Source organism: Podarcis pityusensis (genome assembly GCF_964106645.2).
Source record: "Podarcis pityusensis genome assembly, chromosome: 6".
Taxonomy (NCBI): domain Eukaryota; kingdom Metazoa; phylum Chordata; class Lepidosauria; order Squamata; family Lacertidae; genus Podarcis; species Podarcis pityusensis.
The window spans coordinates 76,259,560-76,381,455 of record NC_138030.1 but is presented as its reverse complement, the minus strand read 5'-3'; the positions used below and the strand labels follow the sequence as shown (position 1 = coordinate 76,381,455).

At 43.8% G+C, this 121,896-nt stretch overlaps 4 protein-coding genes and 3 long non-coding RNA genes across 23 annotated transcripts in view; 3 read left to right on the top strand and 4 right to left on the bottom strand.

Annotated features, from left to right (window-relative positions):
• Positions 1-279: 279 nt before the first annotated feature.
• On the bottom strand, positions 280-24,403 carry LOC308479897. The gene is made up of 3 exons (XR_013987883.1): positions 24,377-24,403; positions 23,483-23,536; positions 280-1,418 (listed from the first exon to the last, which is right to left on the bottom strand). It is a non-coding gene; the product is annotated as an uncharacterized lncRNA (long non-coding RNA).
• On the top strand, positions 17,750-27,780 carry LOC308479891. Of its 8 annotated transcripts, none has more exons than XR_013987868.1 (4): positions 17,750-18,215; positions 25,698-26,216; positions 26,910-27,035; positions 27,178-27,780. It is a non-coding gene; the product is annotated as an uncharacterized lncRNA (long non-coding RNA). The 8 variants fall into 8 exon arrangements; XR_013987870.1 differs by lacking the exon at positions 17,750-18,215 and adding an exon at positions 24,558-25,205; XR_013987871.1 differs by lacking the exon at positions 17,750-18,215 and adding an exon at positions 24,558-25,408.
• Positions 27,781-27,902: 122 nt separating this feature from the next.
• DNTTIP2 (deoxynucleotidyltransferase terminal interacting protein 2) lies at positions 27,903-36,902 on the bottom strand. 2 transcript variants are annotated; one of them, XM_081010876.1, is made up of 7 exons: positions 36,747-36,902; positions 33,680-35,430; positions 32,876-33,011; positions 32,428-32,523; positions 30,799-30,963; positions 29,754-29,863; positions 27,903-28,433 (listed from the first exon to the last, which is right to left on the bottom strand). In XM_081010876.1, the coding sequence occupies exons 1-7, from the start codon at positions 36,813-36,815 to the stop codon at positions 28,340-28,342; spliced, it is 2,421 nt and encodes an 806-aa protein (XP_080867002.1). In that variant the 5' UTR covers positions 36,816-36,902; the 3' UTR covers positions 27,903-28,339. The 2 variants fall into 2 exon arrangements, with proteins under 2 accessions (XP_080867002.1, XP_080867003.1); XM_081010877.1 differs by lacking the exon at positions 36,747-36,902 and adding an exon at positions 36,101-36,454.
• Positions 36,903-37,307: 405 nt separating this feature from the next.
• Positions 37,308-53,134, top strand: LOC308479893. 2 transcript variants are annotated; one of them, XR_013987878.1, is made up of 2 exons: positions 37,308-37,548; positions 52,277-53,134. It is a non-coding gene; the product is annotated as an uncharacterized lncRNA (long non-coding RNA). The 2 variants fall into 2 exon arrangements; XR_013987879.1 differs by lacking the exon at positions 37,308-37,548 and adding an exon at positions 49,975-50,023.
• Positions 39,855-60,112, bottom strand: GCLM (glutamate-cysteine ligase modifier subunit). Its single transcript, XM_081010897.1, has 7 exons — positions 59,659-60,112; positions 55,036-55,101; positions 53,588-53,672; positions 50,041-50,097; positions 48,828-49,030; positions 48,398-48,512; positions 39,855-42,184 (listed from the first exon to the last, which is right to left on the bottom strand). Exons 1-7 carry the CDS (start codon positions 59,782-59,784, stop codon positions 42,012-42,014), a joined length of 825 nt encoding a protein of 274 aa, XP_080867023.1. The 5' UTR covers positions 59,785-60,112; the 3' UTR covers positions 39,855-42,011.
• A 6,980-nt stretch (positions 60,113-67,092) lies between these two features.
• On the top strand, positions 67,093-108,838 carry LOC308478730 (very-long-chain enoyl-CoA reductase-like). 8 transcript variants are annotated; one of them, XR_013987219.1, is made up of 15 exons: positions 67,093-67,611; positions 74,981-75,031; positions 75,284-75,335; positions 75,700-75,744; positions 77,005-77,108; positions 79,047-79,162; positions 79,284-79,389; positions 85,326-85,398; positions 85,505-85,548; positions 86,232-86,295; positions 86,953-87,041; positions 89,160-89,205; positions 93,536-93,648; positions 94,042-94,064; positions 108,705-108,838. XR_013987219.1 is itself a non-coding variant. In XM_081008793.1 (14 exons), the coding sequence occupies exons 1-14, from the start codon at positions 67,585-67,587 to the stop codon at positions 98,660-98,662; spliced, it is 867 nt and encodes a 288-aa protein (XP_080864919.1). In that variant the 5' UTR covers positions 67,093-67,584; the 3' UTR covers positions 98,663-98,705. The 8 variants fall into 8 exon arrangements, 6 of the variants coding, with proteins under 6 accessions (XP_080864919.1, XP_080864918.1, XP_080864917.1 ...); XR_013987220.1 differs by lacking the exon at positions 108,705-108,838 and adding an exon at positions 98,636-98,711; XM_081008793.1 differs by lacking the exons at positions 93,536-93,648; positions 108,705-108,838 and adding an exon at positions 98,636-98,705.
• Positions 95,566-121,896, bottom strand: part of ABCA4 (ATP binding cassette subfamily A member 4) — a 97,337-nt gene continuing 71,006 nt past the window's right edge. Inside the window, exons 24-50 of the mRNA XM_081008486.1 lie at positions 121,315-121,508; positions 119,527-119,617; positions 118,477-118,682; positions 118,133-118,181; positions 117,272-117,498; positions 115,684-115,808; positions 114,606-114,704; positions 112,925-113,114; positions 111,316-111,410; positions 110,289-110,321; positions 109,927-110,032; positions 109,736-109,810; positions 108,777-108,946; positions 107,893-108,070; positions 106,595-106,710; positions 105,363-105,510; positions 104,744-104,867; positions 104,074-104,203; positions 103,788-103,908; positions 103,106-103,168; positions 102,907-103,013; positions 102,333-102,474; positions 100,978-101,112; positions 100,215-100,318; positions 98,139-98,231; positions 97,765-98,014; positions 95,566-96,848 (exon numbers count right to left, since the gene is read on the bottom strand). Coding sequence (XP_080864612.1) covers positions 96,726-96,848; positions 97,765-98,014; positions 98,139-98,231; positions 100,215-100,318; positions 100,978-101,112; positions 102,333-102,474; positions 102,907-103,013; positions 103,106-103,168; positions 103,788-103,908; positions 104,074-104,203; positions 104,744-104,867; positions 105,363-105,510; positions 106,595-106,710; positions 107,893-108,070; positions 108,777-108,946; positions 109,736-109,810; positions 109,927-110,032; positions 110,289-110,321; positions 111,316-111,410; positions 112,925-113,114; positions 114,606-114,704; positions 115,684-115,808; positions 117,272-117,498; positions 118,133-118,181; positions 118,477-118,682; positions 119,527-119,617; positions 121,315-121,508 — 3,494 coding nt within the window. The 3' untranslated portion in view covers positions 95,566-96,725. The remainder of the gene's footprint in view (positions 96,849-97,764; positions 98,015-98,138; positions 98,232-100,214; positions 100,319-100,977; positions 101,113-102,332; positions 102,475-102,906; positions 103,014-103,105; positions 103,169-103,787; positions 103,909-104,073; positions 104,204-104,743; positions 104,868-105,362; positions 105,511-106,594; positions 106,711-107,892; positions 108,071-108,776; positions 108,947-109,735; positions 109,811-109,926; positions 110,033-110,288; positions 110,322-111,315; positions 111,411-112,924; positions 113,115-114,605; positions 114,705-115,683; positions 115,809-117,271; positions 117,499-118,132; positions 118,182-118,476; positions 118,683-119,526; positions 119,618-121,314; positions 121,509-121,896) is intronic.

Genomic DNA, 121,896 nt, shown 5'->3' with positions numbered 1-121,896 from the left:
AATGTTAGCCGCTTTGAGACTCCTTCGGGTAGTGATAAAGCGGGATATCAAATCCAAACTTCCCCTCCTCCTCCTCCTCCTCCTCCTCCTCCTCTTCTTCTTCTTCTCCTCCTCCTCCTCCTCCTCCTCCTCCCATACCAATCATACAGGGTAGATTCACAAATGGTCGCACCCTCCCTCCTCCACAAAACCATTCAGCAACATCTGCAGTCTAAAGTTCCCTTAGAATAAATTATTTTAACACCCAGGAATGTATTTCAAAGGCTACTGAAGCTTAAGAGGAAAACCTCCCTTTGCCTTTAGGGAGCTTTGGGGTGGATTATAGATGACTAAAGCATTGCAAACAATTGTCTCCTCATTTCAGATGAACCAAGTGCGGTAGCCAGAAGGCAGGAAAGCAAGGTAGGTACAGGACATTCAAGTAACATTACATGCGCAACAAAATCACTCCCTTTCCACATGCCACACCAGTTTGTCTGCTGAGGAACAGAGGAAACAGACTTCCACCTGCTGAGACCGCTTCTCCCAAAGGGTCTTCTTTGTTACTGGCTCTCCCAGAATCGCGAGCAGAAAAAAATATTCAACGTTACCTGCTGCCTCTAACTGGAGACAGCAGGGATTGAAACTGGCATCTTCTGCATACAAGCAAGCATCCGCTCTACCACTGAACTAGGTTATTTCTCCTGAGACACCCCCGCCCCCCATGCACCTTGCCGTGGAACCACCCACACAGCACAGAGAATCCTGTAGAAAGTCCTAAAGGGTCCACTCAGTTTGGAGGGCATCGGAGCTTCGTTACACCCCTTCATGGGAGTCTACCCGAGAACAACCAACACTCCCTTGTAGTTCCACTCTTTTGTGGATGATCAGAAGTGGTGTGCAAGTTGTCTTTCTGGAAGAGTTGTCTGCTGTTATGTATCTGCTCCTAGAGGAACCGCAATATGCTCTTGAGGAGCCCCAGGAGCACAGCGTTGAAAATCCACTAACTTACTGGCAAAGGTATGCCTTCCTGTTTCTATTCTGTGATAAAAGAGTCCTTGTCTGTCATCTTGAGGAAATGTCCTCCAAGCCTTCCACGACAGGATGCAACCCACTTATAGGCCAGAACATACAAATGCCATGTGTGAGACCTACTGCTTTTCAGACCCTTTTGGTATAATTGCCAAGACTGTGCTGTCCTCTGTTGCCTTAGAGTCAAATCTGAGCTCATATCCTTTGCACATTCAGCTTCCAAAGCAATGAAGGAAAAAGCATGTTGTTTTGTAATATACAAAATGCAGAAAGAACTAGCAAAAATGTTTTTATTAACTCACGATAGCAGTGAAGTGTTTTCTATTGTCATGCTGCCTTCAGAAGCTCAGACCAGAAAAACTTCTCCCTCCTTTGAGATGAAACAACTGAGCAGAAACTAGACTTAGCTGCCCAGGACCAGTGCAAAAGCAGAAAGAAATGAAGTTTCCAAAGCATAAGAAGATGGTACCAAGGATAGGTCCTCATAAAATACTGACTAAAATATTTCCAAATTAGGAGGTAGGCTGTAAAACATTTATTGTCCTAAGATCAATTGCTATTGTTAAGGAAACAACTGGGGTGGTGATACCACCTCTCTATGCATAAGGTCTTAGAATTTTGCATTTGTATTATCCTTGAAGATGCCATAATAAAAGCAAAACCTTCAAGGATCCCCACACTGAGTCAGCAAAGCAGATGTCTGGAAGTCTCAGCTGCTACATCGCTTTGAGTACAGTGGTACCTCGGGTTATAGACGCTTCAGGTTACAGACGCTTCAGGTTACAGACTCCACTATTCCAGAAGTAGTACCTCGGGTTAAGAACTTTGCTTCAGGATGAGAACAGAAATCGAGCGGCAGCGGCGCAGCAGCAGTGAGAGGCCCCATTAGCTAAAATGGTATCTCAGGTTAAGAAGAGTTTCAGGTTAAGAACGTACCTCCAGAATGAAGAAAGTTCTTAACCTAAGATACTGCTGTATTTGTAAAGTTACAAATTACTGTTATGGTACAATATAGCTCTGCCTCACCATGTTCAGTAAAGATCAAATCCCCCCAAAATATAAATATGTCAGAGAACCTGAATACCACCATACAGTATGAAAGGTCCATGCAAAATTCCAGGAGCCTAGGGACTAACCTTGTCTCTTGAATCTAAGCAAGGTGTCATCTTGACAAACTAACTGCTTTATTTCAAATGGCTTGCATCTTACAAGCTGGTAGTATGTTTTCCATGGAGTGTTCTTGCTAGTGCTAGTTTTCTCTGAACTATGAAAAGATCTCAGAAGCTATCCATGATCTCATGCTTCCTGGAATTTTCCTAAATACATAGGAAAGTACACAGTGGCTCTTGTAACTTCATAGCAAGGAGAAAGACTGAACAAAAGAAATGCCCATCTCTTGATGAAGCAACACTGTAAGAAGTACACATAGTTCGAGCATGAAGGTTGCAATCGTGCACAGTCAGGATGGGGAACCAGTGGTTCACCAGATGTTGTTGGACCCTGACTCCCATCAGACCCAGCCAGAATGGAAAATGGTCAGGGGTTATAGGAGCTGTAGTCCTATAACATCTGGAATACCACAGCTTTTCTATCCCTGGCAGTGAGTCCCATTGAACTCAACGGGGCTTGCTTCTGAGGAAGCATGTATCAGATTGCATTGTAGATTTCTTAGGCACATACTGGGAAAGCGTCTTAAAGATACACCTAAAGTTGTTACATGGTAATGTGACAATATGTGTTTGCAAATACGTGTGTCGTACAAGTGCACTTGTCAAGGAGCACTGGGTAACTTGGTGGCAAACTCACACTTGTCTCTGTATAATGTTTGCAATGCCCCTAAATTCCCTTGTTCTTCTATGGTTGACATGCATAGTTATGCACAAACAGGGCCAGCCCACCCATGAGGCAAGGCAAGGTGACCACCTCAAGTGGCAGGATCCACAGGAGCAGCAGATCTGGCGTCCAAGAAATGCAGATCTGCCAAGGAATGCAAATTTCCAGATCTGCCACTGCCTCAGCAGCTGCCCTCCCAATGCTACCTCTAAAAGCATCTCTCGGATAATAGAAGACACTGCCCGTCTCCTCCCACCCTTGTTCCTGATATAGATCTTCACTCACTCCTTCTTCCCTGGCAGGGGGCATTTTGTGGTTCGCCTCAGGTGCCAAACTGTCTTACATCAGCCTTGTGCACAAACTATCCCTACTGTTTGTGCAGATAGACAGTATTGCAGATAGAAACATAGTGGGTGCTTTTCAGATCAAAACTTAAGAACTTCTGATTCTGTCACCCAGTTCAGACCCATTCTTCACAGTTCCCACTTACTCCTCTTAGCTAATTAAATGGTGAAGCTATCATGATAAATTGCTAAATAAGCTTTGTCCAGGAAATGTACATTTGCTAGATTGGTCTTTCACTCCTGGTTGCTTGAATCAAATGAGATTAGACATATTTAGGAAAGCAGCACTAATCTGATAACTATTTCAGCATAAAGAGCAACCAGCCTTCAGCAAAAGCAGATGGTTAGGGTGTTGTACAATTTGTTGTACAATTTTATTTCCTTTAAAAATTTATTCATTTGCAGTATTTATATTGGCCACCCAATAACATAGTTATCTTGTCTGCTCACAACTTCTTTTTAAGGACTTCTTATAGAGGGTCAAATCATACATTGTTTACATTCCAACTTCTTCTGGTGTCTATAATTTTGTGTTCACAATAACAAGTAAACCTTTGTAGGTTAAAATTAACAGTAAGGCAATGCTGCCCTGAAGGCCCCCATTTTTGTAGGAAACAAAATGTTTGTTTGTTTTTGTTTAATTTATATTACACCCTTGTTACCAAATGAACCCCAGGCAGGAAACACACAAACAATTTTAAAATCTGCTTCTGTAAAGATCCAACTATTTTTCCCCTTAAAAACATAAAGCTGTATAGAAATGAAACAAATAATAATAATAATATTATAATAATAACAAATAACAACAACAACAACAAATAATAAATAAGAAACAAATAATAACAACAATAATAACTATTTTAAGGAAAAAATAGTTGGATTTTTTGCTTTCGTTCTTGCATTAGACTTCAGCGTTACACTATAACAATAATTAAGGGACTGTGTCCAATGTTAGTTCTTCTTAACCTCTGCTTAAAAACTGCCAACTAATTTTAATCCATTAATTTTAATGTACCTACTCTGAGTAAAACTAACATTGGACACAACCCAATGTCTTTTACACCTCTTGTTTAAATCCCCCGCTTTAAAATGATTTCTACAGAAAAGTGATCCAAGCATTTTCATTTTTAAAAAATAACTAAAATATGGTGCAAAGAAGATGGATGTATAGGACAAGATCACTTCATGACCTTGACCATTTTAGATACCTCTTTGTTCAGACTTTCCCTCACCAGATGATTGGAGCTGATGAGGATTTTCCTACCTTAACGGAAACTGAGTGACACAGCTGAAGTGCAATCAGCAAAATCTTGTTATGAACAATAAGGTGATTTTGAAAGCTGGTGGTTTGCCAGTGCCGAGATTAGTCTTCTAGTAATAAAAATAGCTTGGAAACTAATGATCATTTTTTATATATATAAAAAGCTTACTACTGTTTTCCCCACACACATTTTAAACCCTACCTTTCAAAGTTCCCCACAGCTAACCTAAACTATTGTTTGGTCTTTTTCCCAGGAAAGTGAGCGTGGCAGACTAACTCTGACTCAGCCACTTCCTTACTTCCCATGAACCGCTTACCACAGAAGGTGTAGGTCTGTTTACATATGATTTATTGTATATTAATGTGCAAAATAGCCACCAGATGATCTACCAGCTTCAGAAAAATGGAATGCAAATGATGTTTTCTGAATATAACACAACCATGCAATTTAGAAGCAGCTTCTCTTTCTAAACTGTACTCCAGCACTGACCATATTTGCCAATCCTAGCCCTAGGACAAAAGGTGAGGTTTCTGCTGGGAATACACTTAATAAATCTACTTCCTTCAAGCCTATGCTGCACTTCAGCCCCCTCTTGTGGCACCTAGCATTCATTGCCATTCTCTGTGCTTTGAGGAGTAAGGTTAGTGCTGTGGTGAAGGACTGGTTTTTCAGAGAACAATGATGTGCGCAAGGGCAGAGAAATACCTTTAAGAGAGATCATCCAAGCTCACAGATTCAATATTAAAATCTTTCCACTGGTGATAATCATCATCATCATCATCATCATCATCATCCCTCTTCACTGGGGAACAGACCTAACTCCATGGAAGAAAACAAGTTGTGTGCAAGAGTTGCACCGAATTCAGTAGATGATGGGAAAGAGCTTTGCTTAAGACTTTGGAGAGCAGTTTCAGGTGCTCTTTGGGTCTTACATTTATCATGCAACACCAGCAAGATATAACTTACATGCACATTCCTATTCCTGTACTTTGTTTCCTTTAGTAATACATATTTACTAACCCTATCTCAATTTTGCCTACGCAGTAATCCAGATGACAAGGAAGTAATTCATGAATGCAATAATTTATATGTTGCGTCAACGTTTTCTGCCTTTCTGACGCCGAAGGCAAGAAGGGATTCTAGTTAGCAGAATCATGTGAGGTACTTATCTAAGCCATAATGCTGTCAAAATAGTGGGGGAAAAGACATTGCACCACGTCATAATGCCAGTGTCCATATTAACACTTCCTATCATCTTCCAACCATATCAAATTATGGACTTTAGTATGTACAGTTCTCCCATTCTGTACTCTTTTCATTGCAACTCTATTGTGAGAAAGTTTAAATATATACATCCAAATGTAAGTAAATGAAGTGCCCAAGGATTAAGGCTTTCTGGGAGATGATATATAACGAATTGAAAAAGGTATTTAAATATACCTTCTTGAAGAAACCAGAGGCCTTTCTCCTGGGCATAGTCGGCCAATTGGTGCCAAAGAAGGACAGAACTTTTTTTATGTATGCTACTACAGCAGCAAGAATTCTCATTGCAAAGTATTGGAAGACACAAGATCTACCCACCTTGGAAGAATGGCAGATGAAGGTGATGGACTATATGGAATTGGCAGAAATGACTGGCAGAATCCGAGACCAGGGAGAAGAGTCGATGGAAGAAGATTGGAAAAAGTTTAAAGACTATTTACAGAAATATTGCAAAATTAATGAATGTCAGAATGATCTCGGATAGAAACGAAGTGGTCTTTAGCCGAAATGTTATAAGGGAATATGAAAAAAAATGGTTTATTAATAGGTAAAAATTTAAAATTACAAATACTTTATGATTAATGATTAGGATACATAAAGAGGGGAGGGATTTGTTGAACTAATAACTGAATTGGAATACAAAAAAGGGAGATGTGAGGAGGTCCTGGAAATAAGCAAATGAAGGCTAAGTAACGGAAGGAAGGAACTGTTTTTAACTGTTTTTATTTTGTATTTTTCTTTTTTCTTTTTTTCTTTTTTTGTCTTGTAATATTCTGAAAACCTTAATAAATATCTTATAAAAAAAACAAATGTAAGTAAATGAAGTCAACTAATCCATACATTTCTAGGGCTTGCTGATCAGAAGGTCGGCGGTTCGAATCCCTGCGACAGGGTGAGCTCCCGTTGCTCGGTCCCAGCTCCTGCCCAATTAGCAGTTTGAAAGCATGTCAAAGTGCAAGTAGATAAATAGGTGGGAAGGTAAACGGCGTTTCCGTGTGCTGCTCTGGTTCGCCAGAAGCAGCTTAGTCATGCTGGCCACATGACCCGGAAGCTGTCTGCGGACAAAAGTGAGATGAGCACCGCAACCCCAGAGTCATCCGCGACTGGACTTAACGGTCAGGGTTCCTTTACCTTTTAAGCTTCCCTGCAAGGGCTGCTCCCTTAGTGGGGTGCCAGTAAAAGTTCCAGGGGGTGGGGGTTACCTGCCTCTCTTCATGTGACAGAGGCAAGGCTTCTGAAGTGGATCTTATGGTTAAGATAGGCACTTACAGTCCTACAGGTAACCCAGTCCCAAGCCATTTGGGCTATAAAGGCCAAAAGCAGCACGTCTAGAGAACCTCCCAAAGAACACAGTGTAAATAATAATAATAATAATAATAATATTTTTTTATTTATACCCTGCCCTCCCCAGCCAAGGCCGGGCTCATAAGACAATAAAGCACAAATTTAGGACTTGCTATTTTAACAGGCGTGAAATAGCTTATTCTATTTTCAAATGCAGAATAAATGTCTTAGCTGAGACTCCTTAAAGCAGCATTTTAAATCTGTCTCTTGCATTTTAAATCTCTCACAGACAATGTAGCTCAACAAAAGATCCCCTTAATATGCACCAAACAATAATTAGCCCATTCATTAAATTTTATAACCCAGAGACTATTGCATTAAGTATTAACAGAAAAGAACACACAACCGTTCTTCCTGCTCAATCGGCTATCATTTCCCACTGATATATCCTTGTAACTGAAATGTCCTCTTGTTGAAAGACATACCTTGAAAAGTCCTTCCCAACCAATAAAAGATCAGACCTACTCAGATGCCAGCAACTTGTGAATCATACTGTGAGGGCTGAATTCTGAAAAATATTCCCCATTCCAAGCAAATTTAGAGAATTATTTACATCTTAAGAAATACTTCAATGCATGCCCCGTGCCCGTCATGGCTGATTAGAGCGTGTCCAGACGAGGTGCGGGCCCCCCTGGGGGATATTATCAATTTGTCCCTTGGCACCGGGACATTCCCAGGGGAACTGAAGGAGGCAGTGGTGCGTCCGCTCTTAAAGAAAACATCATTAGATCCCTCAGATCTATCCAATTACCGCCCGGTCTCGAATCTTCCATTCCTGGGTAAGGTGATTGAGAGAGCGGTTGCTGAACAGCTTGGTAGGTTTCTGGATGAAACATCTGCTTTGGATCCATTCCAGTCCGGCTTCCGCGCTGGTCATGGGACCGAGACGGCTCTGGTCGCCCTAACAGATGATCTCCGCAGGCAGCTGGATCGAGGTGGGTCGGGGCTGCTGATTCTTCTAGATCTGTCAGCAGCCTTTGACATGGTCGATCACGAACTCCTGGACCACCGCCTTGCCGACGTGGGGATCCAGGGCACAGTCCTTCAATGGCTGCGCTCGTTTCTCTCTGGTCGGGGACAGAGGGTGGCGCTTGGGGGGGAATTGTCATCGCGCCACTCCTTGGTGTGTGGAGTGCCTCAGGGTGCGATTCTCTCTCCGATGCTTTTTAACATCTTTATGCGCCCCCTCGCCCAGCTTGTCCGGAGTTTTGGGCTGGGTTGCCATCAGTATGCTGATGACACCCAACTCTATCTGTTGATGGATGGCCATCCTGACTCGGCCCCAGACACACTGACCAGATGTCTGGAAGCTGTGGCTGGATGGTTACGTGGGAGCTGGTTGAAGTTAAATCCTTCGAAGACAGAGGTCCTCTGGCTGGGTCGGGACGATATGGGATTGAGGGGGCAACTCCTATCTCTTGCGGGGGTGCAATTAGTGCCAGCACCGTCCGTTAAGAGTTTGGGTGTAATCTTCGATACCTCCCTTTCTATGGAGGCGCAGATTACAGCTATAACAAAGGCGGCATTTTTTCATCTCCGCCAAGCTAAGCAGTTGGCCCCTTATCTCTCTCGCCCTGACCTAGCCACTGTGATCCATGCGACGGTCACCTCCAGACTGGATTATTGTAACTCGCTCTACGTGGGGCTGCCCTTGAGACTGACCCAGAAACTCCAGCGGGTGCAGAATGCCGCGGCGAGACTCCTTATGGGGTCTTCGCTGCGAGATCACATTCATCCGGTACTATACCAGCTGCACTGGCTCCCGGTGGAGTACAGGATCAGGTTTAAGGTGCTGGTTTTAACCTTTAAAGCCCTATACGGCCTAGGACCCTCGTACCTACGGGACCGCCTCTCCTGGTATGCCCCACAGAGAAACCTACGGTCTGCAAATAATAACATCCTCAAGGTCCCAGGCCTCAGAGAGGTTAGGCTGGCCTCAACTAGAGCCAGGGCCTTCTCGGCTGCGGCTCCAATCTGGTGGAATGCTCTGTCACAAGAGACTAGGGCCCTGCGGGACTTGACATCTTTCCGCAGGGCCTGCAAGACAGAGTTGTTCCGCCAGGCCTTTGATCAGGGCGCAGCCTGACTCCCTCCTCTGGCAACCTGCACAGAACTTTGCTTAATTGGTTGCCATCAATTTGATTTAATTAATTTTTATAATGAAATATTTTTAGATTGTGTGATTATTTGATTTTTTGATTATTTGATTGTTGTTAGCCGCCCTGAGCCCGGCTTCGGCTGGGGAGGGCGGGATATAAATAAAATTTATTATTATTATTATTATTAATTTAAAACACCATTGCTGTCTTTTTGTTATGCCGTAGTACATCTAATACAGCCTTGATTATGTATCAGTTGGGTCATGTTGAACTAATAATTCCTGCCAGCAGTGGAGAAACCTAAATGCATAAAAATTCATATAATATATAATGCAGACATGAGTAAGTGCCAATAAGAGCCTGATCCTATATGCCGGTGATGGGGAACCTGTAGCCCTCCAGATATTACTGAACTACAACTCGCATCAGCCCTAGCTACACAGCCAAAGATCATGGGTTGGACTCCCACAATATCTGTAGGGCCACAGATTCCGCAATCTGCTATACATGTTTACTTAGAAATAAGTCCCACTGAATTCATTGGGACTTACTCCCAAGTAAATGTGCATAGGCTGGCAGCTATGTGTCCTTATCTTATTGTATACTTGGAAATAAGGTCTTCTGGATAGCTCAGTTGGTTAGAGCATAGTGCTAATCATGCCAAGGTCACAGGTTCAATCCCCATATGGGACAGCTGCATATTCCTGCATTGCAGGACTAGATGATCCACAGGGTCCCTTCCAACAATTCTATGACTCTAAGTCCCAATGTAACTTATTACCAAATGTCAGAAGCCCTGCTGTGCTCCCTGGTTCAACTCCAGGGATGTGCTGACAGATGTGCCGGCAGAACTCTCCTGTTATGCTGACAGAACCATTCTGCCTCTGCAGCAGCCAAAATAAGGCAGAGATGGGGGTTCAGATAGGGCAACACAGGGGAGGAGCATATTCCTATACTCCTTTCAGGCTACATCTACATTGCAGAACATTCTTCTAGACACAGACCCTGGTGCAAGAAACTTCACTGCAGTGGGAGATTTAAGAGAGAAAAGCTTGTCCCACTTCAGTGGGAAGGTCTTTAAAAAAATTAAAGAACTGTCTCCATGGCCAAATGTCTCCTCTTGGTTTACAGATTCATCTGTAACTTTTAACAAATCAGAAAGTCAAGGAACATATGCAACGTCTCTCCTATGCATGTCTTCTCAGAAGACATTTTATAACCACTGGAGAATCCTAGATAGCTAAAACCTCCTCAAAAATAAATGGATGGACCTGATGAAGTAGTCTATATTTGCAGGCATGCTTTCATAATATGGTTAATTAATATGTTACAACAATGAATGTCAACAGCAGATAAGCAAGTAATTCCTGCCACTCACATTCCTGTTCCTATACCCTTGAAACTGAAATATCCTCTTGTTGAAAGACATATACTGAAAAGTCCTTCAATCATTCATGTTGACATTCCAAGTCAAAATTGGTTAATGTTTTGAAATTCACATTTTTCTCATCTGTTGGACATACTCCAGTGAGTAGTGACAATCACCTTCAGGCTAGGATCAACATTCATATTAGGGCTATACTGTACCTTTATTAGCACTACCAAAATTATTGTACTGTACAAGTTCTCCTTAATTCTTCATCTGGCTAGATGTAAACAAAGCAGGGGGTGGAGAGACAGAAAAAATCACCAGTAGTGTAACCATATTTGCCTGCATTCATCTTATGACAGAGTGCTGGAGGAGATAAAGGTAAAGGGACCATTAGGTCCAGTTGTGACTGACTCTGGGGTTGCGGCGCTCATCTCGCTTTATTGGCCGAGGGAGCCGGCGTACAGCTTCCGGGTCATGTGGCCAGCATGACTAAGCTGCTTCTGGCGAACCAGAGCAGCGCACGGAAACGCCATTTACCTTCCCGCCAGAGCGGTACCTATTTATCTACTTGCACTTTGACGTGCTTTCAAACTGCTAGGTTGGCAGGAGCAGGGACCAAGCAACGGGAGCTCACCCCGTCGCGGGGATTCAAACCGCCAACCTTCTGATCAGCAAGTCCTAGGCTCTGTGGTTTAACCCACAGCGCCACCCGCGTCCCGCCACCCGCTGGAGGAGATAGGGGACCTTCAAATAAGGTTTTGTACTTAACCTGTACTATACAGGTTTCAGAATGCACAAAGCCTGGAGATGCTTTCAGACTGTCACTATACTGGCAAATGAAGATCCCACAATTAAAGCTGATTTGCTGCTTTTTAGCAACAAACTTTTTGAGATGCAGGAATTGATAGGAAAATGCATTGCAAAGTGTGGGATAACATTTGCTTGATGCAACAGTCATCTAATCACCCCCAAGCAAATTTAGAATTGCTGATAATCTGGAAGCAACAATTGTGGGAAGAAAAGCAAACAATGGCAGTTCCCCCATCTCCGGAAATACAAAACCTAACTCTTACACAGTCCATTTCCATACTTAGGTGAAACACACTGGTACCTCATTGGGTGAAAAACAAAATTAAACAGAAGCTTTATATTAGAAGGTATGGAGATTGATTTTAGATAGTGTGTTTTATTTTATTTTTTAAGTAATTAGAATGAAATTGGGTAGCTTTACTTAGCAGTTTGAGGGATTGCTCCCTAAGGAGAACAAAGTTTCATCTTCAGGTAGTGCAAGACTCTATTCTTCCCATTTAGGATCACCAATATGTCTCTGAGTTTTGGGACATTCACAACAATGTCTGGGACTGCTGACATTCACCAAATTTTAGGCACTGATATATTCTGCAACGAACTCTGCCCTTCACAAAATACTTTTGGTTATTTAATCAACATCCATTGCTCGCTAATATTTCTTTTTCTAAAAAGTCCAAAGGAACAATGTGAGACATTATTTCAGTGTAATGTTAGAATGTAGGACTATGCCATGCTTTTAGAGCATAAGAACGAAAGTAGCCAATTCACTTCACAGAAAGAGGCCTTTGTTTGGGTGCCATCTCCAGAGAGAGCCTTTGAAGTTCTGTTTTTGAGCTTCCCCACATTGTTGCTTCCTCAGAGTGATGAGTTTGAGGCAAATTCTGATATATGTCATCCTATCAGGGAGAAAGTAACCGAGAGGTTTATACTGCTGAAGGGTAATCAGTCACAAATGCAACTGTTGTGTAATGGAGATTGGAATGAATGCCCCAATAGGTGAGAGACGTAGTTTTTTCTTAATCTGAAAACTGACTGTAAAAGGGACATTTACAGTGGTACCTCAGGTTAAGAGCTTAATTCGTTCTGGAGGTCCGTTCTTAACCTGAAACTGTTCTTAACCTGAGGTACCACTTTAGCTAATGGGGCCTCCTGCTGCTGCCATGTCGCCAGAGCACGATTTCTGTTCTCATCCTGAAGCAAAGTTCTTAACCTGAGGTAATATTTCTGGGTTAGCGGAGTCTGTAACCTGAAGCATCTGTAACCTGAAGCATCTGTGACCCAAGGTACCACTGTATATTCTAAACTAAGGTCCATATGCAACACTGCAGTTCTGCTGCTACAAGGGACTTCTTGTGAACAACAGAACTTCCTCTCCCTCTCCTGTTGCCTCCAGTCCCCCTGCACCCTCTCAAAATCAGCTTTGGAAGGTTGAGAGATTCTCCAGAGCAGATTCTGGGTGTGTGTAGTGGAAGCTGTCTGTGGACAAACGCTGGCTCCCTCGGCCAGTAAAGTGAGATGAGTGCCACAATCCCATAGTCATTCGCGACTGGACTTAACTGTCAGGGGTCCCTTGACCTTTTTTAGTGGGAGCCACCATAGCTGCTAGAGGGCTGTAAAAATTTGTGTCTCTGGCTTTTTAGACTTTTCTACCCCTATACTATCTGAAACCAAAAGGGATGCATTGGTTGATAGTTGTGATTCCCACCCCCCGCTCTCCTACCACACTATTTGAGCAACTATTTGGTTCTTCATATACAGCTCTATTATCACTAGCACCAACTAGTGAAATTAACTGTAACTGCACTTCTTACAAATACCAGAGTCCATGTATTACACTAGAGCAGGCTTCCTCAAACTCAGCCCTCCAGATGTTTTTGGTCTACAACTCCCATGATCCCTAGCTAGCAGGACCAGTGGTCAGGAATGATGGGAATTGTAGTCTCAAAACACCTGGAGGGCCGAGTTTGAGGAAGCCTGCACTAGAGACTATAGGAATAGTATTGCATCCTAAATTGTATTAATGATTCAGCACTACCATCAAGAGAATGTTTTAACCGCAACATATATTCCTTTTTTTAAAATAAAGTTTTAAATTTTCATACTATTTTCTGCATTTATAGAGTCTCTCCCGTCCTTCTTGGTCTTTTATCAAGTGTGCCACTTTAAGCATAGAAAGGACATTTCTTCTTAATTGGAGGAAACATTCTTGCATAAAAGTTGCTCATTTTAAAAGCAATCCTTCTTGGGACCTGGATTATTTGGTAACGTAAACATTGGCAAGCATCCAAACCACAGTTATTCTAATACAGTAGTAGTGTTAACCGGAGGAAGTAGAAACAGGCAGAGAGATCTCTGGGATGATTTGTATGATCCTGACTGAACAGATTGACAAGGGATGCACCGATGGTGTGCACATTCCACGCCATCACCACACCACCCTGAACTTCACACCTCTTCCACGTGATTCCATTATGCCAGTGGTTTTCAACCAGTGTGCAATGGCACCTGAGGATGCCTTGAATGATGGCCAGGGGTGCTGTGGGCAACACTTGCCTCTGTTCCTCTTTCCTTCCCTCCCTTCCTCTGATGCCCCCTAACGTCTCTGCCTCCCAAAGGCTTGCACAGCTGTTTGTTGCAGCAGCCCTGGTTACAAGCTCCCAGGCAAATGGTGCCTCTGGGGCTGGCCAGGGGGTGCTTCCCAGGCCCCTGTGGGGCAGGGGGGCAGCTCAGAGACCAGGGGTGACAGCTGCGGCTGCCCAGAGAACTCCCAAGGAGAGGAGGCTGGGGAAACACTCCACAGGGGAGGGTATTTGAAAAGGGGTGAGAGGCTGCCACCTCTGCAGCCAAGGGGTGACATAACTCCTGAGCCCCACAGGATGTAGTTGATCAAGGGAGCTGTGGACCCAAAAAGGTTGAAAACCTCTGCAAAACCCAAAAAGGTTGAAAACCTCAAACATTGCTGTGGGATCCAACAATGAGGAAGCAACAAGCGCACTGCCCTGGCAGCGGGCTGGGACCTCTTTTTTCCAGCAATCACAGGCCCAGTACACCTTGAGCAATGAATGCCTTGGATCTGTTATTGTTTCAATTGATTGCTGCTAATGCTGCTGTTGCTGCTGCTGCTGCTGCTGCTGCTGCTATCTTGCTACTTGTAGTAAAGCACCCATCTGCAAACTTTTGTTTTGAGAATAGCGAATGCAAGCAACTGAAACTTTAATTTATAGAAAACAACACAATTCTTATCTCATTGATATGACTGTGTTTTCTTAGGTTTAGTCACATTGCTCAGACATCTGCCTAGCCTGAGCATCCTGTTTACATTAGCAACTAGGCAGTTCTAATAACAGAAATCCCTGCTGGATAATTCCAGGTGCTGTGCGTGTGTTTCATGTGCTCATTTTGCAAAGAGAGGCATTGTGTTGTTGTCAGCTGGGAAATCAATTTCATCACACTTAACCTGCTAGCAGAACTGAATGCGGCTTGAATATTTGTTTTTATTTATACCAAGTTGTATTTGCATCAACAGCCTATGGGGTTACGTCTGGCTTTTACGATCACAGGGATGATTGCAATTGAAGCTGCCTGGGATGTATGGATGATGTTACACAAAGCAGGGACTGAGCGGGTTCAAGGGAAAGTGGAAACAGAAGTTCTAGGCTCTACGATAGACAGAATTCAAATGTGAACCCATTCACATTGCTATATGCATGTGGCAAGAAACGGTGATATCTGTTGAATTTCTGCCAGGCAGTGGTTAATTGCACAGGGCCATTCGGTGCTGGGGCAAAAGTGTCTCCTCCTATTGGCCTGCGAAGGAACATCTGTGTGCACCCCACCAGTGGGCCAGTCAAGAGGGAAGGAGGAAGAGGAAGGCAGGAAAGCACTGCCAGAGCCATGTGCCTGGTCTAGAGCACCTCGCTGCAAGGACAGGAGGGCGGGGCAACACAGCGGTGCTCCAAGCTTCACGTTTCTCTGCCTTATCTCTGCTCCCATTTCGGGGCTAGTTTGCAAGGACAGACTCCCTTGATTAGACACTAGCTGGCAAAGGCACTGAACGCTGCCCAGTCCACCGGAGAGGCACAACACTTGCCCTGCCCTGGGCACTGGCAACCCACGCTACGCCCCTGGAGGTGTCAATTACTCCCCAGGGTTTTTAGCCAGGGAAATTCCTAGCCCTACTTGGAGCTGTCAGGGATTTAGCCAGGGACCTTCTGCATGCAAAGCTGATGCTCTGTCACTAAGAATCCCTCGTCAACAAAAAAGACCGTGCTGTGGCACTGAGTCTTATACAAGTGGTGTTTTTCAGGGAGGTGGAGGCAGGAAGAGCAAAGCTTAGAATACATTTCATGTGAGGTGGGTGGGCTGGAAGAAAGCACAAGGACAGAGTGGGAGAGCCACACAAAGGAGGCATTGAAATATATGTTGGCAAACAAAGACAGCAAAGAGGAATACATTAGGTGACAAGTTCACATAAAAAGTGCAATTTAAATGCTAAGTGTTGTTACGAGTTTGCGGGTGCCAAACCAATATAAATTCCTGCACCCAGTAAAGTGTTGGAATCTAATCAAGGCTTGGGGTGTTAAACTGGGTGCCCGACACCTAATCCCTGGACTCAGCAAGTGTTAGAAGCTAATCAAGGCAGGCTAGCTTATTGTGTTCAGGTAATCGTTTGGGTTTGACCGAACTGCGGGAGGCAGTGGAAGACAGGAGTCTGGTCCATGGGGTCATGAAGAGTCGGACACGACTAAATGACTAAACAACAACGATCACTTGGGTGATGGGCCATTAAGGAAAGACAAGGTGATGAGCCATTAAGAAAGCAAAGACGAGGGGGCTCTGTGTGAGACGGCAAATGGGTGCAGCCTCCGCTCACAGACAGCAAGAAGGACAAAAGCCCGACTTTTGAAAGTGTTGTGGGTGATCTAGAAGTAAAGCTGCAGGCTGAAAACCAGAGGGGCAGAGCACAATGTTTGAATCCAAGGCCATGGCTATGGGAGAAACAAGACCTTCTTGGGGTGCTAATGCTGTGAACCCCTCCATAGTAGGCTCATGTTGTATATATGCGCAAATAAATCACATACCCTAAAGGCAGCACAGTCTTTCCAGAAGGAAACAAGAACTATAAGTTAGCGCCTGGAAACCCTGGAATCTTGCACTGCTTAGATATTGAGGTGGTGTGCAGTATGAGCAATCACATCAGTGTATGAGCAGAACCCACTTCCACCCCACCCCCCCGTGGGGAATCTCTCATCAGCTGCAACCCCTCAAACCGTCTACCCCCAGGTCACTCCTGAGGGCTGGGAGGACCCTAAGGGATGGCTTTTCATGGGCGACTCCTCATGAGCCTCACATTTATGAACATTGCACAAAGAACACGGGACACAGACTTTCCCATTTACCTCCAAGTTTGTGACAACCTGACTTGTGGCTATTTTCTAGAGTCCCCCCTTGCTGCCCATGTCTTTGCTTTCTGGCCACCTTTTAAGATGGCAGGGGAAAGCTTCTTTCTCAGAATTTCTGAGGCAGGTCTTCCTAGCCCCTCGCCTTTTCATATTTACCACAATAATAACATTGTCCTTTGCAGCACAATCCTACAAGGGGGAAACTCCAAAGAAAGCTCCATGAATTTGGTGGGGCTTATTACTAAGCAAGTGTGCAAAGAATGGCAGCCTTTTATCTATTCAAACTGTCAACACAGGTTAAGAATTTCAGCAATGCCCAACCCTAACATTTTGGGTGGTTGATTTCCTGTTGTAGCTTTTTCTTCAAGCCCCCCAAAGATTTCAGCCATTGTCTCTGGCTGCTGCCCCTAACATCTAGAACTCCCTTTCAGAACAACATGCAATGCTCCTTGCCATCTCTAAAATCCCTTTCCCAAAGCCTCCTTCTCCATTAATTCCTTAGGGCATGTACACATAAGTGGCTTTGAAATGCAACAAGGCCGTCTCCATCTCCCCCTCCATGTTTCAAGTTGTGTTTTAGGCTGCTGTGCGTACCATTACCTGATCTATTTCCCCATGCTCGGAGCCCTGCCAACCCCTATTTGGCGAAACTGTCCTCTTCGCATGCGTAATTTGCACATGTGCAATGGACGTCTAACAGGTAAACAACCCAGCTGGACCATGGCTTATGTTTTTGAACTGGGTGGAAGCTGCTTTAAGGGAAATCACATCACAAAGCAGCATTTGCCAAGCGCTGTAGGACACAGATGGTCTGTGGCTAAGGTCATGCCTTCTCAGCTTCAGATACGGGTGGTGGGAGCCCGCTGGAGCCAGGGTAAGTGGTAACATGTACACAGCCTCAGTCTGTGAACAGTACCTGCTCATTTCCTATGGTATGGCTCTCCCTCCTTCCTCTGCTATCTCCCCTCATGTCTAAATTTAGATTGCATGCTCATCAGGAGAGGGACCGTTTTTCTTTTTGTTTATGTTATGCTGTAATGCCCCACGGACGTTGACATTGAAAGCACTTATATAGAGAAATAGATCCATGAACAAACAAATAAATGCACAATAAAGTATCAAATCAATGCCTTACACACACACACACACACACACACACACACACGATGTAGACTTGTCTTGCCAACTCCATTTGCTCTCCTGAAATAAATACTGGGCTGGATTCCCTGTCAGATTTATGCTGTGCCCTGCAAAGATGCAATCGACTGGAGAAAGTCGCCCAGATTGTTTGATCACAGATTGTTCCCTTCTTCCCTTTTTCACATCGCTGATCCAAATGACTTCCTTTTGCTCGCCGCAGTGCACCACTGTCTCCACCACAGTCCTTGTTTAGTATGTGCAAACCGTTCACAGAGTGCATGGATGAAGGAGGGGAAGGGAGAACGCCGCATTAGGAAAGCATTGGAGAAAAAAAGGTAAGAGTTTTCCCAATTTGCTTTCAGCTGCAGTAGCCTTTGCTGCTATTTTTGGAGCTTGGTTCTCGTACCTTTTTGTGCGAAGTTTTTATTTTTTTATGTAACGGCAGGGTGAACTTTAGTCTAGCACATTTTATGCAGGTGCATTTTAAAGGACACCAGAAACTATTTTTTACTTCCTCTCCCCCTTGCCCTTCAGCGGTGGTCTTATCATCTTCACTTTTGTTTCTGCCCACCTTTCTGGGACAAGATGTAAAATATTGATCAAAAGCAGCAGGTTAAAGGGAAAGGTGTGACAAAGCAGATAGACGGTACAGTTCGCAGAAAGGCTGCAGGGCATTATAAAGAGGATCTGAACCCAGAGACTGAATTATGATATGAGGCTCAGCTACAAGGCAATATAGAGGAATGCAGGAATCAGGTGTGTTCCTACCAGATCCCTACATTCTACATATATCTGGGGTTTTCAGACTGGTCCTCAGCCCCAACAAGGATGTCTGTATAGCCCTTGTGTGGGTCTAGAATGCACAGCAGACTTCCCCCAGACCTGGGGAACAGGCACTGGTCTTTTTTGACACCTCCTTTTGCAGTGGAGGATAGTCCATTAGGATTAATAGGGCACTGCCCCACCAACCTCTGTCTGCCTTCAGCCAGCCCCCACCTGCTTACTTTCTTACTTCTGTCCCATCCAGAGGGTGACATTGGCAATGAACTACCTCCTCCTTAGTCTCAGTGCTACATTTGTGAAAACTGGCCAGGAGGAAGATTGAGACAAGGCCAGAATTAGTTGGGCTCTGCCTCTTATTGGCTCTTGCTCCCCCTAGTGTTGGGCTCCTGCCTTGCATCCCAATGGGCACCAGCCACAACTGTACTGAAGCTTAATAGCAGAGACCACTTGCGTTGCATGCCAAAGGTCCCAGGCTTCAATGCAATTTAAAAGTTTCCGCAATTTAAAAGGATCTCAAGGAACAGGATGCTTGCTGTGACCTTGGGGAACATTCACCCTGGCCAGATCTGGGCTAGGTGGACTAATATTCTGAGGCCAACACTATGCATTATGGGCTTCACCACATTTGAGCATCATTTGGGTGTTAATCCACTTTTTCCGCAATTGAATAAGATTGAAATAGTCCACACCAATATGTATTTGAATTTCTATATAAGGAGCAACCGCAATCTTTCCTGTTCATACCACAGACGGTGTTACTGTTGCTGTTTGCCCCTACCTTTTAAGTTGTTGATTTTATTATGCAAATTAGGTAGCTGAATGAAGACAACTGTGCGCATACCTTAAAAAAAAAAATTCATGCAAATGAGGTACACAAAAGCACACAGTCAGGCAATCATAAAGGTTCAGCACACATTTTCAGTTTTCTGGATGTATATATATATGAATGAGATAGTCACTCACTTTTCAGATTGCTGTTGTAGATTTTTAAAAATGTATTTTGCTTGTGCAGTTTTATAGTTTGGGGCAAATCTTCCACAATAAGAGAAGGAGGAAACCCCATGGGGATGGTAGGATTTACTGGAAACAATTTCATTCACTTTTTTTTTGAAAAAAGAAGAATCTAATTCACTGGCTCTCATTGTGCTCACAATCTGAATTTAAGATGCTGGCTTTGACTATCTATCTATCTATCTATCTATCTATCTATCTACAATTTCCCACCTTTTCCCCTGGAAAGTTTGGGAGCAAAATATCTCAGATGCCTCCATTCCCCCACTCCGTAGGCGCCTGCCTGCTACTTTCATTTAAGTTTAGGTCTCCTAAAGATCCCACTGCTATCTGAGGTGAGTGACCGAGAAGGGGGATTCTCAAATGTGGTGGACAGTGAAAATATTCTTTAAGTGGGCCTTTTAAGAATCTTGATTCCATTGGGATTCCGCTACTGTCTCAATTAGCTTATCAGCTTGTTTCAGATTTTGAGGTTGGATTTTTTTCTTTCTTGATTTGTATTTTACTAATGTAGTGTAATCTACGTTCAAAGTATAAATCAATAAAATAAAAATAAACAAACAAAATTAAATAGAAGAAACAATTAATTTAGGCCTGCAAGAATTTTTTAAAAAGCTATCTGTTCTGTCCAACTGCAACCATGGAATGACTTAATCACTTGCCTCATGCCATTCTCCCTGATTAAAAACTAATCCCTGAATCTGCTTCTTGACCGGTAGAAGAAATTGATAGCTACCAGTAAGATATCAGTTAGTTTTCCTTTACAGGGATCATACAAAGGAGCAAATAACAGCTTCGGGGAAAGATTTTAATATAACCCTTCGACATACAAAAGTTTTAAAGAAAAACTGCGGGAAAAATGTATTACATAACCCAAAACTGAGGTGGAGGGAAGTCAATAACTTACATGTTTGTTTTTGGTTTTTTTTTGTTTTCTTATAATTAAGTTATGTTGTTCTTATTATTGTTTTTTTTTTTCCCCATGAAGAATTTATTTTCTGTACATATGTGTGTATATGTGTGTATGAAAATTAATAAAGAGAAATTAAAAAAAAAAAAAAGATTTTAGTTGGGTCATCTAGGGTACATGGGAAAAGTCAAGCCTCCCTCCTACATACACCATGGTCCCAGTGCGCACACACCCTGACAACTGCTGTTAATTTTTAAACAACTGGTCTTCTGTGTAGCATCTGGGGTTTGCCCCTTTGTGGCAGAAGAGAGGGATACAAGCTCCTAGAATAATATTCTACCACCTGATATTCAGCATTAACTACTAAAGCAAACTGATCCTGCATGTTCACTGGGAAATAAGCACCACTTTATTACATGGGCCTTATTCACTTCTGTAAGAAATTGTAGGGTCATAACCTTAGGCACAAATAGTTTATTAGAAGCAGAGGTTGCTACTACCCACTCATTTTCATGCAAAGGCTTGATCCTGTCTTCTCCTGTCTCCTCCACTCCACAGACCTCTCCTTTCCACATATAGTATGTCTGGCTAGACATAGTAAACATCCAAAGTATTTAGCCAAAATTACAGTGGGCTCACATGTTCACTGACACACTGTTATACACAGATGACACAATCTCCTATTCACTAATTATAAAATTATATCTCTGTTCTGTGGCATCTTGCTAGGCTGTTGTTGTTTTTTGTGTTGGTTTTTTTAGCCAATTTTATTAGCAAATCTTTAAAAACCAAGGTACCCATCCCTGTAGGCTAGATTTTTCCATGTAGCCACACACTGCCTCTAAGGTGATATGTCACAGATAATATGATGCCTATTCTCACACACCCTCAGCAATTCCCAGAGCTAGCTCTTAAAAATCCCTGTGAAGAGCCTTGTTAGTGTCTCCAAAAGAGATACATATTTCTCACATGGATGGAAATGGGCTTGGAATGACTGGCAGCCTCTGGGACTGACAGACTGGGAAAAGGTGGGAAGCCTCACACTTCACAGTAGAAATGAAAATTCTGTTTGCCTTTGTAAAACAAAAAACCAGGAGTCTTTATTCTTCTAAGCACACAGGCAGATTGTCTTGCAATGTTTACTTTTCTGCTCCCAACCCACAAATACTTTAAAGTTTATTTATGTCTGTGTGTGTCACACTGCACAAGTGAGGGTAAGGTGATAACAGAGATTAATGACCTTGCTCCATTAACCCCTTGATCAAGGAACTTCTGAAGAAGCCTTGGCCCTCAAGATAGTGTTGGACTCCGCTTCCCATCAGCCCCAGCCAGTATGGTCAATGGTCAGGAAAGATGGGAACTTGTCCAACAATAACTGCAAAGGCCATAGGTTCCCCATCCCTGCTCTACACATTTTCAAACCCTGTTCTAGAAAAACTTGGAGTTCAATAAGAACATACTACAACTCCTATCATTTCTAACCATTGGCCATGCTGGCTGAGGTTGATGGGAGTTGCAATCCAAGATCTTTCGAGGGCCACAGGTTTCCTATCTATGACATATCCCCTTTAAAAAGTAGATAGGAAGCACAGAACTGCATGGCTGTCCAACCAAAGTAAGGCGATTCTCCTCTTGAGCACGTGAATACACTTTGCTCTATCACAAATGTGGGGAAACATCAGCTCTCCTGACGCTGCTGAACTACAACTCCCATCAGCTCCAGCAATTGTGGCCAATGCCCAGGGATGATGGGAGTTGTAGTTCAGCAACACATGGAAGAACCAAGATTCCCCATACCTGATCTGTCTAGGGTTGCCATATTTCAAAAAGTAAAATTCCTGACACATGCAAAATTGTTGAGCATTTTTTAAAGACATCAACAAAAATTGTTAAGCCTTTTTGGGGGGGAACAAAAACAAATTATTGAGCTTTTGAGGGCAAACCTACCCCCCCCCATAGTGATTTTAAGTTTTTTGAGCTGTTTCCGCTGCTTTTTCCATTGCATTGGGGAGACTCTATGATAATTAAAGTGGATAAAATTGACTCGTGTTTTCAGTGAAGCTAGGGGCTGAGTAGGAGCTGCTCTCCAAAGTTTCAGGCACCGATATTGCCTATCGTTGTTAGCAGAGACCCTTTAATTGACTTAATATGGGAACACTTTCATGCTCATCTTTAGCCCCTTGCCAGAACTTCCTTCTCTCCTTTTATCTAGGGGTGCAGAAGATAAATTGTGTCATTCATATAGCTGGTACTGACTATGACAGTCATTGCAAAGGGGTGGGGAGAAATGATTTTTGGGAAATAACGTTTATTGTGCATGCCTTTTTATTTTACTTCCAGCAGTGCCATCTACTGGTGAGTGAGAAATAAGGGGTATGCTTTAGCATGAAAATCTGGAAGAATTCACATTAATGTTTTTTGTTTTGAGGGAAGTTTTTAATGTGTGATATTTTACTGTATTTTTGGTTTCTATGGAAGCCGCCCAGAGTGGCTGGGGAAACCCAACCAGATGGGCGGGGTACAAATAATAAATTATTATTATTATTATTATTATTATTATTATTATTATTATTAATTTTTTTTAATGTAATCAAATAAAAATCCCCAACTTTACTGGCAGTGTTACACTTAAAGAGTCCTCAGAGGCTGGTAACTGATGCAGAGGGTGCCTGTAAAATTTATTCTGGAAGTAAGGTATAGGTATCTTGGGCTAGATGAAGGATGTTCATCTTCAGTAAAGCATCTCTCAAGGCTGCATGGAAACCTGGTAGAAATATAATCTCAAAACCCAAGCAGGTTCATATGTTTGTTTCAAGAAAACTTATTGAAGTGGAGGGGTGACTGATCAATCAATTCCACCCCACCCCCACAGAAAAGGTAGATAAAATTATGACTTACTGAATTGCTGTCTCTTGGCAAAAGGTGTGGGCAAAATGGACTGCCAATGATTCACTGTAAAGAGAGGAAAGTTACTGGTGATGAGTGAAAGTTCTTCCGTGCACTTTGGAAAATAGTGGCCTTTTAAGAAAGGATCTGACACACAAGCAAAAATAACTCCTAAATTAGTGCATAATTTTACATGGAGTTGAAACATGAAATGATTGAATTGCTTCTTTAAATGACCGACAGTTTTAGGAAGTGTTTAAAAATAATCTGCATTTAATTTTAAAAACCCAATGACTTCTAGCAAAAAAATTATTAAGAATTATTAATCTTTACATTGGTGAAGAGTTCTGTGTAATCAAAGAGCTTGCATATTCTTATGCTGCAATAAATTAGTCCAGTGAAAGGCACTACTTTATTATTCTCTCTCACCAGTTCAATGTTTTTATAAAAAAACTGGAAAATACAAGCGAACAATTGCTAAATATTTTCAAATGATATTTAAAGACACAACCATAATGAAAAAGGAATATTGTAAGATTCAGCAGGCTTGAAATGATCCGATCAGCAAAATTATTTACTAAAAGCACTACATGGTTCAATTCCCACATTGAGTAGATATAGCCCTCTTTTTATTTAATGCACAATGAAATTAGTCAATTTTAGAAACACAGTAAAAAAAAGTAAAGTATAGCTACATGCGCTCTGGTACACAATAAATATTTGTTTTAAGGGTGTCCTTGGCAGCCCTGCCCTGCAATAATGAGTAGTATTGATTTCAACTGAAGTTCACACTTAATATGGAAATTAGTTCCATGAGCTGTTTAAAACTCGCAAGGAAAAAATAATAGCAACTTTTCTTTGTGGCGCCACGACATAATTCAGTTTTAAAAGAGCAATGGAACACACCCTTTCCTGCTGCGAAGGACGGGACGAAGTCTTTCTGTGGGTTGTATAGCGAATGTACAAAGAATCCAACAGGTGGCTCCGTGGCGCAATGGATAGCGCATTGGACTTCTAGAGGGTTGAAGGGATTCAAAGGTTCCGGGTTCGAGTCCCGGCGGAGTCGCAGGGAGAATTTTTCTTTCGTTTTGCTCCGCTTTTCTCGCCTACTTTTTTTTTTTTTACAGAAAGCAGTTCCGCGTCTTAAAATCGGATAAATATTTGCTGAGCCGGCGAAAGCTTGCGTGAAGGCCAGCAGCGCCAACCCTTTCCTTTAGCTTACACAGCGCCGACTACGGACTTCCCCTCAGGAGGGAGGCGTTGCCTTAGCGAGCCGGCCGAGTCTGAGGGGAGAAAAGGCCGCGGCCAGAGGGGCGAGGGAGGCCGAGTTACCTCAGAGCGCCAAAAGCCCGCCTTCCCCAGAGCCAAAATGGGGCGGATGCCTCGCTGCGCCCGGCTACACTCGGTTTCTCCGACTGCCGGCATGAGGAGGGAAACCCTTACGAGTCCCCGCAAAACTCGCCCCTGGCTGTCCGCTTCCTCGCCTGCCTGCGCCGCCATTGCAAGGCTGAAGGGGGAAGGAAGAGCCGCCTCATGGCCGCCTCAGCAAGGCTGGCCTGAGGCAACTGCCACTGCTTTACCCGCGCAGCCAGGGCAAAGTGGAGCAGGAGTTTACTGTTTCGACAGCATCTCCCCCAAAAGCCTAGAAGCAGTTCTTCATTTCTTTTGCTTACATTATTTAAGAAAAATAAAAATATTCGCCCCCGCAGATCCAAGGAGTGAAGTGGCGCAGCAGGTGGTTCTTTATTATTTATTGAATTTAGTGTATATACCGCCCTTATACCCGGAGGTCTCACAGGGCGGTTCACATAAAAGGATCAACATAAAAACCACAAACTCAAACTAAAAATAACAGCCCAATTACACTCCCCCAAAAAAGAGACACACATTTTTAAAAAGGGCATTCCTCTTCCTAGTACCTCACAACGACCCTGTGAGGTAGGTTAGGCAGAGAAAGCGCGGGGAGGGGGGGACGTGTTTGACTCAAGGTGGGCTGAGGGGGGGGATATGAACCCTGGTCTCCCACCCAGGATCTTTTTTTTTGTATGTGAGCAAGTGGCCCTCATAATGCCATCTCAGAAGTAAGACCCGCCCAGTCTTGCTCTCAGGTAAGCAAAGGAAGGAAAGCATGCATGTGAACAAAGAGACAAGTTACAGATATAGGGCAGTGAGATGCTGGTGCGTTTTTTATCCTATTTAAAGGCTGCTTTTGTTCCATTTCTCTCAGCTAAAACTTTTTGGCAAGGCCTGTGTGCACAATTCCAAGCACGTTCGCATTTCTGTCTCAGCGACGTCTACGCTGGCTTGGTCTTGTGCACAGAACGGAAGATGGCAGGATCCCCAAGGGCGTCTGGCTTTAGGGCACTGGCAGGCCAAAGATGTCGGCAAACATGACAGGAAGGCTAGCAACATCAACCCCACCAGTGGGAATAATCCCATCGCCTGGAGGCGGCTATGTCAGGTCGTGTATCCACAGCAGTAACCAGACGAGGGATGACTGCTAGGAGGAGTGAAGAAAGAAGAAACGCCATGGTGCATCTGCAGCAGCACAAGCAGATGCCTTCATCTGCCTCAGCTGCGACAAAACACGTCTCTCCTGTCTCGGTATCTGCAGCCACAGCAGGCGCTGTAATTCCAACAGTTTGACTTAACTCCTGAAGGCGCACTCTTCCACATTCTCCCAGACAGATGCCAACATCATCAGTGCTAGAGTGCCGAGTGCAGAATTAGCGCTGAGGACATCAAGGTTAGCTTGCCTTGCTAGGGGCCACAGAAACTGTGAGAAACTGATTGCAATCCTTATTTAGCAGCAACCACTTGACCTTCCCAGACCCAAGGGAGAGAATAAAAGCTCTTTCAACAGGCTATTTGGGCAGACAAGCCAAAGCTGTGGATATTTTCAATGGGAAAGGAGAACTGAAGCTGGCACATTTAAGTGGGCCCTCTTTTTATTTATAGATATTTTAAAAGAATCTCTTTGTATGACCAACTTTCTGCTGATCAGACAGCTTATGTAATGTCCCAAATATTCATGAGGTTCAATGAACAGTGTTGCATCACTGCCTCTGCGGAGGGATAATTTGGCGATGTCAAGCATTTTAGAGCAAAATGGAGTCATCACTGAGAAGTACATTCTCAACCCATCTGGGAGAATGATTATAAGACAATAAAACAAATCCTTTGAGTTTTCTGTAGAAGGGTTACCGCAAATGCATTAAAAATGCCTGTGAAGTCTGACCACTAGAGTTCAGGAGTTGGGATAGTGCACTAGCGAAGCCCTGTAAGTCACAAAACAATCAGGCTTACAGTTGAACTAAATACAAACAGAATACAACAGTAAGTAGAAGCTAACATTCGCAGATGGATTGTACTCCTTCCACAGTAGTTTCAGTGCAGGTACTACAAACCAGTTTATCACATTCTCTCCCTTCTGTCTTAGGTTGAAACGGCTACACAGCAGGTGGTGCAAAGTCCATCCCATGATCTCCAAGAAGGAACCAGAAATAAGAGTAATCTATCAGGCCCAATGACCAGGGGACGGACATGACTGATCCAGATACTTCAGGTGAGGAAATTTCTTCTGAGTGGAAATTATTGTGTGGCCAGTGAGAATCTCACTAATTGGGTAAGGAGGCAGGTATTCCTTTGGAAGGGAAATGGTAATTATTTTGCTTTCCTTCTGACCTTTCTCATTGTTTCAACAACAGGGTTTGACCCTACGAAAATCATTTACCCACCGAAAAAATGGAAAAACAAATGACTCAAAAAGTTTTGCAGCAAGTTGAAGGCTGCCAAGAAGGTACCGGGACCACATTGCTCACTGCTTTTGATGTGAAAGATTAGCACGGAGAGTCAGTGTGGTGTAGTGGATTAGGGGGGCCCAAAGTGCTAGATAACACTCTTACTGGTGCCATGAAAAATCTTTAAAATTCCTGTTAACACCATAATAATTCCTAGTGTAATGTCATTTTGTTTTGAGCTGAAACGAGTTATGTGAACAGCCCGTTTAAAATGTTTCGATCATTATCCCTTTTAAATATGAAGTCTTACCTTGAAAGAGGGTACTATCTTTGATCTTCATATTCACATTCATATTCATTTATAGAACTCGGGTCAGGATTCATCTGAGTCCCATCAATTGAAGCCCTGTGCAACAACTTCTGCAATGAGGTCTTCCCCCTCTTCTCCCCCATGCCCTCTCCCCAATTGGTTGGGGTGGGTGGGTTGGGGAACACCCAAAACAGCACTTTGGGAGCAGGAAGGAAAGGGCAGATCATTTTGTCTGGCAAGCTGAAATGTGCTGCCAGAATGATCAGAAGACTGTGACATTGAATTCCTCCCTTTTCCAGAGCATACCTTCACAATATTTCCATAACAAAATAAATTTTCTTAAATTCATTGGTGAATATAATGCATTAACGTCACCTGATCGTGAATTCTTAGAAATATTTTAATGGGGAAGCACACACAGGTTTTACACTTTTCTATGCCAACATCACAAATTTTCATTTTAAGATTTTTAAGTTTATATTAGAATTGTCATTTTTTATTTAATTGACCCATATATATTCAGAATGCTTAATATTGCATAAGTTTATCTTTTTCTTTCTGAAGGTTAGTTCCATCATCTTTTATTTATTTTATTTCACAAAATTTATGCACTGCTTGTTTGTAAAGAAAACCTCAAAGCGGTTTACATATTTCAATTCCACTTCCAAGATATTGCTGGAAAACCAGGACCGGCCTTGTCCTCTTCTTCCTGATAGGATAACTGAGTCCAGTAGTCGTAAAATCATATATATATATATATATATATATATAATCTTTAACAGAGAATTTAAGTTCAGCCCCCCCCCCCTTTTTTTAAAGCTATGTGCGGAATTTTTTCTTCTTCCGATACTTCTTGCCTGCTGCAAGGGCTGATTTTTCAGCAATGATGTCTTGATACTTCCTTTTATTATATCTGAACAAGAGAAATAATGTTATAAGGTATGAATAATATACATTAAAAATATGCAGGTGCAAAGTAACTTTAAGCAGCGTAGTGACTATCATCAGTTATAGACCAAACCAAAAAATAGATTTAATTTAATAATAGCAATTATTGTTGGCCACGATAGAGAAAATGAACCATGGTATTCAATGCTGGTGCATTTGAGTACCAGAACAAACACCAGAAGAGAGCTGTTGCCTCATACCCTCCTTGTGAACGTCCTGAAGACAGGTGGCTAACCACTGTTACAAACAGAATTCAGGACTAGAAGGACCCCTGGTATGATCCTACTAGCTACAATAAAACTGAGAAAAGATTTTAGATGGTTTTTTTTAGAATAAAACTAGTTCCAAGAAACTTAAAAAAGGAATATTTTTATAGCTAACATCTTAGTTTTATATTAGTATAAAAACAGCTATTCTATGATGCCAATTCTACTAGTCACAACTGAAATTACACTCATTAATTGATTAAAATTAAACAGAAGTACTGTTTCTCATACACCCTAACAAGAGATTGAACGGGCAGCAATGAATCATCATGCATGTCCCAATCAGGCACAGAATCTCAATATTGTCTCTCCAACATAAATACCTTAAAACAGGAAGAAAATGGGCTCTGTCTTAACAGGCAAGCAAGATGCTACTACAACATGCAGTATGAACCGCAATATGCAGTTCTTTCAAAGACAGAGGCTGGAATCCAATGTTGCATAACTAGATGCTTGTTCAAAGGGGATTCACATTCCTCTCTGCACTGCAGCTCCCCATTCACCCTCAAAATCTGCTCCAACCTACTGTACCAGATTCTGATGGCACTCATGAGGGGAGGAGAGAAAAGTGAAGTTCCACTGTGAGCATAGGTCCATTCTGCTTGCACACTGGGAACACCTCAAAGAGATGAAGTATCTCTGCTGACTTTTCAGGATTGTCTTTTTCTCCTGTATCCATGAATATGCATTTTTAAAAATAAAGAAACCCACCCTGCCATTCTTTATATATACACAAAGCACTTACAGCATTACTCATGTGACATCAAAGCAATAAAAACACAACCCCAAACAGACAGTTTCAGTATAATCTGAGCACTGAAATGGACAAGGCCCTGTGCCTCAAATTCCAACCAACTATGCTTCTGAAAATGTTTGGGATGCATAGCAGGGCCTCCGATGTTAAATGCACAAGATCATATGGGAGTAATGTGGTCCTCCAGATATTGCTAGTAAAACACATTCTTTGACATCACCACATTGCTTGTATAAAGTTTTCAATTGAAATTCATTCCAAATACCTTCTAAACTCAGAATCTGCCAGAAGTTCTTCCACTATGTTCTTCTTCCTCTCTTTCTTGGGAATTCGGGCATGATAGAAGTCTATTGGAGAATCCACAACAGTTCCAACCTGAGAAAAGAAAATAGAAGATATTTTATTGCTACATACACTTGAAGGGCTATTTTTACAAAAGAGGCGTCACTGGACAAACAAAGAGCAGTGATGCCCAGTACATACTACACTCTCAAACACAATTGCTAAATACATACAACACAGTGAAGAACTTGCAATATCCAGAAAAGGTTTTGATATAAAAGAAAGAAAAGCAGCATGCTAAGACACTTTTATTGAGCTCATCTTAGGGGGAGATTCATAAATCTAGCACACAGTTAAACATGTTTACTGAATTTAAGTTCAAATAATGGTGCAAGTTCAGCTGAATCCATTTGACTCTTCAGTATGCTTATCTGTTGTGATGGTCAGCATTGTGGAGCTGTAATATCCCAGTGGTCAAGTTGCTGCTGCATAGTGGAGTGGAGGGGGTGATGTCAGCGCAATAGAGAGCCACCAGCTCCCCTCATGTGCTGCAGGGACTCAGCCATCAGAAGGTCTGGTGAGCAATGCAGCCCCACCATACCATCTACTTACTACTGCTTATATGTGCTCTGGACTCTAGTAACTGGCTACAATAAAAATATATACAAGGAGTGAAGCTTTGGATGTAGCAGGGAGCCATGCACTTTCTTTTTCAAGCAGTAGCAATGAAAAAAAATGAACACAGAAATGTTTTGTGCATACTACATTTGAAAGTCAGGAGGCAAAAAGCATTATGCTGAGCAAATGAAATGCAACTGAATGACGGAAGGAAGATATATGCTGGAATACAATAAGCCCAGATTTTGGAGCATATTTTAATGCAGCGTTTAATTCTTAAGGTGACATGCACATACAAAATTTGTTACCTAAGGAAAGTAGATAATGGTCAGTATGTTCCAAAGTATGCTTAACTTCAGCGTGGTGTAGCAGAAACCCAAAACCAGTTGAAAATATCTTCATTTTCTTACCTGAAAGTATTTGGGGAGACCTTCTCTGTCATTCTTTTTATAAAATCTCTTAGGATCTATGGCTGCCCTCATCTTCAGGGCCTTAAGGTCATTTTTCAATTCATCAGTCATTTCTGGGGCTTTCATACCAAACCAACCATTGCCTGTTGTTTTCTCTCGCTCTGCCTGTATTCAACACACCAAGAAATAGCAGTTCAGTATTTGTCCACTTGCTAATAAACAACTGCATTTTCATGCAATAAAGTCAGCTAGTTAAGAACTGCAAGCAAGCTTTATGATTAAAAGTGTTAGAAGCTGGACATATAACAAAAGGTTATTCTAACGTTTAGAGCTTTACATTAAGACAGTTTTCACAATATTTAAACATTTTCCTTGTATTTAAACAGGCTTCAATGAATTTTTAAAAAAGCAACTGTAACTATCTAAACCAACATTATTAGTTTACCAAGGTCTTCATGTGTTATTTTAAAAGTAAAGAAGTACTTTAGAGATTATACAGGTAAGAAGTGGGTAAGGTGTTTAAGTAGTGTGTGGATGTGAATGAGTGTGCATGTGTGTTATCCCCATATAGATAAAGCTTTGGATTTCCTCTGACAATGTTTTGATAATACAGCTTCCCACCACCATCCAGCAGTGGGCATGGAAATACAGCATCTATGGGCTGAAGTCAGACTCTGTTATTGGCCTTTAAATTTTAACTAATGTTTCAAGTGAATACATCTCAGTTTCAATATGACACTTTAGTGCCAAATTAAACTCAAATACCCAAGAAGCTCCTGTAATATTAAGTAACCCACACTTACAAGCTGACATCACCATATGCACAGTATCACTCTTTCCTCATTCATTGTAGCCATATCTTCCACATGAAGCTTACTTCCTCCTCTGTTCCCCCAAATATCCACAAACATCCAATCTTAAGCTTTCACCTTTTTGTCCTCCTCTAAGCTATTGCCTCTCACTCTTGCATGGTTCCCCACACCCATCCTAAAGCCTCCAAGTCCTCTTGTCTCTTCAGGAATCATAATCGCTTGGCAAGCCCCTTTCTTCTGGCACCCATGTGCTCTTAAGTCTTCTTCACATGCTGCTGTCTGACTTCACAGGCTAAGCTGTAAAAAAGACCTACTGAGTCAGTGTTGCAGCTGTCACATGCAACCACATGAACATTAAGGAGCACTTGATTGAATCTGATTTCGCTGGCATTTTGCTCAAGGGCTGAAGAGTGCTTTTAAAAAGGAAGAGCCTGTTATTATCAACCTTCTTCATCTTTCATTTGTCATATTTTCTGTTCTTCTTCCAAGAAGCTCAGAACAGCTTATATGTCACCACCCTTTGGCTGGTTAAACATTCTATGATCTTTTAAATGTGTTTGTGGAAGAGGGGTTATTGCTTTGCTTTTTGTGTTCCTGTTTCGTATTTTTATGTTGTGAACCGCCCTGTGATCTTCGGATGAAGGGCGCTATACAAATTAAATAATAATAATAATAATAATAATAATCCCATTATCTAATCATTGTAAGGCAGACTAAGCTGAGAAGTGAAGTGACGGGTGCTTACATGCCCTCAGAGAGCTATAAAGTCAGCCCAATTCTTGTAGCATTGAGCATTTCTCAGTAACGCTCTACTTACCCTACGTTGTTTCTTCAACTGGTGGACCGATTCTTTCAAAGGTGGAACAGATTCCTTTTTTTCAAAATCTGGAGTTATAATACTCTTTTTCAAAAGCTATAAAGGTATATTAAAGTAGCATAATTACTACACAGTGCTAAGCAGACAGAACACAAAAGAATTTTTAGGAAACTTGAAAACTGCAGTTACAATAAAAGTTAAGCTCCCTAAGGACTAGGTCAGGACAAAAAACTGAGTCACAGGAAGGTTACTGACGAGTGGCTCAATAGGACTTGTAGAAATCACAGAACAGTTGAGAAGTTAAGCTGAGAAAGGAGCATCAAAGAAAAGAAAATCTGGAAAATGCAGTTTTTCTGGCAAAAAACAAGGAGTAGATTCCTCCAATGTTTTACTGAGGGCTTCCTTCTAACCCTCCTTTTAGCACAACAGTGAACATTGGGTACTTTACCTCATCTTTCTTTTTCTCCTTTAGTGGCACAACTCCATGAAAGCCGGATTTCTGCTTTCCTGCATCAAAACTAATATATGAGCCTCCAAGGTTTTTAACATTTAGACCAGGATCAATGCTGCTTGAAAATGATAAACTAGAAGAGAAAGAAATGTTAAATTTACATGCATTTTGACACCACCTTCTAAAGCTTATTACAGAAAAATATTTAAATGAGCAAACCAAATCAGTCTCGAAAGCACTGACACACACCTATTAACTCCTTCCCATAGGAACCAAGACATGCAGACAACTCTTTAACTGAAGTTTTAACTTTTCCCTAAGGCATGTGAGCTGCAACAGAGGCTTTCAACAGAGTACCAAGGTTGTACACTCCAGGGGCGTAGCGTGGGTTGTCAGGACCCGGGGCAAGGCAAGTAATTTGCACCCCCTAACCCGTGGATTTGCGCCCCCTAACCCTAACCCCCAGATGTTGCCCCCGGTGCGGCCGGCCCCCCCTGCACCCCCCACGCTACGCCACTGGTACACTCCCAACAGAAAGCTCTTAAAAAGCAGCTGAAATGCATATGGCAAATCCACAGACTGTCAACAGCCTAGTTTACAGTAACTTTTAAGCACCTTTATGCCCCTACTCCATGGTGACTATTTCCTGGAAAACTAGAAATCATGTATCAGACAATTCATGTCTGCCACTGCTTCCATTTTCTCAGACCTTGTAAAACAATAAACAATTCTGCCCCAGATACATGCATCTAATAATACTGCTTAACATAAACTATAACTAAGTTCATTGAGATAACTTACATTTTATTATTTTCATTTATTAAATCTTCCTCCTCATCTATAAAGTCTTCTTCACTGTCTTCCAATTCAGAGGATTCCTCACTTTGTTTATTACCTTCTGTGTCCTTCTCTTCTAAATACCATGATCTGGTGGAGTCCAAGCCAGGAGTTTTATCAATTACAAATAGTTCTTCACTATGTGATTCATGTAAGGTGGTAGTGGTTTTTTTACTAGTATCTGTCGAACTGGCAATTGTTTCTACTTCATTAATTTCTTCTAAATCACTGTTTTCAGATTCTTCACCCTCATCACTTGTAAGAAGTGACACAGTCAAATGTGATTCATGGCCTGTTTTGGTTGTATGTGAAGATGATTCAGCAACTGGTTCATCTTGCCTTCCATCACTGTCTGAACTTGCAACAGAAATTCTGCAGTCATCACTGTTGCTTTCTATATTTCGTGACTGGATAATATTTTTTTGTGGGCTATCTATTTTTGATGGCTTGCCTACTTCTACTGCCTCTTCTACTTGATACTGTGTAACATTTCCAGTATCCATTTTTTGAGGTTCCACAATGCTTTTGTTTTTATTAGCAGTTGTCTGTTTCAGGAGCATACTAGACTGATCAAGTTTTTTGTCATCATATGGAGAAATGTCCGAATTATTTTTTATAGGTGACTGGTTCTTAGTTACCTTTATGGATTTTTCTAAAGTTAGATCACACACTTCCTCTGTGCTCTCCGCAATTTCATATACATCAGCTAACATTTGTTTTGTGACCAATTCCTTGATATCTTTCTCCTGTCTTATCTTTACCTCCACACTGCCCACAGATTCACAGTTCCTCTCATTTGTCTTGTCTTTTTTAGGTGATTTTTGTGTGCATTCTCTTCCCTTTCGTGGGGGGCTGCTTGACACAATCTGTTTTGGATCATTGTTGAGAACAGATTCAGAATGGCCCTTCGTTTTACAGGGGCTAGGTTTCTCGTTTATCAAAAGAGTTGAGAGAGATGAGGCTTGGTCTACATCTAAATCAGAATTTGTAGGTTGCTCTGAATCCGAGATTACAATAGTCTCAGATTTTGTTACACAGTCAGTCAGTTTTGCTTCTTCCACCACAGCTTCACTTTTTCTTTCAGGCTGAGACATTGCTTCTTTGGACAATCTCAGCCCCATGCTCCTGGTTATTCGTTTAGACTGGACAGATTGCTCTGCAGAAATACCAGAGCACCATGATTCTGTATCAGAAACTTCTTCAGCTTGGGCCTCACACACTGGTGAAACAGTAGTCTTGACTTGCCGAATTCTAGTCATTCTTGCAACACTTGGAGTCCGTACTCCTGAAACAGTGGAAGAACATGATTCTGCTTCAGATATGTCATCATCTTCTTGACATCTGCTTCCTTCACTAAGAGGAGCTTTCTTGCTCTGCCTGCTTTTAGTGGGCGTCTCTGGTGGACAAGGAACTACAATTTTCCGCCTTCTTGTTATTCTTATAAATAAAGGTGTCTGAAGACCAGACACAGAGGAGCAATTTGATTCTGCTTCAGAAATATCCCCATCAGCCTGCAGTTCAGCAACTGAGTCTGCCAAATTTACAGCCTTTCTCCTATTCAGAGATGCCTGTGCTTGCGGAGGCTCCTCCGCATCCATTTTTGTTTCAGACTCCTTTGTTTTCTCAAGAGGAGGCTCAGGAACAACTTTTGCAGGGGAATTCACTTTACTTCTCCTAGTTGTCCTGACAGATGTGCTGCCTTCCGTTGAGTCCAGCTGTAAGAAAGAGAATAATGTTAAATAATATGTAAAAGCTATTTCCACAGGCAAAACCCACATGAGAAACTCCACTCTCAGATTCCAATGCATTGTGGCTTTTTAATCCATTAGCTATTGTTAGAATGAAACAATATTACACGAATTGTCACAGCAAGTCATCTTCTTAGTTTTACCTTGCCAACAAAAACCATTTATAAGTTTTTTGATAGACAATTCAAAAGATAAGACCCCCAAACTGTTTGCTTTAATGTACCGTAACTCTCACTTGGAGAAGAGGACACTTACGCATCTGCTTAGGAGCATAATTCAGCAGCAGTTTAGGGTTTTACTAAAACACCAGAAAGCATCATTATGTCTGAAGGACTCCTGTGGTCCCATTTTGACAACGGCTGTGCTATTTAAGTCCCCATGGCTGTAAATGTTATGGTAGCATCATGCACCATGCAGTTTGCAGAAACTAGATCATCAACACATCCACACTGTATGGCAACTATCTAGCTAAAGGCAATTCTAAAAAATACTGCTACACTTACCTCACAAACGGATCCATAAAACCAACAAGGTACAATCTGCTAGCAAGCACTGCCAGCCCAAGACATTTTGCTGCTTGAGGGAAACAACAAAATGACAATCCCTACTTCTATGTATGGAAACCATTGAATCTTACCTCAGCGCTAGCGATGGGACAGCATCATCCGCTATATGTGAGGGCAGCCAGTACCACAGCTGGCGTATCTTGCGGTGGTAGCTTTGCCGCCCAATCTCTCACCTCTGTACCCCGCCCCTCCTAAAGGCAGAGGGTGGTCCTGCCTCGAGAGCTTTCTCTATGGGGTGAATGAGCCCCACTAAGAATAAGCCATGAGATATCCGATTCCTCTCTGCAATGTTTTCCTTCAGAGAGGCAGCAGTCAGAACGGTGCCTCAGATTGCACCGCATCTCTCCAGCTCCGAGCCCATCTTAATATCCATCATGCAAAACACATCTGCGCCGCCCTGCTCCCCCCCCCAGTGAAGTAGAGTGGGGGGCGGGGGACCGCTTCAAGGCACGCGAGGGGACTTTAGCAGGAGCCCCGCGGCCGCCGCCATCAGGGCTGCAGTGATCCGCCGCAGTGGATCCACGGCAGTGCTCGCGGCGCAACGGTCTCCGGTCACGCGCACGGAGGCTACGCGCGCTCCCGGACGGGCTGAGGGGTCTGCGCATTCAAACTTCAGCGCGGGAGCTGCGCGGGCCGGAAACAGAATCGCTCGGGCCGGCTGCCCCTTTGTCCTCCCCCCCCCCACTCTCCCTAGATATCGCTCCGCTTCCTTCTCACCTCTGCTTCTCCAGGGTGGTCCCTGCTCTCCGGCGCACTCCGCCGCGCTCCCCGCCGCGTGGCCACCATCTTCTCTCTTCTTTAATACGCATGGGAAGGAAGCCACTTTCAGCTCGTTTCCGGGTTGGTGTGCTCTCCTAAGTTCTCCGGGTGAAAACTTGCCACTCCCCGTACGGTTCCCGTCAGCTGCACCGGACCGGAACGGCTCGCCTAGATCGGCGCACACGTGGGCTTCCCCCGCCCGACTCTTTCGTTCTCTTAGTTGCTGTCTTGTGTGTTCTTGTTTTAGCGTACATTTTAACTATGGGATATTTATGTCTCAACGCTTTTGTGTATCTTGATGGTCTTTATATTTCTGCTCAGAAGCCTCCTTTGGCATTGGGCTGTATATAGAATCATAGAATTGTAGAGTGTAAGGGACCCCCGAGGGTCATCTAGTCTCACCCCTGCAATACAGGAATCAAATAAAAAAAAAACACAACGATTATGATAATAATGCTCCCTTAGTCTGCAGGCAGGAGGTTTGCTGAAGGTGGGGGTGGGGGTGGGAATTAGAGCAAATTTCCTTCAGCAGGGAAAGAGAAATTCTAATAAAGGAAGGGGAACAGCTTTTAGGAACAGGCTTGTCCGTTTCCTGAGAGCAGGACTGACAGTTTTCTGTTTTTTATCTGCGGCACAACTTCAAAATGTTTTCTGAGCGAGCGCTGCTGCTTAATCACCGCCACACCTTTATGCATTTCCAGACGTGCTGCTTTTGGCCTTTAAAGCCCAAATGGCTTGGGACTGGGTTACCTGTAGGACTGTAAGTGCCTATCTTAACCATAAGATCCAGGTAACCCTCACCCCCTGGAACATTTAGTGGCACCCCACTAAGGGAGCAGCCCTTGCAGGGAAGCTTAAAAGGTAACGGGACCCCTGACCATTAGGTCCAGTTGTGGCCGACTCTGGGGTTGCGGCGCTCATCTCGCTTTATTGGCCAAGGAAGCCGGCGTACAGCTTCCGGGCCATGCGGCCAGCATGACTAAGCCGCTTCTGGTGAACCAGAGCAGCACACGGAAACGCCGTTTACCATCCCGCCGGAGCAGTACCTATTTATCTACTTGCACTGGCGTGCTTTCGAACTGCTAGGTTGGCAGGAGCAGGGACTGAGCAACGGGAGCTCACCCTGTCACGGGGATTCGAACCGCGGACCATCCGATCGGCAAGCCCTAGGCTCTGGTTTAACCCACAGCGCCACCCGCGTCCCTGCAGGGAAGCTTAGTTTGCACCTTTCTATTGATAGGTAAAGACCCAGACTGTTGTAGCATGGACCTCTTTTAAACCCAAAACCTGTGTTCATAATTGGAGCTTTAGTGAATTTTGTTTGCTATATTTATGTACTTTTTGACTTTATGGGTTTTTAATATTTTATAATTGCAATGTTTGATGTATTCCAAGCTATAAAAAGAACATAGTTATGGAACAGCCTAGAGAGATTAATAAAACACCTGCTCCCTCTCAGCCGGTGCAGTCACTGCTTTAAAAAATTGTAGTGTGCAAGCACATTACCAAATGGATCTGACACATGGAAGATCACAGCACTTAATTCCATGACGTAGGAGGGGCTGCAAATCCTGTAAGCAGCTCTGGGATTGCTCCTGGGATCAATTATATAGTGCTCTGCCTATCCCACCTGCCTAAGCACAATAAAATCTGGGACTGGTAATTTTTGAGATAACTTGATACAAAGAGGGGCACAACTCTCTTCCCCATAACCTATGTCCTACTGACCCTACAGCTGCTGCTGGACCCCCATCACCTCCAGCCAGCACAACTATTGCCAGGGATGGCAGCTGTAGCAAAAATAATATCTGGAGAGCTACAGATCCTCATCTCTGGGAACTTTTTAATGTACTTGCTTTTTTGATAGTTTTCTTGTCTTGTGTATTTTTGTTGGGAAGCCTCTGGTGTGTGACACACACACACACACACACACACACGAGTTAAGAGTTCAATATTAAACCAACAATGCCATATAACAGTGGTTTCCAATTAGCTAATTATTGAGGACTGTTTTTCAAAAACCAAGCCATGGAGCTTCTACTTTTGAAAATTTTGACATCTCTATGGTAGTTTTTGTTATGTGAATGCTCCCACACTGTGCTTTTTTTCTAGGGGGATGCAGGGTATGCATACCCCTAAACATTTGGTGAATCTGAGTTTTGCCTCATTGAGGGGCAGTATTTCAATATGAGTAGGAAAATGAGAGTACCCCTAAACATTTTTAAAAGAAAAAAGCACTGCTCCCACAGATCCCCTGGGTGGGTTATGTGGACACCCTGGGATCCGTGGACACCAATTGTGAACCACTGCCTAAAAGACCTAGCTAGGATTTTACTCCTTTGTAGTTCTCATTAAGGTGGTAGACTTGCATCACAGAGGTGCTTCTTTTAGACAAGGATGAACAGCTGTTCATAGTTTTATGGCAGAAAGGTTTATGGAAGTAGAACAACAGAAAAATAATGTTCCAGAAAGGAAAAGTCTTTTCTGCACTTAGAAGGAATTTGCATGAAGGAAATTTAGCAACATTGCTAGTGTTGCTACTCTTAGTGTGGATTGGTAGTTACACGCAGAAACTAAGGTTGGTCTAGTTTCAGATAACTTATTCCTTTTGACTAGACTCAAGTATATCTGCAAACACTTAAGACAGGGCTGCCATACACCCGGCTTTTCTCAGGATTTCAAAGGCGGCATTGACATCCGGGGGAATTTCCAAAAGGCGGTGCTTTGTCCTGGATCTTAGCCAAATCAATTTTAAAAAACCAGAGTGTCCTGGTTTTCACTTTTTGAAATATGGCAGCTTAAGATTAGAGTACAATATGTGTTGAGGAAGGATTTGGTTATGTCACCTATTCCAGCACTGAATCTGAAATACCTGAAATACAGTATTAAAATGAACAAAAAATAAGTACTAAAAAGAAGCGCTGGATGGGGTAGAGCCTTGACTCAAACTGAGGCCTGTCTGAAACTGAGGCCTGTCTTTCTCTTGGCATAGTGTCACCAAAAATGTGTTCTGCTTCCATATTTGGGATATGTGTATGTTTTCCAGATAACATGCATAGTTTAAAATCTGTTTTAAAGTTTTATTTCATCGTATCATTTTATGGGAAGCATTCCATCTAGTGTTCTTCATGCTGGCTGGAGAAAATCCAAACCAAAATCTGCAGTTCCTCACTCCCTAACTCCAAAAAAGGACAACATAACCTGCAATATTATTTGAAAATTTATATAGAGATGCACACAAAGAGGAGAAACAGTTACCAGCAAATTTCTGTAAAGCAAGGTTTTTTTTAAATCAACAATGATTTTCAAACTAGTAAAAGCTCATTAGGTACAGAAGTTTAAATAAAACCAGTTAATTCTGAAGCAGACTACATACAACTGCAGCTGTCTACATCCTTTGTTTTGCAACCCCAAATTTCCATAAACAGACATCCTGCAAATTCCGTACATACTATTTTTAGCAATATCGCCAGAATTATTTGGATATTTATGCTGCAAATCAAAGTTTACGCCAGAATCCTGTCTGAGAAGCTTTACTTAAAACATTTTAGGACCCAAACATCACCACATGCTTAAACCCCCTTATTCAAAAACTTAATAAAAACTTGAGAAGTTTGCCCACTGGAATGGATTAAAGTACAAAAACAGGATATGATAGACAGTACAAAAGCATTTACTCTTTCTAGCTACCCATTATGATGCTATTTTTAATTAGAATGTAAAACTCTGGACTTCAGATAAAAGTTTACCACCCCTCATGAAACCTGTCATTAGTTCATTAAATAGGTATGCATATACAAATACAAATGTTAACCTTCCTCAAATGGTGTAAAACCTCCAAAATGTATTTGGCTATACACTAAATGAAAAACTAGAAAACTGCTTCAGTTATAGAAGTTTCCATAGGTTAAAGGCAGTCCAGAACACTGAATGCACCAAACTAGTTGACAAAAACAAGGGGTTGATGCTACACAAAGGGCTTGCCTACACTTTGAACGGGTCCAAGTGGTTTTCCATTTGCCAAGCCACTTTCCCCAGGAAAACCTGCTCTTTACCACTGAATCGGAGAAAACTTCAATCCATTGAAAACCCAATTGACGTCTGCTCTGATTCAGCAGTGTATAGGTTTTCCCAGGATAAAGTGGTGGGAAAAGAAAAAGTGTGGATAAGCACTTAGTTATGCTTTGAGTGGACCTGCTGTAAATCATCAGGATTTAAGTCAGTCCTGAGTAACAAATTCCATTTATTTCAGTGGCTATACGCTTATTCAGTCTGGAACCAACCCAAACTAATTTTCGTTTAACTATGACAGCTCTAATTTTCAGACAGAATTGGGTCTCCTGCTTTTTTGGGGGGACTACAACTCCCATCATCCCTAGCTAGCAGGACCAGTGGTCAGAGATGATGGGAATTGTAGCCCAAAAAGAAGCTAGAGACTCAAATTTGGGAACCCCTGATCTATACTGTATGTGATGTCAAGGTTATATATAAAGCCAATCATCTTTCTATGGGTCTCAAAATGTAAACCATGCTTTAGCACTGGCAAAATGAAACTAGGTAAACTTTGGCAAAGTTAATTATATTTTTGACCAGTGCTCTCCAATACAGAAACACCATCTCCTTGGGCATATATCAAGAGAAATGTAGTATAGACATGATAGAAGAAAAAAGTTACATAATACAAGTATTACACTGTATTATGACAGGAGTGGTGGGGAAGTACATTCATGAATATATTAAACAATTTACTTGCATACCCTGAATTTTACATCTCTGGTTTAAAATCAGAGTGCTCATTCCACCAGTGTTCCCAAATTTACTCTGCTGTCCGCTTAGCAGCAATAAGGTTTAACAAGTTACATTACTCCTTGCAAACAGAAATATTTCAATCAAAATATACCTAGTCAAATTCTGTTTATATTAGTCATTAAAATATTTCAAATATTTTTATTTATATATCATCTCTAAATCACCCGAACAGTTAATGAAAAATAATATTTCACAAGTGAGCAAGCTGAACTCAACACAAAACACCCATGTATGAAATAAAAGGAAATTGATAGAGAAACATGGTATCAGCCTCTTACTCCAATATGTAATTTGGGCTTCACTGACTACTTGATAATAAAACATTTTGGTCTTTACAAATTCCAGTTTGCATCTTGGTGCAATGATATAGCAGAGACAGAGCTTTTCAGATACAGGTTAATGCCAAGGTCCATCTTAAGATGCTGGGATTCTTTTAGCTTGCAAGATGTAGCCTTTGGATTTGATGACTCCTCTGCTCTTAACAATGACTGAATATCGCAGAAGCCACAGTGGAGTCCATTCATGCACTTGGCAATCTGGGATACTTTCCTGAAGTGTTTCTTGGAAGCTTGCTTCGGAAAGGAGTTCTAAGGTTAGAACAGGGACAGGAGAAGGTGATGATTAGCAAAGCTTTTAGGAAATTGAGCTACCAGCATTCAGAATACCAATCTGAATGCCAATCATATTTGAAATATGTATATATGTAATTACAATAAAGCAAATACACTATATGGTTGAAAGTCCTGATATTTGACATGCCAGAACATCACCAAGACCAACACTCCAGAACCTTCTACAGTTGTTCATTACTTGACCTTTTATAATATGTTAGTTTGGACATTATTTTAAAAGTCCAGGTTTGTTCAAACTAATCCAGCACTGCAGGATTTATCTCCTGGCTTATTGCTATGCACATCTTTGCTGCGGTGTTATCTCTACAAATGACTTTATGTTTTGCCTGCTGAATGAGTTCCTTGACTGCATTAAGTCCAAATCAATACCAGTTTTTAAAATCTCCAAACATACAAGTGATATAAGCCAGAAATTCATTGTTAAAAAGGTGGGAATAATGAATTCTTTGCTCAAATGGTAACAGGCAGTGCACCTTATGCACATGTCCTCAAACATTGGGCTGAGCTATTCTGGCTTTGATTTAAGCTGGCATCCAGGAAAAAGTTCTTTTTGTATACATTGTGCCCTACACAGAATATGGAACTAACTCTGTTAATTCTTAATGATCATTGTGATGGGACGATGAGCTGCTTGTGTGTAAAATCCTAGTCCCTCAGAGTTTGGTCAAGTTTGCAAACCTCTGTCTGTAACGGAGCCCCTTAAACATGGCTCCGTCAGTCGCTGGCAGATTCCGACAGTGGTTGCTTTCGGAATCGCTTCCAACATAAAAGCTCCTTAACGGAAACACGTCTTCTGGACTCTCTGCGTGACAGTTTCCGGCGAGGAGTGGGTGTCCCTACAGGAGGTCCTGAAACCTCCCCACTGTTTTCGCTGGAAGTGTCTCTGAGCCATCCCTCCAGCTCCCTTTCCCTCAGCTCAGCTCCTCTCCCCCTACTGGTTCCCTCTTCAGCTGCTGAGTCTCTCCCAACCTGTGTGAGCCCTTTCACTTCCCTTCCTTCCGATGGCAGTTCCCTGACATCCACCTCCCCTCCAGGGCCCCCTTCATCCCCTCTCGCCCCCTCCTCTACGGGCGGTGAGGAGGCAAAACCCCGGAATGAACTTCCTTCATCTTCCGATGTCCCGAACACTTCTCTCCACCTGTTGCGGTTCCTGGTCTCGAAGTACTCCTCCTCCTCAGAGTCCATCTCCCCTTCCCCTTCCGATTCCGAGAATCCTTCCAACTCCTCCTCCTCATCGGTGGTCCCAAAGTATTCCCTCCGGAACCTCTCCACAGGCTGAGGTTTCCTTGGGAACCTTTGATGGAACGTTTCTATCAATACCTCGTCATTGATATCTTCTGCCATTACCCAAGTGTTTTCTGACTCCGGTTCTCCTTCCCACGCTACCAAATACTCCACCTGATCCCCCTTCCATCTGGCGTCGAGGATTTCTGCCACATGGCTGCTGCATTCCCTTTCTTCTATGACCGGTCCCCGAGTGGCCATCCCTTCTCGTCCCCCCTCATACGGTGACAGTAACGACCTGTGAAATACTGGGTGCAGTTTCATGTGGTTGGGTAACCGGAGCCTGAAAGCCACTGGGTTGACCTGTTGAATGACCTCAAAGGGACCCAATCTCCTGGGTCTTAATTTCTTACAACCTCCTTTGAACGGCAACCCTTGGGTTGACAGCCACACCCTATCTCCCACCCTTATGGTTTCACCTTCCCTTCGGTTCTTGTCTGCCTGCCTCTTGTATTCTTCCTTCGCCCTTTCTAAGTTGAGTTGGAGCTGACGATGGATTGCTTCCATTTCTTCTACAAAATGCTCGGCTGCCGGGACACCCCATCTCTCCCCTTCTCCCCCTGGGAAAGCCCTGGGATGACACCCATAATTAGCCAAGAAGGGGCTCATCCCTGTGGACACATTCTCGGCATTGTTGTAGGCAAATTCCGCCAGCGCCAACTTTTCTACCCAGTCATTCTCTCTGTCATTGACATAACACCTCAGGTATTGCTGGAGGACCCCGTTTGCTCTTTCCGCCTGCCCGTTGGTTTCAGGGTGCCGGGCAGTCGAAAAGTTGACCTCCACCTGCAGTAAGCTCATGAGCTTCCTCCAGAACCTGGAAGTAAATTGTTTTCCTCGGTCTGAGACCACCCTCAATGGCACCCCGTGCAACCTAAAAATGTGTTCTACAAATAACTTCGCTGTCTCTTCCGCCGTGACTGCATGCGAGCAGGCTACAAAGTGGCACATCTTTGTTAGTAGGTCTACCACCACCATGATGGCTGTTTTCCCCTTGGACTTCGGCAGATCAGTCATAAAATCTATCGACACTGCCTCCCAAGGTCGTTCTGGGGTTGGTAAGGGTTCTAATAGCCCCGCCGGTGCCCGCCTCTCCCCTTTGGCTCGCTGGCATTGCTCACACCCTCTTACATACTCCCGTACATCTTCCCTCACCTTAGGCCACCAAAATTCCCTGGTGACCAACCACATGGTTTTGTGTTGTCCAAAATGCCCCGCCGTGGGGCTGTCGTGCAACTGCTTGAGTACCCTCCCCCTTAAGTCTCCTTCAGGGATATACAGTGCCCCTTTGTAATACAAAGCTCCATTTCTTTCCTCGAAACCCCCTGGTTCCTCTCCCTCACCCCTAAGACCTCTGAGCTTATTCTGGGCGTATTCATCATTCTCTGTTTCCTCTACCAGTTCTCTTTGTCCCACCAATGCCGCCCCACACACCCAGCGGTCCTCTGGAATGACATGTCTCTCTTCGGGTGCTCCCTCCCCCTCCAAATATTCAGGTTTGCGTGAGAGAGCGTCCGCCCTAATGTTCTCTGGGCCTGGCACGTAACAAATCTCAAAGTTAAATTTGGAGAACTCCTGGGCCCATCTCACTTGCCGTTGGTTGAGCACTCGTGCCGTCCTCCAATACTCTAGGTTCTTGTGGTCAGTGCACACTTGCACCTTATGTTGTGCGCCAATTAGCAGGTGCCTCCATCTCCGGAACGCCTCATGAATGGCTAGTAGTTCTCGGTCATACACCGTGTAGTTCCTCTCGGATTTGTTCAGCTTTCGCGAAAAAAAGGCACACGGTCTCCACTCTGACTCCTCCTTCCCTGGCTGCAGAAGCACCGCCCCAATAGCTCTGTCTGATGCGTCAGTTTCCACTCTCATCGGTTTTTGTAAATCCACATGCAGGAGTTGTTGTTCCGAGGCGAAGGCCCTTTTTAGTTCCTCAAATGCTCGCTCCGCCTCCTCAGTCCAAACGAACTTCTTCTTACTGCTGAGACAGTCCGTAATGGGCGCCGTCAGGTGGGCAAAGTTTCGGATGAACTTACGATAGAAGTTCCCAAATCCTAGGAACCTCTGCACATCCTTCCTTGTTTTGGGTGTTTTCCATTCCAGCACCGCCTGGACCTTGCCGGGATCCATGGCCAATCCCTTGTCTGACAGGCGATACCCCAGGAATTCCACCTCCTTGGTATGAAACTGACACTTCTCCAGTTTCACCCACAGCTGGTTGGCTTGCAGCCTGCTCAACACTTCTCTGACGTCTCTCACATGCTGCTCCTCATTCTCAGAATACACCAACACGTCGTCTAAGAAGGCCACACAATTCTTGTAAAGCAAAGGCCCCAGGACGTGGTTCATAAACGATTGAAAGCACGCGGAGCCTCCTTGTAGGCCGAAGGGCATAACTAAATATTCAAATGCCCCCAAAGGGGTGAACATGGTGGTTTTCCATTCATCCCCCTTCCTTATTCGTATCAGGTTGTACGCCCCCCTTAGGTCCAGTTTAGTAAAAATCTTTCCCTTCCTGACCCTTGTCAAAATGTCGTCAATCCTGGGCATAGGGAAAGCCACTGGTTCTGACACTGCATTTAAGGCCCTGAAGTCACACACAAGCCTCGGCTTGTTCGTGTTTTTTTTATCCACAAAAAACACTGGGCTGCCCCCCACCGCCCTGGACTCTCTGATGAACCCTCTCTTCAGGTTCTTGTCAATGAACTCTCTTAGCTCCTGCATCTCTCTGTCTGACATGGCGTACAGCTTGCCTACAGGGAGCTGTGCCCCAGGGAGTAAATTGATTTGACAGTCAAAGGGTCTATGCGGGGGTAGTTGGTCAGCTTCCCTTTCGCTGAAGACGTCGCAGAGATCTGCGTATTGTCGTGGTACCTTCACGTTCTCCGTTACTTCAGTCCCTGCTAGGGTGGCTTGGGCCCCTGCCAAACCCTTTCCCTCTTTGCAGTGTTCTAAGCAATGTGCTGAACCAAAAGAAACCACTCTCTGATGCCAGCCCACCAGCGGATCATGTAACGCTAGCCAGCTCATCCCCAATATAATGGGAGCTCCTCCCAAGGTGGCCACATTAAACGCTATCAGTTCGGTGTGCCTTGCCACCTTCATTATCATTGGGACGGTCTGCAAGCTGACTTCTCCTCCCAACAGCTCCCTGCCATCGATCGTGGTCACCTGCAGGGGGTTGCTTAAAGGGATCGTCTGTATCTGGTGTTCAGCTGCAAACTCTTTGCTCATGAAATTGCAGGAGCTGCCTGAGTCCAACAGCGCCTTTATCTTTAGAGGGTGTCCGTTTGGCAGCTCTAGCGCCACTTCTATCACTAGGGCGGGTTTAGGAGGTTCTGGCGTGGGCACTTTCACTGCTCTTTGGCCTGGCTGCTGTGCCCCGACGGTGGCAGCCAGGCGTTGGCTTTTACTTGCTTCGGTATTTCTTCCTCTCTTCCCTCCACAGCTCCTACCATCCCTTGCCATTCCTTCCTCTGGGGGCAGACTCTGGCAAAGTGACCTGGCTGTTGGCAGAGATAGCATTTCCGGGCGCCTTTTCCCTCCTTCTTTCCCCCCTCACTGGGCTTTGAAACTGCGCGCGCGCGCGCTGTTCCGATTTCCATCGGCTCTGCCGGCGGGAAAGTTGGCTCTGGAATGTCTGGAATGCGGAACTCCTTCCAACGTTCCCCCTTCCCTTCCCGCCTCTCCAATGCTCTCGCCTCCTGGCGCGCTCCTATGGTCAGCGCTGATTTGGTCAGCTGGTCCATAGACTCCGCCCTGGGCGCCCGGGAAAGTTCGTCTTTCACAGCCGAAGAAAGCCCTTCTTCAAAGAGCATTTGAATGGGTTCCGCCGATAGATCCCACCCCAATTTATGGATCAACATGGTGAACTCAGTCCAGTACTCACGGACAGATCGGCTCCCCTGTTTGCAAGCCATTAACTGTCTGCGGACCACTCCCTGTTCAATATCGCTGGAAAACATCAGATCCATGGCGCGAAAGAACTTCATCGTGTCCTTTAGGACGTCACTATTCGCTGCCATCAGGGGTCTAACCCAGTCTCTCGCCCCCTTTTCAAGATGCCCAATCACGAAAGCCACTCGTGATTCCTCGTCAGGGAATTCATCAAACTGCAGATTGAGGGCATATTGCATCTCTGTCCGAAAGCCATGATAGTCTTTGGGCTCCCCCCCAAACTTCTGCACCAATCCTGGTACCTTTCTGACGAGCTGGGTGTCTTTCCCCTTTTTGTCTGCATCCTGAGCCCTCCTCTCCTCAAGCCTCGCCGTCTGCAGCGCTAGCTGGACCTCCAACACCCGGTACCTTTCTTCCAGGCTTGGACCCGCTCCAGCTCCTGCTTCTCCGGTTCCGGCTGGGTTGCTCATGATGCCTTCTCCTGCACAAGCTGCTCACGAAGACTGTCGGAATGCTGTGATGGGACGATGAGCTGCTTGTGTGTAAAATCCTAGTCCCTCAGAGTTTGGTCAAGTTTGCAAACCTCTGTCTGTAACGGAGCCCCTTAAACATGGCTCCGTCAGTCGCTGGCAGATTCCGACAGTGGTTGCTTTCGGAATCGCTTCCAACATAAAAGCTCCTTAACGGAAACACGTCTTCTGGACTCTCTGCGTGACAGTTTCCGGCGAGGAGTGGGTGTCCCTACAGGAGGTCCTGAAACCTCCCCACTGTTTTCGCTGGAAGTGTCTCTGAGCCATCCCTCCAGCTCCCTTTCCCTCAGCTCAGCTCCTCTCCCCCTACTGGTTCCCTCTTCAGCTGCTGAGTCTCTCCCAACCTGTGTGAGCCCTTTCACTTCCCTTCCTTCCGATGGCAGTTCCCTGACAATCATAAAATGGCAAAGCATAAATAGACCTTTGGTCTACTCTATCAAGGCAATTAACAGGACCTTACCTTTTGGATCATTATGAGTCAAAAGCTGGATATCAAACTCTTTAGCAAATGCAGTCAGATCTGGTGGCATCACACAACAGGATGCAAGATTCACCTGGTTACTGCTTGGTTTCACCTAGAAAAAATTAAAAATTTCAGCTTTCCTTCAAATATAAGATAGCGCTATGGTGTTTGCCTTACATTATATTTAATTAAGTGACTGCACATTTTTTATGACAATGGAAAGCTGCTCCGTTTTCTAAATTTTTTTAAAAAATGCTTTACATATCAAATATAGCGATGCAACTACATGCTTGCCCAGCTGGCTATAAAGTGTCTATATTGTACTCAGGTTTAAAACTGGATCTGATTTCATAATATATTCAGCAGAACATATTAACAGAAAAAGCAGCAGATCCAGGTTATTTCAGTTGAATAGACTGCCTCTTACCTGTGCCCACAAGAACAGTTGCTCCAACAGTGCTTTATCTAGATCAGAAGTCCCTATGGCAACAATCTTTTTGTTTTGAACTAAGTTTTCAAGCTCTGCCCAGTAAGGTTGTAAATATTCTAAGGAAAGATTAATTCCGTCTTCGGTTGGAGGAGGAGCAATTATCACGGAATCTAACTGGTCGACACCAAGGGTAGAACATGCTATTTAAAAAAAAAGAGAGAAACTTTCATGCTTAAATAGAATAAAAATGATTTACAGGAGGCTTTAAGAAACACGAATCTACTTGTCTTCTGATCACTTATTCTATCTCCTTGTATAAATGTTCAATTCCCTGAATCCACAAAATCCCTGCAGATACAAATCAATTTTACAAGATCAAGCTAAACTATTTTTGAATTACAAGAAAGAACCTATACAATAGGTATTTGCAGCAAAATATGCTGAAAAGAGAGGAAAGAAAGCAGAGTTCTTAATTGTTCTGAACATACAATAGTACACCAAGGAAACCACACAAAAGGGTTATTTTCAGAGTTTAGCTATCAGAAAAACAAAAGACTAATTTTTGCTTGAATTGAAGCTTGCTCTGCAATGCAAAATCTGGATTTCTTCCAGTTCTTAGTAAGTCGGTGTGCACTTCTGGCCTACTAAAATTAGGTTTGAAAAAAGCCTAATATTAAAGCCAATAGGAGCCCCACTCCTCCAAAGCCGAAATATGGCATGGTCAATTGTGAGGAGGGTCACAGCCGCCATACCCCCTTGCTGGAAATGCACCCTCGCCCAACTGCACTTAGGTTAGAAGTCTTACTGTCTCCAATGCAAACATTCCCCCCAAACCTAATTATGTGCGTGTTGTGTGCTGTATATGTAAGCATACATGTAATATGTGAGGTATGTTCAGGTATGTATGCATGTGCTGGTCAGCCCTGCTCACCTTCCATTTAGCTGCATCTATTATTTGAAAGATGGACCCTGAAAAGGAAACCACGAGAAATGCAGCCCCTCGACTGAAAGTTATTCCTTCCCCGCCCTCATTTCACTGTCTGCCAACTTTGTTCAAAGACAGTAGGGAAAGGGTACAAAGGTCAATAGATTTTTAAAACATTCATGACTAGGAAAAGCTTCTCTGTTTCAGAGCCAGAGAAGGCTTTAAAAAGAAAAAGAAAAGACCCTGCAAACTTTGGATATGTTCAAATGTAAGTTGCCAACTTACTCATACTGACTGCTTCTCTGATTGATGAAGTGTTTGATCCCGCGATAAACAATTTTGCTGAAAATAAAAGACGAGTTAATAAGGGAAAGCAACACCTGCAAATAATGCAAATTCCCAACTGTGTGTTTCTGACCATTTAATAGCACATTAAATCTGCACAGATGAATGACCAAAACACTGCGGCTGAGGACATAATTTGAATGCAGAAGGTACCGTGTTCAAATTCTAGAGTCTCCTAGAAAGGCTGGGAAGAATTATGCAGCCTCCTCCTTTCTTTATGTTGATGTCTTGCACAAATACAACTTAGCTATAAAGCAACAAGAACAACAAAAATGCAAGAAGTTCCCCTCCCAAAAGCAATTAATTCCCAAGAACACCAATTGTTCCAATTCAAAAGTCTGACGTATATTACACAATGTCCGCCTTTCAGAGACTGAGTTAAGGGTTATTTGCTGCTCTAGGTTATTTCTAGGTTTATAGATTTCTAGGCAAGCCTCCCATTGAGATGAAATGCAAAACAAGCTTATAGAAAGGTTAGATTTCAAAGCAATTTGACTTAAGACATGTTTGCTCAGGTCCTTTTGGTGAACAGCGGCCCACAGATTATTTCTCTACATGTGAAGACAAGGAATTTTTGCCAATGAGCTCCTGACGCACTGGATGAGTTAAAGAATGGCAGAAATGTTGTTTTATGTTGTTAGTCCAGGGGTTGGAGAACCTTTGGTCCTTCAGCCAAATCCCATCAGCCCCAGCAAGCATCGCTGATGGCCAGGGATGATGGGAGTCGTAGTTCACCAACATCTGGAGGGACAAAGGTTCCTCACACTTAACCTTAGCCCATGGCTCAGCCTAGAACGTGGTGATAAAAAACCTGCTTCTTGATTTCACTTACAATAGATGTTCGGGTTTTTTTTTTATGGTAGGTACTCTCAGAATCATTGATGGAACTGAGATTGCCTTATCAACTCAGATAAAAACCTTGGTTCAAAGTAGTTCATTAACTTGTTGTTCAGGAAGCATATATGAAAGATTACTGGCTGTGCCTTCAATACCAGGCCCAAGAGAGACCCAGGTTGGCACACACCTCTCAGCAAGATTTACCGTATTTTTCGTTCTATAGGACGCACATTTCCCCCTCCAAAAACTAAGGGGAAATGTGTGTGCGTCCTATAGAGCGAATGCCCAAAGCCAGAACAGGAAGACGGAGCACTGCGGAGCGCTCCGTCTCGCTGTTCTGGCTTGGGAACAGCCTTGCTAGCTTCTGCAGGACAGCGGGGTGAAGGCACCCCGCTGCCCTGCAGAGGTTTGCGCGCAGCCCTCCCCAAGCTAGAGCAGCGAGACGGAGCCCTCCGTCTCGCTGTTCTGGCTTGGGAACAGCCTTGCTAGCTTCTGCAGGACAGCGGGGTGAAGGCACCCCGCTGCCCTGCAGAGGTTTGCGCGCAGCCCTCCCCAAGCTAGAGCAGCGAGACGGAGCCCTCCATCTCGCTGTTCTGGCTTGGGAACAGCCTTGCTAGCTTCTGCAGGACAGCGGGGTGAAGGCACCCCACTGCCCTGCAGAGGTTTGCGCGCAGCCCTCCCCAAGCCAGAACAGCGAGACGCTGTCCTGCAGAAGCTAGCAAGGCTGTTCCCAAGCCAGAACAGTGAGACGGAGGGCTCCGTCTCGCTGCTCTAGCTTGGGGACGGCTGCGCGCAAACCTCTGCAGGGCAGCGGGGTGCCTTCACCCCGCTGTCCTGCAGAAGCTAGCAAGGCTGTTCCCAAGCCAGAACAGCGAGATGGAGGGCTCCGTCTCGCTGCTCTAGCTTGGGGAGGGCTGCGCGCAAACCTCTGCAGGGCAGCGGGGTGCCTTCACCCCGCTGTCCTGCAGAAGCTAGCAAGGCTGTTCCCAAGCCAGAACAGCGAGACGGAGGGCTCCGTCTCGCTGCTCTAGCTTGGGGAGGGCTGCGCGCAAACCTCTGCAGGGCAGCGGGGCGCTGCACTCCAAAGGCTTCAGGGATCTTTGAGGCTGGCGGTGGGGGAAAGCAGTGCTTCCCCCCACCACCAGCCCCACAAGCTCTGGTGAATGTACCTTGAACGCACCTTGTTTTGGAGGGGGAGAACAAGAAAAAAATATTTTTCCCTGTTCTCCCCCTCCTATGATCCCGTGCGTCCTATGGTCCGGTGCGTCCAATGGAGCGAAAAATACGGTACTCATATTTATGTAGCTATTTTTGAACTAACAACTGTTTTCATTTTCAGGATGCAAGGATAGCCGCTATCTATACAGAGCACTAGGATGGTTCCACGACCCTTCTGCAACTGTGCTGTAACCTAGAAATGTCTGCCCTCTCTTCCAGAAACTTCAGAATTGCCCCTTACTGAAGGAGACCAGAAGGAGACCACCTAACACACCATTCTGTATCCAACAGCCGGAGGCCTCTGGAAGCTCACAGGCTGATGCGTTATGCAATTGGCCATTCCCTCACATTTGTCCCAGTTCTGTTTTCATTTTACTTCCAGCATTGCAACAGTGGCATCAGCTGCTTTAAGGAAGAAAAGAAAGAAAGAGATATGCATTGCCTGAGGCTATGAGATGATCCTGAAGATTTTTGTTGAGTACAGACTTTGGAAAGAGCAATATGGATGCAATGATATATAAGCAAAGCAGTACCAAAGTTCTGGTGGTGCGCACTTTGGATACATCTGCAAGCCCAGGGCTCATGCACTCTCCCCTCCCCTCTGGTGTGGCTGTGAGGAGGCGATCAAGCATTTATGCTTCTATTTTTTATTAACCACAGTATCCTTAACTTGGGTCACTCTTAACTATAGTTCTCCAGAGCAAGCCAGATAAATAAACCTGCGGTGTGCGCGTGTGTGCAAGACAGAGACTTGCAAAGGCTTGGCCTCATAATGCTAAATCATGGTGCAAACACAGCCTAAATGCAGATGAACTACTAACTGTGCAATGCTAACCATGTTTTCTCAGAAGTAAGCATATTAAATTCAAATACACCCAGGTAAGCAGGGTTTAACGATCCTTTTTTATTTCTGTGATCTCCTTTGGGAGAGGACAATTGTCTGAAAAGCAGGATAAAAATAATAAAAGGGAATAAATAATATTGCTTTGTCCTATGAATTAGTCATCAGGTTGTTTAGTTAGCAGATCCTCCTATGAATTAGTCATCAGGTTGTTTAGTTAGCAGATCCTCGACTGCAATCCTTGTCAGCAGAGTGACTAGAATAATGCAGATAAGAGTCCCAAGAGAAAGTAAGTGATGATACTTTACTGAAGGCAATTGAACAAAAGCAGCATATAATATGCAGAGAAACGAGCTTTGGTCTCCTGGCCAATGGCAGACTCTGTTGCCTTTCAGCTCTGCTGCCCCATTCATTCATAACAATGTTAAGCTGTGCTATGCTGGACCTCTTACTCAATTCCCCAACCTATTCAATTTAATATTCCATAAGTCCCCAGAGGAAAGTGACTCTCTGTACCTAAGAAGCTGGTTGACTAACACTGGACCCAACTCCATCCCATCTCTCCCGATGAAGTCAACAAACAAATTATACCTGAAACTTTCAGTTCTTCCCTTTCTTCAGGATTGATCTTCTCTATTGCTTGGGCTAGAGTACATTCAAGGGTTTCGGGCAGCTCCTGCAAATAAATATGTTGACAGTCAGAAGAAGCTTACCAGTACTGGCAGCTAAGCACATATTGTATCATTAGAGAAGACATATAAAAAGCAGCCTTGAGCTTCATCAAAATTCTGTTTTCATATGGGGGAGGGAGAGCAAACAACTCAGCAGTAGATGCTTGAGACAATAGTTCTGGAATCCCCCTGTCCAAGGCACCCAGTTGCAAAAGGCCTGGTCCACACTGCACAGCTGGAGGCCACAGAGGGCAAGTCTGACAAGCACCTCATCAAACTGCGTGAAAGGCAAAGCACATCTTCAGTATGCAAGGCAGATTTGTAGCACTACACATATTCTGAGAGTCCTTGTTTTATGTTATGCCTGCATTCAGCCTCAAAAATGCAGGGCATGAAATAAAAACACATGCAACAAACAGTTTTAAAAAGAAAATAAAAACAGTCACGGGGTTATGTTTACACAAACCATCCAATTACTGGGTCTCTGGTCCCATTCTAATTGCAAAATGGGACTGGCAGGAGTGGGTCAGCAATAAATCACATGGAGTAAGCGAAATTAACTCTTTATTAGAAGAAACAAGGTCTGCTCAGTAGTGCCAGGCCTCATAAGCACAGCAACTCTTCTTGGGAAATATTGTCCCTATGATATAGTTGTGGAGAATCAAGGTCCCTGCCTTACCCCAGCTGCCTAAGTCTCCTCCTCTCCCAAGCAATCTGAGACTTCCAGCAGACCTGTTTTTGCTCTTCCCTCTTCACGCCTCTTCTGGTTCTGGGAGACCAGAAGGGAGGGGAACTTGACTCTCCCTGCTCACTAAACCCTGTTACCTCTCCAGCTTCCAACACCTCTTCCCAATCTTCTTCCTCTTCTCCCTCTGATGACTCGTCGTTGTCCCACCACCAAGCCCTGGGTCCTTGCGGGTTCCCCAGCTGGTGCCTCCCACCATTCCTCTGTGTCCATTCAGTCCATGATAAAGGGCTGCTTTGGACATTTAAAGCCCTAAATGGCTTGGGATTCCAATTACCTAAAGGATCACGTCTTCCCGCAGGAACCTGTCTGGACACTCCATTTGCCCTCCAAAGTCCTGCTCTGTGTCACAAAGAAGCATATGGAGGGCAGTGACCAGACATCTGTCAGCTCTCCACCTGCCCATTCCTACTCTTTGGAATGGGAAGGAATGCCTGCCTCTGACTTTATTTTGGTTCCAGGTAAAGGCACTTTAATTCTTCTATGATAACTTTCATTATATTGTTTCTCTCCCCAGCAATAAATTTCATTTAACAAGGACAGACTGAGATTGGGCCAGAGAAAATTCTAATTATTTGACAAGCATACTAGCAAGGAAACACAAAACAGGAAAGGTCACTTACCTGCAATAGATCTGGGCTGATCTTTGAACTCCACTCATTTAAGGTTTTCTGAATGCAATCCCGCAGCTGCAAAGCAACATATTCACTATTCAACACCGCTTGGTTTCAATTTTGCAATACAGTGAGAAAAGGAAATTAAACTTGCCTCTGCTGATCCCTATTATCTTCTCTCTTATGCACACAAACTAAGCAAGTTATATCTGGGTACAGGGATAGAACAAAAATGTGAGGACAAATGTAAACAGGAAACAGTAAAAAGGAAAGGAATCCTATTTTTTCTGCAATTCACCATGCTGGTTTTAAAGTATTGCTCCCTTCTCCCATTAGACAAAGCGGGTGGCCTGCATAAGGTCACATCAGGGGCCTAGATGGGAAATGAGAGGAACCCTCAAATAATGCAGCAGATTCATGACTTTTGGGGGCAAAGAAAAGGAGGAACAAGTCACCAAAACCTAAAGAACTGGAAAATTGTGCTAGAGGAGGGCAGCGGAGGGGTACAAGAATGTAAGGCTTGCTGTGGCTTGTTCCTGTCACAAAAAACAGTGGTTTATGTAACATATAAGCTAGAACCACAGGTATGAACTCTTGCTTAAGAAACTAAGTTTCTTTCTCTGTACCAGAATCCAGCAAACCCAGCAGTCGGCAATAAGCCTTCATCTAAAAATTGGCCAGTGGTTCACCAATAGACCACTGTCTTCTTTATGTCTCTTTGGACAAGTTTCAACTTCCTGCTCAACATCACTGTGATCTGAATTGAGGGTTGCTGATACTGAATGGAATGATCAATTAACTTTTTCAGTTAACAAGGCATAGGGAAGTTTGAGTCCAGGTCTGAATGAGCAACAACTTCCATTATTATTTTTAAAAAGGGAAGAGAAGCAAAATCTAGCACCTGGTCTTATAGTAGTGTATTTCTCATGCAAATATCATTTGCAAAAGCTACAAATTCAGCCTAAGTAAAGCTTTAAAATGGTTTGACTGATTTAATTGTTGTGAAACAATTCAATGAAAGGCAAATATTAAGCATGTTGTGGTCATGTTTAATTTTGCCAAACTTTCAGAATGAGAAAACTAAATGTGATTTTTAGTACTAGAATAGAGTAGCGTTTGTCTATTGAATTGGAAGCTACCTCACACTCTTTAGAATTTCAGAAAGGCACCTTATTAACTGAGATTCTGATACCATGTTACGGTATTTAAACATAACTCGTCAATTAACTTCATTGGTTAAGAGGCCAATAATTGGTTAAGAGGCCAACTAATAATTCTTTAATCAGTTAACAGCCCTCATATTTAGTGTTCCCTGCTGTGATGGCTTTGGACAGTTTGTAAAGTGTAAAAAGCGCAGCTATAGAAATAAGCTTCAAATTTATTATCTGACTCAATTCCCCAGGTGTAAAACCAAAACAGTGGTTTTCAAAGTTTCTAGCTTTGGGGAACCCCTTCCCCACTGAGTGGTCTGTGCTGAGGAATCTCTGAGCGGTCTACATCTTCCAAAGGATTCTGGGGTGTATTCTATGAGCCACACTCGGTTTTTGTAGGCTGCTGGCCAAATCTTTTGGCAGCCAGTGAATGCCATTTACCATCACCTAGCATGAACTGAGACTACGCCCTGTAAAACACACAACCCTTCCCTGCAGCTACACATTACAGGGCCAGACGAGTTGTAGTGCACAGTCTTTTCAGAAAACCTGTCCATCTCTACTGATATTCTCACTGAGGAACTCCCGTTTTCTGGCTTTCAGTTTGAAAGCCACTGGGTTAGAAACAATACTGTAGTTGTATGCAGAGGAAAAAAGATAATAAAATAGGAACCCATGCTTCTGGTACGTATGTTTTACACGTGTCAGAGCAGTTCCCTTCAGGGAAGTACTGTATTATTAATTACTCGTTAGTAGCTTGTTGCACAAGGGTTTCCCAAGCAACACGCAACATATTTAAAAACATAAGCATAATACAAATACATTATAATATCAGCACATTCACACAAAAGCACATGAAATTCATAAAAATTACACAACTTCCCTAATAGCAGCATACTAAGAACAACAATAAACTCCACAAGCTGTGTTGTAGTTTACTATTATTACTAGTATTGCTCCCACCCTGCCTATTGTAAAAGTAATACCTCTATTTTGATCTGAACCGAGGCTTTCATTATATTCAAGCAGGCTACGGGATAGCTGCCAAACATAACTTCATTACTACCTCAGAATGGTATGGGGGCCTATAGTTTGCAGAACAATGGCTCCCAAGCCTCATAATCCATGTTCTGAAACTAAGCTGCTGGCTTTATAGATGCTCAGTGCTAAGAACTGAACCTCATCTTTAGAATAATAATTAAAAACAACAGCACGGCAAGCCAGTTACCCAATAGATTAGCAATGTACTTTCCCAAGAAGTCACAAAGCAAATTTTAATTATTGTTACACACTCACTATGCGTACTTTTGAAAGGGCGAAAAAAGGTTATTGTGATTTGTGGCTGTGATAAACTTTTCTTCTCATATCAAGGTGGAAGTATGATCTGAAAGCAAAAGTCCTCTAAATACCAACTGTTTTGAGTATAAATGGCTATTGTGGGATAGCTGAGAATAAAAGTAAGCTTGGGAAAAACTTTCCTCAAGCTGAGGATGACTACTTTGGGTTACAAAATACTATAATATATCACCTTATGGCACACTGGGGGTGAAGGAAATTGACAATTATAAGAAAATAACTAGGTCAATATGATACATGAACACTTTAGTCCAGAAGATATCTTGTCTTTGAATAGATTGCATTAGCCATAATAAAATTTATTTATATTTATTACATATATTTAGGTGCCGGGGGGGGGAATGTTTCTCTTTAATCAGGCTGATTAAAATTCTATGTGGGAGGGGGAGTTATTGGTTTGTTTTTGTTCTTGTTTTTATTATGGATTTTGTGTGCTCATTTTGTATTTTTGTGTTGTGAACCGCCCTGTGATCTTTGGATGAAGGATGGTATACAAATTTAATAAATAAGTAATAAAACAAAAAGAAAATGATTAGAATGAAATGCAGTTTTACAGGACCATTTTTAGGCTGTTTAAAAAGAACTGACCCCCAAGCATAAGACCAATACAGTGCTGCCTGTCAGTATAGCCTGAAGAGACAATAGGATGCCAAACTAATTACAAGCAGGATTCCATATGTCAATTACAACCAGGGTGGGGCAAGGAAGTTTTTGCAGCTACATGCCGCAACACAGTTCAAGATGCTCACATTTAACTGCTAAGCTAGACATGCTTTTAGCTAACAAGTTTGGGGTCGCAAAAAGCCTAAACAGATTTAATGTAAAAACCTTTAGCACTACAAGGTGTTGAGTAGTTAAGTTAGGCTGACGTCAAAGGCATAACTGCCTATCAAATTTTCAGTAAGTTGCCTGATCAAACGTGCAACAGCTCATCAAACTGCTAAAATGCTAGCAAGAGATTTGGAAAAAGTTGTTTGCTTATGATTCAGAAAAGTTTAGGGGAAACATAGCAGAATAAATGAAAGTGGAAGTGTATGCCCTGACAGTATACCAAACATTATGTAGAAATGTTTGGGGAGTCTTTTCACCTAAGTGCTTGTTAAGAGGGTTTTTTAAAATCATGTCCAAAATTTAGCAGAAAAGCACTTGTTAACAAATTGTGATGGGCTTCAATGTTTTCAAAAAAACCCTACTCTTAAGGCTATTAAGAGAGACTAAGGATGCTTTGAGGCTATCACAATTTTTCAGATGGGGAATCAGTGACAAACCCGGAAGTTACGGCAGCACACGTTACTGGGCAACAAACCGCTTTCCAAACAAAATCAGACTTTTTGCAGTAAGGAAAGTGATAACAATTGTTTGGTGAGACGTCATATAACCTGCCTACAAACTTTGTGCAAAACAAATCAGGTGAATGCTCTACAAACAGGTTGTTTGCCTGGAAGCAAACTGTAAGACATTGGACAAAAACACAATACAGTGGAAGAAGCAAATTGTTTTTGCACTGAGGAAAATACACAGCAACATAAACAAATATCTACTTAACACTGAGGCTTCTAAAAAAGATAACTCTCCGTGGTGGGATTCCAACATTGCTCTGAACCCACAAACTCTCCAGCTAAAGCGGAGCAGAGAACCAGGAAATCAATAAAGCTTTAATTCCCCTCCACCCCGATTCAGACAGAGATCTGGATTTTAATACCAACTCATTGTTTTCAAAGCATCGTGCTGTTTGGGGTCCTCCTCTTCTTCTTTTCAACGCGAGAGAGACGTATAACAACAACTAAAACCCCAGTCAATAAAACCAACGTGCTTTGGGAACGCACACACCCAGCGCTGCCTCCCGCTGCTTTTGCCACAGAAAGAAGACAATAAATAACCCCTTTCAAGGCTCCGCGACGAGGAACAAAAAAAACCCCTGCCAACCCCCATATGTATAATTTATGAGGGAGCGGTCGATCGCAGCGGCCTGGCTTTGGTGGGGTATTTTTTTTGGGGGGGGTGCTCATCCCGCGCGGAGAGCAAGAATCGGGATCCGCGCGCCCGCGTTCTCACGACCAACATGAGCGGGTCGTCAGAATGGCCCGTCCACGCGTCTCCTCCTCCCCGCTTCCCGCAGGCTCACCTCCTCGCTGGGGGTGGCCGGGCACTTCTTCCTCAGGCGCCCCCAGTTGAGCAGGTTGCCCGTCTGCAGGTTGAGGGTGCCCGCTTGCCCCAGCAGCACCCCGGCGCTGCCGCTCTCCGTCCCCATGACCGCTGGTCGCCTGCTCTCTCCGCCCGCTGGAAGCCACTGGCCGCCGAGTGCTGAGGAAGGAGAAGAGGAAGGGACTCGGTACCCGGGCAGAGTCTGCGGCGCCGCTCTCCTTCCTTCCCTCCCTCGCTTTCCCTTCAGACAAGGGACGGTGACTCAGCAGGAGGGGAAAAGTGCCTTGTCACCGTCCCCGGTCACGTGGCTCGGGACGGACACACACAGAGCCACAAGGGAGCGGGGATCGCGCGCAAGGGGCCCTCCCAACGGCGGCGGCCAACTGCTTTGATCCCAGCTGAACCCCACACACACATAGAGGGGAGTTCTTGCTGCCAGTGCGCATGCCCAGCAGTCAGGAGCATGTGCCGTGACAGCTGCGATGCGTTCTGCCCTCACCCGGTCTCTCCGCCGGGAGCGTGTTTTGGAACAGCGCCCCCTGCCGGTTAACGTAGGATCTCAGCCACTCCTTTCGCGCCAACATACGCCCTACGGCAGCCGTGTATAACGAAGTCGCTTTCTCTCTCTCTCTCCTCTCTAATCTCTCTCTCCACCCCCACCGCCCGTGTAAGGGCAACTTGTGTTGAGTGAGGTAGGGGGGCTGCTTGGCGCCAGAAGGATGCTCACGACACGATCCTGGACAGACCCGTTTACATAGCTGTCAACTTACAGATTTGAAAATAAGGGACCAGCAGCCTCGAAAATAAGGGATCAGCAGCCAAAATAAGGGATTTTACTTAGCTTATACAGAAATCCGCCACTGATGGGGCCATGCTGCTTTTGCTGCCACTGACTGTGTTTTGCAGGGGGTTGGACTAGACGATCCTAAGGGTCTACAACTCCGACCAAAGAAGAGGGGCAGACAAAACTGACGAACGACGTCGAGATGGCAAAGCTTACAGGCAGAATTAGAAACCAGGAAGAGGACCTCTTTAATAAAGAATGGGGAAAGTTTATAATTTAGTTGAAAAGCTCTTGTAAAGAGTTACATACATTGGTAGGATTGACAGAAAACTTGTAGTAAAAATTTGAACTATGGATCGACAAATGATTTATAAAAATAGAGTTATGAAGGGGATGCAGAGGGGGAAATCAGTACATTAAGATGCTGCACTGGTTGGAGGGTATGCTAAGCAGCACATCGGGGCTGCCGTCGTCCTGGGGCGAGGAGTTCCATTGGCCCTTCTCCGCCTGGGGGGGGAGGGAGAGAGACTCTCGCCAATGCCGCCCACAAGCCCGGCATGAGGTGGTTGCGGTGCTGCAGCAGCCGTTGCGGTGCTGCAGCAGCCGCTGCAGCGCCGCCCTTCTGCATCCCTCCCCATCCCCTCCTCCCTCAGGCTGCCTCCTCAGCTGCCGCCGCCTCTAGCTTCCCCTGGCAGCGCGGGGGAAGTCTCGCAAGAGAGGGGCTGCCTGCCCACCCACTGCCACCCGTCTCCTCTCGACGTGCCCCTGAGGGGGAAAAGGGAGAGACGGACACACGGCAGCTCGTGCATGCGCTCTCACGGCGGAGGACCCCGAGCCGCTGCTTCCCTCCCGAGCCAGGCGAGCATGAAACCCGGGAAATTTAAGGGACATCATCAATAAGGGACAGCAGCAGGACACGGCACTGGGATAAGGGAGTTTCCCGCCAAATAAGGGACGGTTGACAGCTATGTGTTTATTTTCGAAAGGGTGTCGCAAGCTGAGCACAATTTGATTTCCACAGACTGCTTTGTCAGGGAGGGTAGAAGTGTAGCATTGTGTTAACTTGGAACTCATCAGCGTGGCTGGTTTTGAAGGCTGTGATTCTTTAAATTATGTGCTGCAAAATTAACTGCATTCAACAAGAAATAAAATTACTGAATTATGAAAGTATTCCATGAATCCAAAGCACCTGTCTGAGGAGCAGGTTTCCTAATGTATCATTGTGTGATTCGATGCCCTGGATTTGCTTCTTTCCCAGAGTGGTGGTGGGACTGGAACTTTCAAGTTGCAATCTACATATCTGCTTGGACATAAGTCCCACTGAACCTAGTGGGTCTTACTCCAGATAAGTGGGTGTACGATTACCACTTGGATCACTCCCAAGTAGCATTGATCAACTTCCTTCCAACTGTCACAGAATTGTATCCTGTTCATTTAAAAAAACGCTTCAGGGACAATACTGTTTTAACGTGTTCAAGTCTATAGGTGCCCTACTTTACATGAACAAAGGTCTACATATTATGGGATAAGCAATGAAAACAGCTCAGAAACATCTATCCCTTTCACATGCAAAAATAAAATCTCAAACGTCCCGATCAGTTCTGTGTTCATTCCATAACTTAGCGCGATTCAGTCCAAAGTGCCTAATCACTGGCACTCAGTTGTATCCTCCATGAAAATGACTAAGTTCCAATATCAACATTTGAAATATTATTTAAATTTCCCTTTTCCTTTGTAGCTGATCCTTACAAAATTGCATGCTTTTAGATGCTGAACAATAGCATATGAATACTGTAATAGAGAAGGCATAACTTATGAATGCGAGGAGTTCTATAACTTTTTGTATGAAATCCAAAAACTGACTTGTAAATCATGCCTAATTTATTTATATTCCCCTTTTGGAATAAGTAATCCCCCTTTTGTATGTATTCTATGCAAATAATGCCTTCCAGTATTTGGAATTTGCTGCTGCAAGCTTCTATTTATCGCTGTCCATTGGACTCCAATAATGCTTAACTAAACCCTGGCAACATCCCAGAAGGCTGCATGGAAGGGATGTTAAAAAGCAGAGCTTAAACACTATTCTGATCATACACCAAATCTGGTTACATCAGTACTAGATACCGTATTTTTCGCTCTATAGGACGCACTTTTTCCCCTCCAAAAATGAAGGGGAAATGTGTGTGCGTCCTATGGAGCGAATGCAGGCCTTCCCGGGCTTCCTGCAGTTCCGCGCCACCCTCCGGATCCCGGCGCGAAGCCGCGCGGGGCTCCGGAGGGTGGCGCGGAGCTGCCTGCGCCCCAGGGCTTCCTGCAGCTCCGCGCCACCCTCCCGATCCCGGCGCGAAGCCGCGCGGGGCTCAGGAGGGTGGCACGGAGCTGCCTGCGCTCCAGGGCTTCTTGCAGCTCCGCGCCACCCTCCCGATCCCGGCGCGAAGCCGCGCGGGGCTCCGGAGGGTGGCGCGGAGCTGCCTGCGCCCCAGGGCTTCCTGCAGCGCCGCGCCACCCTCCCGATCCCGGCGCGAAGCTGCGCGGAGCTCCGGAGGGTAGCGCGGAGCTGCCTGAGCTCCAGGGCTTTTTGCAGCTCCGCGCCACCCTCCAGACCCCTGCGCGAAGCCGCGCGGGGCTCCGGAGGGTGGCGCGGAGCTGCCTGCGCCCCAGGGCTTCCTGCAGCTCCGCGCCACCCTCCCGATCCCGGCGCGAAGCTGCGCGGGGCTCCGGAGGGTAGCGCGGAGCTGCCTGAGCTCCAGGGCTTTTTGCAGCTCCGCGCCACCCTCCAGACCCCCGCGCGAAGCCACGCAGGGCTCCGGAGGGTGGCGCGGAGCTGCCTGCGCCCCAGGGCTTCCTGCAGCTCCGCGCCACCCTCCCGATCCCGGCGCGAAGCTGCGCGGAGCTCCGGAGGGTAGCGCGGAGCTGCCTGAGCTCCAGGGCTTTTTGCAGCTCCGCGCCACCCTCCAGACCCCTGCACGAAGCCGCGCAGGGCTCCGGAGGGTGGCGCGGAGCTGCCTGCGCCCCAGGGCTTCCTGCAGCTCCGCGCCACCCTCCCGATCCCGGCGCGAAGCTGCGCGGGGCTCCGGAGGGTAGCGCGGAGCTGCCTGAGCTCCAGGGCTTTTTGCAGCTCCGCGCCACCCTCCAGACCCCCGCGCGAAGCCGCGCAGGGCTCCGGAGGGTGGCGCGGAGCTGCCTGCGCCCCAGGGCTTCCTGCAGCTCCGCGCCACCCTCCCGATCCCGGCGCGAAGCTGCGCGGGGCTCCGGAGGGTAGCGCGGAGCTGCCTGAGCTCCAGGGCTTTTTGCAGCTCCGCGCCACCCTCCAGACCCCCGCGCGAAGCCGCGCAGGGCTCCGGAGGGTGGCGCGAAGCTGCCTGCGCCCCAGGGCTTCCTGCAGCTCCGCGCCACCCTCCCGATCCCGGCGCGAAGCTGCGCGGGGCTCCGGAGGGTAGCGCGGAGCTGCCTGAGCTCCAGGGCTTTTTGCAGCTCCGCGCCACCCTCCAGACCCCTGCACGAAGCCGCGCAGGGCTCCGGAGGGTGGCGCGGAGCTGCCTGCGCCCCAGGGCTTCCTGCAGCTCCGCGCCACCCTCCCGATCCCGGCGCGAAGCTGCGCGGGGCTCCGGAGGGTAGCGCGGAGCTGCCTGAGCTCCAGGGCTTTTTGCAGCTCCGCGCCACCCTCCAGACCCCCGCGCGAAGCCGCGCAGGGCTCCGGAGGGTGGCGCGGAGCTGCCTGCGCCCCAGGGCTTCCTGCAGCTCCGCGCCACCCTCCCGATCCCGGCGTGAAGCCGCGCGGGGCTCGGGAGGGTGGCGCGGAGCTGCCTGCATTCCGAAGCCTGGTGCGCACTGAAGAGCGCGCCCGGGCTTCGCGCACCTCTCCACAAGCCTGGGGAGACCGGCTCGGTTCCCTAGGCTTGCGGATAGCAGGCTGTTCTGGGGGTTGGGGTCGGGGGAAGCTCGGGCTTCCCCCACGCCTGCCCCGTGCCTGGGGAGGGATTTTTTTTTCTTTATTTCCCCCCCCCCCCAAAAAATAGGTACCTTGAACGCACCTTGTTTTAGAGGGAGAGAACAAGAAAAAAATTTTTTTCCCTGTTCTCCCCCTCCTATGATCCGGTGCGTCCTATGGTCCGGTGCGTCCAATGGTGCGAAAAATACGGTAGTTGTTTTCTGGTAGGCATGAGGCACAATTAGGGACCCAATTCTGTACTTGATTTCCCTTGACTTGAGGGGGCTATAGGATGTGCTGGCAGCTTCATGTTGGCAGAACTGGAAATATGCTGCTGGCACAAAATGTATGCTGGCAGAACTGGTCAGAAGCAGAGGTTATATTTTATTTGGTCTTTATCAAGCATTTGTTCTGATTTCTTTGAGGGACTTTTTATATGTCTTCCCATTAATCTTTTGTCAATTACACACGTGTCAATGCATTTCACCTAACTGCAAAAAGATGGCTTCTTTTTTAAAAAAGGATTTATTGTGCAAGGGCAACAGAGCATTTAAATCCACCTTAATTGCACAAATCTGAATTTCCTAGTACTGTATACATTCAAATTCCACCTGCAAAATACTGGGCTGTATCTAATGCTAGGCCTACTCAGAGTAAACCTATTGAAATTCATGAACATGACAAACTTAGGCCTATTTATTTAAATTGCTCTACTCTGAGTATAGCTTAGTTGAATGCAACCCACTAACTGGAACTACTTAACATCCCAACCTGTACCATATATTTACTGTGCCTTGTTTAATGTTTTTGTAACTGATAAAACTCTGTAAAATATTCATAAAATAAAAAAGGAGATAAATATCTGGTTAGACTGATATGACAGTTGTTTCTAGGCTTCCTCACCCATGCATGTTCATTGTGTTATGCCTGTTACATCGAGTGATGATTTGCATCTGTGCATGGAGTTGCATATTCAGCTGCAAGTATTCAAGGCCCAATTTGGACACTTACCTAGTCTGCAGTGGTCTTAATGGGATGGAGAAGCAGACAGGCCTCAGTCAAGAGCACCTGACATGGATTCCAATCATGCAGGTGCTGAGTCTGCATTTGGGGCAAAAGCAGACAGCTCAGTACTGTTGCATACAGGATTGCCTGCAGAAGAAGGTTCAGTCCTCAGCTTCTCTAGGTAAGGCTGGGAAAGAGCTCTGTCTGAAACTCCAGAGAGCTACAGCCAGCCAACGTGGCTGCCTTGAGTCCTATCGGGGACAAAATACATGTGATGATGATATGACATAGACAACATAGAATCTATGTCAGTTGTGTGGGGAAACTTTCACTCTCCAGATGTTGCTGAACTACAACTCCCCTCATCCCTGGCCACGGGCCATAGTTGCTAGAGCTGATGTGAGCTGTAGTTCAATAACATCTGGAGGGACACAGGATCCCCACTCTTGGGCTATGAGTAGTTACAGCATCTCCACTAGTACCCAAAGGCATGTTGCTTACCACAACAGTGGTACCTCAGGTTACATATGCTTCAGGTTATAGACTCCACTAACCCAGAAATAATACCTCGGGTTAAGAACTTTGCTTCAGGATGAGAACAGAAATTGCGCGGCAGCAGTGGGAGGCCCCATTAGCTAAAGTGGTGCTTCAGGTTAAGAACAGTTTCAGATTAAGAACGGACCTCCGGAACAAATTAAGTACGTAACCAGAGGTACCAGTGTACTGTATGGGGAATTGCAGTCAAATACATAACTATGCATGAGTGCTAATGAAGGGGTTAAAACGACAGAGTGGATTCCTAGTCTCAGCTAAGTCACTCCCCCTCTTTTCCATGAGGAGGAATTCCTGTTTCTTCTCTCTGTGGCATTTTAATTGACCAAGGAAGGCATATCCAAGCTTTGTTGCAAGCTTAAAGCATGTGTTTGAAGCCATCTTTCTGTATTTTCTATCCAAAAGTATTCTGCCAGTATCCTGCTGCTTCTTGGATAAATGCACGAATCTGACCTTTGGAACATTTTGTAAGTAAAGCGTTTTAAATTTACTTAATAGGGTGTGGTCTGTTGATTGCAAAAGGGTAGAGTGCTGTATTTGCAAGCTGGCAGGATAAAAGGGTCGAAAAACCTAACTATACCACTGCTTGATTTTTGCGTGTTTAAACTGGGCTATTGGGGGCTCTCTCCTGCTGGAGAGTGTGCAAGGTCCCACATTTTGAATCCAGACTGCCTGCCGCTTCTTTTGCTATTTAGCCCCACACGCGGGTCACAGGAATTCGTATTCACCACCACAGCTACCTCGGTAAATGAACTGAGGACTGACTCTCAATACGAGGTAGCAGAGTTGGGGGTAAATTTGTTGAGGGGAGGCCTTTTATTCTTAATCCTTCTCGGCTAGGAAGCTCATTGGGTGGATCTGGGGTCAGCCACTGTCTCTCTTTCCTTCACGTGGTTGTTGTGTGAATACATAACGGGCTTGCTGAATTTATTACCAAGGTGGCAAGCAACCCAGGAGGATAAAAAAAAAGTGCTGTTGTGTTTCATATTTTATTTTCTGGTTCTTGTTTGTGAGCTGCTTCGAACTTCTCTGAGGAAAAGCGAGGTATTAAGACATATTAAGCAAACAAACACTCGACCAGACGTGAGTAGTCACGTGAGGAAACCCAAGGCACATGGAGAGGCCAGGTGGACGTTCCCGCGCGTTTCTGTGCGCCTCGCGCGTGGCGCAAAGCCGCGCCCAGCAGCAGCAGCAGCAGCAGCAAACCTTCGCCGCCCCTCCGGGTCTCTGCTTTCCCCCCTTTTTGCTGCGGAGCTGCTGAGGAGCTGAGCGCACCCTGGCTGCATGCAGCAGCGGCAGTAGCAGCGGTGGCGGCGGCACCACCTCCTCCTCCATCCTTCTCCCTCCAGGGGATGGGGCGGGAGTGATGGATGAAGGCGTAAGCTGGCCGAGCACCGCTGCCCGCCCCGGTCTGGACGCGCCCTCCACCTTCTTCCCTGCAGGGCTTCCTCCTCCTGGGGCTAAGGAATCACCTGACCGGCCGGAAGACCGGCCGGGGGCCCCCCAATTAAAGTGCATCCGCGGCGCAGACGGGAGCAGGAGGTGGTGGAGGAGGAGGTGGCGCCGCCGTCGGCGGTGCCGATTGCATCCCCTACGCCGGCAGCTGGAGTCGGGGCCGGGCGGCCGCCTGCAAAATGGGCAGCAGGATTACTTTCTTCGAGGTGGGTGTCCCCCGCGAGCCTGCGCTAGGGAGGAGGAGGACGCGTCAGTGGGGCTGGGGCGAAACCCCCAAGGGGACCCAGGGTTCCGGAGATGCAAGGAAGAAGGCTGCGCCTGCGCCTTCCATTCTTGGGCTGGCTCGCAAAGGGTCCCTCGCCGGCGGGTGCCTTGATGATGATGATGGGCGGGGGAAGGAGCAGCACTGCTCTCTCTGCATTGGAGCCAGCCGGAACCCGGCACTGCCGCTGGATCCGTAAACACGTTGTCTTGCTGCAACCACTAGGACTTGTTTCCTCTCCAGCGTGCTTAGGGGGGCATGGCCTTTAAACTCCTCCTAAAGTCTGAAGACCTAGGAGGACCCACTTTTAGACCAAGCTGCACTTGGAGACCCACCTGATATCTAGTGTTTGCTGTTGCATCTTACCTTTAGTTGGTCCTGTGTCCTCCTGACCCATCAGGCTTGGGATGGGGGAGGTACAGGGTGGGTTGTGTCTTACCAGCAGATTTTGGTGTCCTTTCCTGAGCAGGAACCTTGTCTGATGTTTTGGGGTTTTGTAGGTGCTGGTGTCTCCCATAGCTATAGCAAAGCCCAAGAGTTCTATGTCTCTGTGGGAAGAGAATGACTTTTCTTGGCATTCTGGTACCTCCTGGGTCATGGGCAGCCACTGCCATGGCACAAAGGAGTATACACTTTGCATGCCACAGCAAACATACGGTACCTTTTTCTGCTCTGCAAAAAGCTTAAAAAACCCTTTACACTAAAAGAGTGAGCCAACACATGCATGTTGGCAGGCATGCGACTGTATTCATGGACTACAGATTTCCGGGAAGGGCCATAGCACAGTGGTAAAGGAACTGTTTTGCTTTCAGAAAGTCCTGGTTCAACTCCCAGCATCTCCAGGTAGGGCTGTGAAAGACCGCTCAGAACGCTGGAGAGCTGCTGCCAGACAGTGTTGACAATACTAAGCTAGATGGACCTGACTTGATATTAGGCAGCCTCCTTTGACTATCCATATTTGTGTAATAAATATCTGCAGGCATCCCTTTCTTGATTACCTGCCTACTTGGCTGTCACATCTTCCTACTAGTAATAGCTGCTGCACTAACGTTTGCCCGTGTTTGAAGAATAGATGGTTGCCACCTTTGACGACCTAGTTTTCTAAGAACAACAAAGGGCTTTTATGACAAGAGATGGGAACCTTGGGTTTGGAGGCCAAACACACCCCTCTAACTGGCCCTTCAGACTCTCTGCAGGCCATGCTCCTTGCCGAACCCAAACCCATTGAGTGCCTCTGCCTGACAAGTTTCCTTGTGCTGTGAGCATGCCTCTTTGCTTGCCTGACATCAGATGTAGGGGCAGGTAGGTGTAGCTTGTCAGAAAGGGCCTCGCAGGCTGAAAGGGGTAGATCCAATTGGACCCAATCAGACGTTCCCCTTTGCTGCTGCAGCCAGGCAAAACAATTCAACTGATCAACTATTCTGGAGAGAATGTGGGTGTCCCTCCACTTAGCCCTGTCTTCTGCTATCGAAGGAGAAGCTGTGCCCGCGAGGAGCACTCCAAAAGGAGGTTGGTTCGTGCCAACTGTTTTATGTTTGACAAGTTGGGATTTTCGTTAACATTCCTTGGCATCCCAGCTCCTTTGCCAGGAGGTAGGGAGGACTCTCAGGCTGTCGGTTACCAAAGTTTCTCCTATGGTTTATGGCTTGTGTTTTGTCTGGGTTCAAACCACACACTAAGCCCAAACATGGTTTTGTTTAATGTGGTGCTGAAGCAATCTCTGGTTGCTTGTTTTGGAAATTGGCGAAACTACTGCTTTTCAGCAAATCTCCCAATTTTGTGCTTTGTCATCTTATACATGCCTTCATTAGCATGCTAAGTGTGCTAACAGTGTCTTTTGTGCTTATAAGAGGGTTGGGTATATTATGACTGAAAATAGAACATAGATTTTGTTTCAGACTAATAGGTGAAGGTGAAATTGCAGTGGCCACAACGATGGCAACTTCCTGGAAGACTAAACCGCCACCTGCCTTGTCAGGTTTTGTGTTGTGCAATCTGAGCTGCATTTGAGCATATGTAATCTTAATTGAGCATGGTGATTTAACAACTTAAGGTGTTTCAGAAAAACAACAATAACATCCTGTGGCCAATCTTAAAACAGTGAGTTTGTTCTCAGCTTCTAATCTTGAAATACTTGTATAGAATATTTTTCAAAGCACCTAAACAATATTGGAAATTAATTGCCTGCTCTACCCCTGCCAACCTAGCAGTTCAAAATAACGTCAAAGTACAAGTAGATAAATAGGTACCGCTCCAGCGGGAAGGTAAACGGCGTTTCCGTGTGCTGCTCTGGTTTGCCAGAAGTAGCTTAGTTATGCTGGCCACATGACCTGGAAGCTGTACGCCGGCTCCCTCAGCCAGTAAAGCGAGATGAGCGCCACAACCCCAGAGTCGGCCACGACTGGACCTAATGGTCAGGGGTCCCTTTGCCTTTACCTTTACCCCACTCAAAAAAACAAACTATTTCAGGCCTTGATCCAAAGAGAAGTGCATACTACACATTTGTACTCAGAAATAATAACAGTTGGCAAAAACACTGGAGAACAAGAAAAATTCACAGGGCAGTGGTTCATTTCAGTGTGCACTTGCACATGAGATATTTCATATTTTGGACCAATGCTGTGTCCATAGGTGTTCTACAGATAGGCATAGTCAGTACCTGTGAAGAAAAAATTAGACACGAGAATGCACAATAATGAATCAACAATGAACCATGCTTTGTATGGTTTTAGTTTTCTTTCAAATGTATTATGATTTTTAATTACCTTTAGTAAATTGCCTTGAGACTGTTGTTTAGATGGTGATGAACGTTGTTGTTGTTGTTTAGTCGTGTCCGACTCTTCGTGACCCCGTGGACCAGAGTACGCCAGGCACTCCTGTCTCAAACAATTGTTAATCCCACACTTTCCATTACAATTTCCAACACTTTGCTCCTTAATTTTGCTTGGAAGTGGGTTTGCTGTGCAAGAGCACCAGATTAATTGCAGAACCAGAATTTGTTGGCACACCACTGAATCCCACCTACAAAATAGTGACGGTCTGTAAGCACCCTTTATGACCAACATTTGGGCATGTGCCTTGCTTCGGGTTTGTTTGTTTACCTTTCTGCAGCTCAGAAAGTTTAGATTCTTTTACTAGAGAAAGATAAGTTACCAGGATATTTAACAAGCGCCTGTGATCTGCAAATAAGATACACAGTCCTGAATTACCCATAAAAGGGATGAGCCTTTCCTCTCAACTAAATAATGCAGACCAATCCCATAATGTGTGGAATCAAACCCATCAATAATACATTGAATAGTTTTTTGTCAAAAACATTATGAGCAGCAGCACTTAACTTGAGTCATCTGTAGGGTTTGGAGCTGTCTGGATCAGGACTCTGAAATCTTATATTCTGGATAACACAATATAAAAATTAATAAGCACGTGTCTTGCAAAGAAAGCCTCTCTGCAGGAGACCTGGCATGACCTCCAACCAACCCAGTTGAACACAACCCATCAGTCATGTATTGTGACTTGCCAGGCCCTTGACAAGTGCCCTGTTTTCGGAGTCCAGACAACCAGGAAAAATAGGAGTCTTCTAGAGGCCTGGTGAGTTGCCATATTTGGGCTGCATTTTGGCATGGGTAGGTCTGTTTTACAGAGTCCAAAGGCAAATTATGAGAAGTACTAATATTAAATGAGCAGGAATTCACTGTGTTGGCTTCCTTAGAGGGCTTTTGCATCCAAACTAGGCTTGGAAATAGGTCATTCCAGTGCACGTATTTCTTTCCGAAAGAAAAGCATTTGTACTTGACGAATAAAAAGCAAGCTCTTCCTCAATAATTTATCCCCCCTGCCACCCTAACTGATATTAGTGGGGGGTTCTTGTTTTGCTGAGTTATTTGGAAAGCTGTTTGCTATCACTGGTGGGCTCGAGTTATTGGAGAAATAGCAGTTTTAAGCGGTGAGAGCTATGCTGAGTCACGTAGCTTCTGGGACCAATAGCAACTTCGATTTTTTTTAGAGAGAGGTGGCTCAAATTGTGTTTTCCAAAACAGCAGTTTTAAAAAATGAAGACACAGCCAAATTTCTTACACTCCCGTCCTGTGTAGGAAAGGGCTGTTCTCCTGAACTGTGCCAATGCAAATGGCTTCTAACTGGTTTCTCCCTGTGCCAGTGAGGTACAAAACTAGGCTGGCGGGATGCTGGTACCAGGTAACCCATATTCCATCAGGACATTGCTGGCGCATGAGGCGGGAATTTATAGGCAGACCTGGGAGTGTGTAAGGGTTGGTTGGAATCGTATGCTTTCTCGGGTTTTGGTTCCATTGCTACACATGGCACAATGCAGAGAGGGCACTTGGGAGCCCAAGGCAAAGAGTCTGGGTGTGTGGGTGAATGTTAAGATGTTTGTTCCACACTGGCATTGTTTTATAAAGTTTGCAAGCAGCAGATATTGCAGTGTAGTATAGAACAGGAAAAACCCACTACTGTAAAGTAAAGGTAAAGGGACCCCTGACCATTAGGTCCAGTCATGGCCGACTCTGGGGTTGCGGCGCTCATCTTGCTTTACTGGCCGAGGAAGCCGGCGTACAGCTTCCAGGTCATGTGGCCAGCAGGACTAAGCCGCTTCTGGTGAACCAGAGCAGCACACGGAAATGCTGTTTACCTTCCCGCCGGAGCGGTACCTATTTATCTACTTGCACTTTGATGTGCTTTCGAAGTGGTAGGTTGGCAGGAGCAGGGACCGAGCAATGGGAGCTCACCCCGTTGCGGGGATTCGAACCGCCGACCTTCTGATCGGCAAGTCCTAGGCTCTGTGGTTTAACCCACAGCGCCAACTGTGTGATCTAGACAGTCTACAAAGCTGCATCTTTGCATATACAGTTGTGTGCGTGCATGTGCATTGTGTGAGTAGTGATCCCTGCACAATCAGATGGTCTTTTGCAGATGTTGTTCTACTCAATAAACCTTTCTTCAGTGGATGCTCATCTAACTGTTCCAGTCAAGCATCTGTTTGTATTTCCTCCAGTGCTGCTGCTTGGCAACAGACAATTGCAAAGAAATAGTTCCCTGGCATGGTTTATTGCCAACTCTGGCAGACGAATTTTGATCTGAAAATAGACTTACATGGAGAAATGCTTGGAAAGATTAATTTGACTACTAAGAAGTAATCAGGTGCTTGGGGTATAAGGAGAAATTAATGCTCTTGCTTTAATTAAATCAAAAGGAGGCTCACTTACACAAGCACTTTATAACAGCACAGGCAGGATTAATTCACTTTGCACTGCTCTTATCCCAGCCTGCTTGTTCATAGATTGCAAAGTAAGCATTTTTCTCATGAGTGATTTTTTTGGGGGGGGGGGGGGAATCAATATGGTATTTGGTTGTAAGTACCAAGTAGGACAATCTAGCAACAGGAAAGGGCTGGGATCCAAGTGGCTAACCATAAATGGGAAGAGGTGGTAATTAGGCCCACAGTATTCCTGCAATTGCTCTTACAACTTTTAAACAAATGTCATTTTCTAGAAAAACGAAGTTCCAGAACTTACCATGAAAACCTCCCTTGTTCTCTTAGAATGGCAATAGCGTCCACCTGAGAGGTGCCTAAGTTCTGGCGAGTTCCAACTGCAAAAAAAAAAAAAAAAAAGGCCTATGAGCATTTGAGAAATTTAATTATTTCAAGGTTTATGTCCCACTTACAACATTGCATACTCATAGCAGCATAATTTGACTTAGCGGTTCATTGGGAAAATACGTTGTACAGTGGTACCTTGATTCTCAAATGGCTTAGTTGTTGAAAAAATCGGCTCCTGAACGCTTCAAATCCAGAAGTGAGTGTCCCGGTTTGCAAACGTTTTTCGGAAGCCGAATGTCCAACACAGCTTCCAATTGAGTTCAGGAAGCTCCTGCAGCCAATCGGAAGCCAGGCCTTGGTTTTTGGATGGTTTGAACGGACTCCCAGAATGGATTAAGTTCAAGAACCAAGGTCCCACTGTATGCTGTACTAAAGAAATGTGGTCTAATTCATGAGGGGGGAAAATACCACTCCTGTAACAATAGTATACATGCAGTGCAATCCTATGTAATATGGTATACATGTCTTCCCAGAAATAAGCTCTTTTGAATTTGCTTCCTCAGCAAATAAAATTTCAGGGTGGGATGCAATGACATATCAAGCTGATGTAAAAGTTCACTGAGTCAAGGAACCACCTGGAACGTGGTGGAACCATCTGGAACATGGTGGTGACAAGATAGCGCACTATAACACCTCTGTGCTAGCATTGCAGGGGGTTGGACTAGACGCAGTGGTGTCCAAACTTTTTTCAAAGAGGGCCAGATTTGATGAAGCCAAAGTTAACCTTTTTTAAGGATTTTACCCCAAAGTTGAAAGTTGTTGAGCTTTTTTTAAGATTGAAGGATTTTACCCCAGGAAATAAACTACCACAGGGGCTGGATTGAACCGACCGGCGGGCCAGATTATACCCTCAAAACTGATTTTGGACATGCCTGGACTAGAGGGTCCCATCCAACTCTACAATTCTATGATTCTATAATAATAAGCACTAGCAAGGGCACTGTTACACCAAGTTCATATACAATGCAAATACGGCTGGAAACAGTGCATAGAATGGATGAACTTCCTTACACCATTCCAGACACTACATTGACACAACAGCATGTGCTTATTTCTTCAGCGCTGCAGGATCCTTAGCACAGCATGGATAATTTCATGGATAATTTTCATATATCATGAGAAACCGGTTTCAAGTCCATATTGTGATACCAGTTTCATAGTTTTCGGCCTGGCAATATACTGCGAATCATGATGTGTGTTAGAGCAGGGTGATAAATTGCCCAAAACTGGTTTCAAGTCCATGTCATGACACTGGTTTCATAATTTTTGACCTGGCAATATATCACAAATCATGGTGTGTGCTCTATTCAAAAGTCACAAGGGGGGGACGGACCACGAAGCCAGCCAATGCCTCTACATAGCTCCATCCTTATTTCAGACACTGTGATATATCAGTATTTCAGATTTTTTGTCTGGTGATACGTCATGGTGTTGAAAACCAGGTATCTCCAAGACCTAATAATTTCCACTTGCTAGTTAGGTGCCACTCTGTTGTTATCCTACAGTGACTATGGATCACAGTTAACATTCTGTGAAGCTAAAAAGCTTATGTACACCCCCTGGTTGCAGAATATGGCTTAGCAACCAGCTTAACAACTGTTAGTCTGATCACTGTTTCCTGTTCACACAGCTACAAGAAGCCGTCACGGCGAGATTGTTCTAGCTGATTTATTCACTTGGTATTTTCTCTTAGGTTGAAATCCTTGATTGGAAGACAAAGCAACAATTATGCTTTTTGGAAAAGGTAAGTAATCATAATGTTATTACTGCAATTTAACTGAATTTTGAGTGATCCGTGTGCTTTAGTTATATTTTCTTAGTAATTGTTTAAAGCATCCTGTTTGAGATGGATCAGTATCATTTCCCTCCATATCACAGATAGGGAAGCTCACCCTTAATTTCCTGTTTCCTAAAATGTAAAAAAGGAACTGATTAGCTTGAAAAGCCTTTTTTTGAATGCCTGCATGCTTATAGATATATATTTTTTGTTACCTAGGTTGAGCCAAATGCTACAATAAGTGATATCAGGCTAATGTTCCATAAATTATGTAAGTATATGTATTTTTCAAAAGAATCTGTTTAAAAAGTGAGGCAAGCTTCCCAGAAATGCTTGAATTATATGTCATTGTATGGAGCCTCAGCGCCACTGATGTCATACAAGCCATGTATCTTATTTTATGCACTTTGAAACAATTCTAGTAAACCTGTACAAAAAAGTAGTTATACACCCCCTTCCTTGGTTGCCCTTCCACCAATTTGGTAATTTACTAATATTTGTAAATTCAGAAGTTCTCTGTTTGTGGCACAGACACCCCTGCCCCAGTGCTAGGAAACTGAGCAGACTTTATTATTATTATTATTATTATTATTATTATTATTATTAAGGTTGTGTGATTTTTTTTGTCCCTACAGATCCTCAGTGGTATCCCTCAAGGCAGTCTATAAGGCTTGATCCCAGTAAGTATTTTATAGTGAAGTATTATTCTTATTATTTCATTTAAATACCACTTTTCTTATCTTGGAGCAGTTTATAGGAAAAGCAAAAACCCATTACAATATTGCTGTGACATCCAAAAGATGTATTAGTGTTAATTAGTAGCCACAGACACTACGAAACTCCAGTAACATTAAAGGATCTGTCAATCAAGAGAAGTCTATAATCCTGCAGTCGTAGATAGACCAATGGTTGCCTCCATGTTTATCGCATGTATGCTTGGGTAAAACAGAGCTCAAGGGATGGAGCGAGGACTTAACCTGGAAGAGGCAGGCCATGCAAGCTGAGAATGTCTCTTGCAGTCTTCTGTCCTTGTTCGGTTCTCTGTGCAAAGTAAGAATGGCGATGCTGTCAGGCCAGCAGGTGCTTTTCTCGTCTTGGGCTCTTGGGAGACACCCCACTTTACTACCATCCGCAGCTGGCCTTGGGCAGGACACTGGAGAAAGAGTGGTGGTACAAAACCATGCGTGCATATATAAAACAGTTGTCATGTAACACTTACTGCTACACTTTTTATCTCTTCGGCTATTCAAGCTACTCCAGACAATGTGCTTATGGGAGAGGCCATAGTTCTATTGCTTTGCCTTTCTCAGGATCATTGGTCAACTCTTGACATCTTGTGTTTAGGGTTTTTTGGCTATTGGGACTGGGAAATATCCTTGCCTGAGCCAGCGGAGAGCTGCTGCATGTGGGGAGTAGTCAGTTCTACACTAGACGGGTCAGTGGTAGGGCTGATCAGTATATCCTTGCATCTTCCCAAACTGGTTTGAATTCCAAATCATGATACTCGTTCCATAATTTTTGACCTGGCAATATATCACAAATCATGATGTGTGTGTCTGTGTGCTATGCAAGAATCACAAAAGAGACAAACCCTGGAGCCAGCCAATGCCTCTACATAGCTCTATCCTTATTTCAGATATCGTGATCTATCAGTATATCACAATGTTTAGCTGGGGATAAACCACAATGTTGAAAACCAGATATCGCCTAAGCCTAGTCAGTAAGGCTGTATATCGTTCTCACACTCCCTCGCCCCCTGCTCTGAGTGAACATGGAATTTAATTGGAGCAATAAGCTGCTTTTCAGCCAAGGCTGATTGCCATAAATGCAAAAGTGTTATTAGGTCAACGGGAAATGCAGGCTTTTTGATTAGGAGTCATATGCTTCAGCGTTCCTCTTCGGCTGTCAAGCCCCTTAAATTTTTCCTCTCTTCTTCTCAGAAGGAAAATCACTGAGGGATGAAGAAGCCCTTCAGCTGCTCCCTGTTGGCACAACCGCTACGCTCTATTTTAAAGATTTAGGGCCCCAGATAGGATGGACAATGGTGAGCTTCAAAGCCTCGAATGTTTTAATGTTTGCCTTAATTCATCCTTGCATCACTTTCTCCTTGTGCTGGTGGTCAAGTCCCCAATCGTGCTTTGGTTTGCCAACTAGCACAATTGGTAGGAGTCTCTCTTCAACCCTGCCATATTTTTCTTTCTCTCTTGTTTGCTCTCCCCTCCTTTTTGTGTGTGTCTGATTTATAAGATGGTGGGGTGAAGAATCCAAGGGCGGCGGCGGGGGGGGGGGGCATAGAATTGCCACAAATACTTGGCAGGCAAACACATCGCAAAGCAGCAGTGGTTGCTTGGCAACACGACAAAACACAGCTTGTGGAAGGCAATGGCAATTAGGGGGTGTTGCAAGAAACAACAACACAGGGATCAGGTTTTCCTAAATTAGGGCAAGAGACCCAGAGGCAGGCCAGCTGCCCGTCCCAGTCCTATTGAACAGGACCGTCAGCGACAGAATAGTGACCCTGGTTCCTTCTTCCTTTTTTTTTGACTGAGCCCCGGTGCCTGCAGAAATTCAACAGGTGAAGTGTTTCCGAGACATAAGGACATAGATATTTCCCCAGTTGACTTCTGTCTGTCACACCTGTTCAAGACACACATTGGCCTGATTGGAAAAGATAGCATGGGAGCTTTTACAAAGGCAAAGCCAGAATCTGTGGGAACAGGAAATAATGAATTTGCTATTCAAAGCTCCCCCCCTCCCCTGCCCCTGCCCCAATACCTTCCTGCTTCCTCTTTAATATGCCCTGTTATAGTGCTAGTAACTTACAAAGCTGAAAGCAGTAGTTTGAAATGTGAATATTATATGTATATAAATAGTATAATTCACACCTAAGTTCTCTACTGCTGGCATAACTGTTTCTCATCCTCCAAGCTTCTTCTCATTTGGACATTCCTGCACAGATGGAGGCGTCCTTGGCTGGGTTCCAACATAAGCACATGCTGTGAGAGGGGACATGGGGAGAGGGGAAGGAGGGGAAGCGAAGGAACTAGCAATGTGTTGGAATCCGTGGCATTAAGAGGAAGTAAGTGGCTCATGCGGAGCCAAATTTAGGACTAGGTGTCTTGTGCCTTTCATCCTGCCAGGATAACCCAAGTTATACAATCTCTGTGAATTGTGCAGTTTGAGCGTTTTTGCATCGTTAGTTGTCTTATTCTACTTGCACTTTTTAGAGGAAGGATAAGGCACCCAAAGGCCGGATGACTAGATATTCCGCTCTGGTTTCTGAGTTTTCACCAGAACTTGCAATTCACGTCTTCAGAGACACGAAGGCTGCAGAATTCTTTAAGCAGCTTAGTTTACTCACATGCCAAATTGTGTTCTCAGTCCCCACCCCACCCCACAAAAAATCATGTAGGACCTTATAAAGCTGCCTGACTTTTGGGGGGCGTTCATCCAATCCATGCTATATGCCCACTTCAATGTGGTTTTGCATGGATAGGGATAAAATGCTGGAACAAACTGTGTGTGTATGAAATAGCAAATGCTTGTTCGACATCCATACTGATTGGAATAACAGCATACAGTGTTGGCGTAAGGAACCAAGCCATGGCCAACGTCTTGACTAAAGCAGCCCCCCCCCCATTTTTTAATTGTTTGCCCCAGGGGCCCACTTGAAAATCTTTTGATGCTCAGGACCCTTCCCCCCCAATAAACCCAGACAAAATGCCTGCCTCCCCCCAAAACAGACAAGACCAGCTTTATGCCCACCCATGAAAAACAACACACAAGAAAGCAAGACAACAACCTCCCTCAAAACAAGCAACCTGCCCACCAATACACACCTAAATAAAGGGGCCTTGACAGATGCCATGTCTGAGGGTCCCCACAGGTGCCATATTGGGGACCTCAGTTTCCTGTTCCCTGGCATCCAGTGCTGTTGAGAATTGCCGTGGTAACCACCTAACCACCTCTCTCTTTTTTGCAGGTATTCTTGATAGAATATACGGGCCCATTGTTCATCTATTTTGCGTTTTATTTCCGTATGCCTTTTATCTATGGCCTGGATGACAGGTTTCCCTCGAGCCGGCACCCCGTAGTTAAGTAAGTCGCACTTCTAAGGCCAGAGGATTTAATTCTTGGGTTTGCCGCAACTTTATTCCGAAATGTCTTGCCGTATTTGTCTCTCTAGCTTTCTGAAACGCTTTTATCTTGCTGTTTCTAGCCTGGCATGTATCTGCCATTCTTTCCACTACATCAAAAGGTTGATTGAAACAATATTTGTTCATCGGTTCTCCCATGGGACTATGCCACTGAGGAATATTGTTAAGGTAAATTTGCCACACAATCTACTCACAGCCCTTCTGTAAAATTCAGATCTGGCCGCCACCTTCAGCACGGCAGTCACCAAATCCCTGGCACGGCTTTCGGGGCACGGTGCTGCCACCTGCCACTCACAAATGTTAACATCGATGTGACCTGTTAACATTAACACCTCACTACTGAAGCTTATTTTTTCCACATTACCATTTTTATTTCTTCCATAGACTGTTGCTCTATAGCCACTTAATCCCTTCTAGCCCGGCGCAAAGGTCCTCCTTGACAGTGTGAGTTTCCTCAGCTCAGTGTTTTGCATAGCAAAGGTCCCGGGTTCAATCCCCAGCTTCTCCAGCTAGGGCTGGGAAATCAGGGGAAGCCTCTGCCAGTCCTTGTTTACAGTTCTGAGTTAGATGGACCAATGGCCTGGTGCCATATAAGGCAGTTTCCTATGCTCCTGAGCTTACTTTTGGCTCCATCTAGGGAGCTAGTGGGCTTATTGCAGCAAACAAGCTGGAACTGGGCTTGACACTTGATGTAGGCCTGTTGTTGAAAATGACAGCCCCCCTGTTGGATTCCTAGGGGCCCAGCTCTTTGTGGGGGGCCAATAATGTTTTTGGGGGGGAACTGGGACCCCCAATGTTAAAAATATGAGGGCAAGCATGGAGCTGAGCGTGGCTTCAGTAGTTGACTCCTCCACCTGCCACTGCCACCCGCCATGAGGGGAAGAGGAGGCCAATCGTGGAGCCCAGTGTGGTGCCAATGGCTAGTGGCTCCTCTTCCTGTTGTGTAAGGGAAAGACGGGAAGCAGCCCCAGGCCAGTGGCAGGAGGAGAGGAGTTAGAGAGGAGGAGCCTCCGGCCATTGAAGCTGCGCTACCGCCATGTTCAGCTCCGGCTCCTCTGTTCTGATGTGCGCATGCGTGCCATCAAGGCCCTCCATCTCCCTTGCAAGTTGGCGTCTCTGCAGCCATTGATGAGAGCAGAAAAACACACTGCATGTTGATGTCATTGCACAGTAAAACCTATTTGAAAAATTGGCATGGGACTCCTGCGCTGTCCTGTAGCGTCTCCTAGTTCAGCCCCATTTACTTCCAGGTCACCTTCAAGAACCCATAGCGACTGCCACACATAAAGTACCCTCTCCCAGCCACTCTGCCATATTCCTTCCAGCTTTCACTCCTCTCTGTCCCTACATCTCCGCAGTGTTGCCACATGGCCTGAGCCCTTGCGCCTTTCTCTTGCCCATGTTCAGGTTCCCTACGCCCCACTCTCTAGGGCTGCTGTTTTCCTTCACAACTTGTTTCCCCAATAGTCTTGTCTTCTCAGTTGCTTCATTGTTAGTCTTCTCCACCTGAAAGAGGAGACGGGACTGTTTTTGAGAATGAGAAATTTGAACTGCAGCAATAATTGTTGGTGAACGCTGTACAGTTTGGAAAGTTGTTTTATTTTCTTTTTATGTTGCTTATCTCTCACACGCCTTCCCCCTGAGACATGACCCATGTGGTCCTTGCCCAGACTGACAAGTGAGAAGCAACAGGGATAGAAGTTATTATCATCTTCCCCAATTGGTCCCTTCTGTCCTGATAACGTTAGTGGGAATTGTGATATCATCATGACATGATCTGTGGCTTCCACTGATGTGCTCTGAGGTACCACCCTGTGAAGGAAACGTCTGGTGTTTTCTAGCCCATAGACATGTTCTGCATTTTCTGCTTTTCTCTGTGAACACACTCTGGGTTTAAGCTCTGATCTATATAGCATGCTAGGGCCAGTCCTCACATTAAAAATAAAATAAAATCATGTGGTGTAGCCCTTGGGGAACTGAACCATTCAGAATGCTTATGGGGTATTGAATTATTTGAATGCTTTCCCATGCCAAAAACTCATTCAAGGTGGAAATAAAATACACCTGGGAGAAAGTGTGTGTACTACCCTTATGTACTACCTTTCCTCATCTAGTGTGGTGCTTTTTAAATTATTATTTAGTGGAGAATATATATTATATTTCACCTACAGTGTGAAGTGACACTATATCAAAACGGATGCTCCTTGTGTCTTTATGAGTCTTAAAGACCCTCCTTGGCTGAAATCTTTGAATGGTAGGGGCAGAGCGCTTCACAGAAAATCTGCCTTTAGCTATCTTAAACATACGCTGGAAGCAGAGTATTATTAAATAATTCCACCTAGATAGCAAATAAGAATGGTTAGACTGTGCATTTGAAATACAGTTGGTTAAGCTGTTCTGTCAGGTGGCAATTGGAAAAAACTTGCTTTGCGTGAATGCCTGCCTTGTTGGTGTTTCTAGGCCTGTATCCTTCACATGAATTCAGTTTGACTACTCTTTCTTGCAGTGCTCAGTACCTGTTTCAGAAATAACTTCTAGAGAGCCAGCTTGTAGCACCCACAGGACCTTGGTGATTTCAGGAAATATGGGACCACTTCTGGGCTCACGATCTGAAACCACTCACATGGGAGCGCTGTTGGTTGACAAACAGTGCCTACACTTGGGAGTTTTTTGTCTTGTCACTACGTTTTGTTTGATGGTGTGGGTCATGTAGGAAGGCCATGTTTGGAGATGCTGGTATTCCCAGAGTGCATATTGCATGGACGTTGATGTGTCTCTGGTGGCAGCCCAATTCCCAAGGCGCTTTTGTTGTAGACTGGTGTTAACATCTGAACTCGGCCATAGAACCAGCAACGCATAGTGCCTTGTTCCAGCAAATCTACCCGTGCTTATAATTAAGTTTTATGACAGCTTGTATTAAACAGCTTGAATAAAATACTTTATTTGGCCTGGACATGTAAAAATTCTATTTTGGAAATGCTATGATATATATTGTGTAGAATGGCTGATGGAATTGCATAGAACCGTTAGCAGTTCCTGTTAATATGGCTATATGAAGAGAAAAGTTAGTGATTTTTAACTAATGAAATGGATCCAAATGTGCTTGCTACGGCAGTGATGAAATGAATATTTTCGGTTTCTTTCTTCTTAGATCTGCTGCATCCTGCCTGTAACCCCACTTAATATTTTAAAAACAAAAAGTAGCAAGGATTATTCATGTTGCACATGAACATGTTCACCTATATGGTACCCAAGATTTCTGTGATCTTTCCATGCACTTTTTCTTAGTTTCCACTTAAGGCTGTAGATCTCCTTGGATAGGATACATCTCTTAAGAGTACAGCTCTCTGGGATGTTCGTAGAGGCCCTTTTGGTTGTGCTTTAAGTGCTTCTAGTAAGCCCAATGCTGAATGACAATGCATCTGAAGAATAAGTTGGCTAGTGGCAGCTGGCCAGTTATTTTATTACTGCTATCAATTTCGGGTAAAGTGGAGATCACTTACTCTACAGCCTGTTATTCAGACTGGTTTATGTTATTATGTAGTTCACATTAATTACAGCATTTACCGTTCGATCTGGTCCAATGCAGATACTTATCCTTAAAAAGTATTTTTATTCTGTCTTGGAAGAACATCAAGATTGGGTGAGAACAATCATAGCCACTGATGGCTTTCCTATACAGTAGCTGCTTTGGTTATCGTCAGGACCTAGTAAAAAAAATCTCTCTGTATCTTCTTCTAGCATACTCACCTGAGAGATTCCACAGTGTGGAACCGTCTACAGTTACGCAATGCAAAGTGAGGACACACATAATATTTTTAAACCGGTAGAGGTCCCTAGGAAAAGGGATTGATTGTTAAACTACTCTGGTAATTATACAGTCATACCTTGGAAGTCGAACGGAATCCATTCCGGAAGTCCGTTTGACTTCCAAAATGTTCGGAAACCAAAGCGCTGCTTCTGATTGGCTGCAGGAAGCTCCTGTAGCCAATTGGAAGCCACAGAGGCCCCGTTGGACGTTTGGGTTCCAAAGAACATTCGCACTAACTTCCAGGTTTGGGAGCCAAAACGTCTGAGTACCAAGGCATTCGGGATCCAAGGTACAACTGTAGTTCTGTGAGGGGGTGTTGTTAACCGGTCTCAGCACCCTTAACAAATTACAGTTTCCAGGATTCTTTGGCTGTTTAAAGTGGTTTGATGCTGATTTACCTATAAAGTGCAGATAGGGCGTTAGTTAGGACTTCTTGACCTGGCCTTTCAGATATTAGAATCACAGAACTAGAAGGGAGCCTGAGGGTCATCTAGTCCAACCCCGTGCATTGCAGGCGCCATTGTTGGACAGCTCCCACCATCACTGAACGTTGGCCATGTGGCTGATGCAAGTTGCGTTCCAGCAACATTTGGAGGTCTCTGAAGTGAATGAGCATTCTTCTCCCAATGATACAAAAATGCATTAATACAAAAATCACCTGCTGCAGCTGCGTTAACTATTGAAAAAAATATAAAAGGGGACATCACAATTATTAAAGCGATGGGGCTGGGTAAATGAAAACATAAGTGATAGCAATGATACTCTGTGGAGCTTTGTTGGATAGGAATAAGAGGCTTTTGGCTGTGGCTGCATTTAAGAAGTTGGCCTGGGATCAAGGCCCTGCATTGCCAAGTTTCACACCAGTATTGGGGACCACTCACTTTTATTAGCTGCTGCTTCAGTGCATTAGGCTATCTTAGCATTGGAAAAGAAAAGAAAGTGTATTTGGTGTATTTGGGCACCAAGTTTTGCTATGTGTAGTTGAACATTATCACAAAAAGCCTACCTTGGTCTAAGTTAAATTAACGTTTGAGCAACTGTCTGTTCGGTTGAAGACACTTAAGAACAGTGGCTCATTCACATTTAATGGGATTTCCACAATTCCCAACATTAGCGGGGAAAGCCCATGGGTGCTTTCTGCACAGAGAAAGTTCTAGAGTAAAAGACATAACAAATTGGGGCTTGTGTTCTCTCGTTAAATGCATTATAAACACTAGTAGGGAGCTTAACTCTGGGGTCAGAAGCATTTAAAAGTTATGAACTTTCCTCTGTGCTACAAGCAAATGAACATCAAATCCAGGCTTAACAAATAACTGTGAGGAAAATGTTCTCATTTTAAGAGCTATTTCCTTAAAATTTCTCCTCTGTTCTGAAATTTATAGATTTTGGGGTTTTTGGCTGAATGTTGTCAAATAATGGGCAGGTCCAGGTCTTTTTTTCAGTCAGAACTCGCCAGAACTGAGTTCTGGCACCTCTCAAGTGGGCGCCATTGCCGTTCTAAGAGAACAATTTTTCTTGAAAAATAGCACTGGGCAATAATAATTGGAATGGTCTTCTGTTTCATAGTGAAATAACTGAGAGGAAGTGGGGTTGTCTCAATAAAGGCAGGAGAAACACGAGGCGTTTCCGTATGCTCTGTTCTTAGGCATACATTTTTGTGGGTGTCTCTCCCTCAGGGTAAGAGCAGAGAGAAAGCTTTGTCCCTCCTCTCAACTGTCTTGCTAATTTAGGGAGCAATTTTGTGTTCCCTGGACTGAGGGGCTGTAGGATTATGATGACCTCCCTCTCTGTGGGAGATCCACCTGGACCAATGGTGGAAAGTTAAATGGTAGAGCCAGAAACTAATTTCTTCCAAGGACAGGTCAGGGAAAGGCCTTGGATTTGCCAAAGCTGCTGTTTCCCAGAAAGGGTAAAAAAAAAAAAGGCCAGCCCTGGAACTGGTAGACCAGTTCCTCACCTATTAGTGTCAACAGGAGAGAATTGAAAGTGCCCCCCTCCTCCTTTTCTGGATGGCGCAAACCACACAATCACTTTAGGAATGCTCTGTTGGCTTGTTCCATAGAACTTAATAAGAACCATTGAGAACAGAGACATTTCTTGCATAGCCCCTACCTAGGATTTGCTTCTTAGCCACATAAAGGTGTCACAAAGAAATGATACCCGGGAATTGGTATGGATATGCATCACAAACGTACATGGATTAAATCGTAGCAATAGCCCCACATAATGTAAAACATTAACACAAATATAAATGGCTTCCCCCCTTTTCCTTTTTTTGTTTTTGTTTTTACAGAATTGTTTCTATTACTGGGGATTTGCTGCCTGGCTTGCTTATTATATCAACCATCCTCTTTACACACCGCCCTGTAAGTAGCAGCATAACAAACATTTTACTTTTTATTTTGTTTTAGCATTTCATTAACGGTGCTAACCGAGAGCTAAATTGAACTTTCCCTTGTTTTTGTCTTGCAGCTTATGGACAAAAGCAGGTCAATCTCGCTTTGATCATGTTCCTGGTGAGTAAGTTGCAAATATAAATACTATACTGTAAGAAATTTCCTTTGCTGTACTTTAGATAGTATATGGAATGGGCAAATGCAGATGTACAAATGGCGATTATATTCCTGACTGCAGCTTAAAATGCCAGTTTCAGTAGAGAGGAAGGGAATCTGGGATGTGGTAATTACATATAAACTCATTTAATATGTGCAAGCAAGGGGCAAAGGATTGTAGGAAAATAGATTTATAGATATATGGGTGACTTGCTTCTTTTTGGATTGACAAATTTAAATAATTTAATAATAATAATTTTGATTTAGTAATTTAAATAATACCATGTGCACAATTTCTTTTGGTTTGAAAAATGATTTTTAAAAGAAATGTTGCATTCCCCCCCCCTTTTCGTATAATAAATAATAGGTTATAAATGCAAAATTAAATAAACTGATTGAAATGGTGCTGAAATCTTCCAATGAATTAAACCACTGATGCCACTTTAAGGGGGATTTTTATATGGAACACAGTGTGCGGGGAGGGGAGCTTTATCCCTTCCCTCCCCAGCTATGATCCTGGTGCTTAGTGTAGAGTGGGCTAATGAGAACATTGTTGTTCTACTAATCCTCATAATTGTATTTGTTCAGAGGGCTCTTTATTTAAAACAGTCTTTGTTTTAATTGTCTTTATTTCTGTCTCATTGCAGACATGTGAAGCTGGAAACTTTTCTATCCATGTTGCACTTAGTAATTTGAGAAGAGATGGTAAAAGTTGAGTGCTTAGTTTCTATTATTATTATCATCATCATCATCATTAATTGGCTTGAGTTAGGGTGGGCTTTCAAAGGTGTAAACTGACCTCCCCCTCAGCATTTATTTATTTTGGTAAAGATCATTAATACTTCTGCAATCCTTGAGGTTCCTCCAAGCCTGCTGATACCTACTAGTCGGTGCTGTTTTGGTTACAAAAGGATTTGCATCAGAGAATTAGTTCATATTAGTATATTGGATTAAAGCTACAATTATTCTAGGCAGACAGTCCACTGCAGGAACTGCCTGAAGGTAGTCAGTCAGCATAGGTTATTGGCTAATGACATTGCCATTTTTAAAAAAGATTTCCAAATATGCAAGGCAAGGGAGGAGGAAAAAGGACTTCTACTCTAAACTGTCTAGTCTTACGGAGAGCGAAAAATGATACCTAGCTTAGCTCATTATAGAATGGTCCTTTTCATCCCATCCCACAGCTGATCATTCTGTAATCCAGAGAAGAGCAGACTTCAGACTTGCGGGAGCTACTTTGGGTTTTACCAGAACCCCTATATTTACCAACTAGAGCCATGCTGTCAAACCATATGCTATAGGGAAAATGTGTCTGTATACAGAAAGTACCACTAGTTTTACATTTCTGTGGATATTTTAAATCAATAGGATCCAAGACCAGTAAGATCCCTTATCCGACGAAGAATCCTTTCACATGGCTGTTTTATTTTGTGTCCTGCCCTAACTATACTTATGAGGTATGTATGTTTGAAAACTGAATGGACCGCTAATGTTTAGCTTATGCTTAAGGATTGGTGTAAGATTTTGCTTTTGTAGGGGAGTGTAAAGAAATGTTCAGGATTTCATGGGGGCAACTTCTGGGATGAGAAACTCAGTAAAATGCATGTATTTTATTACTCCACCTTGGCTACAAAAGCACAGCTGAGTTGCATCTCAAACACATCCTTTACTTTGAAACAGCGTTTAAGCTGCACCTCTCAGTGAAACTGATGAAAAAAGGGTAAGATAAAGATTGTTTTTTAAAAATTGCCCAGTGAAAGAGCTAAATTAGTCAGATAATGAATTGGAGTGTGTAAACAGGAGTATTGCAGGAGGTTGTTTAGAGGATTGTGCAACTATGCAGGTCCTATTACATTTTCACATTATGGCAGAACTGACTCTACCATGAATTAGGCCAGGCATAGGCAAACTTGGCCCTCCAGATGTTTTGGGACTACAACTCCCATCATCCCTGACCACTGGCGCTGTTAACTAGGGGTGATGGGAGTTGTAGTCCCAAAAACATCTGGAGGGCCAAGTTGGCCTATGCCTGAATTAGGCTGTGTGACACAGCCCACCTTTGCAGTACTAGCAAAGGGTAGAAAAAGTGTACCAGTTATTTAGCTGCTTGCATTTTTGTGTGTCCATGTTCTTTGGATTTTGTTTTGGACATCAAAATATTCTGAGCTCTGTCTCTACGTCATATTGACTTTTGCGTTTGGAGCATAGGAATTTATTGTTTGCCTTCATTGTCTTACTTGAGACTTGCACTGTCATTTGCTGCAAAGGGATGTTGCAGCAGAGTGTCACTTTCGTAGGAATATAGACTTTATGGAGCGAGCAAGAGTGGGGAAATGCATTATGTACCACGAAAACAGATGCAGTTACTATGCAGATAGCGAATGCATGTGTGCACATATATGAGTTTTCCATGGAGAATTCCCTTCAGAAGCAACCACCTAAAATTCAGAGAGAGAGATTTTTAAAGGATGTCGGGAGGACGTTTGTGTACATGTACCTGTTTTAAAAGCTCTCATACTAAATTCCCAAACTTTTTTTTTTAAACTTGAGAAGAGTGTAAAGAAGTGTTGGGGGCAGCTTCTGAGGTCACTTCCAGATTATTAAGCATTCATCCTCATTGTTTGTGGGGAGATTGTATGACATCATATCAAACCACTGTTGTCCCTGTTTCCATAACACAAAGTCTTTCTTTTAAAAAAACCTCTTTTTTGTACATGAGTGTCAAATCCACTTAAAATGTACAACCTGAATTTACCCGTGTGTGATTGAATCCCGCCCCCAAAATAGTGACTCCCTGGAAAATGCCCCAAACTGGGAAAATTATTAGGAAGAAAAATATGAACACAAAGACTTGGTTAGGATAGGGGTACAGCTGTATAGGCCATAGGTCTTGGAGGTGAGTGACTGGCTAACTGGTTGCATAAATTTTGACTGACCAGGTTTACAGGTGTGTGAGACTGACACTTGCACTCACTGCCTCCATTCTCAAAATAAAAAAAATCCTTCCAGTAGCACCTTTAAGACCAACTAAGTTAGTTCTTGGTATGAGCTTTCGTGTGCAAGCACACTTCTTCAGATACACTGAAACAGAAGTTGCCAGATCCTTCTATATTGCACACGAAAGCTCATACCAAGAACTAACTTAGTTGGTCTTAAAGGTGCTACTGGAAGGATTTTTTTAATTTTGACTATGGCAGACCAACACGGCTACCTATCTGTAACTGCCTCCATTCTGTCTCAACAGAAACTAAATGCAGTGTTCTAGAATTCTAGACTCATAATTTTAATTTTTTTCAAAATTGAAGTGTGTATGTGTGTGGGTAGGTCTGTCGAGGTTGCAAAAACAACTCTACAAGGGGGCTGTGCTTTTGTGGATTCTGGTCCATATATCCAAATGGCTCCAGTTACTTCTCTGGTTGTGTGCCTGATTGTATTTCAGTTGTTTTATTACTAAGGTTTTTACAAGCTGATATTAAAAAGAAATGTGTTTTGTATGTATTTTTTAAAAAGGGGACTAGGTTGTTTTAGCAGTTTTTATTGTGTGAAATAGTTTTGCATTTTCTTCACCATTACAGCTGGGGACATGGATTGGTTTTACTATCATGACTCAATGCGTTCCAGGTGAATAAGATTCTTGGTTTGAAAATTTTGGGCTAATATTCCAGCTACAATATTTCATAAACGTTGACCTCTCTCTCTCTCTTTTCTCTTTCTCTCTTTCTCTTTCTCTTTCTCTTTCTCTCTCTTGCAGTGGGACTCTTCACCTTTCTTTGTTTCATTCAGATGTCAGTCTGGGCAAAAGATAAACACTCCACCTATATACGAGAGTTTAAGGATTATCCTAGTCTTAGAATGTCTATCATTCCTTTCTTACTGTAAGAACAGGGTTGTTGGGTTTTTTAAAATTAAATTATCAGAAACAAAGTGGATGAGGCTGTATAGACACAACCACAGGCAAAGAAAATAAGTTAGGGTATGAAGATAATTTAGGCAAGGTTTCCCAGGAGCATGCAGAAATTACTATCTAGTGTGGAATTCCATGGGCTCAAAATCTACCTAGTGGGGTTGGAGAGCTGGGGGGGGGGATTTCACATCTGGCAACCAATGCGCCCTTTGGTTTCAGATAGTACATGGGTAGTACATCTGCTCTTCAGGTAAGACCAGTCACCACCTACTACTGTGGACAATAAAGTTGCTGGATTGGGATGTACCACAGCTATCCCCAACTGCAGTTGAGCTGATCAAAGTACCCGATGAAGAACTGTGCGACCAAATGCTGCATCAGCTGACGATAATTGGTCCAGCTTGTAATGCCTGGCGAAGTTACTTGAGGAAGACCAAGTAGCTTCCTTACAAATATCAAGCAGCGGAGCATTAGCGGCGAAGGCCGCTGAAGTGGATGCTGATCTGGTTGAATGAGAAAATAGATGTGTTGGCTGGGGCAGCTTGAGGGATTCATAAGCTACGGAAATGCAAGCCCGTATCCATCTGGCAAGGGTGGAACTTGAAACCCTCCTCCACAGAGATGAAGGGTGGAAGGACACAAACAAGGAGTCCGTTGTTCTAATTTCTTGTGTTCAATGAATGTACAGCTTTAGTGCCCGATGAACGCCTAAGGAATGCCAGGCCTTTCCTCTAGGGTGCTTTGGATTAGGACAGAAAGTGGGAAGAATTGATTCCTGTTGGACATGGAATCTCGAAAGTACTTTCGGCATGAAGGTACAATCTGTGCCCAGCACTACTTATGGAAGATGCAGAGATGTTTCACCTACCTCCCACAATTCTTAGCTCCTTGGTAACGTGGTGAGGGAATTACCTAATCCAGTGGCTTCATCGTCCACCGTAGTAAATAAATTACTTCTGGTAAATGAGCCACCATAGCTCATTGTGTTCCGGGCTTTTTTGATTCGTCTACCCATGTACTATATGGAACCAAAGGGGCACATTGGTTGCCAAATGTGAAATACATTGGCATTATTTTCAGCATTCCTACTCCGCTAACATCTTCATGTATTTTTAAAATTTGTGGGATTCAGTATTGGTTTTATCTTCTCCCCCAATCCCCATGTTCTTATCTTTAGCCATGAAGGGTGTTCAGAGCTAACTGTTTGGCAAAGGTATTATCCACTGTTGCTGAAAGAATACACTTTCTGTAAAAGTCTGGGCTAGGCCCTGTGGCAAAAAGGAAGCATGAGAATTTGGTGTGAAACAGTCTGGAATTCCACAAACAGATATGTTTTGAGGGAGGGCACTTTCGGATGATATGTTTATTGAGTGTTCATCCTGATTCGTTTCCAGGGAGGTTAGATGATGTTGCATCAAAGCAATTATTATTGTTTTCCCACTCTTTCTGGTGTGTGTCCCTTCACTTTCCTTATTGCAAAAAAGTCTGACTTGGGGAGAAAGTGGGGTTGTGAAAGAGCTCCAAATCCGCTCTAATTGTGCAACCAGATTTCCCCAGTGTGTGATTGAATCCAACCTGAAATAGCAACAGCCTGGAACTGCCCAATCTCTGGATGAATTGTGCTTCAAAGCTGAGGCATAGAAAACGCTGTGGGCAGCTTCAAATCAAGCATTTGCTGTGGGAAATACTTTTACATTGTGAATGAAAGTGGTACACACAGAGAGAGAGAGAGAGCACTGGGAATGAGAACAACATAGTTTAAATGTTCAGAATAATCATTTGAAACAGACCTGTTGGGAATGAACCATTTCAGACTGCAAGGTGAGAGTTAACTATTTGAATGTTTCCATTGCAAGAAACTCCCAGATTTATATAAAACTTGAACATGAAGGAAAAAGGGTTCTTGTGTGTCTCTTGTCCTATTTAGCATGCTCTTGTTGTCTTAATGGATGGCTGATAGTTGTATTTTGTATTAGATTTTAATATTTTGGGACTTGATGCTATGTTTTGGATCAGCTGTTTTTTATTTATTAATTCTGGTTATTTTTGTATTGGTTTTTATTTAGTAAGTTGACTTGACAGGGTTTTAACCTTAAAAGTGGTCCAGAAATATTTTAAATTATTACATTCAGGGTGTTCTGTTAAATGGAAGAAGCATTCAAACATTCACCACCCTGCAGTCTGAAGTGATGCAATACCAACAAGGCTATCATGTGATTATTCTACTTGCATTTCTCATTCTTGGAAAACACTTCATGCTATACCCTGGTGCATGCTTACTTGAGAGTAGGGATAGCAAATCAATTAGTCTTGGTTCTCTGTTTCTCATGATTGTAGTCTTAAATTCGGTCCTCCACATTTATGCAGCATTTTGTGAATTTTCTGTTAGAAAATATCCTCCTGAAAGTGCTTCAGCATTTTAATATGAATTTCTGCTAGAAAACACATTTTTGTATGCCTTTTTGACTAATGCACACATTTTTGCAAGCAATGTCTCCTTAATATAATGCATTTTTAATGTTATTTTCACTAATATTAATTTTTATGTACACTTTTAACTACTATATGCATTTTTGTAAACATTGGTTGGTTGGAGAATTGCATCACAAAATTTGGGTAAGTGTGAATTTCTAAGGGTGGCTATGTTCTGGTTCTCATAGTTTTGGAAAGTGTAAATTTGGCTTCAAATGCAAAGTGAATTGAATTCGCCCCCATCGTTATATCAGAGTAGGCTCAGGGATGCTTCCTTTGCATAGGAGTGGGTTGCCCATGTACTTGCAAATGTAAGTAGAACAATTGGTACTTAACCTGAAGAGTAGATTTGTGTTGCCAGCACAGGACCACTGGTTGGGCTATGGCTTTGCCCCTTTGATGAAGGAAGGAGTGAAAATTTAGGAAATGGATGGCTCCTTTGTCCTCAGCATTGCAGACTCACTAAGCACAAGTAGTCCATGGAGTCTCATCAGTTAATAAGCAAATAACATACAGTAATAAAGCCAAATTCCTATGGAACAATAACTTTTCCTAACTGACTGAACTATTAAACAGTGTTGCAGGCCATTAGAGGGTGGGGCCCCAATGGTCCCACAATGGCAACACAAATCTACTATTCAGGTATGTACCAATCGTACAATTTCCTTTTGCCAGCATGACACCACTGGTTGGGACATACCAAAGCTCTCCCAACTAGGGTGGGTACCACTGCGGGGAGGCCTGCTGGAGGACCCTCTGGCCAATGGTGGTGTCAGCTGACATCCAGGTGTCTTGTCTTAGTGTATGGTAAAGGTACTGGGAGATGCGCAGGTGGCTGCACTGCAGATTTCCAGTAGGGAGGCATTTGTGAAGGATGCCACCAGGACGTCTGCTGCCCCAGAGGAATGTGCTGTCAGTTTGGCAGGGACAGGTAACCTTTGCGCCTCATATGCCGTGGTAATGCAGGTGCAAATCCATCAGGATAGTGTGTTTGGGGTGACTTTTCTACCTAACATAGTATGGTGGAATGATTGCCAAAGCACTTTGGTATGGGTTATATAGACCTTAAGTAACCTGCCTACATCTTAAGGCAGAGCTTTCCAAACTGTGTGTTGCTGGAAAGGGAGCAGACGGCCCGCCGATTTGCTAGTAAAACTGAATTACTGTGTCGCAAAATGATGCATGTCTAAAAAGTGTGTCACCAACGTGAAAAGTTTGGAAAGCTCTGGTATAAGGAATGCCAGGCCTTTTCAAGAGGTGCTATGGATTGGGGGGAAATCTACGTAGTATCAGTTCCTGCTGTAGGTGGAGTTTGGGAAGGACGTTAGGCAGGATCAGTATGGAGGATGTCTTTGTCTTTGTGGAATATGCAGGGGCGTTGGACCACCAATAGGGTGTTAAGTTCAGATACTCTTGCAGGCAGATGTGATGGCTACAAGGAATAAGACCTTGAATGATAGCGTGCAGAGTGGTAGCTCTTTACTGGTGGCTCCAGAGAAAGTCAGTGGGGGTACAAAAGGTAGCAGGAAAGGGAAAAGCTATTTTTTAAAAGTTGTTTTAAATTTGAAAATGAAGGTAAGCAGGTGAAGAATAAAGTAAATCAGAAGAGAAAAGGAAGAAAGTGTCAAGAGGAAAAAAAGGAGTAAAATCATGGGAGCCCAAGGAAACTGTGACTATCTTCATCAAAGGTAGGAACGAAAACTTCCCAAATCTCCATCCCTGCCTTTGTCAAAGGGTCATAGCCTAACCAGTGGTCCCATATTGCCAAAAGGAAATATGGAGGTGTGGTCCTCTAGTTACTCTTCATATATACCAAAATACAAGGAAATGTGGAAAATATTTTTCCTTATTTTGTGTTCAATGCATTTTAAGAAGGCTCTGTGCAAATCAAATCAGTAAATGAATAAGACATTATGTTACAAAGTTTTAAGAACTTAATTTTAAGACTGTCAGCAGAGGGACTCTGACTGTTTCTTGATGTTTATTCCTCTAGAAATGTACATAAATTTTTGCAACAATTTGTAAAGAGAATATGCAATAAATTCAAACTTATATTTTGAATTCTGTCCAATTAATTATAGCAATAGAAGACACATTGCGACTGGTGAGTGAAGTTTTAATATTTCTTTAATACCCAATCTTTTTCAAGTTAAAAAAATGCATCCATGATAAGATAAAAAACCTCTTGATTCTTTTCACACAGACAATATGTAAATGTTTGTTATACAGCAAATTACATCCGAGAAATGCAAATCACATTTAATGACTTTCAGGATCTGCTTCAAGTTTGTTTCTTTATTCAAAGCTATGTTGGAATTATAGCATTGTCCGTCCAGATGCTCAGTACAGGAAATCCTTCCCAACAGATAGCAGTCCATCCTCTGCAACTAATTCCATGGTTGAACTGCACTTAATTTTATGTATTGCCTAATATTCAACTGAAACATACTCCCTAGTCCTGCCATCAGAGCAGCTCTTCAGTCTCCTCTTCATGCTAGCCCTTCCAGTATTTGGAGAGCGTTTTTAGGTCTTTGCCTCTTGAGTCACCCATCTGTGATGTAGTTATTGCTGGGAGTGGCAGTCATGTATATATTGCCCAGGGCTGGTATGAGGGGCAGAGTGGGATGGCGGTTTCACTCAGCGGTGTATCACTGGTGAAATTGCCTCCGCTCCAGAGTCCCTCTGCTACCAACGCCCAGTGTGCCAAGGGAGAAACATGATGGAGGCAGAGGGACTCAGGAGCAGTGGTGGTTTCTGCTGCAGAGGGAGAAACAAGCGCCATCAGCAAGGCACCAATACAGCTTGTCCCTCCCTCCACTTCTTGAAACTGCTCGGCTGAGGAGCATGCAGTTGCCCTTGCCTCAGCCAAGCAGTTTTACGGAGCCGGCGATGGTTTGGGCACTCTGTTTTAAAGTGCTCCCACTTCCCCAGCTGAGAGATCTTCAGAGATGGAGGAAACGCTACAAACTGAGCCTATCAGGTTGGCAGTGCTTGCTCCATCTGTGGGGGGTGGGCGAGCTGCCTCCTTTACAGGAGGAAGAAGTAGCTCACCCTTGCCTGCAAAGGCAGCTCCCTCTGGTGTAACAGAGCCCTTCCCTTTGGCTTGCACGAGCCAGAGATGGGCAGAGGGACTCCTTTAAACTTCTCTGTTCAGGGGCACACAGCTGCTTGCCCTGCAACAGAGACACTGAGCTTTCTCAGCTGGGGGGGGCGGAGCCTTTCCACACACCCCCCCCAGCTAAGCAACAGGCTGCAGCCAGCTGCATTGGCCCCAGCCCGGCAAAGCACCATCATGGGCTGGGGCCAATGCAGCTTGTTTCAGCATTGTGGTGCATTGCCAAATCACGATGTTCAGCTGGTGATACATTGTGATGTTGAAAATCTAACATCGCCCAGCCCTAGTTGTGTAAGTTACTTCTCATTGGGTGTGTGTGGATGGTTAGGTTTTTAAACACCCAGTGTAGTCACTCAAAAAAGTGTGATGCCTGTGTGGTTTAAAGAGCTCCACCACCAAAAACCACCCAAAATCCACACAAGGAGCCACTTTCTGGCAGCTACTCTCTAATACCATAACTGAATTAAAAAGAAAGCTATTTTTTTAAAAAAAAAAGTTTTACCTTCAACAGAGCCCCAGAGTGGTTATAGCACTGAAACATACAAAACAATACTAAAAGGTTATTGATCTTGAGATTAGAGCAGCTTGAATCAAAACTCAGCTAATGCAATACTCCTACGACATAAATCCTTTTAAAAAAAGATGTCAAAATCAATAGCACCTTGGGGGAATCTCTTCTAGGTGGTTTCCTGTTGACTTCACTAAGAGCTGCATGCAGCTACAAGCTATGGTTGGGCTAAATCCAAATCACCACCTGTTAAGATTTTCAAGGTGGGAAAAATGGCACAACTGTGAACTCCCCCATTGTACCTTTTAATTAGGTTTTAAGTGGGAGTTAAGTAGTATCAAGAGTTGAAAACGAACTGTCAACAGCTGAGGGGAATATTCCAACTTAAAACTAATCTAGTAAAAGTGAGCCACTAATGTAAAGAAGGCCATGAAAGACCAAATATTTCCTGTTCATCCGTAAAATTTTGTGATTCTGTTGCTGGCAGTGACAGCCCATCTTGTGCTTGACTGCTGTCAAGTCTAGATTTGACCCAGAGCATTAATGCCACAGAACAATAGAGACTTTAAATAAACATGTGTGCTTGTTTCTTTTTTTGGTTCAGAATGAAACTAGGAGACAAAGCACATGCATCCTTAAAAAAAATTTTACGAACACAAAAGTGATTTTGACTAAACTTAGTATCTACTCATTTGATCCCATCACTGTGCCACAAGCTAAAGTTCCTAATATTACATTCTACTTTGCTAAAAAAATATATATTTAAGAAATGCACATGCAGCTTCACAGGGCAGAGCCCTCCACAGGCAGCTGTCAAATGTTAACGCAATATTTAAAAAATGCTTAAAATACATTCAAAACAACCCATTTATAATACTAAAAACTGCTTTAAAAGCCCAGCACAACACTTTTAGTAGAAAAGACTGAAAAGCAAAGCTGGGTTTTTTTGTTCTGTAAAAGCTTAACGAAGATGGATCCATTCATACATACTTCCTTTGCGGGCGAGTTCCAAAGACGCAGGGAAACCACTGAAAGGGGGCTAAAACCTGTGCTGGTGAGAAGCTTATTCAGGATTTGTAGCGCTCTGCTCTGGCCTGGGGCCCAGCTCTTGGGGAGTTTGCTTCACCTGTTGCAGAACTTCTCTATGCAGTTGTCTTCCGATAGAAAGCAGGGGTCACCTTCACCTCTCTACTAGCTCCCGCTGCACGAGGGTGGAGATGAATTTCCTCATCCTCCATCTGTTGTTTAGCAAAGTTCACAAAAACCTGTGGAAGGAAACCAGTAAATGCATAATCAGAACTGCACTTACTAGAAGGAAGTACGGAAATCCACAATGTCTGTGACAATATCAAGAACAGAGGTGACTCATGACTCCAGTGTTGACCTTGGAAAGATCTCTCCACGTCCCCCTCCCCCCAGATGTTCCATCTCATGCATGCAGTTTTCTAGATCAAGCCTGGTGGCTAAGCCCAATACCTCTAAGGTCAGGACCCAAGGACCTGTCTATCCCACATGAACTGCAATCACCATATGAGGCCCTTCTTTTTGTGCATCCCCAAACAAAGTTAGGAAGATGGCAACACAAGAATTGGCCTTTCCATTGGAAAACAAATAACCTGTGGCCAACCAGATGTTGCTTTAGAGCTGGAGTGAAACATAGGGGAAATAAGCTCTCCTCCTCCGATTAGACACATGCACAGGTTGACCTGGCAGAAGTCATGAGATGTGGTGTGATTGACAAGGCAATTCTCATACAATGTGTGCAGAAATAAGCCTGCTTCTTACTAACAAGAATTTTCAAAAAGCACACATTAAATACATGTAAGGTTTTTTGTGAGAAAGAAATGGATCTTTTTGTTCTGCAAAGGAAGAGCCATGTCTTGTGAAGTGAAGGCTATTCTTATGACAAGTGCATCACCTTAATTAGTATAATTGGTCTGCAAAGCTTGGTTCTACTGAAAATGACTGACCACCATTATCTCCTCTTTAAATAAACACTTTCCTCACTTATTGCCACTCTCTGTTTTCAGATGAATGGAATCTGGAAGCACACAGCCTTTTAAAAAGAATTGCCTGTTACTAAAACATACTAGGCATTGGGGGGGGGGCTTCCTAAGTGGCGGAGGGCTTGCATTTGTTGAGTTAGGTCCCCCTCCCCATTTTTAGCATCTATTTTTTTACCTGATCCAGGGTGGTTTGTGTGACAGAGTATTCTTCAATATTCAGGTTGTCCTTGTTAGAGAGAATCAGCCGGAAGATCTTGGCCAGCGAGTAGGCGCATATCTGGTACTGGAGCATGTTATGGTGCTTTTCCCTTTGTATGCTGCCAGGGAAGTTCACTTCTACAAAGTGTTCAGCTAGACTCAGGTCTGGAGGCAGTCCGGGTTTAGAGGCCTTTATTTTCATGCTGATAATGTAGCCATCTCCATATCTGTGAAATACCCATGGTATATGAAGTGACGGATTTACTACCCCAGTAAATAAGATTCATCCATCAACTACACTAAATTGCACTAAATCAATCAATAAACATGAGAAATGAATCATCAGCTTACTTGTACTTGAGATGCTGGATGGTGCCCAGGCATTTGAAGGTTCCCTTAACCATGATAGCTAGACGTGTGCAGAGCGCTTCACATTCTTCCATGCTTGTAAAGAGAGAAAGCTTGATGTAAAAAAAGGTCTGTAGTCCCACTTACTCATATTGACCCCAGCCAGTAAATGCTCCATTGCGTTGTAACTTTGTCAGGATGCTCAGCCGTTATTGCAGGCTTGCTTCTGATAGGGGTCTAGAGAGAGCCCCTAACATTTGTGGGATAACCAGCCTCATACAGGCAACTCCCCATTTGTGCGCGTTCATGGCGCATGTGCTGTTCAGCACCGCAAGGGGGCCGACTGACATGCACGGTGCCTTGAAATGCAACCCCCATGCTAATGGGGAGTGCCTGTATAACCAACACGATTAAGTCTAATTAATGCACGAAGAGGTTAATGCCATAGTAAGCTGTCCTGCCAGTCTTAGCTAAGTTGCTCTGTCCACTTGGGAGGAAAGTCTTGCTTCCTTCAGTCTGCCACATGAACTCCAGTATGTAAAGAGGTCTGAAAAGAGGTTGCTCCAAGCTTAGACCACATGGCCTTTTTTAAAAAAACAAAGCCATCCTTGTATTCCTATACAAATAATTTAGGAACTTTTGCCACTTTGGAACTAACCTAAGTTTTGCTACCTGCATTTTCTGACTGCTGTATGGAAAAGCACATGAATCGGACCTTCAGAGAGTTTGTAAGTAAACCATTTTTAACTTTCCAAATGTGTGGTCTTTTTCTATGATAGGGGAAATGGTAGATTGCCACCTGCAAACTGAAGTAGTACATAGGACTCTCCTGTGTGAGTGTCTGAGGGCCCTGCTCTTGCTGCTTACCACCTACCTGGCCCAGGGCGGGGCCTGAAGCCTCACAGGGACTGCTGCGCTCTGCTGCCCAGGAGGACTCTCCTGTGTGAGTGTCTGAGGGCCCTGCTCCTTCCTGCCACTCACCATCAGTATGCGGATGATACCCAGCTCTACCTCTCTTTTAAATCAGAACCAGTGAAGGCAGTGAAGGTCCTGTGTGAGTGTCTGGAGGCGGTTGGAGGATGGATGGCGGCTAACAGATTGAGGTTGAATCCTGACAAGACAGAAGTACTGTTTTTGGGGGACAGGAGGCGGGCAGGTGTGGAGGATTCCCTGGTCCTGAATGGGGTAACTGTGCCCCTGAAGGACCAGGTGCGCAGCCTGGGAGTCATTCTGGACTCACAGCTGTCCATGGAGGCGCAGGTCAATTCTGTATCCAGGGCAGCTGTCTACCAACTCCACCTGGTACGCAGGCTGAGACCCTACCTGCCTGCAGACTGTCTCGCCAGAGTGGTGCATGCTCTGGTTATCTCCCGCTTGGACTACTGCAATGCGCTCTACGTGGGGCTACCTTTGAATGTGACCCGGAAACTACAACTAATCCAGAACGCGGCAGCTAGACTGGTGACTGGGAGCGGCCGCCGAGACCATATAACACCGGTCTTGAAAGACCTACATTGGCTCCCAGTACGTTTCCGAGCACAATTCAAAGTGTTGGTGCTGACCTTTAAAGCCCTAAACGGCCTTGGTCCAGTATATCTGAAGGAGCGTCTCCTCCCCCATCGTTCTGCCCGGACACTGAGGTCCAGCTCCGAGGGCCTTCTGGCGGTTCCCTCACTGCGAGAGGCCAAGTTACAGGGAACCAGACAGAGGGCCTTCTCGGTAGTGGCGCCCGCCCTGTGGAACGCCCTCCCATCAGATGTCAAGGAAATAAACAACTACCTGACATTCAGAAGACATCTGAAGGCAGCCCTGTTCAGGGAAGTTTTTAATATGTGACATTTTAGTGTATTTTTCATCTTTGTTGGAAGCCGCCCAGAGTGGCTGGGGAAACCCAGCCAGATGGGCGGGGTACAAATAATAAATTATTATTATTATTATTATTATTATTATTATTATTATTATTATTGCTAGGAGTACTGTATCACATGCTTTCTCTGAAGGTTTACAACAGTGGAAAGTATTTTTTTAGAAAGGTTGTTAGATTCCCATACTGATTTTACATGGGGAGGTTTGTATTACCTGTGTGACGTAAGGACCACAGCTCTTCCGTCTCTGATCACACTGACAATTGAGTTCCATAAGAAGCGTCGGGACTGAGGGTCCATTCCTGTAGTTGGCTCATCCTGTGAGATGTGGATAATAATAATGATGTGGGTACCCTCAGCAAAATATTGCAGCATATGCCCTATACGTAACCCAACAGCATTTCCTGCTAAGGGCTCCAGCCAGCCTGGAACAGGAGCTTTGTTAGTGCTATTTGGAGCTCAGTGAGGGAAGGACAGATACACCTTTTTATTTTATTTTTCATACTCCTGCAAGGCTCAGGTTTGCATTTTAGTATTCTTACTCTCACACATTCTAAAAAATACACTTTTTCAGGTGTTACGATGAAACATGCTGCCAAATTTAATTTGGGGGGAAAGTGCGACTTAACCTTCTAAAAATATCAGAAACACCATTTGAAGAGGGTATACTACTGGTGGTTCAGCAGAGGACAGCAAGAAAAGCAGGGCACTAACTTTTGCAAAGAACCACCCCAGGCAAGAAGACACAACTGGAGTTTGGCACTGTTTGGGGTGTTTCTCAGAGAAATTGGTGTTTTTAATAGTGTGTTGTGTACCGTCCTGATACTTTACGACATGGTGACATAGAAATTACTTTTAGAAGTAAAATAATTTGCACACCACACGGTGTCCAACTGGAGTTTTCCACAACCGTACAGAATTGCCTTCACCTAAAGAGGCTACTTTTTACCTGGCCTCCTTGCCGCAAAATGACTTACCAGCAGGACTAAAGGAGGGCAGCCTATCAGCGCAATGGCAGTAGAGAGCTTGCGCTTGTTCCCACCGCTGTATGTGCCTGCCAACTGATCTGCATACATCAGGAGACCAAGCTTCTGAATTCCCCACTCTGCAACCTGTGAAGAAGGGATAAAGGAGGTCAAAGGACTGGTAGTTACTTAAAACACAATGGGCTCAATCCAGTCCATGATGGGAGCAGAGTCTATTAAGGAATGCAGTTATTGTGTTAATTCTCCAGAATCCACACAGAACTCTTATTATGCATTGGTAACGCAAGAAAACTCTGCAGATTGGCAGGATGGATTTGCAGAATTATTTTACCAGGTGCAAGGTTGGCACGTGGAAACAACAGCAGCAAGGTGGCGTGGCTAGCCAGACTGGCTACCTGAAATTTTCACAGGGGTGAATGCATATCTGTACTGCAACATAGATAAGAATATGCATGGACATCAAAGAGCCGCCCAGGGATCTAACAACATACCGTATTTTTCGCACCATAGGACGCACCGGACAATAGGACGCACTTTGTTTTAGAGGGGGGAGAACAAGAAAAAAAATTTTCCCCCTCTCTGCCCAGCGCCCCTTCAGTGAAGCAGCAGGAGGCGCTGCACAGAGAGGGGGAGAACTTTCCCTCTCTTGTTTTCCCGCTCTAAAACAAGGTGCCGTTCAGGCGGCTACCTTGGAAGCCTGGAGAGCGAGAGGGGTCGGTGTGCACTGACCCCTCTCGCTCTCCAGGCTTCAGGTTCCTTTCGACCTGCTCTTTGGGGCTGGCGGGGGGAAGCCCACCACCAGCCCCAAAGAGCAGGTCAGGGAGCAGCGGAAAGGCGCAGCAGAGAGGCTCCTGCCATAGCCGCGCGTCACCTCTCCAACCGGGAGAGGGTCGCGGGGTGCTTCTTTAGCCCCGCGCGCGCTCTCCCGGCTGGGGAGGTGACGCGTGGCTATAGAGGCTCCTGCCATAGCCGCGCGTCACCTCTCCAGCCGCGAGAGGGTCGCGGGGTGCTTCTTTAGCCCCGCGCGCGCTCTCCCGGCTGACGCGCGGCTATAGAGGCTCCTGCCATAGCCGTGCGTCACCTCTCCAGCCGGGAGAGGGTCGCGGGGCTATGGCATCTTCGCTCCATAGGACGCACACACATTTCCCCTTCATTTTTGAAGGGGAAAAAGTGCGTCCTATAGAGCGAAAAATACGGTACGTAACTGCCTTTTGGGCCTGGATATCTTGGGATGAAGTTCAAAGAATATATAAACAACTCTTGACTGATCAGAAATCATGGTTGTTGTTTTTTAAAGCATCATACTTTTTAAAAATAATAAACGTTGAGGAAGAATTTGTCCTTACCCTCTCAACTTCTGCTGCTGGGACACCACGCAGATTGGCATAAAGACGCAAGTGCTCTCTCCCCGTGAGCAGGTCATCAATCGCATCAAACTGGGGGCAGTAGCCCATGTTTTGATGAACATCAAATATGTGAGTCAATATGCTGAAGGAAAAAACCCCACCATTATAAGATAAATTGCACAGAACAGGAGTTACCATGTAGTTAAGAAGAAATGCATGCTAACATACAGTGAGCTATTCACAACATCTCCAATTTTATTCCATTCCTGCCATGTAGGATAGGGGAAAGAAACCAAAACAAGCTCACCTCAGGCCACGTGCATCTTGTAGGAGCCGGAGGTGTTGGGTGAGCCTACTTCCCTCTCCAGCCACCAAAAACATAATACGTATGACTTTTTCTCCTGCCCTCAGCCACAGAACAGGGAAATATTGCTAACTGGCAGTGCAATGACAGTTACTCAAGTTACAGGGTGTTTTTATTCCTACAATCAAGTGGCATGTAAATTTTCCTAAATAAATAATTTCATTGTTCACCGGGCTGGGCTGACACCTTCTGGCATTTTTCACGACATACCTGTGACCGGCAACTACAGCATCTCCAGATGTTACTTGAGTGTCTCCAGTCAGCATTTTGAATGTTGTTGTCTTGCCAGCTCCATTCACACCCAAGAGACCAAAGCACTGAATTTTAAAGTAATCACACACTTTGTTAATTCCAGAAGGTTGTAAAAGTGAATGACTTCAAAGCTTTACAAAGTTGATTCACAACCCACCTCTCCGGGACGAATGCCAACACAGAGTCTGTCCACTGCCGGTGTGTGTCTACCTGCATAAATCTAGAATAAGAGGAGGAACTTTTTAAAATAATAATCTCTTCTATGAAATCTACAGCTGAAGGAATATATTGGAACTTGGCATCTACCGTTTACAGGGACAAGAGGGTACAACGTAATGGAAATTAGCATACCATCAGCAAAGTTAAATAAGAGAGGTCTAGGTAAAAACTGCTAAAAGCATACGTATGGTCTCTAACAATTTAACAATCTTACTGATGAGTATGTCAAGGTGAGTAAGTTATCAATAATTTTTTTTTTATGCAAACATCAACTTTTTGTTTGCACATTTAGAATATTCTTCATATTTTTCATAATGAAGTACAGTAAATGGAAGTTGCAAGGAGTGATTCAGAGGTAGTGTCAACAGAAAGCCAGGAAAATGATGCTTTACAGTTATGTGTTAGATCTTCAACAATGGAGTAACAGGAAGGAAAATAATACATTCCAGATGCTCCAAGGGATGCAAGCAGCTTCAGACTGATGATCAAAAGTCAAGGAAATAAGGGTCCAGGATGCCCCAGCCCCAAACAGAGGTTTCATGCTGGGCATACTGTCTTCCATTTCCAAGATAAAAGTAAAGCAAACACACTTTTTGAAACGCTGCCTGGAAGATGATTACCTTGGTCAGTTCTTGTAATTTCAAAATATCCATTCTGCTGCCTCCATTCAAGATTCGTTGCCTTTCCTCTGCAACATCCTCATCTTCATCCATAACGGGCACCATCGTGTTTTGGGCAAACCTGAAGAAGCCAGACAGAACAAGTTCCAGGTGTGAAGAGCAGCCTTCATATACATACTGAAACACACATCCCACACTCAGAACGGTACTTTAGAAGGCAGATGCATTAAAACTAACTAATTTCATACATACGAGACCTTTACAGGCCAAGAGTTTTCCAACATACCATCCTGTAGAGAAGAAACTATGTTGCGACAGAAGATTCAGAACAAAATAGACGACGCCCTGCACCGCCAGGGCAACCATGTTTTTTCCAGCAAAATCCCAGTGAAACGGGTTCAAGACATGTTCTTCCCCTTAGAGATGAAACCAACCAAAATCAACCTGAATTACTACCAAAATAGACAATGTGCTTCATCGGCAGCCACTGAAGTAATTGTTTTCAAATACAAAGACGGACTTTATTTTACCATTATCAATGAACTATTTTGCAATTTCTCTAGGTGTTTCCTCCTAATGAATATGCTATGCTGGTACCTTCCAAAAAACCCCAACCCACCTCAGTTATGCTGCCTCAGATAGAGAAATAAAATAATTATCATTTTTAGAAGGGCCAAATGCACACAATTTTGTATGCAGTTTGCTAATATATGATATAACTCATTGTTTTATTTTCACTAAATTCGGAATTTCAAAGTATGGCTGTGTTTTAATTGGCATTTTCTTCCGGAAAGTGAAAATTAGGTATGCCCTTTAAATGTGAACTGGATCAAAGTTCTGCACCCTCCCTACCCCTCCAGGGTGTATATTAAGTTCTGAAAGGGCCAGCTCCGTGTTCAAAAGCTTACTTGGGCATGGGGCAAAACAGAACAATTCCACGTTCCATCTGTACTTACCAAACCGAGCATATACATCAGTCACAGCTTGGTTCATGGCTAAGTCAATGAGTCCACGACCCAGGCAGAAATGAGGAAATACTAACAGGATATTTTTCAATGTTTTATTGAACTGCAGCAGAACCTGCAAGAAACAGAAATACACAATATGCTAGCGCTATCCAGATTTACTCAAGAGTTCCTTTATAATTTAAGAAAACGTTGGGAGTTAGGATGAAAGGCTACACAATTCTTTACCTTACTAGCTTTTATTGGCAAGTGAAATAGGATGCAGTAATTGGCGTGTAAATGAGGATGTGCAATTGGGATGTACCAAACAGGAAATTTAGGTGGCAGATGAATGCCCCCACCCCTTTATCCAGTGCTACTGGATTAAAGGAAAAGTGGACCTATAAAAGTGGATGCTGTTTTTGGCCAATTCCCCTTTAGAATTTCTAAACATCTTACGCTGGCCACAGCAGAGAGGCTCATAGATGGCAAAAGTTCATGGCAGTTTCAGCAACTGTTTCTAACAATATCTGACTTGGCACACATCCGCACATAAATACCCTTGCTGGATCATAGGTTAAAAAGTACAGTACTCTTGTCACAATAATGTCTATGGCGAAAAGTCACTCACTGGGTTGTTCTCAAAGAGCTCCAGGACAAATGTAATGGCACTACTGTTGATACCAATGAAGAGGTTAATGCAAGACAAGGCAACGTAGGCAGTGCTTGGGATGCTGAAGAAGCAGGACAATGGGTACATCATAGGAATTATGGCCCATCTGCATGCAAAAACAGTAAAAAGTGGGGTAATAAATTATCTGCTTGGTGAACAAACTATGTCTGACCTTCTCTGCTTTTTTATTTTGCTGGTGGTGAGAGGTCTTGGGATAGGGAAGAGGTCATTTCTTGGCCACCCTCTTCCTGGGTGCCCTGCCAGGCAGTTGATTCCAGAGAACAAGTGTGTTAACACCTGTAGCTAACTGACTTGCCTTCAGAGAAGAAGGCTGGTGCAGTGTAGACCTTTTGGGATCCCTATGAAAGCACTTCCCCTTTAATTCTGTACTGACTTGCCTTCAGAGAAGAAGGCTGGTGCAGTGTAGACCTTTTGGGATCCCTATGAAAGCACTTCCCCTTTAATTCTGTACTGCATACCTGGTGAGTGATGTATTATTGGGTGGTAATCGGAATTGTGTTTTGGTTGCCTGAGTGAGAGTCTGTGTTGTCACGTCCAAGAGCCGGCAAAAGAGTTATAAATTATGCTAGATGCTGCTATGCATTTTTGTAGAACCAACATTTGCTCTTTTAATAACTTGTTGGCTTGGCATTAGTTATCTGCATGGTTGAGAGTGAGGCTTGGATGTTTAAGATATACATGCAGATCCCCCACTATCTGCCCACTTCATATGCAAAAATTCACTTATTCACACATAGGAAAATACTCCTTATTCCATTGGAAATCATGGACTTTTTATGCAAACACTCGCCTAATAAAGAATTTCCACATAACATATTGTGTTACTATCACAGTTATTTCTAGTTGCTAACAATGCTGTTTTGTGGAAGTTTATTGCATTTTTTCAGGTGATTTTTATCCTTAATGTCAACTTTAAGAGAATACTTTTTTAAAAACTATGCCACTTTGAATCTGTATTTTATATTTGACCTTCATCTGTAATATTTTATCTTGATATTCTGTAATGCTTCATTTGTTGCTTTTAATATAGGTTGCAAACCGCTTTGAGACTTTGTTTCTGAAAAGTATAAACTGGTATTTAAATAAATGAAACAAGCACCCACTCAATACAACAGACACCCATATTTTGATTGTGTCTGGCCTTGTTAAGAATTAATGAAATTACTTACCCATATAGAAGCAGCAATGTGATAAGTGCAGGAAGGTTGCTTGGGGACGTGTATGCTTTCTTTTTGAAACCAATGAATATTCCCACTACCAAGCCAGCACTCACTGCATAATTGACCTGGCACAGGGGGAAGAAAATGAAAACTCATTACAAACAAATAAAACACCTGGAAATCATTTGGAGCCATATCCCCAAATTTTGCACCAGCTTTTCCAATATTTTCCAGGATGCATGCTACTGTGTATATTATTCTCCTGGTAAAACAGGAAAGCTGCCCAGAAATATAGGCCTTAGCTAGAAAATCCATCATCATCATCAATCAGCATATTATATTATATTAATTATATTATATTATATTATATTATATTATATTATATTATATTATATTATATTATATTTTATATTATATACTTGAGTTTGGAATATTTTTGTTGGGTCTTCTTTAAAAAGAAGGTGGCAGGAAGAGACGCATGTGCATATCAGGGTTGGTTAACCATTGTTGCTCTGATGGGCTGCATTCACCCTTGACCAACCTTGAGGTGTGGCAACCCCACACTCCTTCTCACATGCACACGGCCCCCTTCCCAGCTGATCAGTGCAGATCAGCTAACTGAGTTATCACCTCCTTATCAAATGTCTGACTTTAGGAATGAGGAAGAGGGCAATTTGTTTCAGCACTGTGCCTGCTTTTATTTCTTCTCCTTTTTGCCACCACCACCACCAAACTTGGCAGCATCTTAGAAAAAATTGCTTAAGGGTCCCAGGCCGGGGGTTAGCTGCACTGTCCATAATGGGCAAAACATTTTTATATGGATAAGTGCTAGAATGGGCTCTGGCACCTGCAGTAAAGGATCTTGTGGCATTGCTGGGGCAATCAGTGATACGATTCAACATCAGACAACTGCATAAATCACAATGAAAATTTAAATTCATCACTTCAAGGTAAATAATATGACATGGATTGGGCTGATTTTATCTGATTAGAAAGAGCTGGGTGTCTGCTGCAACAAGGTTTTGTGGAAAGGCTGCATGACAGTATTTTACTGGGCTCATTGGACATATGTGACAACATATGTGACACATATATAAGGAGCTGCCTTATAACAAGTCGGGCGATTGCTCCATCTAGCTCAGTACTGTCTACAGTGGCTGGCAGCAGGTCTCCAGGATTTCAAATAGAGGTGTATCTTAGCCCTACCTGGAGATGCCAGGGACTGAACCTACAGCATTTTGCATGCACTACCACTGAGCTGTGGGCCTCCTCTGTACTTTCTTACATCATGCCCATCGGCTACTTACAATGTCCCAAAGGAAATTGGTAAACCAGTAAACGAAAGGCCTCACACCGCTGACGAACTGAAGGTGCTTGGCTTTGGTCATCCGTTCTTGGATAAGGTATAAGACAAAGCTTGCTGGGATGAAAGACATGGCAAAGATCACACAGATGGCAACAACAGCATCTACCGAAGTGGTCAGCCTGCAGGGAGAAAAGTAGATGGGGACAGCTAATGATCAAGAGTTGTATTATTATTGTTTAAAAAACAAACAACAACACCTCGATGTATGTGTACTGTCACCACAGAACTGAGGTTCTCTCAAGATCTCACAAGATTACATCTCCAAGCATGTGGCAATTGGTGAATATAAGCCCCCTCACATCATCTGAGCAGCCAGAAGCAACGTGGCTAGGATGCACGCCATTGAACAAACAGAAGTAGTGGTGTAGCGTTCACGAGCACCTATCAAAATGTCACTACATATGTGGCAAACCTGCCCACCCAGAAATAACTTGGAAAATGTGTCATTGGGTTGCCACACCAGCAGTGAATCTAGGTGAAAAACATAGTATTTTTAAATAAGTAAGAGGAAATATAGATTAAATGTTAAAAAAAAAAGTATGGACTGGCATTTGATGACACCGGGAAAAAACCCCTGCATATATGAGCAGCACCAATTCCACAATAAACTACTACCTGAAAGCAACCTCTGTCTTCTGTTCACCCTAAACCTGTTGCTAAATGAAAGGACAGGTTCTAACCAAATTAAAGAGTAGCTTGATTTCTGCACTATACTTAGTGAAAGTATCATAAATATTTTTATCTTTCATACAGGCACATTCCAAGTCACGGTACCCATGCTAGCAAGAAGGGACGGATACATAACAGCAAACTTTAATTGCTTACACAGTGACTTCAGAGAGCTGCTCCTTCGTGAGGTTCAGTGGATGATTGATAGCAGTTATGCCGTATTCCTCGGGGTCTTTGCCAGTCTGCAGATTGGCTCTCAGGATTGCATTGTTGGCTATGTTGAGAAAACTGACCATGGCATGCCAGCCTTTGTTGTTAAACCACACCTGGCAGAGGAAGTTAGCTCATTAGCAACTTGAGCAAGGCAAGTTCTGCCTCTTCTTTATTTCACAACCTGGCTATATAAGTGGAAATGGGTCAAGATCTCAGAACTTTGTTGGGGTGGTACTTCATGTCTTGAAACAGGTGGCATTCATCCCAAAATTTCATGCTTGCCTTTCCCTCTAAAAAGCAAATAAAAGCCCCTTTTCATATCTTAAATAGTCTTTCTTTCTTTCTTTCTTTCTTTCTTTCTTTCTTTCTTTCTTTCTTTTCCTTCCTACCTTCCTTCCTTCCTTCTCAGTTAAGGTAATACAACAAAGCCACTGTTCCCTTAGGTGTGAGTGTTAAATGCCAGGAAAGGGAAAACTTGTCTATTTTTGACTAGGGGTCCTGTGCCTAGAAAGCAATGGGTTCGAGTGGTTTTTTTATTTGTCCCACTCCTTTCCCAGGGAAACCTCACTCTTTAGTGCTCAATTGGAGCAAATGTCTACCTGGAGGAAGCCCGAATTGCCGAATTAATGACTGAGCATTAAAGAGTGGTTTCCCCCCAGGGGAAAGCAGTGGGACAAGAGGAAGTGTTGATAAGCCCTAGGTTTTGCAGGATCCCATAGTGCATGGATGGGAAACCTGTGGCCCTCCAGATGCTGGGACTACATCGGCCACAGGCAGCAGGGCCGGTGGTCAAGGAAGATGGGAGTTGAAATGCAACATCATTGGTAAGGACAAAGGTTCCCTATCCCTGATAGAGTGCTTCTAAACATTGAAAGGTTTAGTCTTAAATATAAAAAAAATACCTTAATATTGTATTCAGTTTCCATGTACTTAAGAAAATTTGCCATTTCTTTCGAGGCAGCCATTGTTGCTTCACCCTAAATAGCAGAAAGCAAGGGCTAAATTTTTCTGCAGTGTAAACATACTTTAATGCCTATAGACATGGGGTGGGGAGAGTTTACGATTGCATAAAATCAGAACAATCCTTGCTTACCCCTGTTATGTTCATCATCTGACCAAGATCTCTCAGAAAACCAACAATCTGCTCTCCAGTGACATGCAGTATTGGGAGTTTTCCTCCAATGGAGATTCCTCCATATCTAAAACACAAAGAGGACATGACCATCAATTGGTCATGGAGAACCCCATCTTTCTATGAATAGATTGATATACTGAACATTCCCTTAAGAATAAATGTGCCTTTCTTAGAGAAAAGAAGTACATTACTCAATGTTGAGCATGGAATATAATTATAAACCAGATAACGACTAGGTTAGTCATATCATGCTATCTGTTATCCTTTAGCAAAGTCTTTAGGCTTCAAAATTCAACAGAAAACCTACAGTGCTTTCCTACCTTTTCTCATTGACCCAGTATTTGCTCTTCAAACTGCAAAAGAAAATGAAAATATTATATTCCACACAAAGTCGGGTTCTTTCAGATTCAGGGAACTGCTGAATAAAATATCTGGGGACAATGGGCGGTATAAGAGTGTTTTCAAAAAGAGTATTTTCAAAGCGCAAGGACATTTGGCTTTGCAATGGAATTTCCCCTCATCTCCCCACAGATTTGGGGAGGACACGGGCTGGGAGGAGAGGGAAGGGAAGTTCCATTGCACAAGTGGAAGTACTTCATTGGATGCTACTGAGTGTGACTTTACAAGAATGTGTAATCCATACTCGGATGGCGAGTGATCTTACCCTCTATCATTGTTCCTGACTACCACTCATTAATCTGACCTTCTTGTACAGGTACAGATGGATTGCCCAGAGATAGCCTATGCATGTACACCTGTTCTATGCTTTTTCTGTGCAGATGTTGGATGGCCATCTGTCAAGGATGACTTAGCTGAGATTCCTGCATTGCAGGGGGTTGGACTAGATGACCCTCAGATCCCTTCCAACTCCTAACTGCATAACAAAGCTTGAAAAGCTGTGATGCTGAACAGGAACAGTGGCAAGAGCATCGCAACACTAAAGCTGCTTTTAATAAAAAGCAAAAACAAAGCTGTTGAGGCTTCGTTAAACATATTTGTGTATAACATAGTTTGCCCTCACAACCCAATCTTGTGCAGAGTTAGGAGCAGCAAAGTTAATTGGAAGCAATGGGTTTGCTGCTTGCACACCTGGCTCTGCGCAAAACCAGGGATGGTTAAGCTGTGGCCCTCCAAATATTGTCGGACTACAACTCCCATCAACCCTGACCACTAATTGATAGTTGGGGCTGATATTATAAACCACAGTTATTTTATTCAGTGTCCTAACGAATGGAGAACTGAACAGTGGGCTGGGTATTCAAAACTCTTCAAACCATTTCAAGGTAATTGTTCAGAGCCTCAGGCTATACAAGCTGCCATAGATTTGTAAAAAAAGAAGTTTCCAACCTGCTTCTTATGAGGGTGGGATAGGTTTTCACCAGGAAATCGGAAATATTTCGATGAGTGAGATCCTGAAGAATTTCTGTGCTACGCTGAGCTCTCTAAAAGGCAAAGAAAAGGACAAATGGATTAAGAAAACAACTGTTAAACCCCTCATGGTTCGAATTTGGCAGTTCAGAGAGGCAGGCACAGAAAGAGGTCGCACAGCAGTGATTGCTAATTTTGATTTACAGTAAGAAATGGCTCCCCTGCTGAAACCATAGAACCGTCCTGACTCTACTTGAAATTTCAAGAGGAACTTCTGGTCTTTTTCTCTATTTTGAATTCAGATCACATAAAATACCAGTGATTTGCAATCAAAAGCCAGGCAGGTTTCACTGAAGACTGCCAAAATATTTGTAAGCTTTGATAAACCTCACCCTAAAAATGTATGCAAATGACACTCAAAACCCTAGCAATAAATCTTCTCAATCGCAAACTAGTGTCATTACAGCTTTGGGGAATTAAAAGACAAGAAACAACTCGGCAGCTAGCAAAAACAACCACCCATTCAAGTAGTATATGAATTTAACCACAGAGTGGCAGCACTACCCTTCATTAGAAGAAATGAGACTGCATGAGGGTTTTTTCAAAGTTAACAAAATATGACCAACAAGCTATTTCAGGAAGAGCGTTGTGAAATTGTTTTTCTGCACAGCCCTGTTTTCTGGGGAAAAGGCAGATAATGAAACCTCAATGTTCAGTTTGGCAGTTGCCCAACAAGATTATTAACAAATGAATCTCTCTCTTGCAGCTTAACTATTAAAAGTGATATTACTTTTCTAAATTATCTTTACAACCATCGTGAGAGGCAAATCTCTATTCTATTTTAACAGATCAGGGCACTGAGGTAGAAAGCTTGGGACATACTCCAAAAGTGAGCCCACAAAAGCTGAATAGGATTTGAACTCGGGTCTCCCAGATCCAAGCTGCGTATCACAAGCACATTGGATCAACCACAAAAAGCAAATCCACAATAAGCTTGTTACACAAGGTGTAACTGAATAAGAAGAGCCAGCTGGACACAGACCTGAGGCTCACAATGGCTTGTTGTCATAACCATGGTTTAATGTTACATTTGAACCAGAATTGTATAAGGATACTCAACAGGACTCCCTTAACATCCATTTACATTTTACTTGTGAATTGCTCCTTTGTGTATTAAAAGGATTTTCTCTATATGTTTTCAATATATGCTATGTAGAATTTGGTTCAAAACTGGGTTCTTTTGGGAGCGTTTGGTTATAGAAAAGTGGCCGAAAGAAACTTGCATGTTTCCAAAGGAGTGTCTCAAACTTTAAAAAATATCATAGCTGCTGCCCTTCTACTGTGGCTCCCCATATCCCCACATGCTTATTTCCACTATAGCAATCCTTCCAAGATGGCCAAATACTACAACTTACCAACTGAGTAAGTGAAGCAAATTATGGAAAGTAACACAAATGTATTGTAAATGCAAAATTTGGGGTGTGTGTGTGTGTGTGTGTTTTAGCACACTTTCAATCCACCTGAAACCAATTCAGTGGCAACCACAGTGCTTCAAACAGGCAAATGGCAACCAAGCAGTCTTTCTTACCTGTGGGGGAGGAAGTCCTCCAGCTCCCAAAGGGCACTCAGGTAGCATGGTGAGTTTCTTCCGAGTACTGCATTTGCAGGATGGTGAGGGGTTCTGGGGATGCCATGTATTAGTTTGGAAAAGAGCAGCTATGTTATAAGGGACAGCCGGTGTCCTCCAGGCAGTTGATGCATTAATGCAAGGGTAGTTCCTACACAAGGAGACAAGAGCACAGATGATCTCATTAGCAATGTTAATATCAAACGGGCCATGCTAGATCTCGGAAAATTTGCAATTATATATCTCGCCTTTACAGTACCAACCGTTAAAAAGGAGCAGTTTCCTTAAACACATTACAAACCCCATGTATCAGGTATAGGGCTGAGCGATGTCAGGTTTTCAACTTCATGATATACAGTATTACCAGCTAAACATTGCAATATATCACAATGTCTGAAACAAGGATGGAATTATGTAGAGGTGAATGGGGGTGATGTTCTGGCAACTGCTACTACTTAGGAGTCTAAAATGGATCCATTTTTATTTTTAAAATATTGTTGCAATTGGTATTGTATAGTACAGAGCAACAGGGGCACAACAAGAATCATGAGAGAAGTGATGACTGGTTTCATGATTTTTCCCATATCATGATTTTTTACATAGCACAGGGACACATTGTGATTTGTGATATATCGTCATGTCCAATGTTACAAAACCGTTACCACAATGTGGACTTCAAACCAATTTTGGACGGTGTATCAATACATCGCCCAGTCCTAATCACCTATCCTGTAACTAAAGGGCTATTTATACTACAAGCCCATACTTGTCACCAGTAAACCTGTTTGGGGCACATCTAGGCCAGGGATTCTCAAGCTTTTTGAGCCAAGGGGCACATTTTAACATTGATGGAGCTATTGTGGACACCAATAGATATTGTGGAGGCAACCCATGTGTGGAGCAACCCCTAAGTCCTTACACAAAACCATTCCTTTCTTTGTATTTCATATTTTTATTCTCTTAAATTTGGGGTGCTTTGCTGTGTTTCTCTACACAGCACAGGGGACATGAATTCAATTGTGGGTCTGACTTTGTGGAACTCCCTCACAGCTGAGATCAGAAAGGCCCCTTGCCCTGCTTAAGGCACTTTTTATTACAGGAGGTATTTTAAGTAAATTGTATTATGCTTATTTTAGGTTTGCACTATTATATATATACACACTGCCCATCTTACTCGGTTTCCCCCGCCACTCTGGGCAGCTTCCAACAGAATATACAAAAACACAGCAGAACATCACACACGAAAAGCTTCCCAAAACAGGGCTGCCTTCAGATGTCTATGGAAGGTTGTATCTTTGACATTTGATGGGAGGGTTTTCCACAGGGCAGGCACCACTACCAAGAAGGCCCTCTGCCTGGTTCCCTGTAACCTCACCATGTCATTTGATTGATGAATTTATTTCATCATTGTTCGGTAAACCGCTCTGTGACCTTCTATGGTGAAAAGCAGTTTACAAATTTGGAAATAAAATAATTAAACCAACAGACAAAATCCCCAGTTTTGTCACTGGTGACAACAACATTCTCCGAGATTTTCACTGGCTGGGAAACTTCCGAGGCCAGCTCCCTACTGTTTCAAGCACTACTGATGCCACCCTGCAATTGAATAGATTAGATTAGTAGAGAGAACAAAGTGACTTACTGAAGGGTCTCTTTCTTCAAGCAGCGATTTCCAAATCCCGGTTTATTTAAGAAGGCGTCAATAAGAGAAACCATCTGCTCACTGCCAGGCCGCTCATTGCTAATGAGATTGGATGAGATTTAAGGTTATAAAAAGATGCTGACTGCAGAAGCAAGACAGTGGCGAATGAAAATCGGCTGATCACACAGGTAGGGTCAAGCCACAGGATATGTTAATGATCAACTGCCCATTGTAGGATAAGGCATACTAAGTGTAAAAGGATTATAGGAAGGACAAGGGTATTTTCGACCCATGACCAAGGCACTGATTTCTAAATGTAAGGTGAAAACCACACACACACAATAGTTTTTGTGTCAGAGAGGTAATTCCCTGTGCTGTACCTTGTCCATCCATATCTCCTGGTTATCCACACATTTTCCATATAGTCTAATGCTTTGGGCTGGTTCACAGAGTCTGTATGTATTTTGTACTGGTTTCATACAATCTTTCTATCCTGCTTTCTAGGTGGAAAAATTATGGAAATGGAGCACACACATGTATACAAGTCACATCAATATGGTGTGTGTGCCCACAGGTTTTTTCATGTTTGAGGTTAAACAAACTGGCCATAAGTGACAAGCGTTCACATTCACCCAGACAGCGCCTAACTGCATATTTTTGACACTGCACCACTTAGCTATTTAGAGCAGTGTGGATGGACAGAAAAAGAAAAATATTGAGCAGCAAACCCAGTGTCTTGTTTTCATTACACAGAAGCCAAAGTATCTCAAACAAAGCAGAAATTGTACACACGGCATTTTAATGGGTCTACTGAATTAGCTAGCAACAATCCTAGAAGGTAGTGCATTGCTATTATGCCATAAACATGACACTAGCTAGCCAGGAGGAAGATGCAAAATCTAGGCTGGGAGAAAAGATCAGTCGTGATCTGAAGAAGTCTGACAATGACTTCAGCAACTAACTACGGACTACATTTGCATGATTTAAACCGGAATGAAGCAGCAGGCAACTAGAATCCACTCAGCAATAAGGCACCACAAGTGCTATCTAGGAACAAGCGAGGAAGGTCTTCTCTGACCTGAAGAAAGTGAACTGGTGCCCATAGATCCAAGGGTGGAGAGTTAAACTGGGGTATTCACCAAATGGAGGAATGATTACTGTAAGTATCAGAGCCAGCAGCACAAAGCTGGCAGGTAGAACAATCTGCAGGCAATATGGAAAATGTCAGCCACCGGCAGGGTTTACAGCACACCAGTGGTATCTAAGTACCACTCAGATAACACACAAGCGCACTGACAGTGGACACTTATGCTGGAAGTCCACATAGGTCTGATAACACTACATGTCATACATCAAAGAATAAGAGTCAAATCTGCTGCATTTTATAACTCAGGTTTTTCTTTAATCCTCCCAAATTTAAAGAGAATGGCAGCATATACTAATAGCACACAGTGATACCTCAGGTTACAGACGCTTCGGGTTACAAACTCCGCTAACCAGAAAGTGGTTGCTTCAGGTTAAGAACTTTGCCCCAGAATAAGAACGAAAATCACGTGCCAGCAGCAGCAGGAGGCCCCATTAGCGAAAGTACGCCTCAGGTTAAGAACGGACCTCTGGAACGAATTAAGTTCTTAACCCGAGGTACCACTGTATTATGCTATAGCATATTATGCTAATAGCATATTAGCATATAACTAGAGATTATAAGAATGTAGGAACATAGGAAGATTATAAGAATGTAGGAACATAGGAAGACCCCTCTTCACGAGTCAGACCATTGCTCCATTAAGCTCAGTACGGTTTACAATGGGACCTTCTGCACACAAATCAATGCTCTGCCAGAGCTACGGCCTCTCCATATATATGAATTATGTGGAGTTTTCAGTACCTATAGAATAGGACTTTTTTGTTCTCAGTTTTTGTCTGTATTTGGATACCTTGTTCTCCACCCAAATCGAACTTGCACAATTGGGTTTCTCTTACAGAAGCGTATTGTTTTCTTCAGTGTATGGGATGCATCATTGACAAGAAAGGACAACAGGCCACCTACTCAGGTGGATGGCTTTGTTCTAAGATCTCATCATTTAAAAAAACAAAAACAACTACATTCTTGGCTACTGTTATTAAAATGTGCAGCAAGTTGAAATAATTTATATCATCACCCTGATGTCAATAGCAAATTATTGGAAGTACGTATGTATGCTTCTCTGGGTAATTCTGAAGACCTGGTATAATTTGTTGTAGACTGTATACACCCAATGAAATTAATTGACAGAAACCGGCCTTAGCTTGATTTGTATCTGGATAGAATGTTTTAGGATCTGGTTTATTGGGCTTCATTTTTAAGTACAGCCCAGTGATAGGCTTATAATGTAGTGAGGTGCTTTTACAATAAGATTGTACTTCTTTCTCCCTTTAAGCCTGTTATAAATGCAGGTGTGTATAATTGTGAATGCCATATGGAAGAAACCAGGCATGTGCAGAGCTTGTTTGAGGCCCGGAGCGGGAGTCTTGTTAGAATAAAATTATAAACTCAAACAAACAAAAACGGAGGGTGGGGCCCCTGGCCAGCTCAGCCCTCTGAAAAATGGGGCAGTATACTGGGCTGCCCCCACCCCACATGGGCCTGGAAGAAGCTCTTGTGACTGTAATGGAGGAACACATACCTGAGCAAGGAAGTCTTTAAAGCTACGTGTACTGTGGTGGAATCGTTTGATGAAAAGTGCTTTGATCTGCTGAAAGGTAAGTTGGCAACCTTTGCTTTGCCTTGATCCTTTCCCACCGCTCCCATCCCCTTCCTGTGCCACAGGCATCCGAGAAGTGCCATTGGCTGCTGGAGCAGTCTGGTGGGCTCCCTCTTCTTGTCCAGCAGCACCGTTCTCCTGTGCAGCTCCTAAAGTTTGCAGATCAAAGTTGCCATGCCAATTACTTCATTTACATTTACATTTTTTGCCTTGCCATTCATGAAACTGTTGAGTTTCTCCAGGGTTTGATCTTTTAGAAAACACCACTTCCAAAGTGGCACGATAATAGCGCAGCTACTCTTACAGCAGGAAACGTTTGCAGATCTAATAGAAAATAAACTCAGCAAATGCCTACTGTACTGGTCCAGGTCTTCCCCATTTTCCATCAGTTTGTGAGCTGATGAGCTACATCAATTTGATTCTGGATTTGCATCACTATGGCTAAAATAAAAGCATGGCCCCAAAAGACCTAGAACCGATTCTCAAATAGATTCCCTAACCCTTTCATTGTTGAAGAATGCCCTCACCTGGGAACCTCTAGAAAAACACCCATAGCTTAAGATCATAATGGTCTGGAGTTCCCTATCCCCACCCTACCAATGGCTAGGGATGTAAGAAGGCACCCTTCCAGGGAATGGAGCTGGGACTTTCTACAGTTCTGCCACTGAGCTACAGCCCTTCCCACACACTAGTGGCTCTTGTTTTCAAATCAGTAGTCTATTAAGATATGGCAGATATTTAAATCAACTTTTTAGCATGGTACTAGATGACAAGAGAGTTTACCTGCATTCTGTATTCCAGGGTCAGCCTCTGCTGTAACCTTCAAGAAAACCTGCAAGAGAGATGCATAAATATGTTCTGTGGGGACATGAGGGTCTTGGAGCATCCTCTTCCCTCTGCCCCACAGTAATGTAGGCGAAGAGCCTGAATTTACTGGAAAACAGTAGAACCTACTGTACCATTAGCTCCCCATAAATCCAGATAGGATTCTTGTTCTCTTAAGAACTCAGACACACACTTAATATTTACAAAAATCTTATTACTGATGGGGTATAAACGTCCACCCAAAATTATGAAAGAAAAGACGGGCGGGACAGAGAGCGAGAACACTCCACAAAGTTAACAACCTCTTCAAGGGGCGTGTCGGAGATCCCAAAACTGCTGAGTCCCACATCTGCCAGGGTTTCCTCCAATTCCCTGAAGAGACTTGCATATGCTCGCTGTTTGAAATTCTTACTGGGTAGAAGATAGATAAGTTCCTGACCAATACTTTCTATTAACTTGGCTTCTGGAACATGGTGGTGGATCAGTTCATTTAGTTCATTCACATCACCTGCAAAGAGGCAGAACAGAGTTTGGAAAAAATGAATGGCAAATTGCTTGTTTGTTTAAGTATTTACTTGCTTCCGACCTTTATATCCCATGTTTCCCCAAAGGAGTTGAAGGTGCCTTCCATTGTTCTTCTCCCCCTCCCCATTTTATCCTCGTAACAACCATGTGATACAGGCTAGGCCTTGAAGGTTATGACTGGAATAAGGTCATCCAGTAAGCTTCATAAATGAGTGAAGATTTGAGCCCTGGTCTCCCACATCCTAGTCTGACACTGATCACTACGCCATACTGAATCGACAGTTGTTTGAATTTCAACAAGCCAGTTAGGAAGAGCTGTCCTCCCAAGATACACAGTACATGTAGAGGCTTACTAGAGACTGTAATCACCATAGGAGCCAACTCCTTGGAGCCAAGGTCCCTTTGCCCCCCTAAATAAAATATTTGAGGGAGCCAGGGGCCCCCAAAGTTGATGGGCATTGCCATTTGAATGGTGTGTGTGCGCTGCTTCTTGTGATCTATTATGTGGGGCAGGACTTACCTGCCCCCCAATATTTTATTCGTTGGCACCCCTGCAGACTATAAAAAAAACAACACAGGAAGATCTCCCCTGGGTCAGAAGTAGGATCCACCTAGCATCCTGTTTCCAAGGATGACACCTCAGAGAGGCCTCCTAAGAGGGGCACAAGCAAGGCATGAACACCCTTCCCAGTTTATTTGTTCCTGCTGCCTCTGAACATGGACACTCCATTTAGTTATCATAGTTACGGCCCATGAAGGTATAAGTAACTCAATAAACATTTTCATAATGTTGTGCAATGAACAAGTCGGCCAAACCCTGTTCTCACCATCCAGTTCCTGTTCCACAGTTTCGGCTTTGTTTGTGGGCACACAGCTGGAGCAGGAACACGAGCATTTTGATCCCAGGCTGCAAGAGGTCTAAAATCAGATAAGCAAGAGGAAGGTGAACGAGGAACAAGTCACATTATCAGCTTCAATGTGATCATAATACGCGCTAAGTATAGTGTTTATCAGGAATGATTGCTGATCAGGCTTTCCAAATAATTGTTTTCAACCTTTGCTGAACCAGCTATTCTTGGGAACTGCTTGATACTTCGGTTGGGAGTTGGCAATTTTGTAGGCATGCCTTTTATAGTGTTCCTTGTATTTTGCAGTTCAAGGCTGTCCTATCATAAGTCACATGCAATCGTTAAAATTACCTTGCGGACAATGGTGGAAAGGTGAGCTGTAAACCTTAAGAGGGAAAAACAAATAAATACGGAGAATAATAAGGGCTTGTGTAACCTTTGCATTCAAGTGGTACTGCAATGTACGCTGTTCTTGATTATGAGTGAGGACATGAGAACATAAGACGAGCCGGCTGGATCAGGCCAATGGCCCATGTTGTCCAGCCATTGATAGCTTTAGCCTCCATGAATTCATCTTATCATTTTTTTTAAGCCATCCAAATTCATGGCCACCTCTGTGGCAGCAAGTTCCACTCTTTAATTAAGCTCTCCTTATTTCTGTCCTGAATCTTCCACCCTTCCTCTTCACTGTATGTCCACGACTTCTAGTGCCATAAGTGACGGAGAAAAACTTTTCTCTATCCAATTCATCAACGACATACATAATTTTATAAATATCTCTTACAGTGGTATCTCGGTTTACAAACTTAATCCGTTCCTGAAGTCCATTCTTAAACCAAATCCGTTCTTAAACCAAAGCGTGCTTTCCATAATGAGGCCTCCCGCCGCCGGTGCCCTTCCACCATTCGGCTTCTGTTTGTAGACCAAGGTAAGGTTCACAAACCGAAACACTATTTCCGGTTTTGCAGAGTCCGTAAACCGAATAGTTCATAAACAGGGCTGTTCATAAACCGAGGTACCACTGTACTTGCCCTTCTATAAACTAAAAAAATCTCAAATGCTGCAACTTTTCCTCATAGACGACCCCCCCTATCATTTTGGGCATAAAAATGATTTGAGGAGATGCAGACTAGAATTCACTGTCTGATCTAACTAACCTGAATGACCTTTCTTTATATGATACATTAAACCAGCTAACACAGCCGATTAATTAATCACTGCTAACAACCAATACATTGCAAAGAAAGGTAAGTTGTTTTATTGCTCAGAAACAGCTTCTGGTTTACACATAGGAACTTTCAGATCAAGGACTTGTTTCATCATAGCATTTCTTGTTCTTTATTTTAGACTTTTAGGTTTTGAAAACACTGAGTTAGAGCTGCATGGTCTTTTTTCAGCATATTATCATCTCCTTATTTTCAACTTCCCCTCTCCACCCAATTGTCACCCACTTTTTCTGTCCCAACATTAGAGGCCCTTCCACTCAACTGCCCTGTGTTCTATGGCGTCAATGGAGTAGGAATTATAGAACCTCATTGGCAAACCTTCAAGGGTGCGGAGCTGGAGAGAATTCTGAACAATTGCGGACAGGAAAGGTCAGTTACCTGTCCCTGATTAATCAAAGTGCCTCTTGTTCCTCCCCCCCCCCCCATTAAGCAGAATGTATACAAATAAAATGTCACTCGCAGTGTACTGTATTTGTATTTGAATATTGGGGGATGAATAATGCTTACGGGTTACTTGTGCAAAATGGTGCCAAACACTTACAGCCTCCTTTCCTCCACTGTCTTGGATGTTTTTCATCTTGCGGACTAAGGTGAGATAGAAGCCTGTGCCAAAGGAATTCTTTAGGAAAACAGGCGATCCTGAGCAGTGCAGCCTTCCCTGGGAAATGATAGCAACCCGGTCGCCAAGGATGTCTGCCTCATCCATGTGGTGAGTAGACAGAATGATGGTTCTCCCTAAATGGGATAAAAAAATAGTAAATCACCTGTGAAAACACTGGCTGCAGGCCTCTTGTCTATTATATAATCAGACATTACTTAATAACCTTAGGGAGTTAGCATGCAAAAGCTTGACAGTCAATAACATGGGACAATTATGTAAAGCTGAGAGGCTGGGGCAGATATTCCACCCACCGAAGGGGGAAAAAATATCTAAGCATTGTCACCGCTACTAACAATCAACAACTACGTAATTTGCTGAATTTAGCCAAAACATATACTCAGTGCACCCCATATGCAGAGCCTATAATCTGTCAATCTTTGCTGCCTTTTCATTTGAATGGGAAGATTCCTTCATAGTTCTTCAGAAAGAATGTATAATTATTAACGGGTAGATGGAGCACAA

Bases quoted from the DNA above. Each gene is read 5' to 3' on its own strand.
- DNTTIP2 (XM_081010876.1), bottom strand. From the start codon at position 36,815: ATGGTGGCCACGCGGCGGGGAGCGCGGCGGAGTGCGCCGGAGAGCAGG. The intron at 32,524-32,875 runs GTAAAGTACCCA...ATACCTTTATAG, and splicing joins AGGAGAAAAAGAAAGATGAG to CTTTTGAAAAAGAGTATTAT. The intron at 29,864-30,798 runs GTAAGAAAATGA...TTCTTTTCTCAG, and splicing joins GTCTCCCCAAATACTTTCAG to GTTGGAACTGTTGTGGATTC.
- GCLM (XM_081010897.1), bottom strand. From the start codon at position 59,784: ATGGGGACGGAGAGCGGCAGCGCCGGGGTGCTGCTGGGGCAAGCGGGC. The intron at 50,098-53,587 runs GTATAATTTGTT...TTTTATTTTCAG, and splicing joins GGAAGAACTGAAAGTTTCAG to CAAAATTGTTTATCGCGGGA. The intron at 48,513-48,827 runs GTAAGAGGCAGT...AATTTTTTCTAG, and splicing joins AACTGTTCTTGTGGGCACAG to GTGAAACCAAGCAGTAACCA.
- LOC308478730 (XM_081008790.1), top strand. From the start codon at position 67,585: ATGGGCAGCAGGATTACTTTCTTCGAG. The intron at 79,390-85,325 runs GTAAATTTGCCA...TTGTTTTTACAG, and splicing joins CACTGAGGAATATTGTTAAG to AATTGTTTCTATTACTGGGG. The intron at 85,549-86,231 runs GTGAGTAAGTTG...GTCTCATTGCAG, and splicing joins TCGCTTTGATCATGTTCCTG to ACATGTGAAGCTGGAAACTT.